Consider the following 121896-nt stretch of genomic DNA (forward strand, 5'->3'; position numbering starts at 1 on the left):
CTTTCTCAGCCCCAGCTCCAGGACAAGCTTTCCTAAATGAAAGCCTAAATATGGTATTCACCTGCGTATAACCTCTCGCGACCCTCCACTGCTCACCGGAGAAAGTTCAGCATCTTCAATACGGCTTGTCAGTCCCCACGTGGTCTGGTCCCTTCTAATGCACCAGCTCTATCTGTCACCTTTCTCTTCTCCCTGCAGGAGCCCCGGGCATCCTGCCATCTGATTTTCTCTACTGTCTTTTTGTTTGGTTCATTTTTTTTTACTCAAGAACAGTGTACACAGGGCTTCCCTGGTGGTGCAGTGGTTGAGAATCCACCTGTCAATGCAGGGGACACAGGTTCAAGCTCTGGTCGAGGAAGATCCCACATGTTGCAGAGCAACTAAGTCTGTGCGCCACAACAACTGAGCCTGCACTTTAGAGCCCACGAGCCACAACTACTGAGCCCGCATGCCACAACTACTGAAGCCTGTGTGCTTAGAGCCCATACTCTGCAACAAGAGAAGCCAGCGCAATGAGAAGCCCATGCACCACAGGGAAGAGTAGCCCCCACTCACCACAACTAAAGAAAGCCCGCGCACAGCAACGAAGACCCAATGCAGCCCCCAAATAAATAAATAAAATAAATACATTTTTTTAAAAAAGAATAGTGTACATACAGAAAAAGACAAATGTTGTACATGTAGAGTTTCACAAAGTGAACACATCCATGAAAGCAGCACCCAGATTTTAAAGGGGAGGCAAAACATTACCAGTTCCCCAAAACCCTTCACATCCCCTTCCCGTCACTACTGGACAAGCACAAACATTTTCCCACTTTCTGGCTGTAGATTACATCACCTGCTTTTAGAAATTGACATACAGGCTCACACATTGTAGCATATTTTGTTTCAGCTTGTTTGTCTCAACATTTTGTCCACCAGATTCCTTGTGTTGTATGTAACATGACCTCATTTGCATAGCTGTGTAGTATTTCCGGTATGTATGTGTACCACAGTGTATCCATTCTACTGCTAAAAGACATTTGGATCTTTTCCAGTTTGGGTTATTATGAATAAAACTGCTATAAAACATCCATGTGTATGTGTATGTTTTTTGATTGACATAAGCATGCATTCCTCCTGCATCCTGGCCCTGGCATAGGAGCTGAGGTCATTTTGCCTAGGAAAGAAGCTCTCCCCCTGGGTTTCTCAACAAGGGTTCCAGACAGTGTATCCTGAGCTTGAGGACAGGTTCAGGAGGCTTTGCCTGCGTGACACTGCAGCTCTAATAGTTTGATGGTGACCTCATGAAAGACCTTGAGCCCGAGGCATCCAGCTAACTCAGGCCCTGATTTCTGACCCACAGGAACTGTGAGATAAATGTCCATTGTGTTAAGCTTCCAAATTGGGGGAAAATCTTACACAACAATAGGTAATTAATAATCCTAGTATGCAGAGCTACCCATCCAATGTGTATATCTGTAGGATACGCCTTCACTGTGTGTATAGCTATCTATGTGTCCATGCAGGGCTGTTAGTTATCATCAGTTAGGTGTTGCCACGGTACAGTGCTTAACAAATCACCCCAATACTCAGACATTTAAAATAGCTATTATTTCTCACAGGTGTGTGGGTCAGCAGTGCCTGCTTATGTGTCTGGTCAGCTGCCAGTAAGGTAGGGCAGCTCTGCTGAGCTTGGCTGGACTCTCAAGTGTTTGCCAGGCATTTGGCTGTAAAATGGTCTAGCATGGCCTCAGCTGGGATTACTGGGCTCTCCTCCATCTGGTCTCTAACGTCCCTCATCCTCCAGCAGGCTAGCTCAGGCTTGTTCCTATGGCAGCTGGGCAGAGTTCTAAGACAGCTTGTGGGAACTATGAGTCATCCTGAGATCTAGGCTCAGAACAGGTTCCTTGTCCCTTCCACCTCATTCCATGGTCCAAAGCTAGTGTCAAGTCCAGTCCAGTTCAAGAACTGGAGAAATAGACTTCTCCTTGCAGTAGAGGAAACTGCAATGTCACATGCAAAGGGCATGGATTCAGGCAGAAACAAAGGAGTGGGGACCTTTTTGCATCTCTCCCAGTTACCAAAATGGGTGGTATATTTATCCAAGCCCTGTCTTCATCTCAGGCATCTCTGACCTATATTGTGATTTTCATAGCAAGGTACACGTGTCCACATGCAGACATGAGCACAGCCTTCTCGAGGACAAATGCTCTGTTTGAAAACAGAATGTAGTCCATGTACACAGAGACACATAAAGACACAAACAGGACTTCCCTGGTGGCTCAGTGGTTAAGAATCCGCCTGCCAGTGCAGGGGACATGGTTCGATCCCTGGTCCAGGAAGATCCCACATGCCACGGAGCAACTAAGCCCATGTGCCACAGCTACTGAGCCTGCGCTCTAGAGCCCGCGAGCCACAACTACTGAAGCCCGTGTGCCTAGAGCCCGTGCTCCGCAACAAGAGAAACCACCGCAATGAGAAGCCTGCGTACCACAATGAAGAGTCGTCCCCCGCTTACCGCAACTAGAGAAAGCCCGCACGCAGCAACAAAACCCAACGCAGCCATAAATAAATAAATAAATAAATATATATATATATATATATATATATATATTAAAAAAAGATACAAACACATTTGCTAGCTATGTAGTCAATGTGCACACATGCAGACAGGCAGGCACACGCAGGTATTCCTTGCTTTGTTTGCAATGTGTACACCCAAGGTTATCACACGAATGCACGCAAGCAGACACACCTAAGTTAGATTGCTCGGTAGAAAAGGTGCCCACACATGCAGATATACACAGACATGGGCACACAGCTTGGGGATCTGTATACAGTGAGCACACAGTAACCACTCACACACACACACAGGTGTCCTGGCTGAGAGAGGTCTGCTTGCTGGACACGTACTGTACACTCATTCCCACACCATGAGTCTGCACGCACACACGTTCCAGGTAGGTGAGCCCCTACCAGTGTGTGAACACCCAAACAGATCCACACCGGAACGGTGGAATCATCTCCACTGGGCGGCTTTCTGCTTCCAGAAAGATAAATGTCATCCTCTCATAGATGAGTTGCCGACCCCACAAATCACTGCTCCTCGGCTGCGGTGCCCTCCCACCCCCCGACCCTCCCCCATTACTCATCCAAAGAGGAAATGCAAAGAGTAATAATAATGAGACAAGGACAAATCACTGGGCTGGGTTGGGGATGGCTCCACTCAATAAAGGGCCGTTTCCTTGGCAACCAGGGCAGGTCCTGGGAGGCAGGGGGCTCTGGGGGCCCCCGCAATGGGTGCATGAGGGGAGCTGCAGGCCAGGACTCCACCCCTGCACCGTGTCTAGCAGAAGTTTAGGGAGCCCTGGATCTAGGGGAGCAACCAACCTCAAGTCCAACCTCAGTCCCAGGCACACGCATAAATTCAGCTTTCAAAGCACACATGCGGTGAAATGGAGATTGATGACCGTCTGTCACATCCTGTATTCTACATTAAATGGTGCAAATCTTATCTTTTTTTTTTTTTTGCAAAAGCTCATGTTTTGCTTCTAAAGAGTTAACATTTCTAAGAAAAATATTTTAAGATATTATTACATGTGCTAGATGCTTGTTTTTCAAATTTTAAATAATAGGAAAGCATCCAAAATAAAAAGTGAAAGCCCCTCTCTTGTAAGCCCAGTCTACTCCCCAGGTAGCACTATTACTCTAGAACTTTCTGTGGGCACATACAAGTATAGATACGCCCAGCAGGGTAATAATCGATCTACCTCTTCCATAGCACCAACTATGTGCCAGGCACTGTTTAAGCACTTTATGTCCATTAGCTCTTTTTTTTTTTTTTTTTTTTTGGTACGTGGGCCTCTCACTGCTGTGGCCTCTCCAGTTGCCGAGCACAGGCTCCAGACGCGCAGGCTCAGCGGCCATGGCTCACGGGCCCAGCCACTCCGCGGCATGTGGGATCTTCCCGGACCAGGGCACAAACCCATGTCCCCTGCATCGGCAGGCGGACTCTCAACCACTGCGCCACCAGGGAAGCCCCCCCATTAGCTCTTTTAAGACTCCTAATAACCCCATAAAGTAGATACTATTATATCCCATTTCCAGATAAGAAAGCTGCAGCACAGAGTCCAGTGAGTAGCAGAACCAGGATTCAAACCCAGGCTCTCTGGCCTGGAATCCAAACTCTTATCTACTGCGCTCTACTGCTTCTTGTAACCCCTAAGATGCTAATTTCCATCTGGGCTTTTTGACTTTCTGTGTAGATGCCTGGAGATGATAAAGCTGGAGGGTCTGGAGGGGGTAGGCTTCCAAGGCTTCTAGCAGACAAGGGAGGCAGGGAAAGAGGGACGGGGAGCTACAACCTGGGAGGGAGGGCTGGAGGGTGCCCGGGGATGCTGGCATTGACTGCCACAACCTCAAAACCTCACAAAGAGACCCGTGCCCCGGCCTGGCACAGAGGAAGTGGAGCTGCCCATCTTCAGATAAGCGTATGGTTCCGGAACACCAGCAGAGGCCATCTGGATGGAAAAGCAGCCTTCCTTCCCATTTTGCTGGGCCACGTCAGCCTTGGGGGCTCTCATCCATTTCCAGCGGAGGAAGCACGCCCCCCTGCGGTACCAGCAGGGGCTTTGAGCCAAGCGTGTCTGTGAGCTGCTGGTTGTCCGTGTGTAGCCACCCCCATCCATTCTCTGTCCGGCTCTGCCCCAGGAGCCGACGTCAATGGACAGCACCCGCGCCCACTGGTTTCTGGAGAAGAGATGTGAAAGGCATCCATCCCCAGCTCCTTCTCTGCCGACCCTCAGTCTGTCTGTCCCCTCTAGTCTGTACAGTCTCAACGGGAGCGATTTTTCCCCCAAGGGGGTGACCACTGGTTCTCAGCAAATGAAAGCCTCACATATTACGATGGCTTGTGACCTTCCAAAGAGCCTCAGCACAAAACCAGATATGCAGGACATCCGTGATATTGACACTTTATGGGGCAAGGAGGGCAAAAGTCTCCAAAGGCTCCTCCCCGGGAGGGGTGTATTGTTTCCCACGGTTGCCGTAACAAAGTAGCACAAACTGATGGCTTGGAACAACTAAATTTGTTCTCTTGCAGTTCTGGAGGCAAGAAGTCTGGAATCAAGGTGTCAGTGGGACCGTGCTTCCTCTAAGGCCTCTAGGGAAGAACCCATTCTTACCTCTTCCAGCTTCACGCGGTTGCTGAGGTCCCTGGTGTACCTTGGCTTGTGGGAGCAACACTCCAATCTCTGCTCCCTTCTTCACGTGGCCCCCTTCCCTGTGTCTCTGGGTCCAAATTCCCCTCTTCTTATAATGACCAGTCACTGGGTGAGGGCCCACCCTAATCCAGCATGATCTTGTTGTGGACTGAATGTTTGTGTCCCCTCCACCCTCCGCCAAAATTCATATGTTGAAGCCTAACCTTCAATGTGATGGTATTAAGAGGTGGGGCCTTTGGGAGGTAATTAGGTCTAGATTAGGTCATGCAGGTAGGACCCTCATGATGGGAGTAGTGTCCTTATTAGGAGAAAACAGAGCAATCTCTCTCACTCTTCATGAGGAAAAGTCATATGAATGCACATCGAGAAGGCAGCCATCCGCAAGCTAGGAAGAGAGTCCTCACCAGACACCAAATCTGCCAGCACCTTGATCCTGGTCTTCCCAGCTCCCAGAACTGTGAGAAATAAATGTCTGATGTTTAAGCCCCCTAGTCTATGGTATTTTGTTAGAGCAGCCTGAGCTACCTAAGATAGAACTCACCTTAACTTGATTACCTCTGCAAAGACCCTATTTCTAAATAAAGTCACATTCCTAAGCATTGGAGGTTAGGACTTAGGCATATCCTGGGTGGGAAACAAATCAACCTACAGTGGGACAATGATGAATAGTGGTTGAGAAGCACGGTTCTGTGCCTACAGCTCCTTTGAGGAGCCCCACTTCCTGTCCTCTCTGCTCTTCTCTCCCTGTTGTTGCTAGTGCCTGGATGCCTCCACAGCCCTTCCGGGCTCCTTTAATCCTGCCCACCCTCTCTAAATAGTCTCTCCATTAGATTCTCTTAAATTAAACCCTAGCACTGTTCTAAGCCCTTTATATACATCACTTTCTTGCCAGGACCTTGACTGATACAATTCAATTTCCAAAAATGGTGATGTGGCACTTTGGAAGCTCTCAGACACGGAAAGTGGGGCTGTTCATTGGTGCAACCACTTTGGAAAATAGTCTGGCAGTATCTGGTCCAGTTGAAGATATACATGCACTGTGACCCAAATCTCCTTTCCTGGAAATTTGCCCTAGAGAAAAGGGGCCCATGGACTTCAGGAGACATGGAATAAAAATGCACCTGGCAGCATTGTTTGCAATAGCCCCAAACTGGAAATAATCCAAAAGTCTGTCAAATGGAAAATGGTTCAATTATAGCCATTGTCCTGTTATTAATAATACAGTAGAGCCATACAATGGAATAATACTCAGCCAGGAAATGAACTGCAACAACACACAAAAACACAGATGAATCCAAAAAAAGCATAACGTTAAATTTTAAAAAGTAATATGCAAAAGAATATATATGATATTATTCCACTTATATAAAATTCAAAACAGGCAAAACTAAACTATATTATTCAGGGATACATACTTAGGAGAGGAAAAGTATAAAGAAAAGCAAGGATAATGCAAAATTTCTCATCAGGACTCTTCAAAAGTTTCAAGGTGATGAAAAACAAGGAAAGATTTCCTTGTGGCAGACCCAAGGAAACTAAGGTGACGTGACAACTAAATGCAATGTGGGATTCTGGACTGGCTCCTGGAACAATAACAAAAAAAAAAGAACTTGAGTAGAAAAACTAGTAAAATCCAAATAAAGTCTGTAGTTTGGTTCACAGTATTGTACCAATATGACTTTCTTTGTTTGACAAACATACCACAGTTATGGAAGATGTTTTTACTAGAGGAAACTGGGTGAGACATACATAGTAACTCTTGGTATTTTTTTTGTAGTTATTTTATCCAACTTTTAAAATTGGTTTTAAAACATTTTTTAAATTGTTTAAAAATGAAAAGATTTTTTAAAGCAATAATGATTCTTGTAAAATTAAGGATAATAGTTACCTCTTGGAGGAGTTGACTGGGAAGGAGAATACGGAGGGCAGGCGCTCTTCAATTCCCTGACCTGGATGGTAGGTGCACACGTGTTTGATTTAAACTAGACATTTATGTTTTATGCACTTTTCTGTATATTCGTTATTTCTCACAACATTTTAATATTAAAAAAAAGACAAAAGAATGATATCACTTCTATGTGGAATCTAAATATGATACAAATGAACTTATCTACAAAACAGAAACAGACTCACAGACATAGAGAACAGACTTGTGGCTGCCAAGGGGGAGGGAGTGGGAGAGGGAAGGATTGGGGGTTTGGGATTAGCAGATGCAAACTATTATATAGAAAATGAATAAACAACAAGGTGCTACTGTATAGCACAGGGAACTATATTCAGTAGCCTGCGATAAACCATAATGGAAAAGAATATGAAAAAGAATGCATATATATGTGTAACTGAATCACTTTGCTGTACAGCAGAAACTAACACAACCTTGTAAATCAACTATACTTCAATAAGATACATTTTTTTAAAGAGAAAAGAAAGTTTTTAAAAAAACAAAGACAAAAGAGATTATCACTCACAGCAGAGAGGTGGATTAGAAACCCACAGCTAGTGAAAGAGGAAAGAATGGTGATGAAGGCGAATAAAAACCTCTGTCTGGTAAAGAGAGAGGGAAGGGGACTTCCCTGGTGGAGCAGTGGATTAGACTCCACACTCCCAATGCAGGAGGCCCGGGTTCAATCCCTCTTCAGGGAACTAGATCCCACGTGCATGTTGCAACTAAGAGTTCACGTGCCGCAACTAAGGAGCCCACCTGCTGCAACTAAGACCCGGTGCAACCAAATAAATAAATATTTTTAAAAAAAGAGAGAGAGGGAAGGAGGGAGAGCGGGAGGGAGGCAACATTGCCTTTACCACAAATGTCCAGCAAATTCACACCCACTCTGTACATACGGGTGTTTTTACACAAGCAATGCAACCATGCATTACTCTGCTCCCAAGACAATACCTCGTCAGTATCTTCCCAGTCAGCGCATGCTCGGAACAGGGCTCATTCTTAATCCCATCCCACCTCCCATTCCCACATGGATACTCAGGTTGTCCCCGGTGTCTCTCTGAGGCACACCAGGCTGCTACCCACCCGCCTCCGTGTACACAACCCTGTACACCTTGGCGAGGCTTTCTAGAGACTCAGTTTCCCCAGGTGGAGGGTCTGTTCAGGGTCGGAAAGCTGTTGTCAAGAATTCATCAATATGGGACTTTTCTGCCCTGTTGCTTTTTTAAAAACTTTTTTTTTTTTTTTTTTGCGGTACGCGGCCTGCTCACTGTTGTGGCCTCTCCCGTTGTGGAGCACAGGCTCCGGACGTGCAGGCTCAGCGGTCATGGCTTCACGGGCCCAGCCGTTCCGCGGCATGTGGGATCTTCCCGGACCGGGGCACGAACCCGCGTCCCCTGCATCGGCAGGCGGACTTTCAACCACTGTGCCACCAGGGAAGCCCAACCGTTTTTAAGTGTACAATTCAGTGGCATTGATAACTTTCACGATGCTGTGCAGCCATCACCACTTTCCATCTCCAAAGCTTTATCCCCCCAAAACTAAACTCCCATTAGCAGTAGCTCCTCCTTTCCCCCTCTCCCCAGCCCTGCTCACCTCTAGTCCACCTTCTGTCTCTAGGAATCTGCCTGTTGTAGATATTTCCTAAGAGTGAAACACAAAGGGCAAATATTATGTGAACCCTGTTGCTTTTTATCTCCCCCACCCCAGACACTCTCCCACCCAGGCACCAGCCTGCCAGAGGGGGCTGAGCGGAGGAAAACCAAGAGGGGAAATTCTGGCTTTTAGGTTCAAGAGGAAAGATGCAGAAGAGTGTCTATTGAAGGAGTATTTCTTCCTGCACCCAGGGAATTAAAACAAGGAAAATGGTCTAAAGTGGGAGGAGGGGAGGGGTCAGAGAGAGGAAGGGAAAGTTAGAAATGGATAGAGGATATGGGGAGGGGGAAGGGTTAGCTGTGACAAAGCGAAAGAGAGGCATGGACATATATACACTACCAAATGTAAGGTAGATAGCTAGTGGGAAGCAGCCACATAGCACAGGGAGATCAGCTCGGTGCTATGTGACCGCCTGGAGGGGTGGGATAGGGAGGGTGGGAGGGAGATGCAAGAGGGAAGAGATATGGGAACGTATGTATATGTATAACTGATTCACTTTGTTATAAAGCAGAAACTAACACACCATTGTTAAGCAATTATACTCCAATAAAGATTAAAAAAAAAAAAAAAAGAAGAAGTGGATGAAAGCCTCCGGGAAAGGACACACATGTTGCAGACTGCTTGGGGTTAGCGCTAAGTACAGGACCCCCGGTGAGATTTGGGATCTGAAAGCAAAGGTGACCTGGGCCCCATTTCCGGTCTGCAATCCTCAGTCGCCCTAGCAGAGTTGGCAGAAGGCGACATATATCAGCCTGTATATCACTCTAAGGCCACAACTTTTCATGGCTGTGGAGTAGCGTGGAGGAACAGTCCAGTGTTTCTGTGCTTCTGAGAACAGAGCAGTGAGCTGTCAGACAGAGCGGGGGTCTCAGAGATGCAGACAAATCCATCACTGGCCTCAGACACCGCCACAGACACCATCCTGAGGGGAGGGGTGACGACCCAGCCAAAACTGACTACATAAACACCCATCAACCCCAAATACAGTGTCTCCCAAGGAAGAAGGGGGTTAGAGAAGAAATTTTAATTGGCTGAGGACCCCCTCGAGTGGTGAGTTTATCTTGAATTAACTGGAAATAATTTTCTGCCCAACTGGTTAATTTTCTGCATAATTGGGAGGGAGGGGGTGGTATTGGGACAGAAACCAGATTCAGTTACAGAATAACAAAAACTTGCATTTCTTGCCCAGCTGAGTTTTGAGGGCTAAGAAACCCAAAGCCATCGCTCAGATTTTATATCTCAATGGCATTTCTGAATTTACTCCATAAGCATTGTAACGATTTGTGCTCCCCTAACGGACATGCAAGTATCACATTTCCCTACACCCACGCCAACACACCCATTGCCAATCTGAAAGGTACATGTCAAAAAAAAAAAAAAAAGTTCACTTCTTTCTTCCCGAACAATCAGTTACATTCACCTGTCCATGGCACGATGAATCCTGTCCACACCAGCTCTTGGTGCAGAAGTGGGAAGAGAAGATCAAACCAATGTTGATGGATTTGGAACGGCAAGTTTCTGGTTGGGAAAATATCGTGGTTCCGGGAGAGGTGTTGTTCCTTTGGGGGTTGTGAAGATCATGTCCAAGGCAACAACGACATGGAGATGACTTTACTGGAAGAGAGCTGGGATGCTCTAGGACAGAGCAAGGACAGAGCCCAGGAGATGCTCCACCCGCCCAGCAGCCAAGCTCTCAGCATCCTCCTCTCCTGCAGACCCGTTTTTCTACCAAGGATCATCACCATTGATCAGGATACCTACCTGGGCACCCACTCTAGGTCCTCTGCCATCAGCCGAGACCTTTACTTCTTTCTTTGCACCAGTGCACAGACTCTCAAGGTTGGAGGAGGCTCAAGTTCAACTATGTAACAGATGCTTAAACTCCTCTGTGGCCGTATCAGTGATGGAGTGCTCCTTCCTTCCCAACACAGCCCATCCCAGCCCTGAAGCCCTGATTGTAGAAAGTCCTCGTCACTAAGAGCTGGAGGCTGGGTGTCTGTAGGTTCCACATTCTTCCAGGGACACAGAGTGAGTGGAAGCCCCTTTCACAGTCAATTCTCATTTCTTCGAGAATGGCATTCTACCCACATATATGTTATAAGTTTCCTAGGGCTGGCATAGCAAAATACCACACAGTTGATGGTTTAAAACAACAAGAAAGTATTGTCTCACAGTTCTGGAGGCCAGTCCAAAGTCAAGGTGTCAGGAGGATTGGTTCCTTCTGGAGGGTCTGAGGGAGAATTTGTCCCACGCCTCTCTTTGAGCTTCTGGGGGCCACTGGAAATACTTAGCGTCCCTTGGCATGAAGATATGTCACCCCAATCTCTGCCTCTGTCTTCACATCCCCTTCTCCTCTGTGTTTCTCCTCCTTTTCTTATAAGGTCACAAGTAATTGGATTTAGGGCTCACCCAGGTAATCCAGAATGATCTCATCCTGAGATCCTTAATTACATCTGCAAAGGCCCTTTTTCCAAATAAGTTTATATATTAGTCTGTTTGGGCTGCTATAAGGAAATGCTACAGATAGGGTAGCTTATAAAAAACACACATTTCTTTCTCACAGTTCTGGAGGGTGGAAGTCTGAGATCAGAGTGCCAGCACGGTTGTGTGTCGGTCCTCTTCCTGATTCATAGCCATCACCTTTTCCCATGTCCTCACATGGTAGAAGGGGCTAAGGAGCTCTGTGGGATCTCTTTTATAAGGGCACTAATCCCATTCATAAGGGCTCCATCCTCATGACCTAATCACCTCCCAAAGGCTCCACCTCCAAATACCATCCATTTGGGGGGTTAGGATTTCAGCGTGAATTTGGGGGGGACACAAACATTCAGACCATAGCAGGTCACATTCACAAGTTCCTGGTAGACATACCATTTGGGGCTCCATCATTCAACCCAGTACACACTCCAAGCTCTTTATTCTGCCAACAGAGCAGCCTCTGTCTTCCTGCTGTTCCTCACGTTGCAAAATGTCAAGTCCATTCTAATCCCATTGGTACTGGTATGGTCCACCTAATTGCGCCATATACCAGTAGACATTTTTCTTCACTTTTTCTGTCCCTCCTCCTTGCTTTCCACATCTACATTTTTTCTCTCTGTTGTACATCTGGGCTTTTTAGATACAGTTTTCCGTCTCCATTTTTCTCTCCACTCCCCCCATAATAATCATAACTGTCATTACAAATGTTGCATCTTTGGGGCTATAGGCAGAAGAAGTGGTGACATTAGTGAAAAATGCAGAAGAAAGAGTTTAACCCACAAGTACACACGCTCCTCCCTCAAATGCACGCAGCGTGTGCTATTGCAGGTGCACATACATGTAGCAGGTGTATGGCCACAGGTATGCACACATACGTGCTGTAATGTGCACATGTGTACATGCATGCCACGTGGCCATGATACATGCTTGGCACTTGCACATGCATGCACAAACATGCAGGATGCCTGTGTATGTGCTGCAACATGTCTGTGCATGCATGTTGTGTGGATGTTATACATGCTATAGTATTGCACATGCATGCACAAACATGCCCAGGCACATTTGTACACAGATGTGCTGTAGTGCATGCATGTCTGTGCACACACATGCCATGTGTAAATGGTGTGTGCCATAGCCAGTGCTCGCGCTCACACACACACAGGCTATGTGGGCCACGGGGTTCCATGGCCCAGGCCCACATCAGGCCAAGAGATGTGGGTCAAACAGCAGCCAAGCCAGGCCTCCCCCCGGCCAGTCCTCCCTCCCACGGGTCTCAAGAAACAAAGACAGTTTAGCAAGAACTCCCCAGCTAAGCGGTTTTTTTAAGACCTTCAGCCAGCAGCTGCCTGGCTGAGCTGAACGTCTCACTTTATTAGTGAGTTTGGCCTTGGGTGTCTGGCTGTTTGATCAATCCTGCCGGGGGTCAGTGATATTTCCTCCGGGCCCCCCACCCCCGCCCCTGCATCCCTGCACACCCGACGAACAGCGATGCCCCTGGACCGCTGATCACCTATTGATTTTCCAGCTGGAGGCTGCATCCGCCGCCAGCTGCCATCTCCAGCCCTGTCACCGGGACCCCTTGGTGACTAACGGATCCCCCGGGCCCCTCCCCAACCCCCCCCCTCACTTCAGACCCAGCTCCCCTCCCCGCAGGCCCACCCTGCCCAGCTCGCTTTGTCTGTGTTCAGGCTCTGCCCTGTCTCTCAGGGCTGAGTACTAGGGCCACAGACACCAAAGTCAAGGTCTTTTCCCAGTGACTCCCTCTGACCAACTCAAGCAACATGGCTTTGAATCCCAACTGTGTGACCTTGGGCAAGTCACTTCAAGCCCCCTGTGCCTCAGTTTCCTCATCTGTAAAGCTGGGGCATATTAGGACCTACCCATCCTGTGTATAAGCCAGCAGTTTCTAAAGTATGTCCTGTGGACCTCTGGGGGTCCCCTCCCAGAATGTCCCTCATAGTTAAAACTATGTTCATAATAATACTAAGATGCTACTTATTTTTTTTTGCTCTCAATTAAAGATTTTTTTTTTTACTCTCAGTGTAGTGTTCCAGTGACTACATGAAATATGATATCACAAACCTTGAAGGCAAAAGCAGGTATGAAAACCCAGCTGTTTTCTATTAAGCCTGACATTATAGAGATTTGCAAAAATGTAAAACAATGCCATTGCTTCCTTCTCCCTAAAATGTTTGTGTTGGGAAATATAGTTATTTTTCATAAAATATTTATGTTAATATGTAATGTGTTTATTATGGTGATTTTAAATAAATAATGAACAAATATTCTCAGTTTAACTCCTCGAACGGTAAATAGTGACAGATACAGCCCACATTAACAAAAGCTCTGAGATCCTCAATAATTTTTAAGAGTGTAAAGAGTTCTTGAGGCCAGAAAGTTTGAGAACTGCTGATACAAGAGGCCAGCACAGCACCTGATCACTGCAGTATTATTAGGATTATGACTGAGTAATTATCATTAGGGGTAAATATCAAGGGGTGATTTCCCCCCCTGAACTGGGGGTTCTCAGGCGTGTGGGATGGGGAGTGGGGGTTGCTGGAGACCCTCGTTAGGGATTTAGTCCCTGCAGCCAAATGGCAAATGTGGGTCCCCTCTTCTGGCTCCGAGAGCTCTCCATCCTCACCTGGCACTCACTGTCAACTTGGGGTGCTCGGCCCGACTGCCACGGGAAGGGAACACCTGGCTGGCCTGTGACCAGGCACCTGGTGCTGCCTGCACCACGTGCTGCAGCCGTGCTCAGAGGGTTGAAGTTGGTGCCAACAGGGCAGAGGAGGGTAATAATAATAGCTCCTCCTTGCTTAGCATCCAGGTATGTCAGGCACTGTCGTAAGCATTTTAGAAAAGTTAAGTCATTTGATCCCTGCAACAATCTTATGCGGTTGTTTTAAAATGTGCCTGGGATTTTGTTGTAATCAGGTATGCTAGCTTGACAGACAAGGAGGCAACGTCTTAAAAGAAGAGTTTACTAATCACAGTTTCCAAGAGGAGGGGGCATGTCCCACCATGCAGGGCCACATGGAGAAGCACCAGAGTCAGTCTGGAGGCAGAGGAGGGAGGGGAAAGCAGGGGCCAGAGCCTTTATCGTGGTTTGCACAGGAAGGAATGGGCGAGACAAGGTAAGCAGTTCAGGGTTGGCTGGTTTGAATAATTTAGTGGGCTCCAGGCTACAGGGGCTGTCACTAGTTGTCTGATACCTGTACCTGGCCCTGGGGTGATGGAGGGCAGGGAGAATATCAACTTGGTGCGTAAGATAAAGGAGATGATTGGGGTGTGGGCTTTGGATTGATGTACTTGCAGGTGAAAAGTGTGCTCCGGCTAGTTGTTTACTAGGAATTACCTCGACCTGGGAAAGGCAGTCCCTCCCTGGGCTGCAAGGTACCAAGATGCCAAAGCGTCATAAAACACACACACACAAAGGCATGAATAATACAGAGATGTACTATTATTATCTTCTTTTTAAATCAAGGGGCTAAGTGTCCTGCCCAAGACCCACAGCTGGGAGGCGGTGACAGCAGGTCTTGAACCCTTGCGCTGTGGCTCAAAGGCCAGCACTGCTCACTGGCTGGTCTCCAACAGACCGGGACCTGGACTGGGCTGGAGCCAGGCCCCAAGAGCCCTTGGCTGTGGCCATAGCCTCAACCTCCTGGCCCTGGCAGAGACGGGCACCGTTCTGTGGTCAGGCTGTAGATCTGAGCACCATGACCTTGGGCAATGCTCCCTGGTGGGTGCTATTCCTCCTGTACTTGGGCCACTACACAGGCACTTTGGCCACTTCAGGCTGCAGGAAGGATGGCCACAATGAACAGAAATGCAGACAAGGGGGGGGTGCCCTGGGATGCTCTGCACGTCCCACTGGCCCCTCAGATTTACTACTGGCCGCCTGCTCCCCATACCACGTCCCCAGGTCTGCAAGGACCCTGACGGTGGGGCAGGGGGCTCTGAGGGTGGCCACCTCCCAGAGGCGGGCCTTACACCCTTCCTCTGCCTGCCCCAACTCGACTCTGAAGGATCCTGGCAGGCCCCGTCAATAATTAGAACTCCATAAAGTTTAGCTGGTACTAGTTGATTTCTGTTGTTTGTAGCATCATGAACTGTAAACTGGGGAGAGTCATGTCTTACTCCGGAAGGTGGTCAAGATTCAGGGACCTGCGCAGGGCAAGTCCAGCTCTGAGCAGAGTGGGCAGAACAGGGGACTCAGTCGTGGGCGGTGCGGGGGAGGCTCCTTCCTTTCCGAGGCGCTCAGGCCGGGACCAGGGCAGCGGGAAGTGGGCCCGGTGGGTAGGTGGCCAGAGTGGGCCAGGCAAGGACAGGGGTCTGGCCCGCTCTGGGCACTCCCCGCCTCAGGACCCAGAGCAGGACTGGGGAGTCCCTGCCGCGGAAACGCGGGGCGCCAGCGCCCCCTGCCGGCGGCAGCGTGCAGCACCGGCCCGAGCGTCCCTCCGCCTCCGCCTGCGCTGGGGGCGCGCGAGGTACCCTAGGCTCAGCAACAGGGGCCGGGACTCGGGGCGGGCACAAGCCTCGCCCTGCGCAGGGACCGTGGCTCTGCAGGCTGGCCCACCGCCGAGAGCACGGGCAAGCCCGGGGAGTGGGGAGCCAGCGCGATATGCATCCGCCTTGGCCAAGGCCCCTGGCCCTTGAGCCTCAATTCTTCCTTGCAAGGAACAAAGGAGCAGGGGATTATCTTCCCCCAAGGCAGTGTCCTTGCAACCTTGTCCTTGACGGTGTCCCTGCCTTCCCTCCTGTCCAGTCCGGACCCTGCCGATCCCCGACCCCACGTGCGTGACACTTTCTGTAATTCTGAATCTCAGTATGTCATTCCTCCACTTAAGACCCTTCAGACGAAATGGTTGTCACATAAAACCTTGCTTTCCTGTTAGAATAAACATGGGTCAAACAGACCCAATGTGGCAGAAAATGGAGCTGACCAGCTCAGGGCCACCAACCCCTTAGGAATCAAGGGGGCTGGAGGCCCCCAGAGCTTCAGGCTGCTTGGCCAGAAGGGGACCCATTCTCCCAAGGAAATAGCCTTACCAAGGTGGGTTCCATTTCCAGACCAGGCTTCAGAAGCCCATTTAGCCCGTCATGGCCTGGATCTAATGTGGAAGACTGTCTTGTTCTGGGGGCTGCCTAAGGACCGTCTTGTTCTGGGGGCTGCATAAGCATCATCCCAAAACTTGGTGGCACAAAACTACCACTTTATTATGCCCACAGGTTCTGTGGGTTGGGAATCCAGACAGGGCACAGTGGGGATGTCTTGTCTCTGCTATCTGGGGCCTCAGATGAGGGTGATTCAAAAGGGGCTTGGAAGATTTGGGGCTGGAGGATCCACTTCCATGATGATGTCTTCACGGTCATCCTGGCCCCAGACCGGGATGGCTGAGGCTGGGTTCCACCTGTGCCTGCTGGCTGCCCTCTCCAGCATCCTGGCCTCAAGTAGTCGGCCTCCTCAGGTGTCAGCTAGATTCCACCTCAGATTCAGGATATGGGTCATTATCCCAGCTGGAGGGAAGATGGCTGAGAAGGAATTCCCTGGACCAGTTACAGCAGCTGGGGGCCATGAGGATGGTGCCGTGGGAAGCCGTGCAGGAGACGGCTCAGAAAAACATCATGAGTTGGTTCAACTCTCACTTTTCAAATCCAGGCACTTATAGGGAATAGAGAGACATGCAGGAAATGACAAGGAGATCAGGGCACTGGGGCAGAGTTCTTCACACTGCCCTGCCCCTCCATGTTTGCTCTGCCAGGGTGAGGGAAGCAAGGTACCAAAACACATCCCTTTCCCCTCTGCCCACTGCAAGGTTGGGACCGCCAGGTCCAGGGAGTCACTGCCTCCATGTGGCCAGCAGAGGGCAGCACAGCCCCACTCTGCGGCAACAGACGCTGAGCAGATTGACAGGACCAACCGCGGGATGGAACTGAGGGCCACACTGAGGACCCTCCACATCTCTGGCCAAGGATGGGGTACAGCCTGAATGTGCAATCATCTTCCAGCACGTGAGCTCCAGGGAGCAGAGACTTGGCTGTGTTCACTGCCATACCTCCCAGGGCCCCATCTGAAGAAGACGATCAATACGTGTTAGAATGTAGGGGTGACTGGGGTGAGTGTGCGTGCAGGTCTGGGTGGGTCTGTCCCTGATGCCACCACTCACCTGAAGGGCCCAGCAGCCCCACACAGCTCTTGCTCACACTTGCTCCCCCTGGGAAGACCCAGGGTCCCGAGCCCCGAGGTCAGGGAGGCTCCACTCCAGGCCTCTGTGGACGCCTCACACACCCACATCCCTCCCCGCTGCTCAGACTCTGGCCACCTCTGCCCATCTGGGCGGCCCTCATCACTGAAGCCCCTCCTTTCCTGGGGTGTCTTTGCACCTCTCTTATTTAATGAGATGAGGCCTCCTTGACGAGGGTGTGGGAACCTGCAGATCATGGCAGACTGGGGAGGCTAGGATAGGTATGCAGGGAGGGGGCAGCCGAAAGCCTCCTGGGACACAGTCTCCCTGAGAAGAGCAGAGGCCCCAGGCCACTGGGCAGCTCCTGGCCCGGGACCTTCCTAGAGCCCCACGATGGCGCTCACCCCAGCAGCACCACACACTTGACCGACTGATGTTCTAAGTGATTATCCTCATTGGACAGATAAGGAAACTGGGATGAAGATGGAAATTGTATCTTATCAAGGGTCACAGAGTTGTCTGATTGTGAGACTGGGAGTCTTCTCCAGACACAAATGAGTACATTTTGAATTATTCCATTTGTATGAAATTCTAGAAAAGGCTAACTAAGCTAATTGATAGTGGCAGAAAGCAGACTAGTGATGCTTGAGGCCAGGGGGGTGGGGGTGGGGAATTATCTAGAAAAGATCAGGGGGGAAGTCTTTGGATAGAAGTGTTTATACTTGCTTTTGGTGGTCATTTGGGGTTTGTATATTTGTCAAATCTCATTGAACTATCCAAATAAAATGAGTGTCTTTATTATATGTAAATTATACTTCAGTAAAAGTTCTTCATTTTTTGTTTTTTGGGTTTTTTTTTAATTTTTTAACTTTTTTCATGGAAGTATAGTTGATTTACAATGTGTTAATTTCTGCTGTACAGCAGTGACTCAGTTATACAAATACATACATTCTTTTTAATATTCTTTTCCATTATGGTTTATCCCAGGATATTGAATATAGTTCCCTGTGCTATACAGTAGGACCTTGTTGTTTATCCCTTCTATATGTAATAGTTGTTTATTCTATATGTAATAGTTTGCATCTACAAACTCCCAATCCATCCCTCCGCCCCCTTGGCAACCACAACTCTGTTCTCTGTGTCTGGGTCTGTTTCTGTTTCGTAGGTAGGTTCATTTGTGCCATATTTTAGATTCCACATATAAGTGATATCACATGGTATTTGACTTTCTCTGTCTGACTTACTTCACCTAGAATGATAATCCTTAGTTGCATCCATGTCACTGCAAATGGTGTTGTTTCGTTCTTTTCTACGGCTGAGTTGTTTTCTGTTTTTAATCCAGGTCTTCTGACTCAGATTTCAGTCCACTTGCCCCCCACCACTCAGGAGACATCCAGTCGTGCTATCACACATATGTGTTGTCGTGGCCTACAAGAGTTATTCATGGGTGTCAGAATGGCATCTGGGCACAAACCAGGAGAGCAGTCAGCAGAGAGTCAGGATGAAAGCAGGACCCTCTCATCTTAATTCTGGTTGGAACAGACTAATCAATTGGCAAAGATCAAATGTCAAAATTTTACACCATCTGTGTCCCCTCAGAACTGGGCCAGGCATTGTCATAGTTCAGGATGGCTGACCTTGGTTTATAAAGCTGGGAACAGGAAACCTGCCCTGTTTCCTTGGCAGATGGGTTTCCATGACCCAACCCTACCCCCTCACCCCCCACCTCCCCACCCTGCGCCTCCACCCACCCCCGCCCCTTTGCCACCAGGACAGGTAACTGTTCCAGAATCTCAGTAATTGGGATGAGTAACCGTTCTTCCTTCTGAGTCTGCAGCCCAAGTCAGGAACACCCAGGATGGTTGATAACATCCTTTCTCCAAGCAATGAAAAGTTTAGAGTAAGACTTACATTTAATAAGTTCCCTGGTGGCCTCTTCGAATTTGCATGTTGCCTCGTTAACCGGGCCCAGATTTCTCCCCCTACAAGGCAATTCTTAGAAAACCAGGTATTAAACTGCTCATTAAACTGGTTCTAAATGCCCAGCAAGCCAATAACAAGGAGAGAGAGAGCCCCACCTCGGGGCAGCAAACACAGCCAAAGCTCACAAGCTCCTCAGATGATCAAAGCTCATCAAAGGATTTTCAAAGCCTTGGCAGTATCCTGTTATTTTGGCCTCCAGGCTAACTCGGGCAAGAAGGCTCAAGAAGCACAGTGCCAAGAGCTGAAATGGAGGATAACAGTCCCTGTGGGCTGAGAGCATCAATTCCATCTTAAGGATGCTGATCAAAAGGAAGGACTGACAAGGATATAATCTGTCTTGGAAATATGGCTAAGCTTTGCCAGATAAATCCCATGAGCTACCATCCACTCTGGCGTCTGTCTATTCATAAATTTGGGGAGGGTTTTTCCAGTGAATTCATTTGCCTCTCCTGAGAGGGACCACAGGGGCTACATGACTCTCCTTCCTTGGTGGTCATCCAAGGCCCACTGCTGTTGCAGGTTTTCAGATGGCCAGTGAAAACTAACTCCACAGTGGAGGTATGTAGAGTTTTCGTTAAAAGGGTGTCACAACGAGAACAACAGCTGAGTAGGAAATCGCTGTGATGGAGAATGTAAGCATTAAGGCAGGTCATGGTGGTCCTTGGAGCATCACATCCAGGATAGAAGAGGTTCCAGCACAGATCTGAGCTGGAAGGCCAGCAGCAGGCCCACTGAGGTCAACACTGGTAAGGGTGGCCAACCCTGCATACCTGCCATCGGCCTGGGCCCTTGAATAAGAAAGGATACATGTCAGGACTTCCCTGGTGGTGCAGTGGTTAAGAATCCCCCCGCCAATGCAGGGGACACGGGTTCAAGCCCTGGTCTGGGAAGATCCCACATGCCACGGAGCAACTAAGCCCATGCGCCACAACTACTGAGCCTGCGCTCTAGAGCCTGCGAGACACAACTACTGAGCCTGCGTGCCACAACTACTGAAGCCCGCGCGCCTAGAGCCCGTGCTCCGCAACGAGAAGCCACCACAATGAGAAGCCCGCGCACCGCAACAAAGAGCAGCCCCCCTCACCGCAACTAGAGAGAGCCCATGCACAGCAACAAAGACCCAACGCAGTCATAAATAAATGAAAGAGAGAGAGAGAGAGAGAGAGAGAGAGGGAGGGAGGGAGGGAGGGAGGAAGGAAGGAAGGGATGGATACATGGCCTAAAACCCAGGTCTCTTGCAGATGAACACATGAGGTGACTTCTTCCATCCTATCTTGCTTCATTTTGCTTTTCATTTTCTTTTGTCCCCATTCCTCACTCCCATCCTCCCCTCACCCCCCCACAGGCAACCCTTCTAATGTGCCTCTTTTCGTTTGTACAGTTTTTTGCAAACGCTGTATTGTTTCTTGTGTGCATGTATTTTCAGCGTCTGTACATGGTACTACAGCATCTGCTTCTTACTTTCCTCACTCAGCTGCTTTGAAGGTCTGTGCTATATGCTGTCTGTGGCTTGAAACGGCCCCGTATACTCCATGACTCCACGCTGTCATCCACCGAGTTTTCCCGCACGTTCTCCTGGCGGTGGGCATTCCTCCACCCCACCCCACCCCCGCCATCTCCACCGCTACCGCCCTCCCACCACAACCGCCCTGGGCGAGTGTCCTTACACACGTCTCCTCATGGACCCAGGTGAGGATTCTGTTGGGAACATTTACCCAGACATGGGATTTCTGGATTGGGGGACAGGCACACACTTCATTTGATGAGTTGTGCCAGATGGTTCTCCATCGGTCCTCACATCCCTGCCAACACCTGGCATTACCCACCTTTGCAAGTTTTGCTAAACTGATGGGTGCAAAGTGATATTGGATTGTTGCTTTAGTTTTGTGTTTCTCTGATGATTAATTTGAACAGCTTTTCATAGGCTTGGTAGACTTTGGGGTCCGCTTCTATAAATTGTTCATTCCCTTTTGCCCATTTTTTCCTGTTGGGTTGTCTTTTTCTCATTGTATATTCCTTGTACATTCTTGACAGTGAATCTTTTGCTGGTTTCAACCATTGCAAACATCCTCTCTCCCACTCTCACACCTACTGTTAGGCCTTTTGCCAACCACAGACACAAATTAAGCAAACTAAGATATAAAGGAAGAAAGTAACTGAAGTAAAATGAAATGGGAAGTAAATTGTTAAGGTGAGTTTAAAACTAATAAGTTAAAATGAAAAAACTGAAAATAGTTGAAGAAAATATTTACAGAACAAAAACAAAAAAGTGAATGAGATTTTTTAACCTAAAAGTACAAAATAAAACTGAGAAACAAATAAGTAGAGTGTAAAGACCAAGAAGTTAAAACAAATGTGAAGAAAAATGCTTTTTAAAACACTATAAACATGAAGCAAATCACATACATCTATATTCTTTTTTAAACTTCATGGCAAAAAGGGAAATAATGCAGAAGCCAGAGAAATAAAGGTTAAAGGGACAAAGCATACGCACACATGAAAACAAAAAATAAAGAGCTAAGAGTAAACACAGTCAGGGCAGGTACTAAGAAAACCCGACTATACTTCAGAACTAAAAACAAAGCAAGTGGAAATGGCGAGAAAAAGGCTCAAAGGAACCAACTGAAGGCAGACTGGTAATTCCTTACCAGCCAAGTCCTGCCACTGGAGGCCCTGGGGTCCAGGTGCAGTGGGCCAAAAGCAGGGTCCTGGGCTGCCTTTGGATCATGTAATGGTTCTCCCCATCAGTCTGGGGCCAGGGAAAATCCTGGCCAGGACCTTTGTATTCAAAGCCACTGCCTAGACCATGGTCCATGGACAAGCCGTGGGCAGCAGCCCGTGCTGTGCCTCCGCCTGGCTATGGAGATTCTGGGGCATTCTCCCCAGCGAGCCCCTCACCACCACACCAACTGCTTCGTGAATCTCCCAGCCTCTCTGGCTCACTCCCTGCCTTCAGCTGAGCCCACAAGTGAGGCTGAGGCCACACATGTCATAGGGCCAGGGAAAATGATGCCCTGCAATCTCTTTGGCAGGCAAGAAGACAGCCTGTTTGAACAAGTTCAATACCACCCAAGAACACAGAAGGCAACATCTCTGTGATTCACCAGAGGTGCCAGAACATCCCCCTGGCTTGCCAGACAGAGCAGTGGCCATGAGGATCCAGGGACAAGCCCTCTCCAGGACACCTCCACCTAGACTAGCTACTCGCCCCGAAGTGGCCGGCTTGAGTATGAAATGATTTGATTGGCTATTTCCAGTTCCAATGACAGGAAAAAACAGATTAAACAGATAGGAAATCCAGAGTTCCATCATCCTGTTTCAGCACAAGTTGCAAGGCTGAGGAAACATCCAGGTGATTCATTGGAGAATGGAAAGTATCTGATCTTATCTAAAGGTGAAGTAAGGGATCTGCGGGCTGGGGCTGCTGCCTTGAATCCTTCCAATTATGTAAAGACAGGCAGTCCTCCTGCTGCTCCAGAAGTTCACCTGCAAAATTCAGTTGCTTGGCAAGGCAGCCCATTTCCCCAGAGCTATGATGCTTGGTGCTGATGTTGCCAGCTGGCCCACACAGTCCACTTAGCCCACAATCCAGTGGTTCCTGGACTTGGGGATTTCATCAACCAGTTTTTGTTTTTATTTTGAATTGGTTTTTAATTGGGAGACTGAAGTAAGATTGTTGATGTTTTATTTTTCCAAAGAAAACATCTTTTTAAACTACCATCTAATATCACCATCATTTTCTAAAAGAAAGAACATTGTCTAAAAGAAAGAACATTTTGGCACACACACACAAAAAAACTGAAGGATGGGACGATCTTTTATATAGAATAACTTTAAGCTTTACGAAATGCTTATTATTACATTTGTCACTTGGAGAGGGCAGTCGGGAAAACTCACCGTGGGCTGACATTGGTGCCCACCATCACAACCTGCCTGGAGTTGAATTCCAACCCCACTGATCAGAGCTTTAGGGGAACAGGCCAGTGGTCTTGGGGTGGATCCTGGTATAGGTTAGGGTACCACCCGTATAAAAACTGTCACTCAAGTCTGATGCTCCTCCTGTCTGCCCAGCTGGTGGCTCACCTCTCTCCCTGGGTTGATGTCCTCATGACATCTGTCTGTTTTATCAGTGGTTCCCAATCCACCACATGACTAGAATCATCTGGACTGGAGCTTTTCCAACTGCAGACTCCCAGGTCCCACAGAGATCTGGTTCAACAGCTCCAGGATGGGGTCTCTCGGTCATCCGAATTTAGGCACCTCAGACCAGTGCCGCACCACTCAACCCCACGAAATGAGTGACCAGAAGCCGTCAGCACTGCGTCCTGAAAAACAGAGCTGGGAACAGGGCCAAAAGGCAAGGGAACCCAGACTGAATGGAAGCACATGGGCCACCAAGGGAAAACAGCGCTGGTGGCAGGCTGTGCTGATGCCAGAGCGTGGAGCTGGGGGACTGGGGGGACTCTCCACGTTCATTGCCAAAGTGAAAGGCTCAACTGGGAGGGGACAGACAGGGCAGCAGAACATGAGCACGATCTGTACGTTCACAAGGAAAGGGTCTTGCTGTGGGGAAGCTTCTTTTGGATGTTGCCTGGCTTCTACCTTCCGCCGTGGCCTCTGCAATCTCTCAATACTGTCATCCTCGTCCCCTGCCTCCGTGCTGGTCCCCTCACCCAGTCACTCGTCATCAAACGTCTCCACCCCTATCCCTGTGCCATGCACGCAGCCCAGGTGCTCAGCCGGCATCTGATGACTGTACTGAGATGGGCAGGAGCACTGGCTGGACCAGGGGGCTCCTAGTGATGGCTCCATCCAGCCCTCAGGAAGACCAGCTGCAAGAAAGAACCAGCGGAGTGTGAACAAGCACAGAAAGCGCCCATCCCTGCGCCTCCAGGACACCACTCCCCTCCACCGTCTCACCCGAGCAGCTGGCTTCAGGAGGAGGACACCGCAGTACTGTGGAAATTCCACTAACAATATCTGAAAATCCATGTGGGGCTTGAGGGGACTCATTCTTGTCGAATGACTTGGGGACAAAGTCTTGTGAGCTTGCTAGGCCATCGGGCCCTGCTGGCCTCTCTCAGCCAGGCTGGGTCATTGCTCTCTGATGAGGTCACGTGGTCCTGCAGATACGCGTAAAGGCGGCCCCGGGCCAAGGCCGTGATTTCGTGGTTGCAAGCCTCTGACGGTGATGGTTCCTCTCCACACACGAGGCTGCGACGTGAAACAGGGTACAAAGCTCAGAGGCGTGCCCTGGTGTGGGTACAGGGGCACAGATGTGCTTGGGCTCAGGGACGCACAGGCAGAGGCGGCCAGTGACGCCATGCTGGCTCCGGGCTGCACCCAGGACTGTTGTAGTTGATCTCCTGTTTTGATCTGTGGTCTCACCCACTGGAGGATGTGGATTCTGCACCTTTTCCTCCTTCCACCCCAACAGAAGCTCTTTAGGATCAGCCCTGGTCCTAAATTCAGACTTTATAAAAGTATTTCTGACCTTTCTCCACAAGGATCCTGATCGGAAACTGGGAGGAATTAGCACTTCCTTGGGACTTCATCTAAACAACATCCCATGTTTGTTCTAACAAGCTCTGGAGGGCATTTGGTCACATGATCTTGCTTTATGGGGCTTCCTGTGGCCATGTGACCCCCCAAAGCTGCTGTGTGCCAAGCATCTGGTTTCTTAGCTAATGTCAAGCCCTCTCTGGGAAGAATTAATTGGACCATCTTAAAATACAGACCACGAGAACCATGGATGGGAGGCAATACACTTACTTTAAGTATAAAGGTTTACTATTATTAACAAGTTATCACTATTATTTACATGTTTATAAAACAGAAATAAAAATGACATACACATTTGGTGCCAAAAGTGGCTCATCCAAACTAACATCAGTACAAAAATAAACTTTCGAGCTACGTGTTTTTAAAATAAATGTCACTGAAACAGTAAGGGGAAAACAATCTGTATCAGTCATGGGTTGAAATGCAAACATCATCACAGCAAAGCAGCCCGGGGGACAATGACACCAGTGCCTGCTGGAAGAGCCCCTACCCCGGTCTGGCATTCTCGCAAGAACCCAAGGAAACAAAAGGCAAACGTACAAGTTATGTTCCTGAGCTACAGAAGCTTAGAGCCTCTAAACTGTTGTGAATTTCTGCTACAGAGGATCCGGGATGGGGTTTGAGCTGATGAGCTTTCACTAATGGCATCAGGACATGGTACCGTGCACGGAGGGGAAACTAAGCCCGCTTGTGAAGCAGAGAAACCCTGTGTTAACAAAGCACAGCACACATGGGTCCTCTCTGTCAATCGCCAAGCCTCGCAAGTCTCCTGACCGCTGACAAGTAGTGACACGGGCAGAGGGAAAACAGAAGCTGCTTGGTTTGGGGGCCCCTGTGCCCACCAGACACGCCCCTGGGTGATTCTGACAGAAATCCACCATGTTTCCAGGGTCTCAGGCCTCCATAGATACACGCTTGTTCACACCTGGCCGCGGATCTCAGTGGTCAACGGAGCCGGGACCCCAGCAGGGAAAGCAAAGCCAGCTCAGCAAACCCTCTGCCCGCCTCCACGTGGTGCTTCAGCCTGCGGCAGCCCGCTTTCCTCCTCGTTCCCCACAAAGCTGGGCCAGGACTGCGTGCCTGGTGGCAGTGGCACGCTGGGCCAGGGAGGGTGCTGGGTGAGCAAAGAGCGCGGGCCTTCCAGCCCCCGAGAGGCAGGATGCCCTCCCAGGCACAAACTCCTCTGGGATCCCAGTGAGGAATGCAGATGCTGAGGGGTGGGAAGGGGCTGTGAACGGGCTGCAGCCCACTTAAGAGCCGATGAAGGGTCCACAGGAGCCGACACCAGCTCTCCAACCCTGGGGCGGGGGGCGGCAGAGTGGAGGAGAGGGCACCAAGCAGCCCCTGCAGCGGCAGCCCAGCTCTGCTTACTGGTCCTGGACCTTGGCCCTCTTGGCTTTTAGGGACAGGTGCTACAAGAGAAGAGAAAACGTTATCGCTGGGGTTGGTCAGACAAAGGAAACAGACTTCAACGTGGTCCCCACGGAAGTGACCATATCAAAGCTTCCATCTGGCCCACAGCTTCTCAGTAAATGCCCTGCCCCTCAGGCAATAGACGAAAAAAGCCCAAGTGACCAAAAAAGGAAACCGGCCTTCGATAAGCCACACAGCCCGAGGTCAGGCCACCCTGGCTCAACCTGGGCCCCCGGGGCTCTGCGGGCAGCTGTCAGTGAGACGCGGCTCTCCCTCCACCCCAGGCCCCCCAGCCAGCACTGCAGCCCAATATCCGTGCTACTCTGGGGCCTGGGCTTGGGCCACAGATCACCTCGCGTTTCCTAGAATTTCTTGAGAATGGTCAAGGGGAGGTCTTCTCCCCTTAGGAACAAAGATGTCAGCCAACTAAAGTCAGGTACCTGAGCTCAAGGCCCTACTCTCATAGAGCCCTGCGCAAGAGTGGGGAAGACACATAGGAAAAGGACACTTCCTGGTGACACGTTTTTCTTTTAGAAATGTCACTCTCTACCAGTATAAATAACCCAGGAAGCATAACATTATAATCATGGGCATCAGATAATAGGACTGGGGGAGACAAGTATTCTTTACACTCTAAAGTAAAGCCAAAAGCGCTAGAAATCCTAAAATATGCATTTGAGGCAGGGAGTATAAACGGAAGATTTCAATAAAGGTCCTCTGAGATACCAACTGAGGTATCCCTGATACCCCCTTAATAATCATAAACCAACAACCAGGAGATATCCCAGATGTGCTCCCCTAACATGCAGCAGGATCTTCACATGAGGAATCCCCAACCCGCCGACTGCCAGCAGAGCAGGACCGCCAACCCCAGCACACTCCGCGCTCAAACCCCATTTCTTAGTGCAACTAAAATGGCCTCAAGACACCCATCCCCCTCGCCGACAGAGAACTGCAGGCCCTGAAAGAATGCAGGTGCAAAAGAAGATGAAGCACCCCACCAAGCACGACAGAATGGGTGGCCGAGTGAATGGGACACAGGTAAACGAGCTGCAAGAAGCCACACTTTCTAACCGCTAATGCCCAAGAAAGAACCAGTATGGATTCTTGCAAAGGCCCTGGTGAAGAGGGATTTCCCTAGATTCCAAAGGTATCTCAGAATCAGGAGAAAAAATGTAAGGACTTGAAAGGCAAATCTCTGAACAGGTCCCCCTGTCCTTCCCCTCTCCGGCTGTGGGTCTTCCTGAATTTCTCCAACTTCCCTCCTCTGTGCACTTCACCTGACGTGACCCCTCCCACTAATGGTAGACACCCACAGCCTTGGCTTGGGAATGGGGGGTGAGGTCATCATGCCTGTGGGACCATTTCTGGTGCTCATTTCTGAGGAGAATGTTGAGTATAAACAAAGCTGACTCTGGACCATTTCAGGCCTCTTTACAGGGTGAGGGCAACACTCTGAAAAACAGTGGTAATGGAAAGTCCCCAAAGATGCCAGGAACAGAGCCGGGGAGGACCTGTGGGCTGTGCATGGTTGCGAGGTGCTACACTGCTCAATGGAGGACCATCCACCATACACGGGCAGCCACTGGAGAGCAGCAGGGCTCTTGGAGAAATCAATCCATTTTGGACAAGTTAATAGCAGAAGTGCCTTTGGACTGTTTAGTTAGGGAGGGACCAAGTTTCTTGGGGTGTGGGAAGGGTTGGGGCCCTCGCCTGTAAAATGAGGTCGTCGACCTAGGTGATTTCTGAGGTCCCGGCCTCTCTAAAAATACTCTGATCACAGGCAGTCATCAGAGTGGAGTGGAAGAGCTGAAAAACAGGCGTTTGGAGAAAAAAGACAAAGTTGGCATTGGCATTTTCTCCAAAATTCTGGGGCAATCTGCTCTTTAACTTTGTGTTCGACCGAAACTGTCATTTTGACTCCGCTTCTAGGTTAATTCTGTTCTCCAAGAGTCTAACTGAACCCGAGGCCACTTCAGAATCACCCTTCTCTAGGTGCCTGATTCCTGCTACTCTAACAAGCACCCTCACGGTGCACCCTTCTCCCTAACCTCTCGTCTGCATTTCTAATGGCTGCTCTTGGACTTCTGAAGTCTGCTGCTTTCCACCTGAGTGGTTTGTTGGAAAAAGATTTTCTGTCACTTCAGGTTTATTCTTATCAGCCCAGTGCAGCAGAGACAACACACCGTGTTTTTCTCAGTCCCTGCAGTTGATCTCATTTCTAGCTGAAATATCTGGATGAGGATACGTGAAGGATGATGCAGGCTTGAAAGGTTTTTCTGTCATATTGTTTAAGATTTCAATATCATACGGTTTGAAAAGGACAATTTCCCTTAACATTGCTGGAGGGAGAGGGATGTGAAGATCCTTCCATTTATAGGATCACAACTCCCATGTTTTGAAGCGTTGAGCAAGTGAAATAAACAAGCGAGGCAGGACCTGGAGAGAGTCACTCACCCACCGCAGGCAGCCAGCCATTCCTCAGCCCCTGCTGATTGCTCCCAGGCAGTAACTCAGGCTCAGAAACTCAGCAAAGTGAACATTTCTTTCAAGAGAATCTTGAAATCCATATTTAACGTGAAATCTCCCAATTTTAAAATATACCAATCAAGCCAAATTTTGGTGTGAAAACACGGTAGTCTCGTTACAGCCTTGATGGAAGTAACAGGTTGTGGTTTCCCTTCTGTGGTAAACAATGGAGAAACTGGACAAAATATCTGAAGCAATCATTTTCAGGCACTGGGTAACAGCACAGGGCTGTAATCCTTGAGAGGAAGGAAACACTCGAGGTGAGCTTTATAGTCATCCCAGGTCTCTGCATGGCCCTCCAAACCTTGTCATAGGGAAGTGAACCCTAAAGAGAGAACAGTGTAGCTGGGCAGAGGGAACACAGATCAGAGTTCAGAGCTGCTGAGCCAGCTGGAATCTGCAGGACAAGGCATCAGAAAGGAGGAGTTCCGGAACCCTACATAGAGCTACCACCCTTAAGTCTTTGGCTGAAAGCTAAGCTACACATGTGAAGGCCAAGGTTCCGTAAGGCTGGCAGAGACTAGTTACTGGGGAGTTGTGACCTGATATGGAGATTTGGAGGTTTGTACAGTGCTGGAGACACTGGAGCTCTGACCAGCCAGAGTGCAAAGGCATCAATGAATATCCTAGGCATTCAGTTGAGGCATCAAAAAGCCCATGTCTTAGGAGTAGGGCTACTCTAGACCTGCCTGAAAAAGACTAAAATCGGGCCTTGGTGGAATTAAACTGATCTGCCAGTACTGTCTACTAGGAAAAACCTCAATATTCTATAAATACAACAAAACCAACTTTTCACAACAAAGCACCTATAATGTCCAGCATACAACAACAAATTACTAGACAAGAGAAGCAGGAAAATGTGACCCATAATGAGGTAGAAAAACAGTCTAAAAGCACAATAGATCAGAGATGACAAAGATGCTGAATTAATGTGCATGTCTGCCGTGGAAGAAGAGCATATACCATATACACAGCGATGTCGAAGTTCAGCATCTCCCACCATGTGTTTAAACCGCCTCGGGTTTAAGCTTGCACATGTGTTTACCATCTGGGCGAGGCAATCCTCATCAGAAAATATTTGTGCTGCTTCCTGTGAACACAGTCCAGTGTGACAGAACTTCTTTGGAAAAGGTTTAGAAGAGCAGAGGGGCAGAGAAAGAGCTGAAGATACATTCTCTTTTTCCGTCGTGTAAGTTGGAGGGACTTATGTTTAAATGCACTTCACCATGAGCAATGGTATGGTGCTTTCACCCAGAACAGTCTGGGACCATGCATGGTAATGGTCTTTCACCCTATGTACCATTGTGGGGTGGGGGGAGGGGACAGCAAGTTTAGGACATTAAACTGGAAAATAAATGTGTATTTAAAAATACAAAGAGGCAGGTAACAGGTGGTTCTGGGGGACAGGCTAGGATCATTCCTACCGTTCCTTGTTGATAAAAGTGAGGAGCCAGCTCCAATAACCAAGCAGATTCGATGGCGGTCACATCTCTCATGTAATACTTGGAGGTTTGGATAACTTCATTGTAGATAACCCTGAAACAAGAAGAAAACATGAGCTAATTTCCTATATCTTATGATGAGAGTCAGAACCACAACGATTAGAGATGACTAGTTTTTTCCCCTTTACCATTAACGTGTTTCTATCTATTCTGTGCGCCAGGCACTACACTAAACAAATGCATTCATGCTGCTCACTTAAGCCTCATGACCTGAGTGGTGGGTACCAGTGTGTCCATTTTACAGAGAAGACTCTAAGTCCTACGTGATTTCCAGGACAACTCAGTTATCAGCACAGGACCCTCTGGATCCTTATGCTTTTATTTACAGAACTCTGAACAGAGCCTAATGTATTAGAAAATGCTGAAACAGAAGCAAAGGCTCACTGATTCTGAAAGGAGCTGGGAATTAACTGTAAAGAGACACAAGGGAACTTTCTAGAGAGATGAAAATATTCTATATCTTACTAGGAGTACGGGTTACATGGGGAACACAGTTGTCAATACTCTTCCAATCTATATAAATTATACTTCTATTAAAAAAGGCTTGCCTGAGGCTGAGGTAACAGACACCAAAGAGCCAAGAAGGTAATTTAAATCCCCAGATTTTAGGAGTGCATATATTAATATAGATATCAGTTTCCAGGGACTTCCCTGGCGGTCCAGTAGTTAAAGACTCCGCACTTCCACTGCAGGGGGCATGGGTTCAATCCCTGGTCGGGGAACTAAGATCCCGCGTGCCATGCCATATGGCCAAAAAAAAAAAAAAAAAGATATCAGTTTCCAGAGCAAGTATTATCTCCTCCCTGAAGCAGCCAGCCCTAACTCGCTGGCACATGAAGTGCCAACCTCAGCCACCTATCTAATACACCCCTCTATCAAAGCCTTTCTCCCCAGGTACTGGAACCCATCTGTGTCTGTCAGGCTGTGGGCTGGGACCTGAACTCCTCTCTGCACAACTGTGCCCAGCGCAAGGACAGAGCTCCTAGTCCGTGGGTGAACGTGAACGTTTGCTGAGTGGGTCAGTGAGCAGAGGAATAAGACCACTGGCTTAAAGGGACCCTTGATAGAGCAGAAATTCTACAGCCGATCACAGTAGAACAAAGTCAGCAAACGTGTACTGGGCGCCTGTACTCCAGGCGCTGGGGACCCAGAGACGAACAAGAACTAGGCCTTGCCTTCAACACGCTTACGAGACAGAGGAGCAGGAGGGGGCTTACCAGCGGGGCGGCTTCTCTGCGTAGAGGACCGATGCAGGGTGGATGTGCAATTCATGATCGTCACGGATGGTCCTTGGGAAGCAGAACAATTTTGTCTCAAGTACATTTTAAACACTTACAGCAAGACCTCCCCACAGACGCGTTTAACGTCATCAAAAATGCGTGCAGGTTGTACTTCACACAAACAAAACTATTCTCTCCATCTTCTCTTGTGCCCTTTATGATCCCTCCCCCACTGTCACTCTAGAAATCAAGAATAAATCACTCAAAAAAGGGAGAAGAAAAGCAACACATGGACATTCAAAAAAATAACCGAGAAATACACTGCTCTGCCTATGTTTATGTTTATCTTCTGTAGGTTCTCTTTCAAAAATTTCCTTGAGGACAGAAATAATATATACGATTACGTCTATAAACTTTTCTATTAAACAAGGTTAAATAGTAAAGATAAATAGTAAAGACTGTCTAATGGGGGAGACTATAATAGGAGGAAAAAAAGAAAGCTCAATATTGGACTATCCACTTCTCTGAGATAATATTTCAAATTCCAACTCAGACTTGATTCAATTTAATTCAAAAAAATATTTACCACGCACACAACTATTGGTAAGATGAGCTCACAAGAGAACCTTAATGGATTAGGATGCTGCTGCCCAAACCATAATTACAGAGCGCTTCTGTGGGTGCCAGGGAACTATGTGTCAGGCAAGTGCCTCAAGGCCATGACCCAGCTCATCTCTGGCGCTGAAATAAAGCCAGCGCCTGGGGTCCTGGCTGTCCTATCAGATGACTGTCACTGAACTTTGTCTCAAAGGGACCAACCACCACAAAGCCTATTATGTAGCCTGTATTTTTGTTGAGGACACTGGTGAAAGAATTCTGTAAATGCTAGTAGAAATTGCTAATTAATACTCTTGAGGAGAGCGGGGCAATCAAATGACAACAAAATAACGGCACTCACTGGAGAAGATCACAGGCCTCTCCAGAGCTGCCTCAAACAGGGACCACTCATCGTTGGGAGGGGGAGCTCATACAATGGGCAACAGAATCATGATACTGATAGGCTAGACTACTTGGCCTGGAGTAACAAACAGAACACACTAGAGACAAATGTAAAGTGCTACACTGAGGATCAAACAGTCAGCTACTAGGATGCTAGATGGAGGAGACCGAGCTGCCAAAAAAACCAAAGAAGCCCGGGCTTCCCTGGTGGCGCAGTGGTTGAGAGTCCGCCTGCCGATGCAGGAGACACGGGTTCGTGCCCCAGTCCGGGAAGATCCACATGCCTCGGAGCGGCTGGGCCCGTGAGCCATGGCCGCTGAGCCTGTGCGTCCGGAGCCTGTGCTCCGCAACGGGAGAGGCCACAACAGTGAGAGGCCCGCATACCGCAAAAAAAAAAAAAAAAGACAAAGAAGCCCAATGCAACACTGGGCTCATTAACAAAGCCCAGTGTCCGGGACAGGACATCATGGTGACTGCAGGATCACAGGACTGTCATATGTTCTGAGAGGAAAAAGCTAATGACAATATATGGAGGAGATCCAAAGACAAGCTGGGGAGAAAGCCTTTTGACTGCTCACTTGTTAAAGAAGAGATCGTCATGATCACTGCGCTTTAAACCGGCTACAATGAAGTTATGAGACTAAAACGAGCTCAGAAAAGACAGACTAAAAATAACAATTCAAAGAAATGGAATGATTCAGTTAGAGAAAAGAGGCCTAAACTATGTGTTAGCTTTTACCACATTTGAATATACTAGAGGTTATCGGAGGGCATCAATGCTCAGTGATTTTTCTATGCCTAGAAAATGGAACTGGAAGAGACAGGCTGAAGTCTGTAGCAGTGGGAGGGGTGGCCAGCACATGAAGAAACACTTGCCAACATTCAAATGTGGCCACTATGTATCTGGGTGGCTGCAGTTCTGCAGATCTCTAAAAACATCAGGAACTGCCCAAGGGCAAAAGCAACTTCTCTAGGAAAGATCTTTAACGGTTCCCTCTGGTCCTATTATTCTCTGAAAGATCATCTTTAACAGTCCCTCTGGTCCTATTATTCTCTGATTAGAATGGAAATATTACCAGCTTCCAGACTTGTAACTGTCATCCTCCTACACCACGGAGATGGGCTGAGTATTTGAGAATCATTTCCATAAAGTTAAGACATTTCACTTAAAGCTATACAGCTAACCTCAATGCATCTTTAGAAAGAGGCATGATACAAATAAAGAAAAATGATTTAATTTCTCTACTTTCCCTGCATGTCACCTTGCTATGGGGTTTGGATTATTTTTAAGATTTCAATGCCTTAAGTGACTTCACAAATGACTTCACAAAATATCATGTTACCTATAAGCTCCAGTAGAATGAAACCTCGCGGCATTTGCAAAAAATCCGGAAACAATGCACCTCAGAACCGGATCTGGATCACCTACACAAGGTAGCAAAAGAGAGTGATGGATGAGACTTCTTCTGCCCTATGCTCTGTGTGCTCAGGCCTGTGCCGTGAGGCCCATCCCAGGCTGCTTCGAGCTACCTCACAACCATCTCCTGGACGGGTCCCAGCCCCACGCTTCCCAGTGCTGGACACCTGCCCTGGCACCATCTATGGAGGTCCCCACCCTCCCACAATGGCCACTGAGGGAAATACGCTGGACTGTTCCCTTAACCTGGGGCCCCCAACCCCTCCCCGGGCCACAGACGACAAGACCAAGGCTGAGCACCAGAACCTACAGAACACTCCACAGGCTGGCCAGTGACCTCGGAACGCCCTTTTAGGACAGCAGTTTGCAGGAATGATGTTCCTTCCGTAAGACACAACCTGGGACACTGACACTACAATATTATTTCTGTGATTATAGCTACAGTTTGTAATTCTTCAAAATTTTCAAACATCTCATTTTAATTGGTGGCTGTGTTGCTACAGTAAACATCTTCCAAGGATAAAGCCGGCCCATTTATTAGATGATTTCCACAGGATATATCCAAATTATTGTGCAAAACGATAATGTCATCTATATGGCTTATGATATATATTTCATCAATTCTAAGACCCACTCTTTTTTACACTTTAACTCTCTGAAATCAGGACAGCAATTGTATTGTAATTGGCAGCATTTTTTCTCTCTTAATGATACATAAAATAATGGTGTGTCTTACAAATGATGGTGTCTTGGATCCAATAAAATATAGTACGTTGGTAAATAGGTTCCCAAAAGGTGGTATAATTTACAAAGCCATCAACAATGTATGAGAATGTCGGTTTCACTGCATTCTTACCAGCAGTGTTCTAGCAAAAAGGTACCCCTTCTTTTATTGTACATTTATTTGATTACTGTCTACATTTCTTCTTTTGTGAATTTTCCATTCCATTCCTTTGCCCATTTATCAACTTGGAAGCTAGTGGGTTTTTTTTTTTTTTTCTTAATATGTTAAACAGGGAATTCCCTGGCGGTCCAGTGGTTAGGACTCTGTGCTTTCACTGCCAAGGGTGCGGGTTCGATCCCTGGTTGGGGAAACTAAGATCCCGCAAGCCATGCAGCACGGCCAAAAAAAAAAAAAAAAAAGCTAGAACATTATTAAAAGATATGTTAAATAAACTCATTCTGTCATAAAGTTTTTAACTTTTTATCTCATATCTGCTGAAAATATTTTTCACTGTTTGCTTTCTTTAACATCTAGAAGTTTTAAATTTGCATGTAATTTATTGAATTTCCATGATTTTCTCTATTGCTCTTCAGCACAGAACTGATAAATCTCAAATCTACATTTCTAACCACAATTTGATCCTAGATTCAGTCCCTCCTCTCCAATTGCCCAAAAGGAATTTCTATGTAGAACGTGCATTGTTATCAGGACGATATCACTTCCAAGGGATAAAAATGGGCTCCTGAGGGGAGGGTAGTAGGGAATCTTAGATATTACAATGATTGTGGCCCTCCAGAGCTCAACCTTACCTTACAAAATCTTATTCCTTAGTATTTAATTTCTCTCTTTAGGAAGAGTTGAAATTCAATGTAACTTTTCTCCTGGGTGAGGGGTTCAATAGGGACAGAGTAAAGGGACAAAGGAGGTGATTAAATAGTTAATCCTACTAGGGGATTGTAAGTAGAGAAAAAGTATGGGAGACCCCTGTAAGTTAAAGATCACTCAAGAAAGCAAGTTTGCTTAACCACAAAACCAAGCCGGCTTGCTTAGCAACAAAACCGTGCAACAGAAGCATGAGGCATGCCCTAAAACAGTAAAACAATGGTGGAAGGAGACCCACATCCCGCCCAGAGAGCTCAGTACGTTACTGAGTCCTAGGACATGCTTCTCTGCGCACACTAAAAACAAAAATGTAAGGACAGGTGACATTATACTGAAACCTGAGATGATTTACCCTATTTTAGTATACGTTACCGCCTTTTTGCTCATTTCCACTGCGCCATGACAGTCCCAGTTCCGCCATGTAGGGACAAGAACACTCCCCTGCCCGACGTGGAGGAGGAGCTGGTGATGGAAGCCTGACGTCTACTCGAGAATGAGGAAGAAGGTGGTCTCCTCCCCCTCCCCACTTTTCCTTTGATTATAAAACTGTAGCCCACTAAGTTCTCAGCGTGGCAGCCTCTCGCCCGCCTGCCTGTAAGCCTCACAAGCGTCCTACTCTAATAAATCACTTCTTATCATGTTGCCTCTCACTGAATTCTTTCTGCGCTGAGACATAAAGAACTGGAGCTCCTCAGAGCCCCTCAAGACACATTTCTGCTGTTTCAGGTGGACAATGAAAAACAGGTTAAGAAACAAAGATGCAGATGCATGTTGTCCTCTATCTGCTGGGCGACAGGTGCTTGACCGGCTTCTCCCCAGTGAGTTGCCCCTGTGAGCTTCCTGTTTCTATTGATGACACCAACTTTACCCTATCACCCAGGTTTCAACTCTTCCCTCTCCTGTGAGCTTGGTCATTCATCAATACTCTGTGAGCATCTTATATGCTCCTCTATCCCAGCACTTGTCTCCACAGTCCTCCCTGCCTAGCAAGCCCTTTGCCACTGGTTTCTAATTCAACCAGTAAACTCCACTGGACTTCCGCCACCACTCGCAGCCCACTGTGAGGCCTCCCAGGCCGGAGCCCCAACCTGGATTCCTTCTTCCCCGCATTCCTACTAGAGCCCCCTTTGCTGCCCGCCATGATCCCTCAAACGTCTACTCCGGTAGCTTCTAAGACAACTGCTAATCTCATACTGCACCAGTGGGTCTCTGTAGGAATCTCTCCCTTCACTGCCCTGTTTCCTGAGAGTAAGAACCATGTCTTCGTCATCATGTAATTAGTTGCTCTTAACATAAAGGCAAAATAAAGCTCTGGAATAAAACTGCCTGAGTTCTGATTCCACTGTACGCTCACTGCATGGGACCTTCGTGCGGCAAGTCACTCGTCGCCTGAGCCCATTTTTCTCACCTGTAGAATGGGGATAACAGCATCACGTTTCACTGGAGTGTTGTGAGCACGAAATGAATTCACGTATGAAAACACTCGCAACACTGCCGGGCCTATTACAGGTGCTTCAGAAACGTTGGTGAGCGTTAGTGGTGCCGAGAGTGTGCTTGAGGGCCTGGCACCCGGGAGGGGCTCGAAAGACAACTGCTGAGTGGCTGAGCAGACACATCACCCCCTCCGAAGTCTGAGCTACACAGACCTGGCTTCGCTGGTTACCAGCTGTGTTGTCCTGAACTTACGTTAACTTCTCCCTGGGACCTAACACCTCCTCTGTAAAATAAGGATAACATCACCCACACCTCAGAGTAGGAGATTAAGTAGAGAATATTAAGTAGAACCCCTGCCATGGTGTAACCTGGTGTGTCCTCAGTAGTCACCGTCACTACTAGAGGCCAGAAGCTGTGTCTTACACAACACTTCCATCTTACCCCAGCGCCTGCCTAGGCTAAACACACGGCACTTGCTTTAGTAATACCTGTAACTGAAAATAAAATGCAGTTCATGTGGACTGGCCATAAATGTTGGCCACTTAAAAGTCGTTTTTCTTGCAAAGCCCACATGGGATAATTAACCATGTAATGTACAATGATGTGACTGTTAATGATTCTTAAGTGTTGTCAGGGCTTGTTAAATTTTTTCCCAAGAATGGCCCTCAGAAATAAAACTGGACCTCCTTGGGGGAAAATATGCTACTTTCACATGCAGCTTTTCACCAACACGGGCAATTCAAAACATGAACCCGGTGTGGGTCCAGAGTACACTGTGCCCAGCCTAAGGATTCCGAGAATGCAACGACACAGAGCAGAGAAAGGGGCGTCACTGGTGGTGGCGGCGGTGTATTCTTACCTTCACTGGATTTCTTGGGCACTTGAAACTTGACAAGAAGCTTTTTCAATTGCTCCCTCACTGTCACGGCTCTGACGAGACCCTTGTAATTCAGGAAATGCTCCTGACACCACTGGGAGTTCTTATTGTGCTACAGGACAACCCAGATAGAAGGAGAGGGAGAAGAGCACAGGAAAGTTCTCAACTGAGGCTACACGGTGGAAGCCATTCATCTTTCTGCCCCCGTTTGCTTACTCAATGGGACAAGATCTTCAGGTCGTAACGGGCCCTTGTTTGCCCCATCTCTCTAAACAGACGTTGACCACCGTGCTCACCACCTGACTGCTCTCCGATCTCACTCTGTGCTGAAGGGCAAGTGAGAACTTAGTGACAAGCGGAATTGTTTTCAATCTTAAATACCCACGGGAGTGGCCAACTATCAGACAGAACCCCTTCCCTGCAGTTCTTTGCAAATCAACGTTCCCTCTCTGGCAGGCTTGAATTTATCACTTTGACAACAGGCAAGTAATACGACACTTGCCAATTGAGAAATAATTTGCAAATTACTATTATTAATCCCCAAAGTATGATTTTTCTATCAACAGTACTTAGTTTTGTTCTATATTCTGAAGTATGATAATTATATCCTAAATTATTGCTGTGGGAATGTACCTTTGAAATTATAAGCCAGGGAGGAAGGTGTTTTTACGTAAGAAAATATAATTCAGAGAGGACTTTCCCAGAAGGCAACTATAGAATAATGCACTGTAGCCCTGGACCCGCTTTCTACTGGTAGAGGAAGCTGGAAATGGTGCACTGTTTTTGCACAAACGAATTTTAAGCGACTTAATCCACAATTAATAATCTCAACAAGAGATTCGGTTTTCTGAAAACTGTTCATTAACTAAATAATCTCGCTTCAAATCTCTGGGAAAACAAAAACTTAGTATTTCTCCCCTTCTAAAAGAAACTATTTAAGAAGTAAAGACAAGACACTGAATATCTGAAACGTCTCATTTCCCCCTTAACATCCTTTCCTTTATATAAGAAGTTTATATATTGTTTTCTTTTCTCATTGTTTTCATCACCATTAGATCTCTCTTTTTAGCGATTTCTCGTGAGGACTTTAAGCTGTATTATTTGCTCCCAGTTTTACAGACTATTAAGAACAACAAAAATTACCATCACCATGGCTAAATCTGGAAAGGGTATGCAAGTATATGTGGATCCCCGACTAAGTGTCTTCTCACAGCTTGCCTGGCAGCTGGAGGGGTGGTGGCTGTGTGAAATCTCAAACTCACGTAGACAGCTTTGAAGATTCAAGACCACAAGTTACTCTCAGCCTCATTTATTTGCAGAAAATATATCAGAACTTCCTATTCAAATGTCGGACAGTGTTGTCCAGGAACACGGGGCGGGTGTGAGACGGAGTGAGGAAAGGGTGAGCCAAGGAAGGCCGAGCCTCTGACCCACTGCTGGGGGCCAGATCGCTATGCGGGAGAAGCAAGAAACCATCACGGATTAGAAGTTCTGGCAATAATCTAATAGGAAAACAGAGGCCTGTTGGCCATTCTTTTATAAACTACACTTCCGGAATCCTCGCCCCTAGATCCCTTCCAGTGGACGGGTGCGTGGAGGGGGCCTTTTGAGCAGCAGCTGTGCTTACCTTGATGAATGCTTCATACACATTGAGCATGGTAAGATGATCACCCTCCTCCACAGCAAATTTTCGGTGCATTCGAATCTGGAGAGAATAAACGCAATGTTTAGAAGTTGACTCTTCTGAGTCTCTTGTCCTGGAGGCAACATTACACGATGAATAGTTCATGGCTTGTAGGGTCAGAAAGACGTGGTGTGCACCCATCCTGACTCTGTCGTTTCCTGAAAGACCTCAGATTGGTCACTTAACCTTTCTCAGCCTCAATTTCCTTATCTAGAAAATTGGAATATTAAACTTGTGTATCAAGACTGCTATGGGGGGGCTTCCCTGGTGGCGCAGTGGTTGAGAGTCCGCCTGCCGATGCAGGGGACGCGGGTTCGTGCCCCGGTCCGGGAAGATCCCACATGCCGCGGAGCGGCTAGGCCCATGAGCCATGGCTGCTGGGCCTGCGTGTCCGGAGCCTGTGCTCCGCAACAGGAGAGGCCACAGCAGTGAGAAGCCCACGTAATGCAAAAAAAAAAAAAAAAAAAAAAAAAAAGAAAAGACTGCTATGGGATTAAGATAATCCACCATAAAGTACCTGGCACAGGTGTTAGATAAATATTAGTGCTCTTGTCCCTCTCCTCCTCTATGTAGTCAATATCTTCTCTTTCAGAAGAACTCCTCCCAGCCCCTGATGGAAGGTAAGCTCCAGAAAGGCAAGGGGCCAGCTGTCTGGAGCATGGAAGACACTCTATATTCCTAAGCCACCACGAGCTGCACAATCCTTTCAGACCCAGTCCCTAAGTTTTTCTTTCTGTGAGATCCTGGGCAATGCCATCTGCTCCCATGGGTTCAAGGAATGGCGTATCCAATATATATACAAGCACACAAATCCACTTATTGACTTCAGAATTTGCTCCTTGTATCAAATACCACGTAATTCACCTTCCTTCCATTCATTCAGTAACAGATATTTCCTGAGCACCTACTATAGGGCAGGCACTGTTCTATGCATTTGGGATATAACAGTGAATACGACAGTGGTGGGAGAAAAATAACAAACAGGATAAATAAGCAAAATATATAGTATGGTAGGTGGTAAGAACAGCTAGAGGAGAGAAATAAAGCAGGGGCAGGGGATGGAGACGGGAGGGGTATATGTTGCAATTTTAGACACAGTGCTTAGAACTTCACTTTCCTCGTCTTGAAAATGAATTTGCCTGTCCTGAGGTAGGATTGTTAAAAAGGCTAATAGAAAAGCAAACAAACAGAACCATCCAGGCACGAAAACTTCGTAACCTGCAGCTATGCAACTGTCAGGGAAGATGGTAACGGTCCATAAGGAAGTTTCTCTCCTCCCTGCTACATTCAGCCCTCTGCTTCTGCTTCTTGACTCTTCCAGCAGGAACCGGCTCTGAGCTCATCTTGGGCCTCCCTCCATCAGGACGCCTCACTTCCCCGGTGCTCTTCAACAGTGTAATTTCTCCTTCACAGTCTTTCCAGCATTCACCCTTCTAGTTGTCACAGATGCCTGGGCCTTTGGGAGGGCCCTGTCAGCAGCTTGACTTGCCCAGCCTGCTGTGCCCCGGCACTGACTCCTTATATCACTAACGTGCCCACCAAGGTTGCTCTCAGGGCAGCCTTTAAAAAAAAAAAAAAAAAAAAAAAAAACTTCCCTTAGGAAGTCAGTAGGACAATGGTTAAGATTTGGGGCTTTGGACTGTGAAAGGCAACTCCATCAATTCTGGCTGTGCAACCATGCATAAGTTACCTAACTTTTCTGTGCCTCCGTCTCTAAAACTGATGATAGGAGTACTTCCCTCCCAGGTCCACGGTGAAGATGAAATGACAGGACGCACGTAAAATGTTTGGCACAATGTCAGGCACACAGTTAACCCTCAAAACATAAGCTGCTCTGTCACCAGCAGTTCCTGGGCAGTTGTAACGAAAGAAAGCCCAGAGTGAGCAAGACTCGAATGAACAGTCGGACTTACCGCCTGAGACTTCTGGTTTGAGGGGACCACAAAGACATTCTGGATCTGCATCATGGCGGCAATGCTTAGAATTTCCTGAGAACAGCCAAAATTTCCTATAAACCAAAAAGCATGTTTGATTTCAAACATACGATGTGTCAGTGAGAAATAAAAGATGTTTTCTGACATTTTCCTTACACCACATTGTAAACTAAGATCATCTATTTACACGTAGCTTGATTTTTAAAGCTTGTAACATATAAACACTTCACCCTGCCAAATGGGATGTCCTATACATGGTCCAGATGGAAGGAGGCCTGGAAGGACCCCACTCCGCGGTGGCCACACCGAGGGACTCTGCCGTGAGGCTCAATGGGGGCCAGCTTGGCCCCATCACTAGGGCAGGTCAGCTCCACACCTGCTCCCTACTCAGTGTGGACACCTAGAATCCTGGCAGAAAGCCTGAGAGGGAGAGGGGGCCAGGAATACGGGGGCTGTGTCCCTCGTGCTGTCCCTCTGCTCCTGGACCCTTCTAAGAGGTGCCCTCCCTCTCGGCAGGGCTCATTTCACCCGGCAAGCTGGAGGCGTAACTAGACCAGGGAAGCACGCTGTGGGCTGCAGCTGCTGCTACCTGGACACGGAGTCTGCGGCAATCAGCCTCCCGGGGCATCAGACAGAGACCGCGAACGCTGCCGCATGCTCCCCACAGCTTCTGGCCTCGTGAGTGACCTACTTCCCCAGCCCCAAGCTTAGAATCCTGCTTCTCAGTGTAAGCCTGGTTGCTCCAAAACACAATTACAGCTAACTTTCACCATGCTTAGTCTGACATACAGCTTTGTCTATTGCCAGTGAATATAAAGTTAGACAAAAGCAAAAAACAATGAGTTTTTCCCTTCTCTAGGCTACTCGGGGGGTGGGGAGCACAGGGAAGTGTGTGACAAACCATAGTCTCTAGAGCAGCGGTCCCCAACCTTTTTGGCACCAGGGACAAGTTTCATGGAAGACAATTTTCCACGGACCGGGGAGGGGCATGGGACAGCTCAGGCGGGAATGCGAGCGATGGGGGGCGGCAGATGAAGCTTCGCTCGCTTGTCTGCGCTCACCTCCTGCTGTGCGGCACGGTTCCTAACTGGCCTCAGACGGGTACCAGTCCGTGGCCCGGGGGTTGGGGACCCCTGCTCTAGATGATTTTGACTTCTAAGTATTACAAGATCTCCAGGTTATATACTTTTATCCCTTAACTCATATTCTCACAAAAATCTGAAGGTGTCAGAGAAGCTAGGACCCTTTTGCCTTGGTGGTGGGAATACAAAATGGTGCAGCCACTGTGGAAGACGGTGCAGTGGCTCCTCAAAAAATTAAACATAGAATTATCAGATGATCCAGCAATTCCACTCTAAGTATACACCTCAAAGAAGTGAAAGCAGGGACTCAAACACATACTTGCACACCCATGTTCATAGCAGCATTATTCACAATAGTCAAAAGGTGGCGGCTCCCTGGGTGTCCACCAACAGATGAATGGTCTATCCATACAATGGGATATTATTCAGCCTTTAAAAAGAAATTGTGACACATGCTACAACATAAATGAACCTTGAAGACGTTATTATACCAAGCGAAAAAGTCAGTCACAAAAGGACACATATTGTATGATTCTACTTCTAGGAGGTTCCTAGAATAGTCAAATTTCATGGAGACAGAAGGCAGAACGGTGGCTGCAGGGGCTGGGGGAGGACAGATGGGGAGTTAGTGCTCAATGGGCACAGAGCTCCAGTTTGAAAAAAATGAAGACGTTCTAGAGACAGATGGTGGTGGTGGCTGAACGATAACGTGAATGTACTTCATGCTACAGAACTGTACACTCAAAAATGATTAACATGGTAAATTTTATGTTCTGTAGGTTATACCACAAATTTTTTTTAATCCCTGTTAAAAAAAAAATCAGGTGTCAGTACTAGACCCACAGTAAACAAACAAAAGTGTTTACTGAATTAACAATGACTGACCTTGAATCACGAGTTAGCCACATGCCCCAAACCTCAGATGAAAGCTCCATCACTGCTCAAAATGTATTGTGCTCTCTTCCCCAGGGTGCACAGAATTTGGGAAACAACTCCCAGACAAAATAAAATCAATGAGGACTGTTGGTCTCCACCTACCTGATTCAAGCAGCATTTTTGCAAACATGGGATTCAAAGGAAACTCTGCTATTCTCATGCCAAGCGGCTCAGTCAGGCGACAGTCTTTGTCCAGCCCTGCCGAAAGAACAGCAACAAAAAGCAGAAGGCATGTACCATGGTGCTGGAAGATGCACAGTTGTTGGGAGAATAAAAGATGATGTATGCTAAACAGAGGTATCCAACCTCAACCTGACCCAGAGTGCTGTTACAATACAAGAAGAAAAGATTTCCTCAGGGCTCTTGAATGCTCAGTTTTGAAAAACTGATACTTCTGATGGCCTCTATGCAAGGACTTAATTATAAGGAAATGGCCTCGCAGCCTCCTCCTGCCCCCACCCTCCCCTGGTCCCACTCCTCCCCAGAGACTGCTCTTTCCAAGGGACCGACAACCAGACAGTGCCAAACACAAAGGGCACTTTCCTTAGGGTCCCCAGCAGCCTTTGACTCTGCTGACAACAGCTCCTTGGAAACACTCTTCCCTAGCTTCCATGAGTCCCCACTCCCCTGCTTCTCTGCCACCTCTCCTGCTGTTCTCTCTGCATCACCTCTGGACCTTTTTCCATGGCCAATTTCTGAGAGGCCACAGACGTCCCAGGCCTCTCAGAAATTTGTGAGCAATTACAAAGCTGATGACTATGAGTCTAAACACACGCCCGGCTCTCTCTTTGGTGCCAACACCAGAGCTGTTTATCCAATCGCCTCCTGGGCTGAACTGGGCTGACTCCTTCAATTCCTCACATTCCTCCTTGCCCCTTTACCAACAGCCAATTTTCAGGTAGTGGATTTCCAAGATAGCGACTCTCGTTTTACTATCGTTTAGACTATTCCCAAGATGGAGGATTAAAACACCTGCTGCAGACCTCAGGGCAAGACAGAAAAGGTCATTTCTCTTCGGTTCCCATATAATCATCTCTTTGAAGGTGATAATTCAGCTTCTAAATAAATTTAAGTTGGGTGTTCCCCTCTACCTTTTCCAGCTTAGTTAGAGCAGTGAAGACATTTAAAATATTTTAAATTTCATTCTGTTTGGAGGAAAATCAGTCCAAATGAAAAACTTCTAAATAGTGGATATTCTCTCATACACATTTCAGATTATCCCAAGAGACTTTGCTTTCAAGTTCCTATCACATGCTTGAGAACAGAGGATGGAAACCTTTTCTGGCATATGCTCACTCAGGGCTGATGTGATATAGACCCTAAAGGCCTTTCAAGTCATTGAAGATTTTTTTAATCAATAATTGGCTATTCCTTCACAGGAAGGTATCATAAATATAATGAAGATGGACCCCTACCTCACCCTATAGAAAAAAATCAACTCAAAATGGATCACAGACCTACTAAATGTAAGAACTGAAACTATAAAAACTCTTCAAAGAAAACCTAGGAGAGATCTTCATGCCCAAGGATTAGGAAATGATTTCTTAGGTAAGATACCAAAAGCACAAGCAATGAAAGAAAAAATACGTAAACTGAACCACATAAAAACTTAAAACTTTTGTATTACCAACAATACCATCAAGAAAGTGAAAAGCCAACCCACAGAATGGGAGGAATATTTACAATCACAGATCTGATAAGAAACGTGTATCCAGTATATATAAAGAACTCCTCCAACTCGATAATAAAAAGACAACACCCCAAGTAAAAATGAACAAAGGATTTGAATAGACATTTCTCCAAAAAAGATATACAAATAGCCAATAAGCATACAAAAAAGTGTTCAGTATCATCAGTCATTAGGGAAATACAAACCAAAATGGTGAGACACCACTTCATACCCACCAGGATGGCTACAGTACATAAAACAGATAATAACGAGCATTGGCAACCCGTCATTATGTGGAGAAACTGGAACCCTCACACACTGCTGGTAGAAGGTCCACCAAAAACTTGTATGTGGACACTTACAGCAGCATTATTTATATTAGTCAAAAAGGGGAAACACTCCAAATGTTCAGCCACTGATAAATGGATAAGAATAATAAGTGGTATATCGATACAATGGAATATTATTCAGCAATAAAAAGAAATGAAGTATCAATATTGCTACAACATAGATAAATCTTGAAAACATCATGCTGAATGAAAAAAGCCAATCACAAAAGACTACACACTATGTGATTCCATTTATATGAAATGTCCACAATAGGCAAATCTATAGAGATAGGAAGTATATTAGCGGTTGCCTAGGCTGGGATGGGGGAGAGGGAATGGGGAGGGGGGGCTATTGGGTTCAGGGTTTCTTTTTTGGGTGATGAAAATGTTCTAAATGTTCTAAACTTGTAGTGATGGTTGCACAACCCTGTAAATATACTAAAAAGCACTGAACTGTACATTTTAAATGGGTAAATTATACAGCATATGAATTATACCTCAATAAAGACATTGAGAACCAAAAAAAAAAAGAGAGAGAGAAAGAAAGAATCTCAAAGAACAAAACCTCCACTGAAATTTAATACTGAACTGGATATTATATTCACCTGAGGCAACATTCACAGAAAAGACACAAACTTCCTGAAGAGGTAAATTCAGGCCAGTTTTCTCGATCTTAAGGTAAATACCACATTTTCAAACAAGAGAACAGAAGTTCCTCCATAACATGGTGTTTCCTTGCCCAAACAATACCACAGCCTGGTATCTACCCAGTTCTCCACAGGGAACTCCAGGAGTGGAAGGTAGGGGAGTGAGGGAGAGAACACAGAGCCAGATTTCAGAATGGGGTCGAGGGACAGAGGAAAAGGCCCAGAGACGTAACATGTGAAATACTGGTAGAGAATCTTCCAGATGTCTCTCGGAAGTGTAGCTGTGGCGATGGTTATTAATAGCTTCTGATGTACTGACACAGGCTTTATAAATTCATTGTCACGACTGGACTTCATTAATCATGGTCCCACCTTCTTACTTGGATGAGCTTACGTGTCACTAAGAGGATCTTACATACAGGGACAATCAATCCCAGCCTTGAAGATACTAAGAGCCCTAGAGTGAATACAACCTAACTAATATCACATATTAATAAACAGATGAGAAAACACAGAATAAGAGATAGGCATACCTCCCAGAGCATAGAGTAACTCCAACGCCTGAACCATTGACTGTGCTGGAGGGGGCTGTAAAAAAACATAAAAACCCTCCTAAGTTAACTTCATCAGGGAACAGCCATAATAATGTGACTTTCCTGCTCAGTCCACTCTTCTCTCTAACATGCCCCAGACTTCCCAACCTCCACGCTTCTACTCTTGAAATGTCCTTCCTCTCCCTCTCAGCACCCTTGGTACTATTTGGTCTTTAATCTCAGCTTGACTAAACATTTCCTTCGAAGCTTTCCCTCAGGCTCCCCTCCATCAGAAGCGATGGGTTCCTACCTTGAACTACCTCTTTGCTTTCCCTAAACTCTCATCAAACATTTCTAATTTCTACTTCGTGTCTCAGCCTTCTAAGAAGTCCCATGATACTGCAGTATTGGTGGATGATTCATCTTTGCATCACCCACAGCCCTGCCCCAGGCCCTGCCTATAGGGGGTAACTGACATCGGTTAAATCTGAATTTCTGAAAAAGGAATGCTAGACAATTTGAAGCTAAGCAAAGCTGATATTGTGACCTTCGGTTTGAGTCTCTGGATCCTTACTATGTTCTTTCCTTCCACGCGCCTTTACTGAGCGTCTACTAAGTACCAAGCATCATTACTATCGTCCTCTAAATTATTTCATCTATAAGCCACATAATAAAATTATAGTCCTTTTGCAAACTGCATAGTTTTTTTTTCTCAAATGCATTCACAACAAATGTATTTTAAGTATCACGCTGTTTTAGTTCAATTTTACAGATGAGGAAAGTGAATAACAAATAGTAAAAGACATTTGAACAAGATCCTAGAGGCAGTTGGTGGCAAAGCCAGAGACTGAATTCAGGTCTCATTCTTTCCACTCTACCCCACCCACTGACTGCCAAGGAACAAAGCTGTGCTTCTCAAAGTTGGGCTGACTGCATGAGCACACAGATGAGGGTAGGAACTAGACCTGATTCACTGTACACTGGGGATTCAACAAATCACTGTTGACTAAATCATGTAATTGATTCACTAGCCTTTCCTCAGTGCCCACGACATCCTACTTTACAAAGAGGCAACGTACACACAGCACCTAAATGGAGGAGCTTAACCCCTCTGGGATCTTTTATTACACTGAGATTACATGAATAATGGATAGCTCAAGCACTGAATGTGGTTCTGAATAATTACAGAACAAAACGGACAGGCTCTCTTCGACTCCTTTCAATCTTTGGCCCTGTTTCCAGTCGATCACCAAGCCCGATGAATTCTGCTCTTTGAATTCATCATCAATCAAAACAACCCACACCTTTACCCGCCCCCTTCTCCAATCACATCCAGAGTATTCTCACCTCAACACACATTTACTAGTATTTCTCTATGGCCTCATCTGATTCGGGATCATATGCAAACGCTGTTTTAATGTAGTTGGAAGGACTGTGTGTATATAATTTTAGCTTGTTTTTCTCACTGCCTGCTTTTCTGTTCCCTCTGTTTCTTGTACCCATGGACACTTCACAGCAAGTACCCTGGGACAACTGCATACTATTCTGACAAGGTCATACACTGTGAAATAAGCAACTTTCTTACTACTGGGCAATTGAGTTCTTTTAGTTCTTTGCTACTGTAATCATCACTGCTAAATATACAAAATTATATGTATCCTGTGATTTCAACTGTGGAAAAACACAATTTCAGGAGGAAATAACCAGAAGGCAATAAATGAAGATGAATTTATATGTATTTTCCTCATTTTTCAGTTGTCTGAAAGTTTATGAATTTCGTTATTATATTTTTAATTTAATATAAAATGATACTATAAACATTATCCTACGTGTAAGTTCTTTGTTTCTTTTGAATTATTTTTTTCAGGAGAAAATTCCCTGAGAAGAAATACCAGGCATTTCTACAGCTCATAAAATAATGTCAGAAAGTCCTCTATGAGGACTGAAACAGAATATAAAACCACTTTCCCCAAACTGTGTCAGCTTTGGATTTTGTCATTTTTCTCTCTGTTTGATCATTCAGTTAATGTACAGTGGTACAGCTATTTCAATTTGCATTTATCTCTCCTAGAGAAGCCAAACATGTTCTAACGTTAGTTACTATTTGTGCTGTTCCCTTTCCTTTAGCTTTTTCTTCAGTGGGTATTCGATGTATTCACAAGGACGTTTGAAAACTCTATAGTTTTTGATCTGTCCTTTTTGCCCTTATGTTTTCCTTTAATCTGAGATGTGGAGCTTTTCATAAGCCTTTGATTTGCATATACTGTTCACTTTTCTGTATAATTTCTTGTACTATATACCAACATTCAAAGCGTATATTTTCTCCATACTTATGAGAAATAAGTATGTTTTCTTTGGGAGAGCAGATGATATTGTTACATTCTCTTTCATTTGCCTAGTTTATCATGACATGCTACATTAGGGACTTTAGCATCCAGGAATCTAGCCTTGTTACACATCACATACCAACAGAGTTGGGATATAATAAGGAGTTAAAAATGCAAGCTTTCAAATCATAAAAATTCAAGAAGAAAACACGAGTGAATATTTATTAACTGACCTAGATATGGGGAAATGCTTCATAAGCACAAGAATAACAGAAGAAATCACAGAGGTAAAGATAGAAAGATATTATTAGCTTTGCTTAGAATGGCTGCACATAAACAAACAAACAAACAATACAATACAATCAGAAGAACTGTTTGCAAGAAATACTATAGACAAAGGTTAATGTGTTTAATAGTTAACGGACTCTTAATCACTAATAAACACTAATTCTAACAGATAAATGGCTTATCTGTTAGATAAGATTACGTAGATTTCTCCTTATATTTCAGAAGAAATATAAAGTGGCCAATAATTTTTTTTAATCTTATGAGAAATCAAAAAAGATAGATACAGATGATATTTTTCCTCCTTCCCCCCACCAAATCAAATTAGTAAAACTCTAAAAGAAAATAACATGGGGCCTCCCTGGTGGCGCAGTGGTTGAGAGTCCGCCTGCCGATGCAGGGGATACAGGTTCGTGCCCCGGTCTGGGAGGATCCCATATGCCGCGGAGCGGCTGGGCCCGTGAGCCATGGCCGCTGGGCCTGCGCGTCCGGAGCCTGTGCTCCGCAACGGGGGAGGCCACAGCAGTGAGAGGCCCGCATACCGCAAAAAGAAAAAAAAAAAAAAAAAAAAAAAGAAAATAACATGGCATGATAGGGGTATAGTGAGTCGGGCATCCATGCACTGCTGGAGTTTATACCTGTAAAGGAATTTGGCCTTGTGTCAAGGATCTATGAAATGACCATGGCCCTTTGACCCAATAATCCCACTCCTGGAAACTGACCTTGGGAAATCATCAGAAATGCAATCAGCCATAGGGACTTTCCCTGCAGCTCTACCAGAGCCCTCTTGGCTCCCCCAATCATGACACTTGGACACCTAGGCCTACACACACACTCCTGCCCTGGATAACTCCACCTCTCCGGACCTGCTGAGATCCCACTTGGGTTTCAGGTCTCGCCTCAGACATGACTAACTGGGCTGCGGGCCTTTCCTTTGTCTCTCAGAGCACCGGGCACAGGCACTGTCATTACCCACTTACTTGTCTCTCTCCCCCAACAGACAAGAACAGAATTGTGTCAGCCTTGTCTGGCTGTACTCCCCTGAACCCTGCACACAACACACGAGCTAAGTGAAAAAAACCCAGAAAGGCAGCATGCTCTGTATCAATGTCCTGACACTCCCCTGGGAGCACTCTGGCCTCCCAGACAGACAGAAGGCAGGACTTACCGACATGAAGTGGAACCTGAGGACGTTGTCGATCCCCAGCGCTTTCAGCTGCAGGATGACGGGGGCCAGATTGCTCCGCTGCATCTCAGGAACGGTGGACTGAGGCAGCTGGTCAAAGGCTTCCTCTGAGGATAAGAAATCAGAACAGTTTGGGATCAAATGTCACAATCAAATGCAATCATTATGCCAAAGGAACAGTTTTCCTTCTCTAACTTTAATGAGAGGCTCTAGGAGTCTAGGCTCAGATGCATATGATATTGCGATATAAAGCTGTTTCCTATTTAGGAAAGATCCTTCTATTTTTTAAATACCTTAGATAAATATATTTGAACAATATACCTTTTTTTTTTTTTTTTTTTTTTGCGATATGTGGGCCTCTCACTGTTGTGGCCTCTCCCGTTGCGGAGCACAGGCTCCGGACGCGCAGGCTCAGCAGCCATGGCTCACGGGCCCAGCCGCTCCGCGGCATGTGGGATCTTCCCGGACCAGGGCACGAACCCGCTTCCCCTGCATCGGCAGGCAGACTCTCAACCACTGCGCCACCAGGGAAGCCCCCTGAACAACATATCTTTATAAAAGTTTCTTCTTTTACTTTAGAATGCTTTTTAAAATGTGCTTCTTGGACTTCCCTGGTGGCGCAGTGGTTAAGAATCCGCCTGCCTATGCAGGGGACACGGGTTCGAGCCCTGGTCTGGAAAGATCCCACATGCCGCGGAGCAACTAAGCCCATGCACCACAACTACTGAGCCAGCGCTCTAGAGCCCACGAGCCACAACTACTGAACCCGCACGCCACAACTACAGAAGCTGGCACGCCTAGAGCCCGTGCTCCACAACAAGATAAGCCACCTCAATGAGAAGCCTGCACACCGCAACGAAGAGTAGCCCCCACCCGCCACAACTAGAGAAAGCCCGCACTTAGCAATGAAGACCAAATGCAGCCAAAAATAAATTAATTAATTAATAAAAATAAAATGTGCTTCTTGTTAGCAAAACATTAAATCAAAGCAATACGTATTTGCTGAATCACTATGGGTGGCCAATTCCCATTCCCTCTGCTTGGGATGGAGTAAGTCAAGCAGGCCAGAACTACACATAAAAGCAAAGAACAATTTCAAGATAAGTCACCAAATGTAACTAGAACATAACCAAAGTATCTCCAAAATATAAAAAAAATGACCAAACCTTATAAAGAGCAAAATTTGTCCAAAGCTAACTTTCTAAATTGAGCCAGGCACACACGTCACTCCCAGAATCTGATGCTGCCCCAACAGATTAATGAATGTTTACATGCACCATCAGGAACAAAAGGTATCCTCAAACACCTTTTGAGGAAAAAGCACCGCCAGGTTCAGAGGTGCCAAGATGGGAGGGGCAGGAGAGGGGAGAGGGAGGAAAGAGACTCCGGGAAGCCTTTTTCTAAAAGCTAGATAAAAAGGGTGGGGAAAAAACAGGTAGGAAGAGATTAAGTCCTTTTGGTGTATATTCAGAAAGCTTAAGGATCATATAGAGGAGGATTATATACAAAATCCTCCCACATCAGTCAACACTTTAACTGTGCACACCCTCTTTCACACAAAGGCGGCTCAACTTCCATTCAGATCATAAATCTTTAGTTAACTAGAGAAAAATCAGAACAAAACAAAAGGTGTCATGAAGAAATAGCACTACCACTGAAGGACTTCAGAAAGCTTTAATTTGAGAAAACAGACAATAAATACTCTGTGAACTGGCTGATACAAATTGCCAAATGCTTGGGTCTCCTTGGAAGGTTCTGGGTAACAGGCAACAGCAGGAAGTTCCAAATGGGATATTCCCTTCAAGTTTCAAGAGTGTTGGGGGATAGCCTTTTGGTAGGATAACTGCATTTTCCAAGCACACCGCTGACCAAGGCAGAAACAAAGTTATCAGATCAGAGGACGATCCTGCTGAGAAGATGCTCACAGGAAGTAGGTGCTTCCTAAGAGTTCAATGACACTCAGTTACACTCTACTGAGAACTCAAGTACACAAGGCATTGGGCCAAGAGCTGCAGGAGCTGTAGGCCAATGGCTCTTGAGAAGTTTCAGTGATTCAAAGGGGCCTAGGGGGCTTCCCTGGTGGCGCAGTGGTTGAGAGTCCGCCTGCCGATGCAGGGGACACGGGTTCGTGCCCCGATCCCGGAAGATCCCACATGCCGCGGAGCGGCTGGGCCCGCGAGCCATGGCCGCGGAGCCTGTGTGTCCGGAGCCTGTGCTCCGCAACGGGAGAGGCCACAGCAGTGAGAGGCCCGCGTACAGCAAAAAAAAAAAAAAAAAAAAAAAAAAAAAAAAAAGGGGCCTAGGACCAAGATGAGGAACAGGCTAGGTCCCAGTGAGGGGTCCTCCCAAAGAGGAATGGAGGCAGAGGGAAGAAGGAAGGACAGCTGGTGGGAGAAGGCATTTGAGGCACTGACATGAGAGAGGGGATTTCAAGGATAAGGAGGATCTTTGGGCAGAGGAAACAGCCCACGGAAAGGTATCAAAGGTTTGAGAGGTGGATGTGGGAAAACAGAAGGTATGTCCAAGAAGAGTGCAGCTCAGCAGGGATGCAGTGTAGGGTGGGTGCTGGTGGACAACAGAAGACAAGCTAGAAATAGTCCCGTAAGGCCCTGGGAAACTGTTAAGGGTCTGAGCAGGTAGCACCCTGCTCAGAGCTGCGTTTTCTGGAAGGAGGCTAGCGGAGAAAGCCTAGAGGCTGGATCTAATGTAGCCCATTACGTGGCCTCTCCTCAACCTCACCTCCACTAAAACTACTCATGCTAAGGACTCCAGTGACCTTTTAACCAAATCCACTTGCCAATCTTTAGTCCACAGTCTACTGTTTGATTTCTTTGGAGCATGAGATGATGCTGGCCATTTCCTCTTTAAAAGTAACTTGAGTTCCTCAAGTTAAACAAAGAATTACCATGTGACCCTGCAATTCCACTCCTAGGTGTATACCCAAAGGAATTAAAAACTAGTACTCAAATAAGTACACATACATGCTTGTTCATAGCAGCACTATCCACAACAGACAAAAGGTGGAAACAACCATCAACGAATGAATAAACAAATTGTGGTACATCCATACAATAGAATATTATTCAGCCACAAAAAGGAATGAAGTACTAATACAATGTAAATGAACCCGGGAAACATTACGCTGAATGAAAGAAACCAGACGCAAAACATCATATTATATGATTTAATTTATATGAAATATCCAAAACAGATACAGTCTTCCCTTGGTATCCACAGGAGACTGGTTCCAGGACACCCCTCTCCCCCACTGCAGATACCAAAATCTGAGGATGCTCAAGTCCCTTATATAAAATGGTGCGGTATTTGCATATAACCTACACACATCCTCCTGAATACTTTAAATCATCTCTAAGTTACTTATAGTACCTAATACAATGTAAACGCTATGTAAACAGTTGCTGGTGTGCGGGCAAATTCAAGTTTTGCTTTCTGGAACTTTCTGGGATTTTCTTCCCAAGTATTTTCAATCTGTAGTTGGTTGAATCTACAGATACGGAGGGCCGACTGTCAATCCAGAAAGACAGAACAAAGACTGTTGGTTGGTGGTTGCCAGCGGCTGGGGGCAGGGAGAAATGGAGGAAAAACTGCTTAATGGGTTAGGAGTTTTGCTTTGGAGTGATGAAAATGTTCTGAAACTAGATAAAGGTGGTGGTTGCACACTGTGAACCATAATAAATGCCACTGAACTGTTCAAGTTAAAATGGTTAATTTCGTGTTATGTCAATTTCACCTTAATAAATTTTTTGCTTGTTTTCTTAAAACTTCATCCTCCCCGTATTTCAGTTCGTCTTTTAGCCCTGGTTCTCCTCTTTGCACTTCCGTCATTCCTTCTTAGCACCTTCAGTAGAAGACCCTCACCTCTCTGGTTTCAGGCTCTGCCTTCCCCCTTCCTCCCCTCCAAGTACTGGTACATTCCACTCCCTCTGCCTGGTGCGCTGGAATCTAATCTCCACTGCTATCCCTTCACCTGGATTAACTACTGGGCTGCCAATAAGATTGGGCTCAATTACCGACTGTGGAGCCCTCTCCAACAGGATAACTGCCTGCTCTCTGCTTCCAAGGCTCATTCCATTAAGGTGACCCTATCACACCATAACACGCTGATCTGCTCATGAGCCTGTCTCCACCACCAAGTTGTCAGCCACGTGGCCACAGACCATGTCTCACCTGGCCCTAGATTTCCAAGCCTTGTCTCCATACATGGCACAGAGCAGGTGCTCTGTAAACATTTGCTAAAAGAATAAATGATGTCAAGGACTGAACAAGGATGACGGTAACTGGAAAGCAAAGAAGAGATAAGTGGTAAAACCCCGCAGATCTGGTACATGACTGCAGATGGATATTAGACAGAGGAGGGAATTAAATATGATTTAAAAATTAAGCCTGGACAATTGAGAGAAACCTTGATACCATCGCCCACAAAAGAGAAGTACAAAGAAGGAAAGAGCAGCTCTGGGGACATCATTTTCTGTAGGTAAAGCTGTCATCTGGCTGGAGAGAAAGCTCCTTAAGAGCTGGGGCAGTCCTTATTGTCATTTCATTTTGCTCCCTCAGAGCCTAGCATGGTGCATGGCACAGAGCAGGAGTTGACCGACTAATTGCTTTCTATCAGTGAGCCTCAGGAGAGATCCTGCCAGTTTAGCTCTGCAAAGATGCTCTGAACCAGAGGTAAAGATGGAACCCAGCAGCGGGGGGGGACGGGGTGGTGGTGGGATGAACTGGGAGATTAGGACTGACGTGTATACAATGATGTATATAAAATGGATGACTAATAAGAAAATAAATAAATAAACATTTTTTAAAAAAGATGGAACCCAATGCGAGGACCCACAGGATTCAAGGATCCCAGAACAAGAAAATGGCACACGAAGCTAAGGGAAAGGTAAGAAAGACAGGACCTGAGCCACAGGGCCCAAGCTACACGTCACATGGCTACAGAGAGGCTGAGGCACAGACATTAGGTTAGAAAGGAGATGTCAAATAACTGGTGATTCGTGGTCCAGCTTTGGCCAGCAGGGAGCAGTAGCAAAGAAGTGCCACATTTGGAGTGAGGAAGGTGGTGGCGGCCAGATTACCGAGGCCTTGTGAGGGAAGTCTGGATCTTATGTTAAGTTTTGCCTATTATGGTAGATATCTGTAATATTCTCTGATGCCCAGGCTGAGTATTAGAAAGTCAAAATCCTTTAAAAAAAAAAAAAAAAGCCAAACTTACCTGTATAAAGGCGGTAACATTTTCCTGAGCGGCTGCGGCCACCACGTCCTGCTCGCTGGCTGGCTGATGCCTGGGACACTGGGACCACCACCAAGCACTCAATAGCTGTCCTGGGGTTGTAGGCTCGGAGTTTCACAAAGCCACAGTCAATCACATACACAATCCCGCTGATTGTGATGGAGGTTTCTGCTACATTGGTGGCCACTATCACCTAGGCTCCCCACAGGAAGGAGAGTAAGGGTAAAAGTTATTTGGTTCTTTTCACTCAGAATAAACTAATCAAAATCCTAAAAGATTTGAAGATATTTCTGACAGTGCAGAACCTGTGAGAGGCATTTTTGTATCCTGGATAGAGCATGATGAGTTTTAGGGTCAGGGTGCCCTGGGTTTGAATTCTCCCTAAGTGTGGGACCTTGAACAAATTACTTAACCTCCTGAGCATGTTTCCTTGTCTCCGTAATAATATTTACCCTCTCCCAGGGTTCTTAAGGGGATTAAATGTGAAATATACATGAAATTATTACAGCCTGGTACCTGGAGTACTTGGCCCAGAGTAACATTCAACAAATGTTAGTTTTTACCTTTTGTACAACTTAAGTAAGTCACCACCTTGTACATGTCTAGTCATTTGCTAACTCACATTCTAACTGCTTTCTAAGGGTCTGCACGTTGCCAGGCACTCTTCAAGCTGCCAAGAATGTATGATGGACAAAAGTCTACATTCCAGTATGAGTGTTTGTGTAGAGAAATAATGAACATAAACAAGAGAGTGACTGGGAAGAAAATGCAACAGGGTAATACTCTAATATTATGTAGCATTCAATGTATACATCATATATTATAGTATTATAATAATGGAGTATGCTACTTCAGGTTAGATGGCCAGGGAAAGCCTCTCTAAAAGATGATTCGGGGCTGAGACCTGAGTAATAAGCAGCAGCCAGCCCTACAGGGAGGGATCCAGGTAGAGGAAGCAGAAACAGCCAATGCAGCCAGAGACCAGAGTAAATAAATACAAGACGAGCTTAGGAGGGAGGCGGGGACCAGATCGTGCACAGTCTCTGCGCCACGTGAGGGGTTTGCATTTTATTCTAAGGGCACTGGGCGCTGCCTCTGGAAGGTGTGAAGCAGCAGGAGACATGTACAGATAGCACTTAGAACATTTTTCGGGCACTTTTACATCGATCATTTTATTAAAAATCTTCCTACCATTTTTACGTACTAGAGTCAGGATTTTATGCTATAAAACCATCTATCTAAAAGTTACTGTTATTCATGCTTTACAGCTGAGAAAACTGGGCCTCAGGGTTGAGTAACTCATCCTAGGGCACACGGTAACCCAGGCCTTCTGACTAGTTGGCTGCAGGTCACATCTGACTGGACAGATTTGAGCTGCTCCGTCCCAATGGCCAGGAGGCAGGGTGCCCTCTTGCAAATGGCCTGAAGTTGGGAGGGGATCCTCAGACCTGTCATCCCTCACGTACTGTGTTCTCTGCCACCTGCTGATAAATAGCTACTCTAAGCTGACTTCGGGCCAGTTCTGTACCTTCCTCATCTGACGGGAAGGGAAAACTGAGCAAGGCCCAGGGAGGCGATGAACAGGAAGCAGACTGGCTGCCTACTGGTTCCTTTAAACGGATGCTTCTCACCACACCCTTCCCCACCCCAATTTCAAGGCCAAGGATGTTTAAGCCACACCTTGAATTAACTGACTCAAACTTGGCTCTATAGGCAAACTGATGCTTCAAACAAATGGTTTAGAAACCATTCTGTAGAAGCTAATCTAGTGTTCTTGACTGATCATGATCCACCAAGACAGTCCTTTAAACCAAGGTAGTATCACATGATGGGGAAAGATTAGGCAGGAGGAAAAGAAGCAAAGAGAAGTCACCTACTCTGATAATTACTAAACCTTCTGTGGGGCAGGTTTAGAAATCTTTGCAACACATTATTTATTGTGCGCTTTTAGATCTGCTACACAGAGACATGGACTTTAAGTTCTTAAAGAGACCTTCCTATTTAGCAAATTTTACTTCAATTTAAAATAAATCTTTCCATATACCCGGACAAAACTGTAATTCAAAAAGATACATGCACCCCTATGTTCACAACAGCACTGTTCACAACAGCCAAAACATGGAAACAACCTAAATGTCCATCGACAGATGAATGAATAAAGAAGATGTGGTACATATATACAATGGAATACTACTCAGCCATAAAAAAGAGTGAAATAATGCCATCTGCAGTAACATGGTTGCAACTTGAGATTATCATACTAAGTGAAGTCAGTCAGAAAGAGAAAGACAAATACCGTATGATATCACTCATATGTGGAATCTAAAATATGGCACAAATGAACTTATCTACAAAGCAGAAACAGACCCATAGACATAGAGAACAGATTTGTGGTTGCCAAGGGGGTGGGGGGAGGGAAAGGGATGGACTGGGAGTTTGGGGTTGGTAGATACAAACTATTACATTTAGAAGGGATAAACAACAAGGTCCTAATGCATAGCACAGGGAACTATATCCACTCTCCTGGGATAAACCATAACGGAAAAGAATGTAAAAGAGAATGTATGTATGTGTGTGCCTGAGTCACTTCGCTGTACAGCAGAGACTGGCACAACACTGTAAATCAACTCTACTTCAATAAAAAAAAAAATTTTTAATAAAATAAAATAAATCTTTCTAGTGGATAGCAAAGGAGCACCAACGTGATTATAGTCCTTGGTCCTCGGGTTAGTCTCACCTTTCTGACAGTGCGTGACACCCTTTCAAACACTTTCATTTGCTCAAAGGCAGGCAGTCCCGCATACATGGGGAGAACCCGGAGGTGTCTCTTCATCCCAGTCCGACCCAGTGCTCGAGCCTGCTCAATCAGCATAGACACAACAGTTTCTACCTCTTCCTAAAATCATCGAACCAGGAACCAAAGAAAATGAGATCAATTTGAAGCATGTCATTTTATCATACTGCAAGAAAATGAAAGTTGGGATGAGGATTTTAAATGTGGTCAGATTCATGACTGTCAGAGCCATCACGTTCCACGCTGGGGTGGTATTTAATCAAATGCTACCGAACAATGGTGCTGATGGGGGTGAAAATTTGCAACTGTCAGGTTAATCACTGAAATCTATACTATCTGCAGTCAATAGAAGAATTCCTGATATACCAAAACTACGACTTTTACTGAGTTTTTTTTTTATGCTCTGTGGCAAACCGCGTGGCACACATATGGACAAGTTGTGGCATACAAAATCACTATAAGCTTTCCCTAGAAAAGATTACTGAACCATGGAAAATGTTTGACAGTGGAAATGATTACAACTAGAAGGTAGTTCTGAACAGAGCCACAACCTTGAGTGAGCATTTGGGCTTGTTCAGTTGTTTTTCCAGTGATGTGCCTACTTGTCCCCTCCAGCACGAGCTGCAAAGGTATCACTGGGACAAGGGGCTGCAGCAACAACAAGGATGCACAAAATGTACCTCATGCAGCATTCAATTCTGGTATCAAAACAGCCCACTGAACTCCCTAATTTACTCTGGAATTAGCTAATAAATTTAAAATACATTTAACCCTCTGCAGACAGAACAGGCAGGAACTAATGACTCTCTGGCAATTGAGTTAATAGATGAATGACATCAAACTAAACAATTTTTTATGCAATCAAGTAACCACAAAATACAATAAAACATGAAATCAGTGGCTAAGTAAAGTAACAGGCCTCTGTATAAATTTTGGTGCTGCCTTAACGTGTCTGTTCACCACAGAGAAAAGGTCCGACGGAATTACCTGGCCAGTGAGAAATGCTAATATGTCTCCATCTCCCTCTGTCTGGTGAATTTTCATCACAGTTTCTACAGTTGATTTGATATAATCTGGAACAGGACTGAAAAGATGTGTGAGATAAATTCATCACTAGAATATGCTCATTAATTATAGATCAATTACCCTAGCAATCTGGCAGTGAAGCCTCGTGAAAGTTAGTTTGGGCCTGCCCAGCAGGTAATCAATATATGAATAATTATTGATAAAATAAACATTCATTCTTTTTTTTCTTTTTTTAAATGCGACATTCAAAAACAATCCGTAATTACATGTAAACTATGATTTTTGGCTTTATTTGCAGAGACTTAAAAGCAATAAACCCATGCAAATAGATGTCCTATCTTTAGCATGCAAGGATGCCTGGCCAGGGAAATTGGATCTATGGTCCCAGTGCTGAATCCCACACTCTTTCTATTTCCCCTCCTGACCACTGGCAGATGTCTGACAGGAGCTAATGGGTGTCCTGTCCCACTAGAATCACTCAGAAGTCAAGCCCACAACTCTCTGGATTCATCTGCCACTGGCCCAGGCTCCTGGTCTTTGTCTGTCCAGTGATTAGGGGTAGGAATTAGGATGACTCCTTCCTGTCCAAGGAGGCTCCTCCCGAAAATGTCAACCAGGCCTTCTTGCTAAGATGTAAAGAGCTGAGAACCAAATGATTCAAATCACTAATACTGCCCAAGCTGACAGACAGTCTTGTAAAGCCCAGTTCTGACAACTATAGAACCCTCCTCCCTGCGACACTGTTACCATTTTGCTCTTTCCAGCTGAGCCCAGGGACCACAGAGTCATAGAAACCTGCACATCAGTATGCAGAGTTTAAACTAAATCCAGCAGTGATACTGAGCAGGGTTCCAGAACACCCTATCAATGATGGGAGGTGCAAAACACGCCCGCCCCTCCTCAGCAGTCTGGCACATCGCCCTCAGAGCCGCAAGCAGATGCAATTGCTTCTCATCCCACAGAACAGGCCTAGTTTTCTAACTGCCCTCATTAAAAATGCAAGGATCATCAAACCTTTGTAGATAAAAGATATCCACTGGAAATGTTCGCCCTTCCACCGTAAGGATCACGCACGTGTCCCTGGTTGGGTCACTGGTGTCATTTTGATTAAAGAAATCCCAAAATTTCTAAAAGAAAAAAAAAAATCAATTCTTCACTCCTCTCAAAAAAAAAAAAAGGTTCATAGTAACTCATGGAAAGAAAGAAAACAATTTAAAACTGGCAGAGCAGGGGGTGGGGAGCAGGGATTGGATATATATAAAACACACTAGGGGTTACAAAATTATTATTAAAAATCATATTTTTATTATTGCAGTTTTGGAGAATCACATTTCAATGAACAGACTCTTTATTGAAGACTTGATAGAAATGATAAAAGTTAGATTTCCAAACTGCATTCAGCAGTGCATCTGAGTCAACATGCAGCTGTGCTATTGATCTTAACCCACCCACACCCGCCCCCCCAACCCCCATATTTTATTTACCAGAAAATTAGGTCAGAAGGTGTAACTCAAGTTAAATATGGATTAAATCAGGTTGATGTGTAGCTCTGATCTGGAAAGCACAGCTCTGATCACACAAGTTATCAGTGTATAAAGGAAGCGTATACATCTATGAACAGTAGATGTGTCCCTGGTAGCACAGTTACAGATCTGCATGTACTCTATATGTACAGGGACAGAGTCCTCTCCATCTTTATATGCCCCACAGGAAGCAGCACAACACTTTGTATGGGGCACGTTGGCAAGCATTCACTTCTCCGATGCTCCCACAGGACCCTGTTGAGAAGAGTGGCTCTTGGCAATTCCTCCTGAATAGGTGGCCACGTCCTCTTCAATGGCACTTGACCACCAGACCTGCAGTCTATAGGGAGGCCTGACGTGAGAGCACTGGCCAACGATGGGGGAGAGAGACTCCACCAAAGATGCCCTCTTGGGGCATGTGACCCAAGACACACAGAGAAGTTGAGACTGAGAAGAACCGAGTGACCAAGCCGGCAGGACACAGAGTGCTGGAGGGGGGCTGCTGTCTAGCTGCAGGGGCACAGACATTCTGTAAGGTGGAGCACACCATTATCTGACTCTCAGTGACCTTCCCGATCCCCTGAGGCCTGGCCCAGCATCAATTTCTCTTCTCCTAGGAGGCCTGGCCACGTGATCACAAGGCCTGTCTTCTTTAGTTCCCAGGTATCTTCCCTAAACACACCCACGCCTGCTCCTGGAAACTGGGAGCCCAGGGGTGCCCTGAGGACCTGCATCAAGTGCAGTGTGAAAGGGCTTGGAGGAGCACTTCTAGAAGAGTCCACTGGATTGAACTACAAAACAGCTGGATGCTACATGTTAACCTCAAAGTTGTGTTTGAAAAGAGTAAGCACAGGCATAAGAAAACAAGCCTCAGGCCAACAAAAGAACTGCGCTGTGCTATGAAGAACCACACGGCACCATTCTCCACGCTTCTTTCGGGTAAATTCTCTGCAAGCGACTTCAGCCTTCCTGTGTCCTGTGGTGTACACAGCATGGGCACGCTACAAGTGATGCACAAACAAGGGAGAAGAGACTCCATCCCACTCCCCCAAAGAGTGAATAAGCCAGGGAGGAAGGTGTGCAAAGGATCAATCATAACATAAACCGAGGCCCAATGACTGGATGACCAGCAAAGAGCTGCGAGTTACAACTCGGGGAGGAAGAAAGACCAATAATGACTGGCTGTAGGGAGGGCTTCCTGGAGGCAGCAGTATCCCCTGGCTAAGCCTGAAAGGATGAGGACGACTACTACCAGCTAGGAGGGAGACGAGGTACCCCCTTCCTAGGATGACAGCAGAGCATAGACTAAGATGCAAAGGGGCCCCTGAGGGAGGAGACAGCTCAAGGGCCAGGGCAGGCCCGTCTCATCCCTGAGCTGGTTGCCTCATTGACAAAATGGATGAACTGCTCTCTACACCCTGCAAGGCTGTTGCTCCTATGAAGTGTGTCTGACTGCACTTGGCACAGGTCTGGCCTCGAACAGGACTCAGTAAGTGATCGCAGTGATCATTCTGAAGTGGTGCAAATGTCATACTGCACAGGCACTTTATTAGATGGGCAAGACAAGGGCAGTGAAGATGGGTGTGAGGTGATCAGACCTGTTCTGCATCCCTGACTCTGGAGGCCATTCTGGAGAAGGGTAGGGGTGATCAGAGGTTGGAGCCCAGCGACTAGTTAAGGAAGCTATTACAACAGCTCAGGGGACAAAGAATGAAAGCATGAACGGGGGCAGTGTGAAAGCAATGCATCCCAGAAGTGTGACAGGTGGGACCTGGCCATTGTGAGCGTGAGGGCACACGTGCATGCTGGGGACGATGGAATTACTTCTTACTCAATCAGGGGTAAAAACTTCCTAAAGCTAAAACACACACACACAAAAAAAAACACAGAAGAAGCAACTTCCTAAAGCAATGAATGTCCTGAGCCCAAATGACTATGCCAGTAAGAAAGGGGACTGCCGCAGAGCTGCTGAGAGCCATGAGTTTGTAGGAGTCGTGGGTCCATGAGTTTCATGGTCTGTGGCTAGCCCGGTGCTGGCAGCCCAGGCTGGAGCCAAGGAGCCCAGTTAAGAGGCCAGAGGTGGGAGCATCCACTGAACCAGGGGCCATGCAGGTGAACAGCTTGGCGAAGGAAGAGCAGCCAGCAAAGGAGCCTGGGGAAGCCGTCAAGGAGGCGGAGCGAGGGGAGAAGGTGGAGCTCCAGAGGCTGCAGGCGGAGGAGGAAGATTTTCAAAAAGGCTTGGCAGACAGGCTTTTGGGGCCAAAAAGGCAAGCAGAACAGGAGGAGGCTGAAGGCTTAACACTGGTGTGAGAGTGTAGACCGCCACACCTTCTCTGTTAAGGAGTCTATGGTGCTGAGGGGTAAAGACAGGGAGTTGCTCTTTCAAGAAATCAAACTCAGCATTAAGTGAGAAGGCATGAGACGTTTATCCTTAAGATCTTTATCTTTTATCTCTATTTGGAAATATAAAATATGGATTAGAAAGCAAATAAATATAGTATCAACAGTGTACGCATCTTGAGGCAGAATGAAGGACCCGGAGGAGTGAAGTGGGTTCAACCACCTAGAAAACAAGAGTTTAAGTCAAGTTTCAAAGACACGAATCACACTGACACACACACATGGTGAGAAACGTAAAATGACATAGAGGAAGAGGCTCGTTTATGAAATGGAACGTAAACAACGTGGACGTCTGGTGCACTGCCTTCCCCGCTCACCAGCTTCCTCCCGGCAGCAGCTCTGATCTGACCCACAGGACTGGACCCCAACAGCCACGCCGACATGACCTGCCCACCCCTGGCCCATGCAGAATGGTCCCAAGTGGATTCCTGACCCCAGCAGACCCCTAATTCCTTCTTCAGGAATCTAGAAAGAGAAATTATTCTCTCTTCAAGCTGGACCTGTGACAAAAAACTGTGGGAGTTGTCAGTGATCATATTCTCTACCGTGTGAATAGAAGCCAATAAAAGAAAAACAACACCATGTGATACAATGGTCAATAAATACTCCGTAATTATACCCGGTCATGTTCTGTAATTGCTGACTTAATTAGGCTTACAAACAGCTAAACCAATCAAGGCGACTATTTGATCAGCTCCCGTCAAACTCCGCTTGCCTCTGCCTCCCAGCCGCCGTCACTGGTGTCCTCACCTGCAGGCTGGGCCACCCCAGACCCTGAGCGAAACCAGAGCGGGTGGTATCTATCCCTCCAGGCAGTGGAGCTTGGAATGAGTCTGTCGCCCACAGGTCCAGCAGCTGGGGGACTGGGGATGAGTTCTGGTCCCCCTGGGCCTCTAGGGCAAAATGTTACCTGAGCCACACCCTACCCCACTCCCATGCCCACGCATTCTTCCTCTCTCATCCACTTCAGCCCATTCCTTCCTCTTCCTCGCTCTCTCTCACCTGGGAACACATTCCACACCCCACAAGTACCCACACCCACCTGAATGCCCCCTCACTCACACACAGACCTCACTCCCCCTCACTGGCCGAGCCAGGAAGGGATGAAGAAAAGGATGGCCCGAGCTCACCCAAGGACCCCGTGAATGCTGCTGACATCCCAGCAACCCCTGCATCCTAGCGCACTCAAGGTGTGAGACAACTCCTACATTCCACTTTCCCACCTAAAAAAATCACTTCCAGGAAGTCCGTCTCTATCAACTACAGTAGGCAGAAAAGAAAGAAGCTATGTTTTTAAATCTCCATGCCACACCAAAGACAATGAAAGGCGAAAAAAAAGTAAGCAAGAAATAAGTATTAACAATGATTCTAAGAAAAGGCTTAGATGTTATAGATTTCAAGCACAATAAAAACTATTGGGAATAATTTTTAAAAGGGGGGTGGTGACGAACCTAAGGGGTAAAATAGAGAAGATGTTCTGGGCAACTTGGTCATGGAGGAGATAACAGGAGATGAGGTCAGGTGCAGCCTTCAAAATAGCATTCCAGCCAGTATCATGGGTGAAGGGTGTAAGAATTCATTAAAGAGGGCAACAGAGAGCTTTAACCCAAGAGTTATGGTGTGCAGACCTAAGACAACAGACTCCTACAGCCCGTGGGAAGGTCCGAGAAACCAGCCAGGGCACATGCAGGCGTCTCTCTCAGCCATGCTGAGTTTTTTCTCCCTCCAAGTTGTTCTGCATCCCAGAAGCCACAGGGATACCAAGAGCCAGGCCCTTTTCATCTCAGCTGCATTACAGAACTGCCCTCCTGACTGGCATCTCCACATCTGTTCTTATCTCTTCTATACAGCACCCAGAGTGATCTTTCTAGAACCCAAATGCGATCAAGTCACTGCTATGCCTCACACTCTGCTGGGGCTCCTGACCAGCAGGGCGAGTCCTTCCTCCTTCACGTGGCCTGTAAGGCCTCCCATTATCTGACCCCTACCAGCCTCTCCATTTGAATCTCCCATCGCTTTCCATTCAACTAAGATTCATTCAACCCCAAGTCCCTGCTCTGTTGTGCCAGACACTGTTTTAGATGAAAGGGATAACATAGAGTAAGACAGGCAGAGTCCTAGTCTTCATGGTGCTTACATTTTAGTGACGGGAGACATACAATAAACAAACACCCAGATATACATATGTTAGCTAGGGAGAAGTGCTAAACAGAAAAAATGAGGAGAGTAAGAGAATGGAGAGCGACAGGGACACTGCTTTGGACAGTGGTCAGGAAAGGCTCTCTGGGAGCTAATATCTGATCAAGACTGGAATGAAATGAGTGCAAAGCCATGAGAACGTCTGGGGTCAGGGTGGTCTAGAAAGAGGGTTCCCCCCCCCACCAAGAGCAGAAGCATGCCTAGGTTTTTCTGGAACAGCAAGGGGAGGCAGGAGTATAAGGAGCACTGAAGAAGGTGGAAGGAGACAGAGAGGCGACGAGGGGCACATCACCCCCCGCAGGGGACCACGGGTGAGCTATGGCTCCCACCTTATGCTTGACTCACAGCCCCTTGAACACATGCTTTCATGCCCCTGTGGTTCTGTGCATGTTTAGGATGCACTTCCCCACTTCCCCACCCCTGCCCATCTGGTGAACTTCTGTGCATCTTTCCAACCCAGGTGGGATGTCCCTCCTCTGCAGAAGCTTCTGGACATCCTCCAGATGACTAGAGAGTGAGCACCCCCTCCTTGGCTGTCTCAGCACCTTGAAGAAACTGAACCGCAAGTACAAGTATCTATTTACGTGTGTGCTTCCCGGAGAAGTCACGTACGTGTGTGTGTGTGTGTGTGTGTGTGTGTGTGTGTGTGTGTGTGTGTGTGTGTGTGTGTGTGTGTGTGTGTGTGTGTGTGTGTGTGTGTGTGTGTGTGTGTGTGTGTGTGTGTGTGTGTGTGTGTGTGTGTGTGTGTGTGTGTGTAGCAAGTGGTCAAAATTATGTGTTGAGCTGAACTGCTGTCTGAACTAAAATAGTCTTTAAGAGAAAAATAAGGCGAGGGGTGGTTTGAGGAGGGATGGAGTGGGAGGTTGGTGTCAGCAGATATACATTTTTATATATAGAATGGATAAACACCGCCTGCCAATGCAGGGGACACGGGTTCGAGCCCTGGTCCGGGAAGATCCCACACGATACAGAGCAACTAAGCCCGTGCACCACAACTACTGAGCCTGTGCTCTAGAGCCTGCGAGCCACAACTACTGAAACCTGCGTGCCTGGAGCCTGTGCTCTGCAACGGGGGAGGCCGCTGCAGTGAGGGGCCCACGCGCCACAGCGAGGAGTGGCCCCTGCTCACCGTGGCTAGACGTGCAGCAGCGAGGACCCAATGCAGCCAAAACCAAATACATAGATAAATTATTTATTTTTTAAAAATCTTTAAAAATAAAGAAATTAACACAACATTGTAAATCAATTATACTTCAATTAAATTTTTTTTTAAAAAAGAGAAAAATAATGTAAACTTAGCCATAAAAAATTATAGCATGGAAATGATTATATGTACAGGGAAAACTTCAACTGTACCCCCAATATAAATGCTAAAGTCATAAATTCAAGAAATATAGCCTGCTACTAGAGTAATAAAAAGAAATTGCCTGTGTAGGGGAAAACATAGTATGTAGAGAACAAGACAAATAGGTAATTATGAACTCAATTAATTACAGGCTAGTTTCCACCCACAAGCTGAAAAGGAGTTTCCTCTGATCACATGGAACCTAGGACATCGGATGGCCCCATAAGGAAGGTAGGCCATCCTGGCAAAGATAAGCTCTTGCTGCAGGTAGCTTCCCAAGGATATGTCCAACAATCCCAGTGCTAACCGGGGACAGAGGGCGAGAGGGGGAAATGTTCATACCTCTGCATCCAAGGTGGCTGAAGCCACAATCAATCGAAGATCTCCTCGCTTTTTCTGAATCTAAAAAAGAAGACATAAAAAAAGACAATGATAATTGTGCAATACTTACAGATGAGATAATCTGATATCTGAAATTTATTACAAAATAATCCAGTGTGTGTACTTTTTGTGGGGGGGTGGGGGAGCTTAAAGATGAAACAAGACCAACCACAAATTGATAACTGTTAAGTCATAGATGAAAAGGTGGCTCATTAGACTATTCTTTCTAACTGTGTAACAAGTGACAAAATTTTCCAAGATAAAAAGCTAAAAAAAAAAATTGGATAGAGTATAAAGGAGCTTTAAAACCTGAATCTTGGGCCTCCCTGGTGGCGCAGTGGTTGAGAGTCCGCCTGCCGATGCAGGGGATACGGGTTCGTGCCCCGGTCTGGGAGGATCCCATGTGCCGCGGAGCGGCTGGGCCCGTGAGCCATGGCCGCTGGGCCTGCGCATCCGGAGCCTGTGCTCCGCAACGGGAGAGGCCACAACAGTGAGAGGCCCGCGTACGGGAAAAAAAAAAAAAAAAAAAAAAAACCTGAATCTGAATTTACCAGAAGTAATACCATTTTTTCCTGACACCTGGGTCTCTGGATAGTCAGAATCTATGTATAGACAGTTAAAGTATGAAAAAATACATCAAATGCAAACAAACAATAAATGATAACACCAAGACAGAAATATAGACAAAAGATACTAACAGTTATTCAAAGAAACAGATGATCGACAGGCATAGGAGAAATGATCAAATAAATTATAGCAAAAATGTGTAACAACAATGAGATTATTTTTTCATCCATCATATTGGCAAAGATTTATTTTCAGTGTTAGCAAAGATTCAATGAAATAGGCCCCCTTGTTATACCATTCCTCAGAAGGCAATAACTTGGTGGGATAATTCCTCGTAAGTATCAAAAAGTCTAAATCTTTGGCCAAGGAATAAATTAATAATGAAAGTAACAATAACAACAGCAACTAGCATATACTAAATTATGTGCTATTCCAGGGTCTCTGAGTACAGTTGTATAGTATACACACTGCACAAAGAAGCTAGGGGCCTCTGAAATCCAGCCCACCTTCCCCTCACCCAGCTGTGGACATCCTCCCAATGGGAAAGTTACCTCATAGTCTATTTGTGGCCCTGTGTCAGGCGCCATCCTAATAATTTTACATTTTTTAAGTTTAGCCTCACAACAGATTATGTCATAGGGCAGCTCTAAGAGAACACTCTTCAAAGACAGAGAGGTTCTGCCCAGTGCAGTAGCCACTAGCTACATGTGGCTACAGAGCCCTTGGAATATAGCCAGTGTGACTAAAGAATTGAATTTTTTATTTTATTCTATTTCAACTAATTAAAATCTAAAGTGGCTAGTGGCTATCAGATAGGAAAGTAAACCAGCACAGAGAGAGAAACTTGTATCTGTCCCATTTTAGAGATGGGTAAACTCAGCAGAGTCAGATTTGAAGCCAGGCAGTCTGACCCAGAGTCCATGCTCTATCACCTCTTTCTAGACTCCTGTGATTGGGAATTTGTCCAAAGAAAACAACCAGAAAATACAGGAAGGGAGGAGAGGATGCAGGTAAGGTTGAAACAAAATTGGCTGTAGGCTATAACTGCTGAAGCCAGATGATGGGCACATGGGGGTCATTAAATCCTTCTCTCTACCCTGGGGTATGCTTGAAATCTTTTATAATAAATAGTGAAGAATGAAAAGAAACAGAAATGCAACATAAGAAACAGAAATGCAACATATTTAACTACAAAGGTGCTCCTTGCAACATTATTTAAAATAACTTCAAACCTGGGAGCCATATAAATGCCTAACAGTAACGGATGAGTCAAATACATTATGGTAGAGACGTGATTATATAGCCACTAAAAATAATGTCTTCACAGAATATTTAATCACACAGGAAAATGAACTTGATGTAACGTTAAGAAAAATATGTAAGAGACAACTTAGAACATACAATCCAATCCCCACTTTGCCAAAACAGACTCATGTACAGACACAAAAAGATGCACAAAGAAAAAAGAAGAGAAGGAAACATACCAACATTCTACCGGTGACTGTCTCTGAATGAATAGGATGATAGATGATTTTCATTTCTTTCCTCCATATTTTGTTGGATTTTCTAAATTGCTACAATGACTTTCCTAATCAAACAACAAACAAAGCAAAAAAGCAAAGCTATACCTTTTTCAGCAGGCCAATGGCAATGTCAGTGTACAAGGTCCTCTCGTGGGCTTCATCCAGCATGATGGCACTAGAATCAGAGGGACAATCTCAGTAAGCATCAAACCAAGCACTGCATAAGCCCATCCAGACCATCAAAGGGACTGCTGGGTATTCAGACCATCAAAGGGACTGCTGGGTATTTAGCCCCCATGCGATCACCTTGTAGCAAAAGTAACGCTAAGTAACTCCTCTTTGACAAGGAGGTAACTCTTAAGCTAATAAAAATGGTGACATCAACATATCTTGGTGAAGAAAATGGTGTATTTATTGCTACTTCTAAAGAGTATTACCACCCACGCTGGATTCCAACAGGATCTAATACATGATTTTAAATTCCAATATAACATGTAACCCCACAGAGCACATAAAAATCAGGACACAGCCCACCCACCCAAAGGCTGTTAAACTGCAGAAAACAGCACGAAGAGGCACATGGTCTCAGCTGTGCCACGTGTGTACCAGTGAGTCAAATGGGATATCCTTTCCCAGAACACCACAGAGCCTGAGTGGGACCACTTTAATGCCATGAGCAATGGACAGAGACACACAAGGAAAGGGGAAGTATAAATAATTATTTGGACTCTGCATATTACATTCAACAAAATGCTGCCAGGTTCTGTGCTGTGCCTCTGCAGTCACCCTCCAGCAAGATAAAAACAAGTCAACAGGGTTTCCCTGGTGGCGCAGTGGTTGGGAGTCCGCCTGCCAATGCAGGGGACGCGGGTTCGTGCCCCGGTCCGGGAAGATCCCACATGCCGCGGAGTGGCTGGGCCCGTGAGCCATGGCTGCTGAGCCTGCGCGTCCGGAGCCTGTGCTCCGCAACGGGGGAGGCCACAACAGTGAGAGGCCCGCATACCGCAAAAAAAAAAAAAAAAAAAAAAAACAAGTCAACAGACTGTTCAAATAACGACAGGGATTTTAATGAGCCCAGTTTTGACTGTAAATTCTGAAAAGAACATCAAGGGTGGTAACAGCCAAAGTAAGGAGAAAAGCTTTGGGAAAGCTGAGCATGGTCGTGAATCCCATCTATTAACACAAATGCTTCTCAATCTACTTGTGTACTTTTGAAACTTTAGGAAACTTATCACAGGAAAAACACATTTACCTGTATTTTGTTAACAATGGATCAACCATCATTTCCCTGACCAGCATTCCATCGGTCAGAAACTAAAACACAGAAACACAAAGGTTTAGAAATAATTCAGAAAGTAAGAACTAAGTAACTAACTAAAAAGTAAGTACTTTCTTACTTTCTTACTTTCAACTAAGCCCACGCGCCACAAGTACTGAGCCTGCGCTTAGAGCCTGTGAGCCACAACTACTGAAGCCCACGCGCCGCAACAGAGTAGCCCCCGCTCACCACAACTAGAGAAAGCCCGCGCCTAGTAACCAAGACCCAACACAGCCAAAAATAAAATAAACAAATAAATAAATTTATTAAAAAAGAAAGAATTTTGTAAAGACCGAAATAAATGGAAATCCAAAGGTGCAATGTCTGGTGAATCTGGCGGATGAATCAGAACTTCCCAGCCAAGCTGTAACAGTTTTTGCCTGGTCATCAAAGAAACACGCAGTCTTGCAGTATCCTGATGGAAGATTATGCATTTTCTGTTGATTAATTCCAGATGCTTTTCATCGAGTGCCACTTTCAGTTGGTCTAATTGGGAGCAGTACTTGTTGGAATTAATCGTTTGGTTTTCCGGAAGGAGCTCATAATAGAGGACTCCCTTCCAGTCCCACCATATACACAATATCACCTTCTTTGGATGAAGACCGGCCTTTGTTGTGGTTGGTGGTGGTTCATTTTGCTTGCCCCATGATCTCTTCCGTTCCACACTGTTGTACAATATCCACTTTTCTTTGTCTGTCACAATTTGTTTTAAAAACGCAACATTTTCGTTACATTTAGGTAGAGAATCACATGCAGAAATATGGTCAAGAAGGTTTTTTTCGCTTAACTTACGTGGAACCCAAACACCAAAGCTATTCACATAACCAAGCTGGTGCAAATGATTTTCAACGCTTGATTTGGATATTTTGGGTATGTCGGCTATCTCCTGCATGGTATAACGTTGACTGTTCTCAATTATTGTTTCAATTTAATCGCTATCAACTTCGACCGGTCTACCTGACCGTGGAGCATCGTCCAGCAAGAAATCTCCAGCATGAAACTTCGCAAACCACTTTTGACACATTCAATCAGTCACAGCACCTTCTCCATACACTGCACAAATCTTTTTTTTTACGTTTTTACCTTTCTTGAAATAATAAAGCATAATATGCCGAAAGTGCTGCTTTTTTTCTTCCATCTTCGATATTAAAATGGCTATACAAAAATTCACCAAGTTTGATGTCTTTTTAACGCACGCTGATTATGATAACTGTCACATACGATTTATCAAAATTGTCTCGAATGAAGTTAAAGACAACTAAGTGCTACTAGAGCCATCTTACGGAAAAAAAACGAACAAACCTTTCGGCCCACCCAATATTTGTTCCTGTTTTTAAGTCTTTTATGGCGGTAAGTTTCTATATTTAGTGAGCTATGTGGATTGGTGGGAAAACAATAAAACAAACATGAGAAAGGTCAGTTTTGAGCTCTGGTTCCATCACCAATGCGCACGTAATGTCAGGTAGGTCATTCAACCTCCCAGGTCCTCAGCCTCTTCATCTGGAGAGTCAAGGGCTCAACTCGACTTCCAAGGTCCTTTCTGGGCTAAGATGCGAGGACTCGGAAGGTGCTCTGCACCTCCCAGCAGACTAACTTCCCCGAGGGCCAGGACGCTCTCATACACTTTCTGCCCCAGTATCAGTGCCTCAGTCAGCAGTGATGGCTGCATGTTTTTATCTCCCCCTGAAGAATTTTCCTTATTCACAATAGGAAAAGCAGCTCCGCACCTCACCTTAATTCTCGTAGCCAGTGGGTTGGTGCAGTCATCAAAGCGGATGCAGTAGCCCACCTCGTGGCCCAGCACTGCACCCCTTTCCTCAGCCACTCTCCCTGCAACCTTTGGGAAGAAAGATCATGCTGAAAATAGAGACACAGAAATTACTGCCCTGAGCACATACTATGGAAAATCTAAAGGTCACTTTTTTTTTTTTAAGCTAATTGGGCCTCTCACTGTTGTGGCCTCTCCCGTTGTGGAGCACAGGCTCCGGACGCGCAGGCTCACCGGCCATGGCTCACGGGCCCAGCCGCTCCGCGGCATGTGGGATCTTCCCGGACTGGGGCACGAACCCGTGTCCCCTGCATCGGCAGGCGGACTCTCAACCACTGTGCCACCAGGGAAGCCCCACTTATTTTTTAAATAGTATGCTGAATACAGTGGGAAATGAGAAGAGAAGGGGCAGGTTATTAGAAAACTAGTGTGATAAACTTTGCAGCTATCAACTTTATGTATCTCACCTCATTCTATAATTGACTTGAGGCAACTTATAAGAATAAAAATGGAATCATGTAAATATGTTACAGATCAGGATCAAAGAAATTACAGACAAAATTCAAAAGATCAAAGTCAATGAGAAAATTTTTAAAACACAGACATGCCTAAGTTATTTAAGTTGAGCCACAAATTCAGCTCTAGATTTCCTGATGGGTGAAGCAAAAAGGGAAAAAGAAATTTCAAGATTCACCCTATTCCTAACACTTTCTTTGGCACACCAACTAGGGACAAATTTCCATGTCTTCACGCCTTGAAATAAAACAACTTCCACTGGACCATGAAGGCAAGGGAACAAGAACGATCAAATTCAATATTTGGCCATGTTCATTTCTCTTTGGAAGCGGAAGAGTAACGTTTCCAGAGCAAGATAATCTACAGTGTCCCAGCTGCCAAAACTATTAAAAGGGGAAATAGAGACAAGAATGCAGGTTGAAAACTTTTCAAAAGGCAGATGAGAAGATTAACAAAGGATCCAAGTTAACGTAATAAAGTAAAAGTAGAAAACAAAATACATTATGTATTATGAAGACCATAAACTACAGATATATTTTTCACCTACCAATAGATGACAAATAAAAGGTGAGGGTAGTAAAGAGAAAAAAGAATCCAACCGCAAGATCTCCTACTACTCCAGAAGGCCATTCAAAGGCTATTAACTTATTAATAGAAAATATCCGAAATACTGAATAAACATAAAAGTGGAAGAACAATAATGCTTATAACTTAGTTTACCTTGAAAGAAAAGAGAGTTTAATGCTCATTATGTAAACTATCTAACTAATAAAGAACCAAAGGGAAACAAAATTACGGAAGTTTCCTGGGGACCCAGCCCACCAACCAACCCCCATGCATCTCGTCTCCTCCTTTCACAGGTGAGGCAACCTCCCCATGGAGTCCCTACATCCTGAGTTTGGAACATGAGCTGACAGAGGAGGTGTCCGGAGGCAGAGCTTTCAGCTACAACCATCGGGCCGCAGCAGCCCCAGACTCAGGAGCCCAGAGGCTCCCTGCACGCAGCTCTGCGAGCCTAGCACACTGGGCGTTATCTGACCATTGGTGTTTAAGAAACTGAAGAGCAGATGAGGATCAGAAGTGGTTCTGCCAGATGACTTGAAATTACAGATCTAAGAGGCCAAGACAGAATCAGTCATGGAGCAGCTGGTGTACACCATGTAGTCTTTCAAAATGTCTTATGAAACCAGAAATTCATCCTACACTGCTCTACCTCTGGAGGTAATAGCTCCCAATAACCAGTGCTTCACAGGGGCAGTTTTGTTATTGTTATTGTTTCAATTTCAACCCTACAGAACATTAAACTATAAATCTTGAAAAATGGTACAAACAGCGAATGTGTGCACAGAGATACTGGAGCTTATGGGGAAAACTGGCTCATAAGAATGAGCATAAATGAACCAACCTCTCCATAAAAATGTAATCATTTTATGAAGCCAAACATATTTATTCTTATTATTTCACTATTTGTATACATTTACTACAAAATGGATTTTAACTTCAAATTCCTTTTTAGAAATTTTATCATGTATGAGCACACCACTGGACATTTGAAAGGCCATATTCTGTTGGCTCTTTAATAGATTTTTACCTCTACTGTTTAAGTTCTAGTCCCAATAACCTCATCAATTAGACTGGATAAACATATCTTTTTAATAGAAACAAACAGATATAGGAAAAGGAGGTCAAAAGAAAAACCAGTCACCAATCACTGAGCACCTCCTATGTGCAGGTGCTGTGCTCCAAGCTTTCACAAATTTTATCTTATTAAACATGTACACAGTCTGTGAGGTGGGCAAGAGACCCTCTTTTTTACAAAGAAAGAAACTGAAATAAGACAGGCTTAGAGCTTGTCCTGAATCATAGATCAAGGCAGGGCCTGGTCTTGAAGTCAAACCCAGACTATATGAGTCCAATGAACATACTCATTAAGGAATTGCCTCTCGCAGAGATCAGGCAATGGCTTGTGTAATCTGTTCTTAGGCTCTGAGATTGTTTTCAGATTTTAGTCTGCACACAAAGTACTTTCTGAGATGTAGCATTTCAAACTGGACAGCTCTATTAATACTACACAGCTAATTTATACACTCTTTGTTCTTTAAGAGAAAGCATGTGGTTTCATGGAAATTATCCATGGCTACAAATTTGGAGGAAAAATGCAAATTGATTAAGAGCTGGGATTCCAAACCACAAACAAAAAATTGTTCAAATGTTTTAAGTAACTGAATCATCTTTCATGACATAAAAGGTTACGTCTAACATTGCAATCTAGTTGCCGAACCCTTATCTCCATTTTTACACACACACAGAAGACTTGGGAAATGTTTATCAACAATGTCTAACTTTGAAGACAATTAAAATGAACTGTGGGGGAAAAGAATTACACAATAATTAAAACTCAATAAGGAGTAAAAATAACTCAAGGAAATAGAATTAATTTCTTGTCCAGGTAGAGATGGCAAAATAAAGGCATCTTTGCCCCCATTTCCCTCTCTCAGAGCTAATTTAAAACAAAAAAATAAATAAATAAAACATATTACCAACCAAAACCTGCATCTCCAATGAAAGAAGGAAACTGGCACAAGCCCAAACAATAAACTAGGAAACACAGTTGCCAAATACTGTGAGGTCTGAATCTAGAAGAAAGGCCCAGGCCTCCTCACAACCAGAGCAGGCTGCTGGCTTCCTTAATGTGTCACCTCCTTAAAAGGCAGGGCTGACAAGCCTTGTATTAGGAAGACAAGAAGCAGTAGTGTGTTCAGACCCAGGAGACACAGGAAATGTCTCAGTGGAGACCCACTTTGACAGCAAAGAATCACAAAGGAGGGGGAGTTGAAGGAGAAGGCAGGCAATCCGATAGCAAGTTATCAATCCCAAATCAGAGAGCCCAAAGGATCTTATCATGAGCTGCAAGAGACCTCTCAAATCACTAAGGAGTGCTGGACCAGATCCTCATCCTCATCCCCCACCAGCAAAGGACAATAAGAGATTTGGTGAGAGGCCAGACCAGAACAACCTCACAATTCTGCAGCTAGCAAATAAGCCCACTCAAAGATAAGTAGTTATCATAAAAATACCAACACAGCCCACTGCATTAAAGCTAACTAAGAAAGAAGGAAAGAAAGGAACATGAGCAAAAAAGCAGTTTAAAAAGGAAATTGCAAAAGTATTACCCAAAGAAACAGAAGTAGAATTCAGCCAAAGAAATCCAGTTTCAAAGAAATCACAAGCTTAAGCTAAAACAACTTAAAGAAGAGACAAAATCAAAGCACAGTTGAGGAGAAACAAGGTCTCAAATGTACAGGTCAGAAACCGATCTGTGGACATCCTCCAAATCTCACAGCCTGAACATGAAAGAAGTTACAGAGAGGCTTTTCCCAAATGTGAGAATAATCCCCCAAATTTACACAATGCTACAAATGCTACAAAGCCAAAGGAGGTTCTCCACAGTATCAATGATAAAAAGCAAATCGAAATCACCCACATGCTAGAGAAACATTAAAATACTGCTCTGCTCTCTGAAGGACGATAATGGGAAATCGTTGTCAAGTGGAGAGGTGGTCAGTGGGGACAGAGCCAAAAACTGCAGGAAAAAAGATTTACAGAAATGTTGTCAGTTAATCAATAAAAATACGATGCTATTTTCTGGATTTTTAAAAAATGTTTGTGGTATTATCAGCTTTTAAAATTTGTAACGTATTGTAATATCTCCACCCATTCTAAATATTCGCTTCTCTAGCTAGTAAAGAAACAAAAAAGCATTCAAAGAAGTGATTATGAGACCCAGATAAAGATACAAAGGAAGCAAAATAGAATAAATTTGACTAAAAACAATCATGAACATTGTGGACAGGCTTGAAGAAATCTCACAAAACAAACTGGAAAACAGATGATTCCAGAGAGGGTGCTAAATACTAAAAAGAGACAAAGGGGATCTAATATACACTTAATTGGTGCTCTTAGAAAAGAGAAAAAAATAAATGGAACAGAAAAGTGTGCCAAGAAATAACGGATGAAAACCTGCCTGATATAATGAGGTTGAGCCTGAAGATTAAAAGTTCTTCCACATTTAAGAAAAAGTGAGATAGAACAATCAGCATCAAGACATATCCTGGTACAAAAACAAGCATGTTACAAGCATTCAAGCAGAAAAAGTAGGCCAGGAAGGTAGGGAGTGGAAAAACTCCACTGGACCTCAGACTATTTCTATACAGTGATCCTCCAGGCCAAAAGACAGTGGAGCAGTGTCTGCACAGCTCCTAGAGAGGATGAATCAAGAATTTTATATCAACAAAGACCACAATCAAACATTCTCAGGCATGTAAAATTCAGCCAATCAAGAAATAAAGTGAAATGAGCAATTCAAAGTTGGCAAAACCTTGGAAAATTATTAGTGATTATTAAACTAGAATTAAAGTTAAATACTGTGGGAGTTATGATTACAGAAAAGAATATATATTTATAAATCTTGAAATAAAAATTATAGCACTGCATTTATCACAAATGGAGGGAGGAATGGTAGAAAGAATCAGTGCACTAATTTACTCTTGTGATAGGCAACTACTTATAACGTAGTTCCAAAAATAAGTAACAGCCTAAAGCTTTTTGTAATCCTTTTTCTTAGTTTTCAAGCTTTAATAAATTCTCTTGTAGTGAAAAATTATTTATCCAAAGTTCAGTAATTACTCCTATTTCACTGCAGTTTCCTCTTTTGTTAAATTCAACAAAAGCAAATATATGGCTATCAACCCATTTTTATAAAATCATTTCTATCCATCCAGCCAACCATTCATTTTTATGTGAACATAAAAGAGAAACTTGAAATGATGTTCACAAATGTTCAAACTATTTTTGCTGGGTGGTGAGATCTGGGTTTTGGTTTTGTTTTTTTTTTTAATCACTTTTTTTGTTTTGACTTCTGTACTTTATTACTACATAAAAATTCATAATGTACAGGTATCAATTTTACAAAAATAATCATAGTTCTTTTTCAAGTGAAGAATTAAATTCTTGAGGAGCTGCAAATCATATTCATTTGCAGCTTTTAGGAAACAAGGAAAAAGTCACCGAAATAGAAGACACAGAGTCTTTACAACAAAAGAGAAACTCACTGTAACAGCAGCCACTCTTCGGGGCTGGGTCACTCCTACCACTCTTCCTTCGGCTGTCCAGCCAGCTTCTGCGAGGTACTACAAATAAAATCACATTTCAGTATACACCTGACACCACTTCTCCAGAGACAATCTCCCCCAAGATGACCCTGGATTATGTTAAAATCACTGAGAAAAGAATTAGCAGATGGTTCTTCTCCCAGCAGAGATTTAAAAAACTATTTTGCAAATGAGGCATCCTAGGTTTTGAAATGTTAGGTCCTGTGCTTAAGTTCACAACAGAGGTGATAATCAGAAGAACTAAGGCATAAATTCAACACTCTGACTCCCCAGTCTTACAAAATTTCCCCGTACTATAGCTGTCTCAAGGAATAAAAAAACTATCCATGGGTCACTCAGAACAGTGCTAAATCTGTAGAACAAAGAATTTTAAAGTACACACAGAAACAATTCAATAAATATTAACCATACAAAATATTTTAGTCAGAGTAAATAAAAATAATTTGATTTTTTAAACAAGACCAATAAAACAACATTTGTTATTGCAAAAAAAAAATCAGACTTTATATTCATGTATATATCCCATTAGATTTTATTAGTATACATTAAATTTGATTATATTTATTATCTGATTTATTTCTGTATTTATTTGCCACATATACTTATTTCTTATGTATTTATTTGATTATATGCTTTTTAAAATCCAAAATGCATAACAGGGGTTATCAGAGTTACCTGTTTTCATAACGTCTAAATTGTTTTACAATCAATATATATTACTTCTATAACAGAAAAAGATTTAAAATGCTGTTACATACATGTATCTGCTCATGTGTTCAAAAGAAATAAAGGAAGGACAAACTAGAAACTAAAGAGAATGGTTGACTACGGAGGATTGGTAGGAAAGGGGCGGAAAAAGGGAGGAATGAAAACATGGCAGCAGGGATGAAGAGGGAGGGGCAATGCTTTGAGTAGAGCTTTTTGTGTAGCTCTGACTCTCAGAACCACAGTCATGTTGCACGTACTCTTCAAGTACCCAAATAAATACACAAAACCAACCAGGATGTGGAGGGAAACCAAAAGAAATGCAAACGCTATCAAATGACCCTCTCTGTACTACAAATGAATAACTGATCACACTGAAGGGGGTGGGAGAAGAAAAGAACCAACCTAAGTAACTGAAAACAGCATCTTGACTGAAGGCCAGAGATGCAAAGAACCGTACCTAAGTGTTGTAGTCTACTTAGTAAACGTTAGGGGTATGGGTTAGGAATTCTGAAGCTATTTCATGTGTCCCTCAGAATTTAACAAATAAATAAATACATTGTAGACAATGAGGATGGAGTTTCTCACTGTTGAAGAAGAGTTACAAGTAAGGAAAGGCTAGAATGAGCCCTATGATGTGGGATTGGAATCAACGAAGTATCAGCATAAATTCAGGATTTTTAATATATATACAGATTGATACAGATATATACGTGGGATTATGTAGGGATTTAGTATTCATATATATTTCCTAAATCTGCCCACTGAGACTTATAGCAATGACACCTCAGTAACAATGAGCACCCTAGCACCCAAAGCTTGATTTTTAAACACCGTTCTCCAATAAAAGGAACCAGGGCTCCTTGGAGAAGTGGTTGATCCCAAGGCTAGTGCAGGAAAAACATAAGACAAGCCTGAAACAGTCTGTGTTATTAGGAAGTAAGGAAGTGTTCCAAAAAAATGAATGGAGGCTTTTAGAAAGAACACAGGAGCCAAACTGAAGGAGCTCCTAATGACCAAAGCTGGACCATTCTGACCAACAAAATAATGGTAGTATTGGATTTTAACCCATAGAATAAAATAAATATCCATGAATCCATACCGATACACATAAATAATTGAATACATAAATGAGGGAGAAAGGACAGTTCTTCCTTACAGAAGATTCCATTTAATAAATGTAAAAGGAAATAGGAATAGAGAAAATTATTCATTAGGGAAACACCTGAGTAACTGCTGCAGACAAGATCTACTGAAGAATGCTAAAATTAGTAGGTGATAGTTTGAAAAGCAGATTATTTGCAGTCTAAAAATATCTCCTCCAAGATATTTACCAACTACAAAGGGAAAGGCAGTAACTTTACAGATGAAACCTGGCACCTTAACAAAGTGATCAAATTATCCTCACCAGTGGTAAGACCACCATGTCAACCCTCTTGATACAATGCACTAAGAAGGACACATCATTTCTATGGGATTCTTGCCAAAAATGCATCAGCTCAATCTAGTCATGAGAAAACGTCACACGAACCCAAACTGAGGGACATTCTATAAAATAAATGCCTGGTACTCTTCAAAAATGTCAAGGTCATAAAAGATGAAGAAAGAATGGGGAACTTTCATAGACTGGAGGAGACCAGGGAGAAGGATCCTGGGTCTTCTGGGAAGGAACTTTGGTGGGGAAACTGATGAACTTTAAATAAGATCTGTAGTCTGATTACTGGTATTGTTACTGTCCTGCTTTTGATTACTGTAGTAGGGGAAGTGGGGCAAAGGGTCTAAGGGAATTCTGTAATAATTTTAAAAACGCCTGTAAGGAACAGAGTGTTTTACATAATGTAGGGTTTTTGCTATCAAAACTGTGAAATTTCTGTCTTGGACTGAATACATACACAAAATACTACCAACCACCCCAATCAACACAAATTCAGAAACAGAACTACAACACTAATGGCTAAGATTCACCGAGTACATCACTAAGTGCCAGGAACTGTCTGGTATGCATAACCCCATTTAATCCTCACAACAAACCCAATGCAGAAGGTAATAGCATCATCAGCAATTTAGAGATAAGGAAACAAAGAGGTCATACGCTTTGTCCGAGGACACAGGTAAAAATCTAACAGCGAGGATTCAAGCTCAGCAAACCAAAGCCATAAAACCAGGACACAGTTCTACCATCCAAAATAAAACACACACGCTCTCGTAGTCAATCTCTTAGTACTAGTGTTAGGGGAAAGAAAAACAATTTGCATAATAATAAGTCTGTCCATGAAGCCAGTCTCTCAATACACCTGGGATTTAGACTTCTGCCTGCTTACGGTTGCTTACAGGTGGAAATTTAAAGATGCTGCAAAAGCAGGTATAGTGTTGACATCAAGAGTCAGTGGATGTGGCTTCCCTGGTGGCACAGTGGTTAAGAATCTGCCTGCCAATGCAGGGGACATGGGTTCCATCCCTGGTCCGGGAAGATCCCACATGCCACGGAGCAACTAAGCCCGTGCGCCACAACTACCAAGCCTGCGCTCTAGAGCCCACGAGCCACAACTACTGAACCTGTGTGCCACAACTACTGAAGCCCGCACGCCTAGAGCCCGTGCTCTGCAACAAGAGAAGCCACCACAGTGAGAAGCCTGCGCACCTCAACAAAGAGTAGCCCCCGCTTGCCACAACTAGAGAAAGCCCACACGTAGCAACGAAGACCCAACACAGCCAAAAATAAATAAATTAAATAAATAATTTTTTTTAAAAAAAGAGTAATTGTGGTGATGGTTGCACAAATCTGTGACCATACTAAAAACCAATGATGGGTGGTTTAAAAAAAAAAAAAAAAAAAAAAAAAGGAGGCAGTGGATGTCACAGAGGGAGGTTATTGAATGAATTCATCTCAGTTCCCTCCGCTCTTTTTAAGGGTTACCAAATCCGGTCTTCTTGTTAGAGTGGGATTAGGAAGAACTGCACCCACTAGAAGATGGTACTAATAAAAATTGTTGTAAAGAGCTTGTTTTCACAGTCCATTGTTTTGATAGAGCTCTAGGCAAAAATATCATCTAACTTCCACATACAGTTTGTGAAATTTCAAAACAGTTTGTTGACAAAAACCTGCTCATATTCTTGCCATGATCTTTAGTTCCTCAGCCTTTCCAGTTTTCCTAGGCCATAACTCATATTTAGCTCCACAAGAAGCTGGAAACTGTGACTGTCTCAGAGAAGTGGAACTGAGTGGTAAGGAAGAGGAATAATCCTACAGGAGGGAGAGCAGATATTTGGGCCAATAACATAATCTATTTTCACCAGCAAAGCTTAGGAGATTCACTTTTTACCACTTATTCCTTTGTGCTTTTTATATTTTGTACCATGAATGTATTTCCTATTCAAAAAACACAATGCTTATTTTAAAAATACAGTTCCTTAAAAATAATTAAATTCAGGGACTTCCTTGGTGGCGCAGTGGTTAAGAATCTGCCTGCCAATGCAGGGGACACAGGTTCGTGCCCTGCTCCTGAAAGATCCCACATGCCGCGGAGTAAACTAAGTCCATGTGCCACAACTACTTAGCCTGTGCTCTGGAGCCCGCGTGCCACAACTACTGAAGCCTGCATGCCTGGAGCCCGTGCTCTGCAACAAGAGAAGCCACCGCAATGAGAAGCCCGCGCACCACAAAAAAGAGTAGCCCCCACCAGCTGCAACTAGAGAAAGCCCACGTGCAGCAACGAAGACCAATGCAGCCAAAAATAAATTAATTTTTTAAAAAAAATAATAATTAAATTCAAATGCATGTGCCCTCTGACCCAGCAACTCCATAACTACCTCATTTATTCTATAAATATACCCATACGTGTGCAAACTGAGATAGATGCAAATTGACTCACTGCATCATTGTGATAACACAAAACTGGAAACAACCTAAATGTCTACCAACTGGGAACTGGTAAAATAAATTATGTGGAATCTATACAACTAAAAAGAGACTGATACATTAAGCGGAAAAAATAAAACAAGGTACATAAAGCATGTATAGATACTACCATTTGCATTTTTAAAAGGGGAGGAATATACATTTACATATTTCTCTATAAAACCACATTTCTGTGTAAAACCAATTAACAAATCTCTATCCAAGAAACTTGTAACATCAATTGCATCTGCATAAAGGAAGTATCAGAAGATAGGGCAGAAGAGAAATCGTTCTCTTTTTATATCCTCTTGTGTCTTTTGGACTTTAAACCATGTGAATCTATTAAATTTTCCCCCAAAATTAAAAATATTAAAAAAAAAACTTAAAAAAGAAAAAACCACCTGTGTTTGCTGCCATACTGCCCGGGCTGCATCCTCAGACCCTACTCCTCTCTCCCCTTCAGAACATTCTTCTCCCTGGACTCAACCCTTCAGCAGGTGCTCTCTGCTCCCTGGTAGCTAAGCTTTGCTGGGGGAAATGACCAGATCATTGTGCTATATTGTATTACTGATCCAAATATCTTCTACCTATCCCTGTGGGAAGACTGTATGCACTACCACCCTACTGCTATCAGACCTGGCCATGTAATTTGCTTTGACCAATGAATGTGAGAAGTGCCACTCCCAGTCTGCAGGTTTAAGAGCCAGCTCATGACTCTGCCACCTACTACACGTCCCAGACAGGAGCTGTGCCGTCATCCTAGGTCCCAGTGATCACGTGGAACAGTCCACACCTTGGGTCATCAACCCAAGAAAAGCACACAGTATGAGGAAGAAAAACACCTTTGTATTCTTAAGCCCTGGAGATTTTCAGGTTCTTTGTTACATAACAGAGTTTATCCTCAGCTGACTAAATAACCATACTGACTAATTCCAAAACAAACTAAACTCATCTCATCTCACATGGCCGTTTACCTCTGTTCTATATTCCCCCACCTCACCACTTTCTAGTGTCCTCATCTGTAAAATGAAGGTAACAACAGTGTCTACCTCACAAGGTCACTGAGGATTAAATAGGTTAATATGTGTATCACGTCACGTAGCACTTAGTATAATTACTACTTACTGTTACTTGGTTTATTATCATTGTTGTTATTAATATCACTCTCTTGCTGATAATCTCTCAGTAATTTAACATGGCCCTTCTCCTGTCTCTCTTTAAGAAGTAAGTAATCTGCTAGGGTCTTGACACCATCTGCACATATGTTCTCCCTCCAGGTCACCATCTCCTCTACTGTCCTTTTCCCACTGGGTCATTCCCTTCTGCCTACCTTTCCCCAGCTACACATTAGATCACCTGGGGAACTTTTAAGAAATTCCTATGTCTGGGCCCCATCCTAAATCCATTGTTGGGTTGGGCAAAAGAAGGTTTATTTTTTCTTTATAAGAGTTCAAAAATATGCAGAACTCATCTATGGTATTAGAAGACAATAAATATCACCCCTGTGTGTACGTTTGTGGGGGCAGGAAGAAAGGGTAGGAGACCATAAGGGGAGACGGGGGCTTCCGGGATTCTGGTGATGTTCTGTTCCTTGATCTGAGCACTGGCTGCACAGTTGTATTCACTTGTGAAGGTTTATCAAGCTGTACAATTATGATACAGGTACTTTCTGATATGTATTTTATACTTCAATAAAAATCTATATTAAGGGACTTCCCTGGTGGCGCAGTGGTTAAGAATCTGCCTGCTAATACAGGGGACAGGGGTTCGAGCCCTGGTCCGGGAAGATCCCACATGCTGCGGAGCCACTAAGCCCGTGCGCCACAACTACTGAGCCTGTGCTCTAGAGCCCGTGAGCCACAACTACTGAGCCCGCGTGCCACAACTACTGCAGCCCGCGCGCCGAGAGCCCGTGCTCCGCAACAAGAGAAGCCACCGCAATGAGAAGCCCGTGCACCACAACGAAGAGTAGCCCCTGCTCACCGCAACTAGAGAAAGCCTGCGTGCAGCAGTGAAGACCCAACGCAGCCAAAAATAAATAAATAAAATTAATTTTTTTTAAATCTATATTAAAAAAGGAAAGAAAAACTTACAAGGACTCTTATCCCTGACCACTTAAATATCATTCTTCACCCCCCAAGTCGAAGCTCTTAAGACACACTTTGACTTCACCCTATCTTTCCACTCTTGATCTTACCTGTCCACTCTGTTGAGCCCCAAGCACTTCTCCACCCCAATATCTCTAACCACAATATTCACTGGATGAGGACATCTTCCCAGCCAACTCCCACTGATCATTCAAGATCTATTTCTTTGTCTTTTTTTTCTTTTTAATATTTTTTCCCCAATTTCAAATGTCATTTCTTTTATGAGGCCTTTCCTGATCCTTTCCACTTCTATCCGCACCAGATAAAATTTTGTCTTGTAAGAGAGGTTTCTTCCATAGCTCTGCATAATTCTATAAGTCAATCTTTATTCACAACTATAGCAGCATCCATCTTACACCACCTCTTCAACTGCAATTATCTGAGGACAAAAACTATGCATTACACCTCTTCAAATGAGTTCCCATTGTTCCTTTCAGAGTATGGCTATTCTAATATTATTTTAGAATTATAATAAATTGAAGATGACCGTTACTTCTTCTAATCAAAGAAATTAAAAGTTTAATAAAAGTTCAAAAGTTTAATAAAAAACATCTAGTTGGGTTGACTATTTCCTCTCTGAGAGGAGATCTTAAAACTGCAAAAAAAAATGGTAAAGAGAGTTCTCAAGTTACAAAATCCTTCCAATCAGATCTAAGTATAAAGACACATTTAAATGTACTCACTTGTGGAATCTGCGTGCTTTTCCCACATCCTGTTTCTCCAACAATCACCACTGTTTGATAGTTTTCTATCAAGTACAGTATATGATTCCTAAGCTGAAAAAATACAACCAAACATTGTAAATAGACATACATTTTCTCAAAAGACCTAAACAAAAATATTTAAACATTATGAAATTAGCTGTTTGCCAAAGGGAAGGAAATTTTTAAAACAACTATCAAAATATATTTCTAATATACATCAAAATACATTGCAGGTACTGTTGGTGCCAGTACAAGGTGATGCAACTGCAACTGAGTGTAATAACTTATCAAAATATATAACGCACATACCCTTTGATTCAAGATTTCCACTTATAAGAAGTTAGACTACAGACATCCTAATACAGGTGAATAAAGATGTATGTACAAGCATCTCACTGCATATTGTTTATAAGAGCCAAAAATTCAAACAGCCTAAATGTTCATCAACAGGGGAGTGGTTACACAGCTCTGAAACACTTCAATAGTGGAATAATACACAGTTGTTAAAAAGAACAAATGTCTATTTGTACTGATGTGGAATGGTCAATGAGGTCTGCTATGTAAGAAAGCAAAGTGCAGGATAGTGCGAATGATACACTACTATTTGTGTTTTTAAAGAAAGGGTAGGGACTTGCCTCGTGGTGCAATGGTTAAGAATCTGCCTGGGGTTCAGGGGACGTGGGTTCAAGCCCTGGTCTGGGATGATCCCACATGCTGCGGGGAGACTGGGTCCGTGCGCCACAACTACTGAGCCTGCGCTCTAGAGCCTGCAAGCCACAACTACTGAGCCAGCATGCCACAGCTACTGAAGCCTGCCCGCCTGGAGCCCGTGCTCTGCAACAAGAGAAGCCACCACAATGAGAAGCACGCGCACCGCAATAAAGAGTAGCCTCTGCTCGCGGCAACTAGAAAAAGCCCACGCACAGCAACGAAGACCCAATGCAGCCAAAAATAAATAAATTAAAAAAAAAAAAAAGAAAGAAAGGGTAAATACATATATGCTTCTTTATGTATAAGCTACTTTGAGGAAAAACAAAACAAGAAACTGGTAACTATACTGTCTCCAGTGAGCAGAAGTGGCCGGGGAGCAGGGGTGTGAAGGAGACATTTGAATTTTGTTCAACATCCATGTATTACTTAACTTAATTTTTTTTCATTTATTAACTTGTGAAAACAAACAAAAAGAATATGCTTTCGTCTCTACCTCTAAGGCCAAGTTCACAATAAAGCAACCATAGGTTACGTCTATATTTCATTTGGGCATTCCTTAACCCATTCATTAGGAGCAGAAACACTGATTTGGCCACTGCAAAGTCACAGATAATTCCAAGATCCCATGTACTTAGCTTCAGAATGTATTTCTGTACCCACATTTGATTACAGACACACCCGATGATCTGGAAAGTCATAAAGGTATTCCATAAATTCCTGGTTTGGAATGAAGTAAAAACCTGCCAGATTCTCCCACTCTGCTCACTGCTCAGCTCATCTGACTCCACACCAGCAATGTGTTTGGTGAAGATTGGGAGAGACAGATGCTGCCTTCCTGGCTAAATAAGGTATTGACTGTTTGGGGTTTTGAATTTAGCATTATTTAGGGTCTAAATATGTAGTTCTCAAATCTTAGTGTAAAAATCTTTTAGGATACTTGCTAAAAATGAAGATTCCCAGCCCTACCCTCAGGGTTTTTGATTCAGTAGGGCTAGGGTGAAGCCCAGGAATCTGCATTTCTACAAACACCCAAAGGAGATTCGGCTGCAGGTACTCTGGGGCTCGTCTAGATGCTTTCCTGTCGATTGCGTGGACTCTGTGCTTTCTCTTGTTTTGGGCAGAGAAAGGGGAAAGGTTTGGGTTCTTCACCGATACATTGTAAATGATATTTTGTAGATCCATCTGCTGGATGGATGGTTGAATGGATGGATGGATGGGTGGGTGTTCAAGGAAAACTTGAAAGAAAATTTGAATACAGAGAGAGACACACACGGTATTCCAGGAAAGGGAAATGACATAAGTAAAGAAGACGGAAATAGGCAAACTATATGAACTCTATTCGAGGTGTGCTAGAAAAAGCCCACGAAAGGCTCCAGGTTTGACTTGGAAATGAATTACAATAGGTGTAGTTAGAGCCGCACTGTGAAAGCCTTGAACGTAGAGCTAGCGTCTGGACTTTAGCTGGGAGGCAGTACATGCTATAAGTGTTCCGAGAAAACTGGGCAGCCATATACAAGATTGATTGAAGCATGAGGAAACTGAAGGCATTAACTCAGACTTCATGTGCTAAATACAAAGCACTGCAAGTGGAGAGTCCGACGTGTGACATTCAAGAGAGAGATGACAAAACTGTTTCCAGTTTGGAGACTGGGAGAATGACGGTACCACCGACAGGCACAGGCAGGGAAATCAAGGAGAGCTGGTGCAGAGGACCAGACTGAGCTTCAGCGAGGCTGAGTTTAAGGAAGTAAGAGGACAACCTTGCACAGCAGTGTTCAGGGCCCAAAGAGAAGGCCAGCCTACAGGAGGTAGCCGAGGGGAGGGCTGCCTTGAAATGGCATTGGGGTAAAGGGGGGTGAGCCTTTGATTTACTGCTGATTTACTGCTGCTTTAGTTTCAACTTCTATTTTTAAAGCTATTTTCACTGGGACTTCCCTGGCGGTCCAGTGGTTAACACCTCGCCTTCCGATGCAGGGGGTGCAGGTTCGATCCCTGGTCAGGGAGCTAAGATCCCACATGCCTCAAAACATAAAACAGAAGCAATATTGTAACAAATTCAATAAAGACTTTAAAAATGGTCCACATCAAATAAAATCTTTTAAAAAAATTTAAAAAGGTATTTTCGGGCTTCCCTGGTGGTTGGGAGTCCGCCTGCCGATACAGGGGACACGGGTTCAAGCCCCGGTCTGGGAGGATCCCACATGCCGCGGAGCGGCTGGGCCCGTGAGCCATGGCCGCTGAGGCTGCACGTCCAGAGCCTGTGCTCCGCAACGGGAGAGGCCACAGCAGTGAGAGGCCCACGTACAGCAAAAAAAAAAAAAAAAAAAAAAAAGGGAATTTTCACTTTTAGTTTTAATGGGGCAGCAGTGGTGAATGGGTAACTTTTTATCCTTTTGGTCTCCTAACTTTATCTTTAACATTTTATGAGATTGTAACTACGCTTAAGCTCTGCTTTGATTTTTATCAATAACTTACACCCCTTTTCTTACCATTTTAATTTCAATATGTTATTAATACCTTCTTGCTTTCTTTTTTTAATGTTATTTCATTTATTATAAGTACAGTTGGAGGATGAAGAAGAGTCAAGAAAATTAAATACTCAGTAAACAATAATTATCCTTGTACTTCCAACATTTACTACATGTCAGACATCTTACTAAATGCTCTATGTGGCTTATCTCATCTGGTCCTCATAACAATCCTATGAGGAAGGTACCATTAGTCCCATATGACACATAGGTAAACAGAAGCTCAGGCAGTGAAGCAAGGCCACCCAGCACACAAATGATGAAGCCTGGGTTTGAACTCTAAAGTCTAGCTCGAGTCCAGACACTTCATCACAGCTCAAACTATGTCCCTCAATGGTGAACCTATAATCTTATCTCCTGAGGGTCAAACTGGTTTACATTCACACGTAATGGATGAGGTTAATCACCTGCAGAAGAAACCCAGCAGCTATCAGTACAGGAGTAACTAAAACGTTTGGAGCCACAGAAAAGTCTGATCGAGGTGACCTGGCGAAATTCAGAAGGCGGCTGTTTCATATCCATTTGGAGAAAGAACGTATTAATAGAAGAGGCATTATTAGCACAGTCTAGACAAAAAAACTCCCTAAGTGCAAGGACTTGGACAGCTTTCACCCAACACTGTCCGGAAGAAAGAGAGACACAGGTGCTGGTGGCCCCACTTACTCGGGTCATTCCAGAGACATCATACAAGGCAGGGAGAGTTCATCACCCTTCATCAGAGGCTACAGGAAATAAATACCCTTCAACTATACCTAAACCATCTTTGGCTCTGAGCCCACTTCCTGATTACAATTTGGCTTCCCACATGGACTTGGCAACGGGGAGAAGAGTGTGTCCATGGACTGTATTATCTGTACTGGAGAACCACGGCTCACTGTAAACGAATATATTCTTAATTCTAGTTTACACTTTGGTCTCTTATGAGTATATGTCCATTTCATGAGATTAATAAAATCACGTGTCTGGATGTGCACATGGTATGTAATAACCATACCAAAATCCCATCACTATCTCAGTGGGAGTTTCAACAGAAACAACCTTGTATTTTTAATTAATCTTGGGTAAAGAAATATGCCTTTAAAAAGAAAGCTAAAATTGGCCACATGTTGGTAATTTGTTGAAGATGGATGCATAAGAGTTTGCTGTGCTGTTTTCTCTACTTTTCTGTATATTTGAACTTGTCCGTAACTGAAAGCAAAGAGGGGAAAAAAGAATGTCATTTCACTTCATCCAGTTTTTCCAATATGTAAGATCTAACCAAAAATAAAAAACTGTAAGGACTTTCCAGACATATAAAGTTAACTAACACACATATTTTGAACAGACGATTCCTTCAGATAAGGGCATCTCTGAGCTCGCTGCATTCTACAGGATCATTAAGAGTAAGAGGACATTATTCACTTCAGTGCCAAGTATAAAGCTACTGCAGGGGACTTCCTTGCTGGTGCAGTGGTTGCGAATCTGCCTGCCAATGCAGGGGACATGGGTTCGATCCCTGGTCCGGGAAGATCCCACGTGCCATGGGGCAACTAAGCCCGTGCGCCACAATTACTGAAGCCTGTGCACCTAGAGCCCATGCTCCACAACAAGAGAAGCCACCGCAATGAGAAGCCTGCGCGCCGCAATGAAGAGTAGCCCCCGCTCGCCACAACTAGAGAAAGCCCGCGCACAGCAACGAAGACCCAACCCAGCCCAAAAAAATAATTAATTAATTATTTTTAAAAAGCTACTGCAGCCTGCTTCAGGCCGATGACTGAACATACTTATTTAATGTACCTTGAACACCGGCAGCTTCTGCCTCTGCTGCTCTATAGAAAGGGCAGCGTAAGGATTGTAAACAACAGTCGTTGCAGAGTTTTCAGCTAGACTTTGTCTGTCTTCAGAGATGCTGACACCTGGTCCCTCTGTACCTGCAACAGAAATGTTTTTTTCAGATTCTCTGATATAAGGAACAGAAAAATGGTGTGAAAGTTACAAATTCAAAGATGAAGATATACAACAGAAGCACTGCATTTTAATCTCAAACTACCAAAAGGTACTAAACTGTAATTTCAGGAAAGCATCTAGAAAGGCGCCTACGAGACTATGGAAGAGCCTCACTGCGGTGTCAAGAACAAAGGAGATGGCAGACCCACTGGGCTCCAAACTGGCCACACGCAGCTGTACCTTACAGAGGACAATGTATGGAGTTCTGGCCACCGTGCTGCTATTATAACCAAACTCTTAATAAAAGTGGCAGAAACCTAGTAGGAATTAGCTGAGGCAAACGATGAATCCTATCACCGTAGGATGGCAGCAAGGTTCAGGGTCAACGGGCACCGACCGGGGACTCAAATGCTGCCTGGCCTTTTTCCTTCTCTCTCTGCCCCTCTCGACAAGCTCCTCTCAGTCCCTGGGGCTGGCTTCTCTACAGGAGCTGGAATTAAGGCTGCTTCCAGGGCCAGAGCTCAGGCTCACAGTTCTCCACCACTCACTCACTCACTCATCCAGCAAGGATGGACGTGCCAGAGATACAGCAGGGAACACTACAGATGCCGGCCTTACCCTGGCGCAGCTTACTTGTTTCTCTTATTCATCCTCCCAAAGGAACATAACTTAGTGCATAAAGTGGTAATGGAGAAACACCCAGTGAGGGGAACCGGGAGTCCCGGGTGTGTGTTGTCTGTTTGGGAGATGAGGAAGGCTCTTCTTCTCCCAGCTTAGGGCCGCTGTCCAACCTGATCCAATCAACCACGGCCCTGGAGTGGGGTACAGTAAGTGGCAGCGCCTATCTGAATCACAGAACTGCAGTGGTTGGCTGGGAAGTGCTGGGCCAAGAAGCCACTGTGCTGAGCAGATTAAACACCAGATACCCACAGTGGCTTCTTGGTAAAAACAACGAAAAACTGGGCCTCAGGGTGGTGAACAATAGGGAAGCCATATCCCCTCCCGTGAAAAGTTGTTCAACATACAACTTTTAGCCTGAAAAGGATTTTTAGCCTGAAAAGGAAAATGCCTTAGGAGGAACATGGGTTCAATTTTTATCATCAGCCTCTGTAACTTTTCACACCAAATTGTTCGTGCAGCCCGAGACAGAACTCAGAGTAGTAAGTAAATGATACAGTGTTCAGAATTCAACTCAACATAAGGAAGCTATCTCTAAACGTTAGACTTGTTCAGGACAGGGGTATGCCACCTTTGTGAATCAATAACGACCCCCGCCTGAAGTTCACAGCCCTCTGTTAGGGGTGCTAACAGGGATAATTACCCAATACTATCACCTCCCGGGTTTTCTGAACTCAGAATCTGTGATGCTATGTGAAAGTACAGAGGCTTTGTGATAAGAATATTTAGCCCAGTGATTTATTTTTACATTTTTGAGGGGTCCCAGATCCCTTCGACAATCTAATAAAGGCTATGAACTCCATCTCCTGAAAAATACACCAGAATGTAATTTATCAGAACACAAAATGCTGGAGGTCCAGGGACACCCTAGAGCTAAATTTAGTATCACTGCTGTAGATCTGTGATCCCTTTTCCTTTAGTTTCTAGGAACATAGCTGTGTACCAGAGGTCCAAGGTTGCCAAAAATCAGGTAAGTGGGGCACTGCTGTATTGTTTTGCCAAAATGTTGACCTTCCTTTCAACAAGATAAAAGATAGAACAGGACCTGGAATAAAGCCTGTGCTCAAAGAGGTGAGTTTCCTTTCCTTTCTACCCTTATTATTACTACCTCTGATTAACTCCTTGTAATCTTCACCCAAGAAAACCAGAGCAAAGAAATAGCTTATCTTCATCAGCTCTGCTTTTGTCCTGAATTCCCTCCTTTTCCAAACGTTTTAAACCTTTACAGCATGTCTAGAATCTTTTATTTATTTTTTTATAATTTTTTTAAATTTATATTTATTTTTGGCTGCATTGGGTCTTCGTTGCTGCAAGCGGGCTTTCTCTAGTTGCGGCGAGCGGAGGCTACTCTTCGTTGCGGTGCGCGGGCTTCAGTAGTTGTGGCTCACACACTCTAGAGTGCAGGCTCAGTAGTTGTGGCGCGTGGGCTTAGTTGCTCCGCGGCATGTGGGATCTTCCCGGACCAGGGCTCGAACCCGTGTCCCCTGCATTGGCAGATGGATTCTTAACCACTGCACCACCAGGGAAGCCCCTACAGCATGTCTAGGATCTTTTAACATTGCTCCCGCAACGTCTCTTACTTCCTCCCACACCAAGGTTTAATCCACCCAGGTGTCTTCCTGACTACCCCATCCCTCCTGTCTCTAACCTACAGCCAAGTTCACCTCAGTACATTCAGTTATGACGTCTTTTATGAGAAGAGCTACTGTCAATCAATGAGGAGCATGTCTCCTCCACACAAAAGACTTCATTCAACCAAACCAGGCCTGCTTCCCCACTATATATATACATCCCACAGACCATTCTGGCTGCCTATGGTTTGTTTTCTCCCTTGGGAACATTCTCAGTGCTTAAGCAAGTAACAAGTTTGTAATTCTTGTAATCTTGTAAACCATTTCCCCATCTATAAAACAAGGCTGATATAAGCACCGCCCCCCACCAATCCAGCAGTCCCTCTAACCCAATTTTTCAGTTTGAGTGGTGACCCATTAATGGGTTAGAAAACTCATGTAGTGGGTCATGGCTAGCACTTTTTAAAGATGAACTAGAAGTAGAATAGAAAGTATCAGAGTGCACCCCAAGAAGCAATATTGTTTTTGTACAACTTTTTTCAGTTGTGTGTATGTGCATGCACATACATGTGTATGCATGCTGAACCACAACACAATACATGATGTGTACCCATGCTGGGTCACAACACATTTCTTACTGTATATCAGGTCAAAAATCTTCAAAGCTGTTGCTATAAAGCGTTTGCCAGGCACATTGTCAAACATTGATTTTATCATTAAATATTTGTTGAAGGAAGGAAGGAAAATGGCCAGGCCCTTCTGATCCGCTTGTACTAGCAAATCAAGTCAAACTTTTTTCTACAAAAACCTCAGGCAGCTCATACAAAGATCTTAAGGCAGAGATCACAAACTGGTAGAGATCACAAACTAGTTACTCAAGGACCCCAAATATGCCACTGTTAAAATGTTTGAAATCATTCATCTAAAACATGTAAAAATTTCCCATTTCTAACCTGGATATTGAGCCCATATGACACCAATTGGGTGGAACCATGTACAGCTTCCTGCTTTAGATAGCAATGTGTACGCTTCAGTGTAATCAATACTGTACACATGTCACTGTACACACGCTCTAGTTTGCCACAGTTCCCACCACTCCCTATTATTCCCACCCAGCACCTTCACTTATTTAGATTGTCCCAGAGGCCCCCTGTAGCTACCTGAGCTTGTGACTCCCAGCCTATAGGACATATTCATCTACCCTTATACCCAGTCTCACTCACTTCCCTGACCTTCACCGTGTATTTCCCACATCCTATTTTCATATCTTCAACTTCAGTTTCCTAATCTGTAAAATGAGAGTAATACCTCCATCACAAAATACTGTGACCGGGACTTCCCTGGTGGCGCAGTGGTTAAAAATCTGCCTGCCAGTGCAGGGGACACGGGTTCAATCCCTGGTCCGGGAAGATCCCACATGCCGTAGAGCAACTAAGCCCGTGTGCCACAACTACTGAGCATGCACTCTAGGGCCCACGAGACACAGCTACTGAAGCCCACACACCTAGAGCCCGTGCTCCACAACAAGAGAAGCCACCACAATGAGAACCCATGCACTGCAACGAAAAGTAGCCCCCACTCGCCACAACTAGAGAAAGCCCACACACAGCAACGAAGACTCAATGCAGCCAAAAATAATTTAAAAAAATTTTTTTTTAAAGATATTGTTACCGCTTAATAAGATGACATAAGTAAAAGTGACTAGCACAAAGGGCCCAGTAAGTGTGCACTAAATCCATTCCCATCTCAGTGAATGACAACAGTTTACCTAGAACACTGGTTCCCAAACTTTGATGCACACTTGAATTACCTGGGGATCTTTAAAAAATACTGACACCTGATTCCTAGCCCCTCCGAAATTCTGATTTATTACCATGGGGTATGATTGAACAGCAGGAGTTTTAAAAGCTTCCAAGTGATTCAACTATACAGCAAAATTTGAGAACCACTTACCAAGATAGTCACTGAACCCAGAAATCTGAGTCATTACCGACTTTACCTTTCCCCACATCTGCCTCTAAAATCTCTCCCATAATGTCCCTCCCTACTGCTCACATGCCAGAATTGAGGTTTCAATATCCCTTCTCGATTTTAGTAGCACCTTCTCTTAAGGGCGTCCCTGACTCTAATTTCCTCCCCCAAGCATTCTGCTCACCAAGGCCAGAGTTATCTTCCAAAAATAAACCTCATCGTGTTACCTCCTGCTTAAAAACAGTGAAACCCAAATTCTTTAACTTGCATGGAGACTTCTCACAATGAGGCCCCTACTTACCTTTCTGGCTTCATCTCCTACTACGCCCCAAAATATACCCTGCCACTAAACACCACGCTACTCAATTATTTTGGTGTTTTGGACCCTGCTGGGGTACCATCCCACTTTGCCTTTGTTCATGCTACACCCTTTAGAGCTCCATTCTCCTACCTCTCTGCAAAACAAAGCCTCATTTGTGCTTTAACGTTCACCTCAAAAATATCACTGTCTTGATGAAGTATTTCTTATCCACACATTCAAACTTTCCCCCTCTTCTATACTTCCAAGTAATTATAATAGTTAATATGTATCTAGTGCTAAGAGCTTGATGTGTATTCTCATTTAATCCTCAAAACAATCCTTTGGGTAGGTGTCATTCCCAATTTACAGATGGGGTAACCGTGATTTTCCCAAATCACCAAGTTAGTAAGTGGTAGTCAGGATGGTCTCTACAGTCTGACCCTAGTAGAGCTCATCTTCCTTACCACCGCCTTTTTCTGCCTCACTTTAAAGTCTCTTAAAGAGGATATCCAACTTCATATTATAATGGAGAGAGAGAGAGTATAAATCTTGAGAGCAGAGCAGAGCCCTAGTCATCCGTATTTGTCTCCTAACCACAAGGCGAGGTGTTCAGTAAGTATAACTTCAGTGAAGGAACTAAATAATGGAATAGAACTCTTAGAATAATCCCATGTTCTTTAACCAAAAGAGCAGCTGGTCTGATTTTCAACAATTCATTTAGGCCTTTATTGTACTTAACACTTTGACCTGTTATTAAAGGCTTGAATAAATAAAATAGAGGATATCTCATTATCTAAGGGGATCTTAGCTTTGGCTGCAAATAAAACTCAGGATGGATAATTGGCTGATGACTTAAATGCTGAATCATAAAATTACCATTAGGGGACAAGTTACAGATTTTAAAAAAAGAATTAACACAACCCTTGCTTAGGTTTATGTTCATCATCACTGATAGGCACGGTCAGAATTTCTGGGAACCACTCTAAAATACCCTTTAAAACTTTCCCTTATATTACCTTCTCTGTCTTATTTCATTTTTGCTGCAATATACAATACTGTGCACATCCAGACCTGCGGAGGTGCAAGTGGTGGGAAAAAAACAAGCTGGTAACCCTTTAAGAAACTTTTGTTTTTCACAGGAAACTGATGGAAGAGGAGGAAGGGTCTGGCACGTAAACATTCAATAAAATCCTGACTGATGAGTAAATTCAAACAAAACAAGCAAATCATTTTGCGGCTGAGAAGGTGTTAGCCTGCAAGAGGAGGAGTGGGTGACAGCCAATACGAAGCGGGGTGTTCACTTTCTGGCAGACACGTGGGGCGGACAGAAACCCCAAAACAGACTAAGATACTTTCCCTTTTAATGATCACTTCCTCTACATCCAACAATGCGTCATGCTCGTTATTCCAGCCCACAGGATAGATGTTACTATTCTGCCCATCTCACAGGTAAGAAGGCTAAGGCTAAGAAGGGTTAAATGACTTGCCCAAAGGAACTCTGCTACTCTACGGCAGAGCCGAGAATTCGAACCCAGGCAGTCTGATTTCCTAACGTGAACTCCTAAACCCCGAGCAGCACCCCCTGTCCGGCCCCAGAGTGGCCCCAGGGCGGTGACAGGACACGCATGGGCGCTTTAGCGTTTCCCCATCGCACGGGTTGGGCAAGACAGGCATCAGGAGTGAGGAAAACGAGGCCTGTGGAGGCTGAGAGACTGGAACGCGATCACACGGTGAACTTCTGCCCCGGCTGGGGGCGGATCCCTGAATCCCTCGGGACCACTGTGGCGCCTAAGCCGCGGAGCCCACCAGCTCAGAGGCAGCGGTGGCCAGCTAGCTGAGGTCAGGCCTGCGAGCAGGGCCGCAGGCGCCAGGACGCCGGCCGCGGGGCCAAGACCGAAGTCAAGGTGCCGCATCTGCCCAGCGTTCCGCCAAGGGCCTTACCAGGTCTCCAGAACTTCACCGGTCCCACGGGCGCAGCCATGCTGGGGTGAAAGGTCCCGAGGAAGGCTCCACCCCTTCTTTGCGCATGAGGCCCCGAAGGGGCCGCGGGGCGTGGCCCGCGAGGAGCCCGGGCCCTGGAGGTTCCGCGGTGTTACGCCACGCCCCCGTGACCACCGCCCCCTCCGAGCCACGTGACATGCGTTTCAGCCCCGCTGCGGGGCCCATGTGACCCGACCCGCCATATTGTAGAAAAGGGCGCGCTTCTTCGCCTCTGTAACGTGAGGGACCTGGGTTTTAAGTGGCCTCCCTAGGAGCATGGAGTTCCTTGGGTAGCGGCCGCACATCTCGGAAAGGCCGAGCTTTGAGAAGGGACCGCTGGCACGAGAGTTTGTCGCCGCCTGCGTCACTCGGTGGGCAAGGAGGCAGTGTATCCCAAATTAATGTTACATTACAAGTTATCACGGCTGTACTATTTTTTTTTTCAAGGGTTGTCATATGCAAGAGTAACTAAGGGAGTTCAGCACAGCCTTAAGGGGCAGAATTAGAACCAGAGGGTGGCAACATATTTTGGAGCTGCCTCTAGCAGTGAGTTTTCTAGCTCTGCAGGTGCGTGAGCATAGGCTGCAGACTACCTCTCAGAGCACTGGAGGCAGGATTCAAGCTATGTTTGCAGAGTTAGAATAAATGTCATTTTCAAACTTGAGACACCTTTATGCTTACTAAATTTATTTTATTTATTTATTTATTTATTTTTGGCTGCGTTGGGTCTTTGCTGCGCGCGGGCTTTCTCTAGTGGCAAGCAGGGGCTACTCTTCGTTGAGGTACGCAGGCTTCTCATTGTGGCTTCTCGTTGCGGAGCACGGGCTCTAGGTGCACAGGCTTCAGTAGTTGTGGCGCACGGGCTTAGCTGCTCCGCGGCATGTGGGATCTTCCCAGACCAGGGCTCGAACCCATGTTCCGTGCATTGGCAGGCGGATCCTTAACCACTACGCCACCAGCGAAGCCCTGTACTATTTGTTTTAGTCTCCAGATTTTCAGATTGGAGGATAATAATAGTAACTACCCTGAGGGTTTTCTAGTTCAGTAGATATTGGGCGCCTACTGTGCGCCCAGGTACTGAAGTTTCAGTCTCTGCCTTCATGGAGCTTCTGTCCAAGGCGGCGGGGTGTGGGGGGAGTATGTCGTGGGAGTAAATGAGTAAATGCTCGATAAACAGTAGTGTTTATTATTATCAGTAAATAAAACAGTGGAAACAGTATGTAAGTCTTTAGGGACCTTGAGAGTAATGCTGAAAAGGGGAAGGGGGAATGGATTGAAATAAGAAACTTAGAAATGGGTAGATTTGTTAGGCTAGGACACTAGCCCAATGTTTCCTCTAGTTTGACTACTCATGATTCAAATGCTTGTGAAAAATACAGATTCTAGACCCCAATCAGTCCCGAATCAGAATTTCCAGGGGCATGGCCTGGGAACCTGCATTTCGAGCCACTCCGCAGATGATTCTTTCCAGCAACCAGTTTGAGAAAGGTTCTACTAATCCAAATGAGAGCTAATAAGTTCGAGTAATAGGAAATGTTTAATGGATAGGAATCCAATTGGAAGGAAGTGAGAGGCTTCAAAATCTATGCGCTTTAGAGCTGTGAAGAAAATTCTGCATTCTTCTGAGAGAAATGGCATAGTCGTGGAAAGATCAAGGTCTTTGGAGACAAGTAGACATGATTTGGAATCCTAACTTTGCCATTTCCTAGTTCCTGGCTGTCATCCAACGTAAGTTGTAAAATGAGGTTTAAAAAGGTTGTATTGGGGCTTCCCTGGTGGCGCAGTGGTTGCCAGAGTCTGCCTGCCAATGCAGGAGACACGGGTTCGTGCCCCAGTCCGGGAAGATCCCACATGCCGCAGGGCGGCTGGGCCCGTGAGCCATGGCCGCTGAGCCTGCGCGTCCGGAGCCTGTGCTCCGCAACAGGAGAGGCCACAACAGTGAGAGGCCTGCGTACCGCCAAAAACAAACGAACAAAAAGGTTGTATTAAATGAGAGAACACGTAAAGCCTTACTGTGTAAGACACAGCAGGCATTCAATGTTAGCTCCTGATAACTCAAATAGAGCAAATCCACCAGGGGAAAAATCAGACTTTACATACATACACCCATTTCCAAATATCCCTTTTGATTTAGTTCCATAATAATGAAAATAGGGTTCACTATTTTCAGTGATAATTACTGTGCCTAGAATTCTCCATCAATCCTTTAATATCCTTCTAAGAGTCAGCTCTAAGAAGACTTCTCTAAATTCACCATCCAACTTAAGTATTCTCCCTCTGCAGACCTGTGTGCTCACTTTTATGATTTAACACTTATTTAGCTGAACTGTAGTTAATCTGCCTGCACTGTCACACTGGGAGCTTCTTGAGAACAAGCATCATGTCATATTATTATAGCCCAATAATAAAGTGACTGTTGAGTAATGTATACATGAACACCATGCTTTATACTTAATTTTAATTCTTAATGACATTGATTCTTCCTTGTTTTATTTTTGTCTGATTTTCACTCAGGGCCCAAGTATACAAAACAGGGTTTATATATAAATACAAGGGGAAATGAAATAAATGCCACCTTTTACGATTCCTGTATTTTATAAATTACTCTATGACTTATATGAAGACTTCCTATTTACAAAGAGATAGTATAGTAGACATGCCCAAATTACTGGATCATAATCTTAAAGCTGGAGGAGACTTTAATTGTCTAGTCTAAATTCTCTGTTTTATAAAAGAAAAAACTGAGGCCCATGGAGGTTAAAAGGACTTCATCAGAATCAATGAGCTAATTTAGTATCAGAACTGAAACTAGCATTCAGGCTTTCTAATTCCCAGGCCAGTGGTTTTCAACCACATGGACCATTTAAAACCATTAGAGCTTAGCTCTCAATGAGAATTAGTCCTTCTCCCTCAGAAAGTTCTGAGCCCAGCGGTCTCGAATGGATTGTTTTGCTTTCAAAGACTTCTACTAGGGAAAACACCTAAGTAATAACCTAGATGTTGATGCTGTGGTTTTATTGCCACAAACTAGGAATGGTCTCAATGGACTATCTTACCTTTCCTAATTAACTATTTTCAGAAAGAATGGCCTAAAATAACTACTCTAAAAATTAAAACCATTATTTCTTGAGATGGCATCCAGAATTTATTTAGCTCATTACCAAGAATTACATGAAAGTTTGATCATTGTGTTACATTTTGCAACTTCCAAATGATAGATTTTCCACCAAGGTACTCCTCAAAATGTTCCATAGGTACATTTTAGAAGTTTTTCTCTGCCTATGGTGCTTAACTGGTACTTTCTGCTTTGAAGTATTTCCCATCCAACCATCTTGGCCATGTTTAGGAGGCATAGGATTTAGGAGTTTTCATCTTTGTACCAGTTAAGGCTTTTATGTAACAAGTAGTAAAAAACCCAATCCATTCTCTCATAGGCAAAAATAGCTCATGTAATCTAAAAAGTCCAAGTAGTTCTGATTTGAGACACAGCTGCATTGGGACACATAGGACATAATCAGGGCTTGCTTCTGATCATAGCATTCTGCCTTCTGCTGACCCAGGTGTCACATAGTAACTAGATGGCCATGTCAACTCGTGTCACATCCTCTCAGCATCAAGCCTCTTTCCAAAAATTCCCAGCAGAACTATCTGGCTGGCCACATATCCATCCCTGAATCAATCACTAGGGCCAGGGAATATGGTGTGCTGACTAGCTTAAACCTGGGTCATACACTCCTCCCCAAATCAGGTGTGCTCAGCTTCACCAGAACCACATGGACTGAGGGCTGGAAACAGAATGGTTCCTCAGAGGGATTTCTGAGAGTGAGACTCTCAGAGGTCGAATGAATGAAGCAAAAATAATAGGTAGCCATCCATGTAATCATGTACAATAAACCCCCTACATACGAACCTTCAAGTTGCAAACTTTCAAAGATGCAAACACGCGTTCACGTATCCAATCTAAGTTAGTTCACGTGTCTGGCATACATTGTCAAGTGCACGCATCCTCTACAAGTGGTTGTGTTTTTGTGTACTTTACAGGACTGTTGCTGTGCAACCCGAGGAGCTTTCTAATGAAGCTGATGGAATTGGAGGCCCAGAGAAAAGGACGAAGAGAGACAAGAAGAAGTAACTGAAGAACCGAAGAGATTCATGACGCAGGAAATGGCAAGGGGATTTTATTTGAGGAGACACTGTTAGTTTTGGGGGCACAGGACCTGAACATAGAACAGTACACAAAGGTTGCAGCAGCCGTTCAGGATGCAATACACTGCTACCGTGTCATCAATGACAAGAATAAAAGAGCTACTACCCAGACATCACTGGATCGTTTTTTCAAGAGGGTAAATAGAACTGAATCCAGCAAGGAACAACCTGTGCAGGCTCAGTGGCCATGGCTCACGGGCCCAGCCGCTCCGCGGCATGTGGGATCTTCCCGGACCGGGGCACGAACCCGTGTCCCCTGCATCGGCAGGCGGACTCTCAACCACTGCGCCACCAGGGAAGCCCTGTGGTTATGTTTTTTTATCTTTCAGACATATATACTGAAATATTTACAGCTAAGTCTGTAATGGCCAAGTCTGACATTAAACAGATATGGACATATAATTCTCTCCCAGGGAAGGGCAACACATTTTTTTTTTAATGTAGGAGAAATATACTACTACTCAACCTCTACTGTAAGATTGGCAGCCCTGAGAACTCCTTTTTTAATGTAGCATGTTATGGATGTATTCCTGCTTCCAAAGGAATGAGGAGCAGACATTTCCACATGCAAGACAGTAACATATTTTTGAACCAGTCTGCCATACTCACCCTCCCCTCCCCTGGAGGAAGGGCCAATAAATCAACATTTTAAACAAGGACCCCAGCTGACTCTGAGGTAGGTGGTCCTCAGATCTCACCTTGAGAAATTCCACCCTGTAATGATATTCTTTCCACACTCAAGAGCCAGAAAAGCTTTGCTTACTCTGACAGACCAGGCCATTTTCTTAGGATTCCATATACCTCTTTTTCTTATTTCTAATCGCTGGCAACACTTTCAGAAAATAATGGCTTTGCATCCTATTCCACAAAAAGAGGGCTCTGTAGTCAAGTCAGTTTGTAATAGTCCATATACCTGCCCTCCTCTTGAGAAAGCCAGGGTGATAATTACCTCATTCCAACGTCTGAGTAGTCCTGCAACAAAGAATCCTGTTTAAATTTATTTGATCCATTTCCCAAACTGAACGCAGACTTTTTTATGAATGCCTATTAAAAGCTCCACAGAACACACTGAGTGGAAATTTCAAACGTACCTATATTTGTTAATGAGCTTAAGTTTTAATGTTTTCAATTCACCATTGCATTAACTGCCATCTCTCAAGGTACAGCTGGGAATCTCCTGGCGGTCCAGTGGTTACAACTCCATGCTTTCACTGCTGAGGGTGCAGGTTCAATTCCTAGTCAGGGAACTAAGATCCTACAAGCCACGTGGCATGGCCAAAAAAAGTTTTTTAATTAAAAAAAAAAAAATGTACGCCCTGTAATGCCTCCATACTCCCTGTAGAGAAATAGTCACATCACAGAGCACTGAACTCAGAATCTGAAAACCTGTGGGTAAATGCTTGTGTCACCATTTACCAATCATGTGACCTTGAATATGCTACTTAATCTGAGCTTCAGTTCCTTCCCTGAAAACTGAGAATAACTGCTGTCCAATCACTGCATTGATGAGAGGGTCACAGCACACAGGAAATTATCTAAATCTGTAAATGGTCTCAAATAACAATATGTTTATTTGAGGCTTGGGCCAGAATTGTTTACAACCAGACAGGAACCAGTTGTACTGCCTGCTTCCCAGTCCAAAGTATGGCACTAACCCAGCAAGTAACCTGGTGACTGGAAGGGAATCCTGGTGCACACATGGAAACCCGCAGGCGTGCTCAGGATCTGGATGCATTAGCACGTGTCTCTGTGGCAGACAACACCCTCCCCTATTACAGACCTCTTCTGCTCCAGTCAAATCAGAAGGAGGAAGCCATCACCTAACTCTCTTCATTCCATCTGCACACACAAAGGAGACTACACAAAAACAGGATTCCATAGGCATACCAATCCTGATTAGCAGGGTGTAGAAACCAAGTCGCATTGCCTGCCACTGGACTAGGAATCTGGGTTGTCAGTGCCCTCTTTCGCCCCTACTCCAGGATATTAGATTGCTAAATCATTGTCAATACACCCATCTGATGAAATTAGGCTCATGGGGCCACTACAGTTAATATCAGGGTGAATCCAGGAATGAACACTGAGGCCTCCTCTGGCAGAGAAGAACAGAACTAAGGTCCTTGTCTAAATAGCTCAAGCTTTTTCTTTGAAAAAGACAAGCTAGAGCACATGAAGAAACCTGTGATTTCCGGCAAGTTTCCTCATTCAAACTATAGAGCTAGTGACCTCAATATTCATATCGCTAAGGAAAGTATGACCCTGACACTTATTTTCTGTCATCTTTTTATTATTATTATTATTTGATTATTTTTTTTAAAATTTATGTCTGTGTTGGGTCTTCGTTGCTGTGCGCGGGCTTTCTCTAGTTGCGGTGAGAGGGGGCTGCTCTTTGTTGCGGTGCGCGGGCTTCTCATTGTCGTGGTTTCTCTTGTGGAGCACGGGCTCTAGGCACGCGGACTTCAGTAGTTGTGGCTCGCGGGCTCTAGAGCGCAAGCTCAGTAGTTGTGGTGCACGGGCTTAGTTGCTCCGCGGCATGTGGGATCTTCCCGGACCAGGGCTAGAACCCGCGTCCCCTGCATTGGCAGGCGGATTCCTAACCACTGCGCCACCAGGGAAGCCCCCCATCTAAACAGATATTTTCTCTTCTATAATTTGGATCATCTACTCCTCCACCCCAAGACTATTTAAAAAAAAACAAACAAAAACTGCACAAATAGATATTAGGTGCATTTACTTGTAAGACACTCCTACAGTTAAACAGAAAAGTGCCAGAGAGAAGAAAAAAACAAAAAAAGGGACATGAGCAACCACCAAACAAGAGTTGTTTACATCTGTTTAATGCTAAGAACACAGATATCCTAAAGAAGAGATAAACACTTAAGAAACAGAGTGGGGTTTTTTTGTTTTGTTTTGTTTTTGCGGTACGCGGGCCTCTCACTGCTGTGGCCTCTCCCGCTGCGGAGCACAGGCTCCGGACGTGCAGGCTCAGCGGCCATGGCTCACGGGCCCAGCCGCTCCGCGGCATGTGGGATCCTCCCGGACCAGGGCACGAACCCACATCCCCCGCATCGGCAGGTGGACTCCCAACCACTGCGCCACCAGGGAAGCCCAAGAAACAGTTTTGAGTTTTTTCCTAAACAGGGTTTTGATCATGAAAACTAGCGTTCCAAACCTCGAAAACAATAGGGCTTACAAACCTAGAAAAATGCAACACATATTTTATCTCTTATCTGAATTACCTGAGAACCTTGAAACATTCTCTTGAAGAGAGATCAGTATTAAAATTGTGCAAAGAAACTGTACCCATAGTGTTGAAACCATAAAACCAAGACCTGGCTTATACATGATAAGAACAAAATAAAAATAAAGCATGTAAAATAATGTGTGGTTTACAGAATTCAAAGAAAATCAGGGTGAAAGAAAGGCAGTTAGGACAGGAGACATTCTATAAAGCAGGATGCTCCGACGATGTCTACTGCAAGCCTGGGGGAAGCCAGGTGCCCTGAACGTGTGGAGCAGTCACTGAGAGGAGGGATAAAGCGTGATTTCTCTAACAGCCAGCAAATTAGCTGATGATCTGGCAAAACTTCCAGAATTAAAACTGAGGTAGTTTTCAGTAAGGAACGTTCTCCTTGAAAGCATGGCCAGCGCATGGTTGAGCCGGGACCTGATTCCGGCAAAGTGAAACTGCCGCTCTTCATTCAACATTCTGAATGAGTCCCTAGAGCACAGATCCAAGTGGGGGGTGCTCCAGTACTTGGGGTGTCCAGGTGTGACGACGTCATTGGCTCTGAGGGAAGTCTGGGAGCCGACGGAGCTGGCCGCAGAGCCTTGGGAGGACAGAGAGGTGGAAGACCTCACACTGGAGGATCGCGACACAGACATCTTTGATACTGCTGACTCCTCTTTAGCCTGGGTTCCCAGAAAGAGAACATTCTCGTCCATGTCAGTCTGGGTGCCAGTGCACGCCGTGGCCATGCTGGCTTGTGTCCCCACGTCGCTCACGCTCACGGCGGGCATCTCCTCTCCTGGCTCCGTCTGAGTGGTGGCATCGGTCGCCCTCCCGCCCTCCTGCCCGTCTCTGCGGCTGCTGAAGCAGCCCTCCTCACTGATGGTGGAGGCCTTGGAGTCCTCGCACCCGGCCTCTGCCTGGCCCTCCTCACAGCCCGGCTCGGCCTTCCTGGGGCTGCTCGAGAGCCTGGCCAGCCGTCGCCACAGCAGGTTGCCCAGCGTGAGCTCCTTGCACGGCAGTTTCTGGTCGATGAGACGGTCAAACCTACCACTGATCCGGAAGCTGGACAGGAGTTTGGAGCTGATGGGCTTCGACTGTGCGTACAGGATTCGGAACTCCAGGTCAAAACGTTCAACCACTTGGCCGGACAGAATGACCAGGTTGCTGCTGTTTAATTTGCCATCCGTCCACGTAAAACTTGAGGAGTAAAAACAAACAAACAGAAGCTGGTAAGGATGAGCGATCTTCATTTACTTATTGTCAACCTGAATATAAAGCCCAGATATCCTGAGACATAAGTCACAACTCTGGTGACAGCACATCTACCATGTAGTGTGAATGCAAGTTGCCTTAACACGGTACATAACCTAGGAAAGCGTTAACACAAGAGTAAAAAGGCCACTGTTCAACCAACAGGCTAAAATTTACGCTCCTCAGCCTCAGAGTTGCTAAAAACTAGAAAGGGCTCCTAAAGCACTTAGGCCAGCGCCCTTACCAGGAGAAGCGAGGAAGGTGCCTAGCGACATCACATGGGGAAGCTAGTGGCAGAGCCTAGACTGGGCCCTGGTCCCCCCTCCATGCTGCCGTTTTCACAAAGGGAGACAGGACTGTCATTCTAACGATGACACTGTTGCTCAACACACGTTTAGAGCTGACAAGTGGCCATGCGCCCCCACCTGTCCAGCGTACCTCCTCCTTCCCAGGGTAACAGAACCCTGCCCCCTCCCAGCCCAGATAGCTTCATGTATGCACCCTCTCCAGTCACGACAGGGGTGGGCAGGTGAGCCAGACTGGCCGGAGTATCCTATCCCCTGGGATGCGGGGACCTAGGCAGGGTGGGCATGTGAGCTAGCGAGAGCCAGGGAATTTTGCAAGGACTGATACCAGTGCAGAGAGAAAGAAAGTCTCCCTCTTTGAGAAACAGCTACTGAAGGCCACGTGAGGAAGCCTGGATCTTTGCCTGCAAATGGAGAGCCTGACAGAGAATAAAGATCAACTAGAGAAAAGCAGAACCAGCAGACAGTGTTCTGATGAATGCATGGCCCCTACGTCAAGGTGAGCTGAAAACAAACGGTCCCTTTCTACACTTTCAAGTTACGTGAGCCAGTAAATTCCGTTTTGCATACAGTAGTTTGAGTTAGCTTTCTGCACTTGAAGTCACCGCACTGATACAGAAATTCGTATCAGGAGTAGGGTGTTTTACATGAGAAATCATGAAACATAGTAGCAACTCTGTCTCTTGCAACCAAGAACCTAGGCTAATGCAAATTCACCTTGACAGCTGCCTTCAGAGCCTGAGAAGAAAGAAACCCTCAGTGAAATCACGTAAACAGGACACCTAACACCAGGATTTTACAATGTCCTCAACAAATAGAAGCCATCCTCATCCTCATCCTCATCCTCAATGGTAGCATATTTCATTTGTAGGGGGTAATTTTTATATTTTATATTTTAGAACAGCCAAAAAACCATTTGGACCTAAGTCTGGGTAATACAGATAAACCCTACTTTGGGTGAAAATCTAGTTTCCTTCTGTTATTCCCAAACATCTTATGAAAGAAAGTCTCCAAGAAGAGTTCAAATTTTGTTCCAAGCAATGACAGTACTGTTGGAAAAGAAAGACACCAAGAGTTCCTTGATCTGCTGGCCTCATCTTGCACAAGCCTTTGCACACCCACCTTTACCCAGGGCTGACACATAGTTATCACTCAGGGATGGGTGCTTCTTCAAAAATAGGTTTTTCTGGGGCTTCCCTGGTGGCGCAGTGGTTGAGAGTCCGCCTGCCGATGCAGGGGACACAGGTTCGTGCCCCAGTCCGGGAAGATCCCACATGCCGCACAGTGGCTGGGCCTGTGAGCCATGGCCGCTGAGCCTGTGCGTCCGGAGCCTGTGCTCCGCAACAGGAGAACCCAGGGCTGACACATAGTTCTCACTCAGGGATGCGTGCTTCTTCAAAAATACGTTTTTCTATCCCTCTTTTTTGCGGGGGCGGGGGGGGGGCGCCGTGCAGCATGCAGGATCTTAGCTCCCCAACCAGGGATCAAACCCATGATCCCTGCAGGGGAAGTGCGGAGTCTTAACCACTGGACCGCCAGGGAAGTCCCCGTTTTTCTTTTTTAAACTGTAGAGACACACTTCACGTATAACCTCAGAGTCTAACACAGGGGTGGCAGAACACACCACCATCAGAGAGACCTAAGTAAAAATGGTGTATCTTAACCTCTGGAGATTGATGTTTACCACTCTTTGTCTCCACCCTCCATTCAACTTCCCTACTCTCTACCCTCAGATGCCGTGCCAACGTTGAGACTTCAAAGGTGGAGCCAGAAGCATGGATCAGTACTCTCTAGACTAAAGCACCAAATCACAAGGCTTGAAGCAAGGTGAAGGATTAAAGTAAGGGGGCAGCTTCAGCCGTGCCCTCTGCCCTGAGGCTGATGCCTGCAACTGCCCTTCCCTTCAAGTGGGCAGGGACGAGGGGGGTCAAAGGCCCCAAGGAACAGGAGTTGAGATGGTTCCTGTCTCTCTTAACCCCCAATTCATCCACTGCAGTCCTGGCTGAGCCCTGAATCTAGGACTCCCTCACTGTTGGGTCTCCAGGCAAGCTTCAGCCTCTGTACTTTAGGTTTGTGCACCACGAGGCAGAGGAGGGGATCCCAGCCCGACCACCTTCCAGAGGAGGAGGCTTTGATTAACAGGCTCGCACACACAGATGCACACATAGCAGAAGGCTTGCCCTTAAGGGCTCACGTGGAGAGGAAAAAGTAGCTTTTACCTTTATATAGCACACTTCCTCTGAGAAGTTTCGGTTAATAAGCATGGACGAGTCAGAAGCTCACCTGTAGGAGCCTGTAGCCACACGAACGCCATCAATCAGTGTGAACTTCTCATGAACCGTCCCGACAATTTTAGTTCCTGACCTTGCACAGTAAATGTTTCCTGTAATCGTCCGAACTGTCATCAGCTGTTGGTGAGGGCGGTGGGAGAAGAAGAAATGAATGATCCAGTGAGCACATGATGAAAGAAGCCTTAGTTTACAGTTTCCAAACAAACAAGCTCACTAGCAGATCAGTGGTTCACGGTCACCGTTCGGTAACAATACCCACAGCACGCAAGCCAGGTGAGTCTCAGGACTCAGGTGATGCTACTGAACATTTAGTTCGTCTTCTTGCCTGCTTTTTTATGCATGCATACTTATTTGTGAGACCTTCGGTTCATGTGGACACATACTCTATAAGATTCAGTTGTTGGAGACACTAAACAATAGAATCCAAGAAACGACTTTGAAACAAAATGTGGGGTGATAAAATCATCAAAGAAAACATGCCAGTGATAGATGACATTTTCACAAAGGTTTAAAGAAGCTAAGCTGATGTTTCTCCTCCTGTTTAGTTTAATAGCACTGCTAATAAATAATAGGCCAGGACTCCCCTGGTGGAGCAGTGGTTAAGAATCCGCCTGTCAATGCAGGGGACATGGGTTCGGTCCCTGGTCCGGGAAGATCCTACATGCTGCGGAGCAACTTAGCCCGTGCGCCACAACTACTGAGCCCCCGTGCCACAGCTACTGAAGCCCGCACACCTAGAGCTGGTGCTCCGCAACAAGAGAAGCCACCGCGGTGAGAAGCGCACACACCGCAACGAAGAGTAGCCCTCGCTTTCTGCAACTAGAGAAAGCCCATGCGCAGCAACAAAGATCCAATGCAGCCAAAAATAAATAAATAAATAAATATTTTTTAAAAGTAATGATTAAACACTATAGCAAGACATAACAACATCCAAAGAAGTGAAAACCTACATCTACACAAAACCCTGTACACAAATATTCATAGCAACTTTATTCGTAACAGTAAAAAACTGGAAACTACCCTAATGTCCTTCAGTGGGTGAATGGTTAAACAAACTATGGTTCAACCATACCACATGATACAGTTCAGCAATGAAAAGGAACAATCTGTTGATACACACAGTTTGGACAGATCTCAAGGGCGTGAAAAAAAGCCAGCCTCTAAAGCTCACACACTGCATAATTGCATTTACATAACATTCTCTAAATGACAAAATTACAGAGATGGGGAACAAATTAGTGGTTGCAAGGGGTGAAAGATGCAGGGGAGGGCACGGAGAGGGGAGTGGATGTGACTATAAAGATGTAGCATGAGGGAGATCTTTGTGGTGACTGAATAGCTCTGTATTCTGCTGGCAGTGGTGGGTACACATATGTATACATGTGATAAAATGGCACGAAACAATAGACACACATGGTACCCATGTCAATTTCCAGGTTCTGATACTGTGCTGTAAGTTACATAAGGTATAACTATTGGGGGAAACTGGATGAAGGATACATGGAAACCTCTATGTACTATCTTTGCAACTTCTGTGAATCTATCGTTACTTCAAAAGAAAAACAAAAGGCAAAACAAAAAAATTAGGGCATAGCATAACATTGTTTCTGCAATATTCTTAACAAAATGCGTAATATGAATTTAACCATGGGGAAACATCAGGTAAACCCAAATTCTACAGAAAACTGGCTAGTATTCTTCAAAAGCATCAAGACTCTAAAAGACAAAGAAAGAGAGGAACAGCTCCAGATGAGAGGAAGCTAAGGAGAAATGACAACCAAATGCAAGATATGGTCCCAGATTGGATCTTGGATAAGAAAATCAGCATTCATGGAATGATGAGTGAAACTGATCATGTCTACAGAGTAGATAATAGTACTATATCAAGTTTATTTCCTGATTTTGAAATTTGTACTGAGGTTTGTAAGATGTAAACATTTAGAAAATTTGGGCAAAGAGTATTCAGGGATGCCTTATATTATTTTTCTAACTCCTTTGTATATCAAATTATTTCAAAATGAAAATTAAAACAAACAGACAAAAAACCTAGAACCTTCCATAGAGGTGCACATGGAGCTGGCAGGGGAGGGCTTCCCGGGCGATCCCTGAGCAGAGCTTCAAAGGGTCAACATATAATAACAAGCATAAAGAATATCACTGTGGGCAGATTTCAGTGTGGTTTTGTGCATCTTTCCCTTTGGAACTTACCTGAATGCTATGTAGGCCTCTGTGATTGTGGTCAAAGCACTTTTTTTTTTAATTTAAAAAAATTTTTATTTTACATTGGAGTATAGTTGATTTACAATCAAAGCACTTTTGAGTGCCTGCACACAAATGTGTGACCAAGCTCCTGCAGGCAGGACACCCAACATTCTGGACCAGCCACAGCACCAGGGCAGAAGAAGTCACCCCCACTTCTTCCGGTGAGGGGCAGATTCACCAGCACACACAGGCCCTGGTGAGAGAAGCCACTGGCAAAGTGGTGCTTCCTGAAGAAGAAGTTAAGACATGATGAACATGGGTGAGGCCAAAAAGACAGATCTCCTTTTGACCCTTCCTAGAGGATCCAGACACCCACGAAGGCAGCAACCAACTCAGCAGGCAACTGAGTCAGCAAATACTCCTAGATTTCTGCTGAGTGGATGAATCAGAGCCAGTCACTTGATCAAAGGCGTGGCCGGGCTATTCTGTGATCTTCCTGCTGCCCACACACAGCCTCCATTACAGCAAGAGCACCTTGAAATTAAACATCGACACCTTCAATTTCTTCACCAGGCTCTGCGGCAGAGCAGGCATGGACTAAACACCTGGTTAGATGACGATGCGCTTTCCAGGCCTGACTTGCATTTCCCTTGGGTCCACCTGACACATTTTTAAATTGACTGTCAGGTCACAGGGCTGACTGTTTCATTCCGTCTCCAAGCTCCAAGCCTTACCTCCATCATGGATTTGCTTTGAAGCACTAGTGACAAGTTAGTAGCTACCTAATTAAACCCAATCCTGTTTCCTCTTGAGGGAGAACAACGAACAAGAGCTCTCAAGAGAAGTTAAACAGTCAAAATTGTGTAAACCAAATTGCTTGATAATAACAAGGCAGTAAGTTCATGTCCCCTACGCGGTAGCCTATAGAACCAAAGTCCAACCTCTTCATTCACTTTGCTCACCGCTTTGTTTCCAGTACCTGGAACAATGAGTAGCTCAGAGTAGGTGCTCACATAGGTGAGAAACTAAGCTGATGAATTAAGGTGATGAACCAAGTTGATGAATTAAGTTCTGAAGCTCTTAAGTTGCTTAATTTTTAAGAAGTGAATGGTGTAATAAATGACTATTTTTCTTGCCTCTTTCTACTAAAGAGAACAAGCTTGCTAAGTTACATAACCTTACATTTAAATACTTAAGCTCAAATTACTTTCATGCTCAGAGCAAAGGACATAAAAAGTCTAATTTTATAATAATGAGAAACGAGAGGCAGCATGTGACAGTGACTTAAGAACACTGGGGCTGCAGGCAGGCCGACAGATGGGGAAACTCCATCCCACTACTTTCTAGCTGTAGACACTGGGCTCTCGGTGTCACCACTTCCCAATATGAAACACAGGTATAACGCCACTCACCTGATGGGGCTGCTGTGAGGGTTTAAGTTGCGTAACATTGTCAAGAGCCTAGGACAGTGCCAAGGACACAACAGGGCTCCGTAAACAGTGGTCCTTACAATTAAAATTGGAGCCTACCAGTGCTGCAGTCAAAAGCAGCAGCTTCCAAGGCAGCATCTTGCCATCAACAGGCAAGCTCCCCATTAAGAGGCAGTGTGGGGCTTCCCTGGTGGCACAGTGGTTGAGAGTCCGCCTGCCGATGCAGGGGACACGGGATCGTGCCCCGGTCTGGGAAGATCCCACATGCCGCGGAGCGGCTGGGCCCGTGAGCCATGGTTGCTAAGCCTGCGCGTTCGGAGCCTGTGCTCCGCAACGGGAGAGGCCACAACAGTGAGAGGCCCGTGTACCGCAAAAAAAAAAAAAAAAAAAAAAGAGGCAGCGTGATGTGAGGGAGAGGCCAAGGTCTGAACCTGACTCTGTCTTTCTTTCCTGTGAGGCTTCAGGCAAAAGACTTTTCTCACGGCCTCAGGTCCCTCCCTTACAACAGGGAGACCACCACCAACGGGGAGATCACGGATGCTCAGTCATTATTTGCTGATTGTGGTGAAACTAGAAACAGTGTAACACAAACCTTTTCCTCTTCAGGATGAACTTTCATATCCATGCACATATCCAAAAACTGAGAGAGCAGGGCCTGGTCCAGAAGGATGTAGACAGCAACTCCCTGTTTCCGACAGATTTCCTGCAGGTCTCGGAAGATGTCGATGTCCGTGAAAACATCCATAACCACTGCAATCACCTAGGGCGTGGGGCAGAGAGAAGAGCCAGCGGTCAACCCACAAGGACACCACCTTACAGCTCGTTGTCCGGACTGTGGACCCCGTCTCAGAGCTGGGAAAGGATCCCTGTCCTACAATACCCTTCCTTCCTTCTCCTTCTGCGGTATTAGTTTTCTTCTCACCGTGGACTCTTGTCCGTCTCCAAAGACGCTCAGGCCACTGTATGCTACAAATCTGGACTTGACCCAGCCACTCTCCTCCACACTGCAAATTTCTCAAAACTATAGATTCATCCACTACTTTGATCTCCTATGAACTTGTTCCATTCAACTCTCTTCCTTTACTAAAACCCCCGTCTCACAAGCTCAGCTCAGACCAGCAAGATATCTAGGTTCTGCGGCTAACCCACCATCATTTTAGACACGTGACTTGTTGCCTATGTCTGTAAGACAGGTATGTAAACACCTAGAGTCTCTCTGAGGTCCCCCTTCTGGGTATACCAGACTCCAAGTCTGATTTTATTGTCTGATTTTGGATCATAATATGGTTTTCTGTTATCATCTAGAAAGGGCCACCTCCTCCACCACCAACTCACGGCTTGAAACTGACTGAGCCAGGCAAGTCGATCCTCCCACCTCCTGCCTCTGTCACTGCACATCACCTCTTCATGCCGTCTGCTCCGTCCACCTGTCAGGATCTAACCAAACGGCTTCAGAGCGCCAGCCCCTCCTCTGTAAAAGGTGGTCTCTGAAGTTCTCTGGTATCTGTCCGCAGCGCAAGCCCGCGACAAGAGCACGGAAATATGTCCTAAGGATGCTGCCCTGCAGCTTGGACCAGTCCTTTCTGCTCCCCAACGACCTGGCTCCATTTGTGCCTCCTAATCAATTTTCCCCACTCAGCACAAACCACAGTTAAGGGCCACCTCAGCCACGTGGCCTTGGGTAGATTACAGCTGCTTTGAAAGTCTGTTTCCTTTGCTGCAAAATAGATTTGTCGTGAGCATTAAATGACTACGCCACATCAAGTGCCCAGTACAAGAGATCCCTCTGGTATCTGTTCATTGATTCGCTTGACCAGTCCAGAGCTTAAGCCATCCAGACAGTTCAGCACAGGGAAACATCTCCCAGCTCCTGGCTTTCCTGCTCAAAGAGAGGCCGCTCCAGCAGCAAAGCCTCTAATCACACCCTCTGCAGGTTTGAAAGCATGGCCGTCAGCTAATTCCTGGCAGGTCTGCGGGGGAACCAAAACATGCGGGTCTCGTACAAGCCCCTGCATCAGGTCAGAGCCAGGACTGTCACCTTAGGAAACGGCTCCCCGAAGCCAAGGTTTGGAGCTCTTCCGCAGGCTGGAGCTGCAATGTACCGCCCTCCTCGTAACCTCATCAGTAAAAACATGAGTCTCTTCCAATCACAATAACTCCTTTCCTGAACGTTAAGGTGACTGACTTACAGGTCTATGAGAGCAGAGGCCCCTCAACGGGACTGATTCATCTCTGTGGGCCCAGAGGACTCAGACCAGTACCCGAGAGTCATTACCCCTTAAGTATTTGGGTATCAAAGAAGTGCAGAGGGGCTTCCCTGGTGGCGCAGTGGTTAAGAACCCGCCTGCCAGTGCAGGGGATACGGGTTCGAGCCCTGGTCCGGGAAGATCCCACATGCCGTGGAGCACCTGGGCCCGTGCACCACAACTACGGAGCCTGCGCTCTAGAGCCCGCAAGCCACAACTACTGAGCCCGTGAGCCACAACTTCTGAGCCCGCATGCCACAACTACTGAGGTCCGCGCACCTAGAGCCCGTGCTCCACAAGAGAAGCCACCGCAATGAGAAGCCCGTGCACTGCAGCCAAGAGTAGTCCCCGCTCGCCGCAACTAGAGAAAGCCCGCGTGCAGCAACGAAGACCCAACGCAGGCAAATATAAATAAATAAATAAATTTATTTTAAAAATTAAAATAAAATAAAATCTTTCCATAACGATCTTGATATCACCTTCAGGGTTTAAAGACAAAAAGAATGTCAATTTCCACAGCGAAACCTAAATTCATTCGTGCGTGTTGTTTTCTCTAAGTTTCATGGGCTGTTATAAAATTAGCAATTTAAGTATCAGATTAAATTGCCGATGGAGCCTCTATCTGCAGAGAGTGGCCTGGGGCCCCTCTGGGAAGTCAGGGGTGGGTAAACCAATTTTTCAATGGCCCCAGGGGTGCAGGGACCAGCCACATACAGCAACATTTCCTCTGCACTATTCCAGCATGAAGTACACAGGCGGGCTGGGTTTTTTCAAAGGGAGGGGAAAGCATCAAGAGACGTTTTGCGGGGGGAAGGGGCTTATCATCGTGAGTTATTTTTTTATATATAATTATGTAAAACATCTGCCTGGCTCCCAAGTCCAATCGACAAAACAAGCTACATCCAGAGACACCTAGCTTCCATCCTTGTCCCTTCCCTTCTGCCCTCCCCACAAAGATAACTTCAACTAGTTTTTGGTTTCTCCCACTTTTTAAAAAATATAAATAAGTATGCATGTGTACACATATTCATTTATGTTCCTAACTGAGTACATATATGTGTGTATGTGTGTATACATATGTATATGTATATGCTCATATCCCCCCGTAGATAAAAGGCAGTGTATGATACGCGTTGTTCTGGACCAGTGCTGTCCCAGCAGAACCTTCTTAGATGGTGGCGGTTCTGTATCTGCGCTGTCCAACATGGCCGCCACTAGCCATAAGCAGTGATTAAACACTCGAAATATGACTAGTGCAATAGAGGAAATGCGTTTTTTAATGTATTTCCTTTTAAGTCACATAAATTTAAATAGGCACAGGTGGCCAACGGCTGCCGCATTGGTCACTGCAGTTCTAGCCACTTAATCACAGGAAACAGAGCTAGTGCTCATCCCTTTCCAGAGCTGCCAGGCCCTCCACTGGGCAGAAGGACCCGTCATCAATCTGCCACTGACGGATGTTGGAGCCCTTCCAGCCTTTTGCTGTTATAATCAGTGCTGCACCAAATAGCCAACTGCATGGGCCTATTCAGAGTTTTCGCCAGTGGATCTTTGGGACAGATACACAGACATGGAATCGCTAGGTCAATGGGTAAATACAATTGAAATTTTGCTGAATATTGCCAGATTCCCCTCCAGAGGTTCTATCATTTGCATCCGGACTTTTAAAAAGCCAGTAGGCCTACTACTTTTCTTCCTGAGAGAACTTATCCTTTATCCATAAAGGAACCAGAGAATAATTCTGCAGCTTCTCTACTGCCCAATGGATGCCAGGTGAAAAGAATAAAGAAATGAAAAGGCAGACAGAAAACAGAACAGTGGTTGCTGGGGGCTGAGAGGAGGAGGGAATGGGGAGTTACTGTTCAGTGGGAACAGAGGTTCCTCTTGGGAAGACGAACAAGTTCTGGACCTGGATGGTGGTGACGGTTGCATGTGGTGATGGTGAATGTCCTTAATCCACTGATCTGTACACTTTAAAAAAGTGCTAAATTTTGTTACATATATTTTACCACAATTAAAAAGAAGAAAGAAATGAAATGGCGAAAGACTCCAAAATCCTTAACCTGACACATAGAACCAAAAGGAAGGGATAAAAAGCAGCCACACTTAGTCTAGTGGGCAGCATCTCACGCATCAGTGAGATTTCTTAGGACAGTGGTTCTCAACCAAGGGCAATTTTGCCCCTCAGAGGACATTTGGCAACGTCTGGGGACACTTTTTAAAACTGTAAAATATATAACATGTATAATATTGCCATCTTAACAATTCCTAAGCATAGAATTCAGTGGCCTTAATTACATTTGCAATGTCGTCAGCCCTCACCACTATCTGTTTCCAAAACATTTTTATCACCCCCAACTGAAACTCTAACCATTAAAGCAGTAACTAACTCCTTCTTCTCCTGACCCCCTCCCCAAGGGAGACAGTTTTGAATGGGATGACTATTTTTTGGCGGGGGCCAGTGCTTCTGGCATCCCCTGGGTAGAGGCCAGGGATACCACTCTGCATCCTACAATGCACAGGACAACCCCTCAGAACAAAGCGTGTTATCCTGTCCGAAACGTCAATAGTGATGAGGTTGAGAAAGCCCTCCCTGGGTTCCGAATAGGAACTGCTCACACTGCACAGGTTCAACTGCAACTCAGAGGAGGATTGTGCAAGACCAGGAGGGCCTTAACTTGGATACATCCACGCGCACACCAGGGGCCTCCAACAGATTCCTCAGGTGTTACTCCTCCTAGGAGGCGGGACTCTTTGCCAACACAATGACAGCTTTTTACAAATGCTCAGGTTATCAAAAGGATGCCCAAGGGTCAGGTCATAGCAAAAGTGCCCCTTTGGAACAAAAGCTCGTGGGCAATGGGCAGCTGGTAAGAGCGATGCCTCTGGAGAGTGCAGGACCTCCTAACAGGGAGGGTGAGCTTTGTCTGTGAGCTCCCATCCGGACACTAGGAATATCCCAAGAGCCTCGGCAACAGCACATCACCAAGTGAGGGCACACAGCACTTCCAGGCAAGGTCTCCACTCCCACTCGATCTGTGGGGGCCAGAGCCCAGCCCAGCGCTGATTCACATGGCAACAGAGACATAGAAATGAATGACTCATCAACAAATACAGTAGTACAGGGATAGCTTCTAGAGTACGTGCGTAAGGGGGAAATCCTGTGTAGCTCAAAATTCTCCTAAGAGCCAACATCTCAGCTCTCAAGAAGTCCAAAGGGGAAGAAAAAAAAAAAAAGTCCAAAACAGTACTTCCTCCAGCTTTGGTGAAGCTCAACTGAGCACCAAGTCAGCTTGTATTCAGAAGCCACGCTGTACATAAATCGTGTGTTTCTAGGTGCTGTACCTCACTCAACGCAGCAGACCCACGCTTTGAAAGGTGCCCAGCAACTGAGCCAACGGCAGAAGTGGCAGGTTCACAGCCCTGGTCCCACCTACCCTGGGACAAGTCCTTGCTGAGCAGATAGGCAGGCAAACTCACTTGCTAAATGATCAGAGGTGCACGTGAGAGGTCTCCGCTGTACCTACCGAGCACTATTCGGTGCCAGAGGCCCTACAAGCCTAAACGGCTCAAACAGCAACATGAGTCCTGGATGAGGACCCATCCCAGAACCATCCGTTGAGGCCGCAGAGCCAGGATCAGACACCACCATTTACCAAGTGAGCCTGGCCTCTTGTGCCTGTACCCTGACCAGTCCAGTCTCCTCCCTGCCAAGGGGAGATCTAGTCCTGTCATCATCATTTTCCTTTTTCTTCAATATGCAACATGGAAATTAAAAGTTCAAATCTTAAGAAACCCTTAAAAAAACCCCAGCTTATTGAAAACTACCAAAGCACCAACCCTCCCTCATGGCAGGGGGCCCTGTGGAGTGGTGAGTGGTCGAGAGCCCGGGCTCAGGGGCCAGGCAGACGGGCTCGTGCCCAGCTCTGTCCCACACTAACTGTATCTTGGGGAAGCTACTTATCGTCTCTGTGTCTGGTCTCTTCTTAATTGTGGCCTCCTCTTAGGCTGGGGAGGGTTAACTGAGAGAGTCCAGGTAAAGGGCTTAGCACAGAAACTGACCCTTTAAAAGTGCTCCATCACACCGTCAAGAGCTTTCGCCATCTGAACACAGACACAGAACGGCTTCTCATCTCATCCGGAAACAGCCTGAGACCTACATCTCCACAGTCCTCACCGTCATAGGTACTGGACTTCAAAGGATGTATTCGGAGTGACACAGCCACTCCTGTGTACACAACCCACAACTCTACCTGGAGCAGCAGCACTGGACCAGCCACCAGATTAGCTCTCTAACACCTGTCTCCTCCATAGATCTCTGTCCACCTGGGGACAGTGACGCCTCCTTACCTCCACATGGCACAAGGCCGAGCGTGGTGGCTGACAGTGGTTATGAGATGCTGTGCCTCGGTTTGAGTCCTGGCTCTGTCATTCCCTGGCTGTGTGACCTCGGGGCAACTTAACTTCTCTATGCCTCAATTTCATCAGCCGCACAATGGAGCGAATAATCGCACCTACCTTACGGTTACTTGGAACAGTGCCTGGCAGAGAAAGCATTATTATGTTTTGGGGGTTTGTTTTTTTACATAAAAGAGATGGTGTCTGAGACCTCAAGTTTAGCGTGTCTCAAATCCCACTCATCTCCCCATCCCTACCCTCAGCCTCATTCTTCTCCTGTATTCTAATTTTGTAGCATCACCACTCACCCAAGCTAAAAAAACTCAATTCTTCCTCTACCTTCTCCTTGGCCTTGCCTACTTTCCTGCCCTCTCCCTCACTACCCTTCCGGTCCATCGAATGATGGACTCCCTTCTAAGACCAGCATGAGTTGATGGACAGTCTTCCCTCTGGTCTTAGCTCCAGTGCCCCTCCACTACCACTAAAAATTGGATGTAAGCAAGAGGACAGGGCAATTCCTCTCTCTTTCATGGAGACCCGTTCATTACTTTTCTCAAGTTCCAAGTGCCCAAGTTCTCCCCCTAGACGTGATCGTTGGGAACGCACACCTATCCTAAAATGGTGTCTTTTTCCATCTTTTCAATCTTCCCGCTGAACCCACAAGTGTCTGTTGCATCAAAAGGACCCTCAGCACACCCAAAGCACCGCAGGACTGATAATAGCCTAGCTGGAGCCCACACCTACTTCCACAAAGGCAAGGCACTAGCCTACTGTACCCCCTACCCATTGCAACCCCACCATCAGGCAAAGAGCACCCAGTGCAGGGACACTGGTAAGTCAGGGCTTGTCCCTTCTTGGCTACTTCAACTGCCTTGATGCACAGATATCATAACCACAGTCAGACACACTCAGGTACGAGCCCTACCAAGTCTTACCGTGGCCTGGGGCTTTACCTGCCATGTCTCTGGCACAGGCAGACAGCCAGGAAGCTGGGCACTGCCAGTCAGCAAGCGAGGTGGCAGTTGATCATGGCTCTGGAGGAATGTATCTGCTGCCACACCCTACCCGCCCTTCCCATCTTCTGGGCTGCATTATTCCTCCCAGACCCCTAGTACCCAGCACCCTGCTGCAGTCTCATCCTGGCTGGCAGAGAGACAAAACCTCCCACTGCACCCCAATACCTTGTCACACTGAGAGTCAGACAACTGCATCAAAACCCACTGTGAAGAGAGAGATGACTTAATGCAGGGGTATCTGCATTTTTTTTTGTTTTCCAGCTTATGGAAACGCAAACTCCCTTCCCCACCCATTCACTGAAGGAGCAACTTCCCCTCCAGGCTGGCAGGAGGAAAAAGGGTCGGGGCTCACTTTGCCACTCTGGTATGCATCTGCCTTCTACAACAAAAGACACGTGCAGGTGACTAGCAATGACAGATTCCTAATGCCCCGCAGTTTCTCTGGGGACAACTTTCAGGAATTTTCCCCTAGGTTATGCGCTTCTTAGGTACTGCATCTCCTAAGAAGCTCCTGAAAGTGGGATCTAGAGTTGGCTGACAGCCAGCCTGACAACTGGTTTTAACTGAAAGCTGGAACTAGCAGGATTTCTGATCACCCTCCCACGGAATGTGAATGTTAGGAGTTGGAACTTGGGCACAATCCGCATTCTTGGGGACAGAGACTCCTCCCACTCTCCCCTGCCACGAGGAGCGGCCAGGGAGGAGATCGGGGATCCGAGGGGATACACGCAGAGTGGGGCGAGTGGGGGACCCCGGGACCACCCGGCTCGCGCACCTAGCAGACCTCAGTTTCCCATTTTTGAAGGGAGTGTCCCGCCCGACCGGGGACCGAGGTGACCCGAGGAGCCGGGCCGCGGCGCTCACCTCTCGCGCCGAGCGGAGCTGCTGGCGCAGCGCGTCCTTGCAGCCATAGGGGCCGCGGGCGCCCGTGCCGCGGGGCTGGAAGTGCGCCTCGACGCGCGTGGCCCCGCGGTAGGCGCCCTTATAGAAGGAGGGCCAGCCGAGCTCCAGCAGCGGCGGCTCCAGGTCCGACTGCTCGGGGAAGTAGGTGCCGGAGGAGCAGTCGTGCGACGAGCCGAAGGAGTCCTCGGCCCCCGCTGCCGCGCCCTCCTCGCCGGGCCGCTCGACCGCGCCTAGGATGGCGCGCACCTCGTCGGGGTTTAGGAAGCGGCCGAGGCGCTCGCGTCGCAGGAAGGCCGCGAAGGCGTCGGGGCCACCCGCCACCAGCTCCTCGAGCGCCAAGCGCCGCTCCTCGCTGTACAGCTCGCCCGGGTTGGGCGGCCCGCACGGTGACAGGCAGGCTGCGGGCAGTTCGTCCAGGCCATCGGGACGCAGAGCCATGGCAACGCTCGGACACAAGCCGGCTCAGGCCAGTACGGGAGTGCAGGACGCTTTATAGGCACCTTTGAATCTAACCGGCCCGCGCCATTGGCCGCGCCGCCCCTCCCCGGCTCTCCCATTGGCTGCCTTGTTGTAACGGCGGAGTCCGGAAGCAGTGCACGCCTCTATGACTCCGCCCCCTGAAGTGCTATTGGCTGCCCCGCGGCCCGGCCCGGCCCCTCCCCGCAGCCCTGCCCCACCCAGCGCCTCCGCAGAGGCGCGGGACTGCGGCCGAGACCACGTTCTTGCTCTGTGGTTGCTCAGCGGAATTTAGTCTTGGCGACTACGTTCCTGTTCCGAGGTAGCGTTCCTGCTCTGGTCCTGCGGGGAGCCGAGTTCATCAAGATCAACTAGAGAGCGGATGTCATGCCTGAGTGGCCGTGGTACCCGGGGCGGTGGGGCAGGCTGGGAGCCC

General features: G+C 45.6%; 2 protein-coding genes across 5 annotated transcripts; both read right to left on the reverse strand.

Annotated features, from left to right (window-relative positions):
• Positions 1-22667: 22667 nt before the first annotated feature.
• DHX35 (DEAH-box helicase 35) lies at positions 22668-97548 on the reverse strand. Of its 4 annotated transcripts, none has more exons than XM_082645400.1 (22): positions 97486-97548; positions 90874-91007; positions 85838-85930; positions 78345-78422; positions 72682-72786; positions 70884-70945; positions 69737-69806; positions 67503-67562; positions 60708-60820; positions 59655-59751; positions 58611-58730; positions 55856-56066; positions 50605-50729; positions 46825-46879; positions 43749-43844; positions 41608-41702; positions 39638-39715; positions 37993-38122; positions 34020-34101; positions 31675-31746; positions 30380-30491; positions 22668-24665 (listed from the first exon to the last, which is right to left on the reverse strand). In XM_082645400.1, the coding sequence occupies exons 1-22, from the start codon at positions 97523-97525 to the stop codon at positions 24546-24548; spliced, it is 2148 nt and encodes a 715-aa protein (XP_082501526.1). In that variant the 5' UTR covers positions 97526-97548; the 3' UTR covers positions 22668-24545. The 4 variants fall into 4 exon arrangements, 3 of the variants coding, with proteins under 3 accessions (XP_082501526.1, XP_082501525.1, XP_082501527.1); XM_082645399.1 differs by having other exon boundaries at positions 58611-58769; XM_082645401.1 differs by lacking the exon at positions 22668-24665 and adding an exon at positions 24685-26425 and having other exon boundaries at positions 58611-58769.
• Positions 97549-104444: 6896 nt separating this feature from the next.
• On the reverse strand, positions 104445-121482 carry FAM83D (family with sequence similarity 83 member D). Its single transcript, XM_082643992.1, has 4 exons — positions 120966-121482; positions 113034-113201; positions 108802-108926; positions 104445-106159 (listed from the first exon to the last, which is right to left on the reverse strand). The coding sequence occupies exons 1-4, from the start codon at positions 121440-121442 to the stop codon at positions 105250-105252; spliced, it is 1680 nt and encodes a 559-aa protein (XP_082500118.1). The 5' UTR covers positions 121443-121482; the 3' UTR covers positions 104445-105249.
• Positions 121483-121896: the final 414 nt, after the last annotated feature.

Source organism: Mesoplodon mirus, assembly GCF_964341445.2.
Source record: "Mesoplodon mirus genome assembly, chromosome: 15".
NCBI classification, from domain to species: domain Eukaryota; kingdom Metazoa; phylum Chordata; class Mammalia; order Artiodactyla; family Ziphiidae; genus Mesoplodon; species Mesoplodon mirus.

Excerpts from the sequence above, each read along its gene's own strand:
- DHX35 (XM_082645399.1), bottom strand. The coding sequence starts at position 97,525 with ATGGCTGCGCCCGTGGGACCGGTGAAGTTCTGGAGACCTG. Across the intron at positions 58,770-59,654 it reads TAGCATTTCTCACTGGCCAG|GAAGAGGTAGAAACTGTTGT; the intron begins GTAATTCCGTCG and ends CGATGATTTTAG. Across the intron at positions 34,102-37,992 it reads GCCCAAGAAATCCAGTGAAG|GTGATCCAGATCCGGTTCTG; the intron begins GTAAGAATACAC and ends TACCTTGTGTAG.
- FAM83D (XM_082643992.1), bottom strand. The coding sequence starts at position 121,442 with ATGGCTCTGCGTCCCGATGGCCTGGACGAACTGCCCGCAGCCTGCCTG. Across the intron at positions 113,202-120,965 it reads AGCTCCGCTCGGCGCGAGAG|GTGATTGCAGTGGTTATGGA; the intron begins GTGAGCGCCGCG and ends CCCACGCCCTAG. Across the intron at positions 108,927-113,033 it reads TTCATCCTGAAGAGGAAAAG|CTGATGACAGTTCGGACGAT; the intron begins GTTTGTGTTACA and ends CCTCACCAACAG.